The 144179-nt window shown below is 44.1% G+C and overlaps 2 long non-coding RNA genes across 2 annotated transcripts in view; both read right to left on the bottom strand.

Moving 5' to 3' along the window:
* LOC135180289 (uncharacterized) overlaps positions 1-3354 on the bottom strand; it is a 15370-nt gene extending 12016 nt beyond the window's left edge. The window contains exon 1 of the long non-coding RNA XR_010304366.1: positions 3299-3354. This is a non-coding gene — a long non-coding RNA (uncharacterized LOC135180289). The remainder of the gene's footprint in view (positions 1-3298) is intronic.
* A 19493-nt stretch (positions 3355-22847) lies between these two features.
* LOC135180288 (uncharacterized) lies at positions 22848-135467 on the bottom strand. Its single transcript, XR_010304365.1, has 3 exons — positions 135376-135467; positions 32222-32292; positions 22848-23011 (listed from the first exon to the last, which is right to left on the bottom strand). It is a non-coding gene; the product is annotated as an uncharacterized LOC135180288 (long non-coding RNA).
* Positions 135468-144179: the final 8712 nt, after the last annotated feature.

Raw genomic sequence — 144179 nt, 5'->3', positions numbered from 1 at the left:
TGGGGGTACCTGACCCGTGGATTTCACCTTATTTGGTATGTTTTGGCCTGCTGCCAGACTCTCATTGGACAGAACTGTGGCCAAGGACCATCAATCTTGGGCTCAAACCTCATAAAAGGGGCAATTCAGTGTTCCTGCCACCCTCCTCCACCCGCTGCTCCTAGTCGCTTTGCCGCTTTTGGGGCCACCGCCGCGGCATGATTTCGGACCCACAGCACTTTTCACCAGCCCAGGGAAATAGACCAAGGCGCTCCCGGCCAGCTGCTGCCCTGGCCCAATTGTGCCCGTGGAGTCTCTCAGACAGCGCACCCCAATAATACCTGAACTGTTCAAACCCATGTGATAAATATATAGAGTCATATGTCTGATCCAATCAATTCGTGGCAAAAGGTCACAGACAAGGAGGAAGGGGGGGGGGGGGGTTTGAATGTAACTGCATTCCTGCTTGCACCACCATCTCAATAAGCTTAAAGATAAGAGTAATTAGATTGGCGAAGGAGGGAGGCATGTGGAAGAGATAGTCTTTTGCATATTTAAATGGAAATGCATTCCTCCTGGTGCCACCTTTCCTGTATGAGCAAATAGAAGAACCAGGACTTGGAAGTTCATGAGGAAGACACTTAAGCAAGACCCCTTACTTCATCAAAGATTACCAGAGGGACCACCGGATAAAAGGAGACCTGTGTGGAAGAGACATCTCCCATTCCTAAAGAACTGATAAAGAAAACCCAACCTTTCTTAGAACTCAGTAAATATGTAATAGAGTAGGGTATAAAAGGAGAAAGCTGAAGGCAAAGGGGGTGCATTGGGGTAGATCAGAGTCTCTCCTCGCACCCAGACCTGTACATTGCTTGATTCCTGCAACTTTATTAAAGCCTTAACTTGCATGAACGCCAGTTTGTGCCTGTTATTTATGACACCCACGAGGGTCAACGATGTGGCTTTTGCTATACATATTTTGGGATGCCCGAAACTGACTCCAGCCAGTGAGTAACTGAGCAACCTTGATTCGAGCAGCATAGACTTTCAGACTTTGCCTGTGGCACGTTTATGCCACAAGACTCTATCCAAACCTTTCCAAAAACCTCTGCTAGATTCCTGATTTTTGCTGTAGATAGACATTCTGTAAAGTAATTTCACATCCGCATACAAAGGACTTGTGTAGGTTAGCTGCATATAGTCTGGTGAAGTGGGGGGGGGGCGGGGGGGGGGGATTTCTTGTGTATATAATATTAAATTATTTAAACCCTTTCAAATTTGGCCTCATATTTCATTCCCCCAAAACCCAAACAAGACACCTTCACAACACCTACGCAGAACTATATAAGAGAAAAAAGACAAAGAGGAAAGAAGAAACAAGCAAGGTAAAAAGGAAAAAAGAAACAAGCAAGGTAAAAAGGAAAAAAGAAACAAGCAATATAAAGGAAAAGAGAAACAAACAAGATAGAGAGGAAAAAAAAAGAAACAAACGAGATAAAGAGGAAAAAAGAAACAACCACCCCACCCCCAATAAACAAACCAAAAACCTCTTCAAACGTATTGCGTATGTTAATTGGTAAACATGAAATGTTCTCAGTTCTACAGAGTTGGACACCAGCATAAGGTTTATGCAGTTGTTGCATTAAAAATGTTTGGGAGAAACATTGTTCTCTCAGTACTTGTCTTTAAGTTTCATATTCCTGAACAAGCTGGCAGGCACCAACCTTATTCACACTGTAAGGCGTTGCAGACAAGAGAGGCGACTCAAAATAAGTGGCTATGAAAAAGCACTAAGCATAACTCCAAAAATTCACAGATCAAACTTATGCTACTACATAGACAAAAGGGCAAATTTCAAAAGGCATTTTAAATGAAACTCCAATACTCAAAGTGATATTTTTATGGCCCAGTGGAAAAAAAAAGGTTATATAAACAACTAAGATTAGTGTAAGTTATTTGCCCACAAACAGCTCCATGCTTTCTGCTTATCTCAGAAATAAAGTAACAGAACTGTTGCTATCCAAATAATTTTCTGCTCTTACATCTGTCAGGATTAAATCTAAAAAAAAAAAAAAATCCACCAAATTCACTATTTTTTTATTACATTAGTGTTTAATTTCCTATCTCTATATAGAACTTACAAGCCTTAGGAAAAAAATAAGGTCTTTGAATCAGTTGTATACAGGTAAAGGTTACTGTAAAGTGAATCAACTTATTTTCTATTTCTTAGTCATTGTACCTTTCTAAACTACCTATTTACAAGCATAAGAACTTTTACTTTAAAAAAGAAGTTTGCACCACAATCTATTAATATTCTAACTGCTGTCCTGTGAGACAGATGAGTTCATAGAATCCCAGCATCAGTCAGGGTTGGAAGGGACGACAAGGAGCATCTAGTTCAACCCCCCCTGCCATGCACGGGGACAACCTAGCCTAGATCAGGTTGGCCACAGCCTCATCCAGCCTGGCCTTAAACACCTCCAGGGATGGGGCCTCAACCATCTCCCTGGGCAACCCACTACAGGCTCTCACCACTCTCATGCTGAACTCCCTCCTCACCTTCAGTCTGAATCTCCCCACCTCCAGCTTTGTTCTATTCTCCCTAGTCCTATCACTCCCTAATAGCCTCAAAAGTCCCTCCCCACCTTTTTTGCAGGCCCCCTTCAGACACTGAAAGGCCACAAGTAGATCACCTCGGAGCCTCCTTGTCTCCAGACTCTTTCAGTCTGTCCTCATAGCAGAGCTGCTCCAGCCCTCTGATCATCCTCGTGGCCCTACACTGGACACCCTCCAGCATCTCCACATCCCTCTTGTTCTAGTATCATAGGAAAGATTAGCTCTCAAAATACAATTACATCATAAAAGGAGAAAAGTGCATATTCCATAGCCTTTATCTTTCTTCTGTCATATATTTTAAGACATTCCTGTGGTCTAAATGTGGGAGGTAGCTGTGCAGTTACAATTTACTCCATGGTTTGGGTGTTTTTTTAAACACTTAAAGCACTTGAAATAATGCCCATCTTCAATCTGCATTTTCTTGTTATGGATGTGGTTTTGTAGTTCTTTACATTCCTGCTTTTAAGACATTTCTATTTTCAAAAAGTAATCACAGGCAGCATAGTACACCTGATCTAATGTCACTAATGGGACTTAAATGGTTCTTCTTTCTGCAATTTAGAGTTAAATATACAAATAACTATAAATAATTAATAAATAATGAACACTTAGTGCCCTGGGGCTGATCACTGTAAGCAAGAAACTACCTGCAACATGAGCACAGGCTTTGAGCATGGCCAAGTATAAAATGATCTCCACTTACCCACCACTCCACCGGCTCCCATCTTCCTTCAACTTTCAGTTAACACACAGAAAGCTACAAGGAAAGAATAGGAAGTAAAATATTCATGTCTTTATGCAATCTTTCCCATTACTAGGACATTTCCATAATTTAAAGGAAACTAGTTGGCTTCTCACTCCAGTATCATTAGATATGCACATAAGGAGAAGTTTCACATTGCAGCAGAAGCTGGAATGCCCATTTCATTATCAGTACCCACTAGCATTCATAGAATCACTGAATCAACCAGGTTGGAAGAGACCTCCAAGATCATCCAGTCCAACCTAGCACCCAGCCCTAGCCAGTCAACCAGACCATGGCACTAAGTGCCTCAGCCAGGCTTTTCTTGAAGACCTCCAGGGACGGTGACTCCACCACCTCCCTGGGCAGCCCATTCCAATGCCAATCACTCTCTCTGCCAACAACTTCCTCCTAACATCCAGCCTATACTTTCCCCAGCACAACTTGAGACTGTGTCCCCTTCTTCTGTTGCTGCTTGCCTGGGAGAAGAGGCCACCCCCCACTTGGCTACAACCTCCCTTCGGGTAGTTGTAGACTACCTGAACTATTTTAGCTGCAACCAGGAACTGTAAATGGGCAGGTACTGCCAAAGTTAAAGCTTAAGGACAAGAACAGGATAAATACTATAGAAGACAGCAGGTTGTCTTCAAAAATATTTACTTTTCTATTGGTACTAGAAGTATTCTTTCATTAATTCCTAGATATATGTCTAGATATACAGCAAGTCTAAAGGGAAAATAACATAACTCATCCACTGATTGAATCTTTCTTATTTACAAAATCAAATGTTTTAAACTAAAACATTTGGTTTTAGCAAGATGGTAATGCAAAAGCAGAAACATATGGCCAATGGCCTTGAGAGTAAAGGTCTTTCAAAAATCCTATATATAGAAAGCAGAATATTTATAAACATGGAAATATTTGTCAGGTAGGTAAACAGATCAAAACAGAAACAGATGATATTGCCTTAGTTCTCTAGTTTGCTACTCTCTACTCCTGTACCATGGTGGACCTGTTGTGAACAAAAGAGCTCAAATTTTAAGAGACTTCAATTTTTAAGGTTTCCAAAATTTTAGGGCTCCAATTTTTAAGGTTAATATTGACAGCATGCTTGGGGGCTAAAACAGCTTAACAATCAGCATGGCATTTAACTCCAGTATCATAGAATCAAGCACAATGAAAGACACCTCCAAGCTCATCCACGCCAACCTAGCACCCAGCCCTAGCCAGCCAACCAGACCATGGCACTAAGTGCCTCATCTAAGCTTTTCTTGAACACCTCCAGGGACAGTGACTCCACCACCTCCCTGGGCAGCCTTTTCCAATGCCAATCACTCTCTCTGTCAACAACTTCCTCCTAACATCCAGCCTGAACCTGCCCTGGCACAACTTGAGACTGCGTCCCCTTCTTCTGTTGCTGGTTGCCTGGGAGAAGAGACCAACCCCACCTGGCTACAACCTCCCTTCAGGTAGTTGTAAATAGCAATGAGATCATCCCTAAGCCTCTCCAGAGTGCACACTCCTATCTCCCTCTGTCTCTCCTCACGAGGCTGTTCTCCAGGCCCCTCACCAGCTTCTTACAAACAGTACTTAAAGATAATTTACACAGATTTTCAGCACCTTATTTCCTGTTAGGTTAAGAAAAATGCACAATTTGCATTACTGACAGACATCAATAGGGGTCAAAAACATTTTCCTGATTAATTATACACCACTGCCTGGGTATTAGTCATGGAGTTTTGACAGGAAAACAATTAAAACCTTTACATACGAATGTAACATATTTCTATTGTTTGCATTCCTGTTCTGAGCAATTTTCCACCAATTGATTCAACTTTCCAGTTCAATAAACAGCAGAAAGTGTGGGTGATTACATGGATCCTGACAGGTACACATCTCCTTTTAAGAGAGCATCCTCCACAGACTCCAGTTACCTACAATATTGTGTATAATTCATTACAGCACTGAAAAATTTAGTGAAGTGAAAACCAGAAAGTTTTCCTTTAGAAAGAAAAACATTTGTCTACTAAAGATCTACTGTACAGCTTCTAGAATATCAAACTTCCTCCCTACCAGACGAGAGAAGTTAAGGAATAATAATTAAAAAAAAAAAAAAAAAGTAGACAGCTACAGGCCCAAAGTTTCTCTCATCACAGTTAAAAATAATTGTTGGAGGTTTTAAATCTCATGTTAAATGCTAAGAGACTGAATTTTGCCTGCCAAAGGCAGACAGAGCTGTGGTTTTTTGTTCCCATTTTAAATACTTCGACCATGAAAGGGCTTTGAATTGAATGTCACTGCTGCAAAAGTGAAATTGCCACTGAGTACAAAGACCAGGAAAGAACTTAATGAATACAAAATATGGCAAAAACACAGTCCACAGACTCTGGAAAAGGAGATGCAGCAGGAATTGCTCACTGCCTTTCTCAGATTCCACGCTGAAGCTTTCCCTGCATTGCCACGACAGCAGGGCCACAGCTGGGCTGAGCCTGTCCATGCACCAGGAGCATTGACATGTGTCTGCTGTGTCACATAAATCCTATGAGTTACTCCCATTTGAGTAATATCAGAACCAACAAAACACGAGGACATATTCTGAACCCATCCAGCAGGAGACAGTATACGTATTTGTAACATGTTCATAGAATCAACCAGGTTGGAAGAGACCCCCAAGCTCAGCCAGTCCAACCTAGCACCCAGCCCTAGCCAGTCAACCAGACCATGGCACTAAGTGCCTCAGCCAGGCTTTGCTTCAACACCTCCAGACACAGTGACTCCACCACCTCCCTGGGCAGCCCATTGCAATGCCAGTCACTCTCTCTGTGAAGAGCTTCCTCCTAACATCCAGCCTATACTTCATTTTATGTTACAGCTTAATGCCAAAAAGAGCACAAAATTTTTCACCGATTTGCAGTGATCTTCTGGCTTTGTCTTGTGTAACAAACCTTTGGAAACAGTGCTGAGGCTCTTGACAAACCAATTCAAGCATGTAAAAGAGATATGTGAAGGCCACATGGCCCATGTTTTCATGCTTCAATAATTGTATCTTTCAGTTGTACTTTCAGATTGCTGTTAAAGAGTTGTGGTTAAGGTTTGCAATGATTCTAGTGGGCATGAAAAATCTATATAGATGTTGGAAAAAAACTCTATAGAAGTATCTCACTAAGCACACCATGTTAGGAATTAATCTGCATATCTTTGAGGTAGCAAAAAAACCCCAGTTTTCTGACATTCTAATGTTAATAAAACTCTTAAATTTACTGCTGTTTTGGGATCAAGGCTGAGTTAAAAAAGTATTCTTCTGATTTACAGTGTTGGACACAGAACTGATGTGCTAGTTTGAGCCTAGCTGGGATAAACTGTCTCTGGCTGGACAGTAAGCAGAGAGCTCTGTGTGATAATAATAAAATAAACAGGAGTTAATTATGACAGACTAAAGCTATTTATAACTATGATGTTAATGGTATGAGACACAAACAAGAAGAGAACTTGTTTGGTCAGTGTTGTACAGTACTGTCTTTTGCTGGGAGATAAAACCTCTATACCAACCAAGTTATGAAAAACAAGTTTTAAACTGTTCACAGCCTTTGGCATTAATGAAGTTTGTAACTGTGCTAATTTGAGCCTAGCTGGGATATTTTGGTGAGAAAAAATAGATTACAGGCTGTGAAAAGGGAACAATGGTGATATCTACCACACTCATAGGCTTGCTGAGATGTATCGAAACAAGAACATAAAAATAGATAAGAGAGTTTGCTCTCTGGCTTTGGGCTGCACTTGTCTCTCTAACCTAACCTGCCAACTGTGTGACTAATCCTTCTGCTTCCTAACCCCTCTGGCTGATTCTCCAGACTCACCTTGAACATAAGGCAAAGTCTGGGATAAGGTGGAGGGCTGGAAAGGAGGTGGAAAGGTGGTTAGGAGCCCCTCCTGGGGACTCTGGTTTCTGGGAGGGCTGTTGTGTTTCTGTATTACTTTTTAACTTGCATATATCTGTATATACTCTAACTATCTGCTTGTATATTGTGCTAAGCTGTAAACATAAAGCTTCATTCTGATTTCCAGATTGGCTGAGTCTAGTCTGGGTGATTTTCACAAGTGTGGGAGGGCAGGTAACACCCAAATTGTCACAACTGATAACCCTGAAAAATACTAAGATAGAAATGCCTATTGGTTTTGCTGATTCACTTATCTCTAGATTAAAATCCAACTATATACTGAAGAAAATTACTTTAAACTAGAAATGAGACTTTCCATTGCCCATAAATCATCAAAAAGCTTTTGATCCATAAATAGCATATTTCATTGTGTACTGCGCATTAGAGATGGTTGTCAAAAAATCATCATTTCAGTAAGAGTAGTTAAGTAGTTTGTATCTATTTTATGGATTCAAAACTTCATAGTAACAAAAGTTTAAATACAGTTTGTATTTTTATTTCAGATAGGACTTCTTGAGCTCACACACCACAGAACTGATAATAGATGAAACCTGAGGTTCTGGTATTTGGGAGACTAAGGCCTGCAAGGAAAGTAGGGCAACTGAGGTAGCTGGAAAAAAATATGACTTCTTTCAGGTTTTCCTATCTTACAATTGATAAAGACATATTCCTTGGACTGGCAGTATTTATCCCTTATGTTCTCATTAAATAATCTCTCAGACCACAATGAACTCTTGGCATTTATTTCATAATGCCTAGAGATCCTTTAACAAAATACTAGAAATAATATAAAGACAAATGAAGTGAATTCCTGACCCATTCACACCAACAGAAGTTTTTGTTGTGAAAGCTGTTAAGTACAACAAGGTAAGATCCATTTAAAACTTTCCCTCTGCTCTTACTTGCTTTGTGGTAAGCCAATGAAATGAATTGGTTCACTAAACCAGTGTAGATGTCTCTATGTCTGTAGCTGATGATGAAAAAGCAACCAGTTTTCAGAACATTATGTAGTTGATCACATGAAAACATTTCCTTTGGGCTGGTGTTAATTAAATTCTATTTTTCACTGTTGATAGTCCAGATATACAGCAAGTCCAAAGGGAATATAACACAACTCATCTGTTGGGGTTTGATCAGAACTGAAGTGAAAAGAACAGGCAGAGTAACTGAACAGACTTAGGTCATTCTGATAAGGCACAGATGCAGAAAAGTGGCCTTGGGAGTCTGACAGAGAAGCTGCTATCTGTAGCTGAGCTGTGCAAGGAGGGCAGGCTGATCAGCCCTGGGAACAAGCAATGTTGTGGCTAAGTTGCTGCAAAGGGAGATTAAGGGGGGTAGTTGGTCAGGTCTGCCTCTGAGCATGTGGATAGCCCATTTCTGCCTATGTAAGCCTATCAAAAGTACACACCCCTCTACTGAACTCCACTCTATAGGTGTCATGCTTAGCTTCAATAAACGGATTGACCTTTATACATCACATTGGTGTAAGCCCAGTGTCTCACTCTCCCGAGTGGCCTAGAAGAGAGGCCAACTCAACACTCATCCACTGATCAAATCTTCCTTGTTTACAAAATCAAGCATTTTAAACTAAGACATGTGGTTTTAGCAAGATGGTAATGCAAAAGCAGAAACATATGGCCAATGGCCTTGAAAGGAAAGGTCTTTTAAATATCCTATATATAGAAAGCAGAATATTTATAAACATGGAAATATTTGTCAGGAAGGTAAACAGTTCAAAATAGAAACAGATTATATAGCCTTAGTTTTCTAGTTTGCTACTCTCTACTCACTTCTTTACCCATGGTGGACCTATTGTGAACAAAAAGGTTTAAAAAGAAGGAAATAAACAAAATCTCTATTTTGGCCTTATGAAGTGTGGGAAACACTGTGACACTGGAGAAGGATGAAGCCAAAGAAAGACTTGGACAATGCAACTTCTGCCTTATGTAACAGGGAAGGAGGCTTAGTTGTGGCATAGATCCTTTTCTGTTTATTCTGTCCAAGTAGAACATGATTCAAGTAGAACATTAGAGATGCATCTAGTTTCTGGAAGACATTCACCTTTCCCCTTGTCATTGGCCTTCCTTTGGACTGTCAAGTCAAGCTACAACACTTCAATCGTCTCTGAAAGCCATCTATAACAATTTTTAAGGAACAGCAAGTAAGGTCAACATGGGCTGCAGCTACTTTCACTGATGTGGAAATGATGATGTATGAACCATAGAATCAGCCAGGTTGGAAGAGACCTCCAAGATCATCCAGTTCAACCTAGCACCCAGCCCTGATCAATCAAATAGACCATGTCACTAAATGCCTCACCCAGTCCTTTTTTTGAACACCTCCAGGGATGGTGACTCCACCACCTCCCTGAGCAGCCCATTCCAATTAAGACTTTTAGCATTCAACTTTTGTGCAAATCATAGCACTGAAATATATTAAACAGACACAATCTGGATCTCTTCCACTAATGTGCAATTATTTTTCTTTGCACTCTGCAGTATATTTGGAATGGGCTGCCCGGGGAGGTGGTGGAGTTGCCGTCCCTGGAGCTGTTCAAGGCAGGATTGGACGTGGCACTTGGTGCCATGGTCTAGCCTTGAGCTCTGTGGTAAAGGGTTGGACTTGATGATCTGTGTGGTCTCTTCCAACCCTGATAATACTGTGATACTGTGATATTTCCATAGCATGCAAATAACACAGCAGATGTTAATGTCTGTAAATCTCCACTTGTGACTATTCCACTGCTTCATGCTCCAGTTTCCCATATCTGAAAATACCACATTGTGCTAGTTTGAAGCTAGCTAGAATGTTTTGGTGAGAAGAACTAGATTACAGGCTGTGAAAGGAAAACAATGGTGAAGTCTACTTCACTCATAGGCTTCCTGAGATGTATAAGAACAAGAAATAAAAACATAGATAACTCACTTCTCTTCTGCTGCTGGTGAGCTCTCAGCTGCGTCTTACTCTCTAACCTCACCCTTCATTTTCTTTTCTAATCCACTTTGCTTCCTAACCCCCTGGCCAAACCTCCATTCTTCCTTGGGACTGAGGTAAAGTTGAGAGGGGTAGGGGGAAGGTGAAGGGGCAGTAGAGAGCCCCTTCTGGGGACTCAGATTTCTGGAAGGGCTGTTGTGTTTCTGTATTACCTTTTACCTTGTATATCTCTGTATATAGATGTATATACTGTAAATGTCTGTTTGTATATTGTGCTAGATGTAAATATAAGCTTCATTCATATTTCTAGAGCCAGCTGAGTCTAGTCTGGGTTACAGGATTACTAAAGTGTGGGGGTGCAGGGAACACCCAAACCATCATACACATATAGAATGGTTACATTTACAATGAAGAGATTTCTTCCTTTCTGAAGTAACCAAAATATTAAGCTATGTATTTGCATTTGTAATGAGTACTCTTATTCCTCTTTGAATAAAAGGAAAGGGATATGTTACTGAAAAATGCACATTGAAAATTATTTATCATATTAAAACTAATATCAGTAAAACATCAATTTCAAAGGCAATGGAATGGAGTATTTTTATCATCCGATACACATAAAGAATGAATTAATTTGTCTTAAGTACCTGATTTCAGAAACAACAGAATTTATGATTTTATACTTCTTCAGTCTACATATCCTGAAATCATGAACTGCTGAGTGATGTTCAGAAAGGAAAGTGATCAAAGAATGTATCAAAAAGATATTCATCCCAAAGTCTGAGCGTGCCAGGACACTTCTACTCTCACAAGGATGAATTCTAAGGAGTTAACTATTAATTATATGCTCCACTAGCATCAAATATGCACTCAATGTACTAAAAATGAAATTGGAACCTCTGTGATGTAAAATGTGCAAAATAAGTGTCAAATTCATTTATGAACTGTAATAATTCATACTTCTTAACCATTGGTATCAAACACATGGGTAGTATAAAATACCTGGATTAATTTACAATTCATACCATTTCTTCCCTGAAGGGATAGGCAGATAGACTAATGTGGAATACCTTTGATTTGTTCCCAAGTATATCATATTTTCAGGGAGTGAACTGCTAGAAAAAGGCAGGCAGAAGGAGAAGGAAAAAAAAGGCAGGCAGAAGGAGAAGGAAAAAAAAGGCAGGCAGAAGGAGAAGGAAAAAAAAGGCAGGCAGAAGGAGGAGAAGGAAAAAAAAAAGGCAGGCAGAAGGAGGAGGGGGAAAAAAAGGCAGGCAGAAGGAGGAGAAGGAAAAAAAAAGACAGGCAGAAGGAGGAGGGGAAAAAAGACAGGCAGAAGGAGGAGGGGAAAAAAGGCAGGCAGAAGGAGGAGGGGAAAAAAGACAGGCAGAAGGAGGAGGGGAAAAAAGACAGGCAGAAGGAGAAGAAAGAAAAAAAGGCAGGCAGAAGGAGAAGAAAAAAAAAGGCAGGCAGAAGGAGAAGAAAAAAAAAGGCAGGCAGAAGGAGAAGAAAAAAAAAGGCAGGCAGAAGGAGAAGAAAAAAAAAGGCAGGCAGAAGGAGGAGAAGGAAAAAAAAAAAGGCAGGCAGAAGAAGGAGGGGAAAAAAGGCAGGCAGAAGGAGAAGGAAAAAAAAGGCAGGCAGAAGGAGAAGGAAAAAAAAGGCAGGCAGAAGGAGGAGAAGGAAAAAAAAAAGACAGGCAGAAGGAGGAGGGGAAAAAAGGCAGGCAGAAGGAGAAGGAAAAAAAGGCAGGCAGAAGGAGAAGGAAAAAAAAGGCAGGCAGAAGGAGAAGGAAAAAAAAGGCAGGCAGAAGGAGAAGGAAAAAAAAGGCAGGCAGAAGGAGAAGGAAAAAAAAGGCAGGCAGAAGGAGGAGAAGGGAAAAAAAGGCAGGCAGAAGGAGAAGGAAAAAAAAAGGCAGGCAGAAGAAGGAGGAGAAGGAAAAAAAAGGCAGGCAGAAGGAGGAGAAGGGAAAAAAAGGCAGGCAGAAGAAGAAGGAGAAGGAAAAAAAAGGCAGGCAGAAGGAGGAGAAAGAAAAAAAGGCAGGCAGAAGGAGGAGAAGGAAAAAAAGCAGGCAGGAGGTGGAGGAAAGGGCAAGGGCAAAGGGGAGAAGGAAAACAAGGCATTCCACTCTCAAAGTAATTGCACACTTTTCTGCCCAGCAATTCAGTTCATCTCCTCTGATGATGACGCCACCTACCTTGGAATCTTTACTAAGTTTCAACAGAACACTACACCTTTTTTTTGTGCCAAAGTTATTACCAAAATCATTAAACAAGATTGGTTCCAAGTCTGATGCTTGGGAAGTCTATTAAATAATCTTCCAATACATTCAGCTTCCTCATTTTACCATGATTTATTCTGAGTCAGGTTTATCACTCCATTTTGCACTTATTTGCTGGAAAGCATACAGAAATATAAAGTAAGTTGGTTTAACAGCCTGGCTTGAAAAGCATTTGCTTGTCTCTGTAGCCTACAGTTGATTTACTAAATGACAATAAAACGGGTAAAACGACCTTACTGTGCTAAAAGTTACTGCCAATATATGACACTGTTAAATTAAAAATTAATTGCCTGAAGAAACATAAAGAAATTTGTACAGGCTGTGAGAGTCTAAATCCTCTCTCTTGTTCATCAGCAAAGACAAAGATTGCATCTCTCTTCCTAATCAACAAAGATAAAGATTGTCTTCGGTAACCTCCAGGACTCAGACTTGGTGCTTGGCGTAAAGCTCAGGGATGCAAATCAACAGAAAAAGCCTTTGAAACTCCTGGACCTCAGCCTGGCTGGAATGCCCAGGATGCCTACATCTTATCTCAGCTACCCCCCAAGGGAAAAGGTTTATTTGTATTCAGGGTATGGGCAGGTACAGCCAGGGAGGGGGCAGAGGCCCTCTCCCTGGTGGCGCAGGACCCCTGCGAATGCATGAGGATATACAGGAAGATTTCCTGGGGAGCTGCAGCTGGATACCGAGCAGAAAACTGTATCAAGGGCAGGAGGATGCCTGCCAAAGGGCGGCACTCCCACCGGACCACCAGTGACACTCCCACCAGACCAGCAATGGCACCTCCACCGGACAAGCAAAGGCGGACCTCCACCGGACCACCAAGGGCGGACCTCCACCGGACCACCAGAGCTGAACACCACCCGAAGAACCCCTGACAAACTCCACAGAAGAACATCCCTGGGCCACGCACCTGTCTTTCTCTCCCCTCCATCTGCGACTAAGGGTAATATGATCACAGCCCTTTTCCTTCCCTGCTCCTTCTCTTCAACTCTCTCTCTCCACCTTCCCCCTCTCTCCCTCTGTTTTGTCCAACCCTATCCTTTAACAAATAGCTTCATGATGATCTGTGGTCTCGTTTGCACCTTAATTTCACAACACAGAAATCCATAAGAACAGATCTTGCTCCTCTGGACAGAGATACTGTTCATCTCTGTTCTCTGGACCTTGACACGTGTACTACAGATTCTTCTAGCCTTGCTTAATAATTTATGACTTGGGTAAGACCATGCCTCCTTCAGCATAAAAATGCTAATTACATTAAAATAAGAAACAGTCCCTGAAGCACAGAAGCAAGCATTACAACTTGTTAGCCAGAAATTAATATTCAGCATCGTTAAGTCACTTTTATTAACTCGCTCTAGAGTTGCAATGGCCACACAATTAGAAACAATAATGAACTATTCTCTGAGACTGAAGATAAATGAGCAACTTAATTTTTAGTTTACCCAAATATTTCCTGACTTCAATTTGACTGACAGACTGAAGCCCAGAATGTGAAAATAACACAATTTTTACAGCATTTTTTTTTCCTGCAGTGCTTTTATAAGTTCTGTTTTACATGCCACTCACTGATGTGCTTTCAGCACAGATATCAGTGAGCAGTGCCCATTCCAGCACAAAAGCAATCATAGAATCATAGAATCAACCAGGTTAGAAGAGACCTCCAACATCATCCAGTCCAACCTAGCACCCAGCCCTATCCAATCAACCAGACCATGGCACTAAGTGCCTCAGCCAGGCTTTTCTTGAAGACCCCCAGGGACGGTGCCTCCACCACCTCCCTGGGCAGCCCATTCCAATGCCAATCACTCTCTCTGTGAAGAACTTCTTCCTAATATCCAGCCTATACCTACCCTGGCATAACTTGAGACTGTGTCCCCTTGTTCTATTGCTGGTTACCTGGGAGAATGAAACTGTTTGGGTTGCTGTTCTAATATGAGACTCATTACAATTCACTTCTAACCCAGATTCAACTCCTCTGTTCCAGTGAGTTCTTTGGGACCAAGGAACACTCTCACACATGTTTACCCCCACTCTGGGTACAGTTTCAATACCTTTATCATAGCTCAAGCACTAAAACCACCACAAGAAAGGTAGACACACAGCGCCTATAGCTCACCTGCTACAGCCATAGCAAAGAAACTACAGTGCTGAATAAGACACAACAAACAATCCCAAGTAGCTCTATTGATCAAAGGGCAGGCAGTACTCACCCTATGCCCCTGGCCAGCAGAGCTCCTGAGATGCACAGATAGCAGAGCTGGTTGGCTGCTGTCTCAGCAGGTAGGTGTCCTCAGCGGGCACCACACCAGCATGGTGGTCAGAGTGATGCTGCTCCAACTCGCCTACCCTCGCTCTGTTTAGAGGTGCTCAGAATTCTGTGACCTGTGTCCAGTGTGTCCCAGATTTCTGAACCAAGGAGAACCAAACTCCTCCTTTATTTTGGAATCTGTTCCATCCCATCTTTCCCTACTGCTCATGCAGATGCCTGCAAGCCCTGCTTCCCCTGGATCTTATCTTTAGTAACCTGGTGATTATCAGCCTGTTGTAACTTCTGATCACACACAACTTCCTTCTTAAAGTGATTTCATAAGAGTGGGGGGCGGGTAACTCCCAAACCATCACACATGTCATTGGCATACCACCAGGACAGGACAAGAACAAAGTTGAGAGGAAAATAGAGAAAAGATGAAAAAAAAAAACACCCAGCTCAAGAGTGATTACATATGATTTGATTGGCTCAAAGTGTCCTTCCAGGAACAAAATTGCTGAAGGCTGCTGGTGTTACCCGTTTTTTATCCTCCTTCTAATATATTTACTTCTGTGGATACCAAAAGAGGACATCAGTCCAATCTGGAGCATGGATTTTTATGGTAAGAAGACTCCAAGCAATCAGAAAAAAAACATTGAAATAAGTTTTTGCAGGTATGTGTCATCATACTCTGGCTTCTCATCACCTTCTCTGAAGTCCTACTACAAAGCAATGGCACAGCTCTCTTCAAAGTGTTCTCAGCTCTGTAGGTAAAATGGTCCCAGCAGGTCCCTGGGTGATTTTCATTGGGTTCTGGCATTGCAACTGCAGCTTTTACCATTAGGGAAGCAGCTGTACTGTTACAGAGTACCTTGTCTAAGAAAGAGCATATCTGTCCTCAAACACAAGAAGGGCACCTTGGGGAAGAGTGCACCTGACTATTTTTTAAGAGAGTCACTCTTTATAGATAGATTTTCAATTTTTAAAGGGTAAAATTTTATCAGAACTCTTCATAAAACATCACAGTTACTGTGATGGTTTGGGTGTTAGCAAAAATAAAAGATGTGATGGTTTAGGTGTTACCTGCCCCCACACACACTTGTGAAAATCACCCAGACTAGATGCAGAGGTTGGAAATTAAAGAAATGAAGCCATATTTACAGGTTAGCATAATATACAAACAGACGTTTACAACATATGCAGAAACAAACAAGTTAAAAAGTGATATAGAAACACAACAGCCCTCCCAGAAACCAGAGTCCCCAGGAGGGGCTCCTAACCACCTTTCCACCTCCTTTCCAGCCCTCTACTTTATCCCAGACTTTGCCTTATGTTCAAGGTGAGTTTGGAGAATCAGCCAGAGGGGTTAGGAAGTAGAAGGATTAGTCACACAGATGGCAGGTTAGGTTAGAGAGAGAAGTGCAGCCCAAAGCCAGAGAGCAAACTCTCTTATCTATTTTTATGTTCTTGTTTCTATACGTCTCAGCAAGCTTAAGAGTGTGGCAGACATCACCATTGTTCCCTTTTCACAGCCTGTAATCTAATTCTTCTCACCAAAATATCCCAGCTAGGCTCAAATTAGCACAGTTACAAACTTCATTAATGCCAAAGGCTGTGAACTTGTTTTTTGTAACTTGGTTGGTATAGAGGTTTTATCTCCCAGCAAAAGACAGTACTGTACAACACTGACCAGACAAGTTCTTTCCTTGTTTGTGTCTCATACAATTAAGCCATTATAGTTATAAATAGCTTTAGTCTGTCATAATTAACTCCTGTTTATTTTATTATTATCACACAGAGCTCTCTGCTTACTGTCCAGTCAAACAGAGACAGTGTATCCCAGCTAGGCTCAAACTAGCACATCAGTTCTGTGTGAACCAGAGCCAGAGCTTGGTCTGTCTCTTAAAACTGCCAGTATCTGGGTACCAGTGGAAGTCTTCAAAATCACTGCCAAACTGTGCACATTCAATAATAATAATAATAATAATAATAATTTGTAATCAGGCTTATTTTTAAAGAAGAACTAAACTTCGCACTCATCCTCTTGAGAGCAGAACTTACACACAATCAGGACACTCCTATTCAAATGTTTGTGGCATTTCAGTTAAAAGCAGGGCTGAGCAATTGCTTCCTGATCAAATGTCACTCATGTCATGGAATTAGTGAAATATTTATCAAGATTAATTTTATAGGATTTGCAGCCATGTCCTCTCTAATTACATTTGCATATGTATTGCTCTAATTAGCCCAGTGGCTTTAATGAATCAGAAATTGATGCTGCACATATTCTCATGTTAAACTTTCTCAAAGTGCCATGCTAATCATAAAATGGCACAGCACTTTTAATTTACACAACTCATTACAAGCAGGGCCAGCAGGGCTATGTTTTCTTTGCAGTGACACAGTGGCTAGCTGCTCATAGAATCAACCAGGTTGGAACAGACCTCTCCAAGATCATAGAATCAACCTGTTTGGAAGAGATCATCCAGTCCAACCTATCACCCAGCCCTAGCCAATCAACTAGACCATGGCACTAATGTCTCATCCAGGCTTTTTTTGAGCACCTCTCCCTTATGAGCTACCAAAAGCTAAAGACCAAGCAAGGATGGATAACTACCCATTTCTGATATGGCTAGGATTTCAAATCTGCTGCAAAGTGGTGAAATTGTATTATTCTTCTTTCATACACTTTCTGAAGGGCAATCCTCTGCATTTGACTTTAGCTTTGTATCCATTTGATACCTATTGCCATTGACTTCTCTGGGCTCTGCTAGGCATTTGGGTCTTATATGTGCAGTTATTCCCTCTCCTTTCTCTTGCTGTATTGCTGTGTCAAGGGCCTTCACCTCAGTGTGCTATTTACCTCCCATCTGTTAAACTTAATGATTGTCTGGATATACAAGATTGTCAGCTGAAACTGACACTGAAACCCCTCAACTTTTCTTTATTTTGCTTTCTCAAGCAACTGAGCAGTGGTTTGAATTGAGATTCAGAGCATAGTATTTGTGCCAGTTTGAGCTAAGTAGAATGTTTTGGTGAGAAGAATTAGATTAGAGGCGGTGAAAAGGAAACAAAGGTGATGTCCACCACACTCATAGGCTTGCTGAGATGTATAAGAATAAGAACATAAATGTAGATAACAGAGTCACTCTCTGGGCTTTGTGGGCTGCACCTCTCTCTCTAACCTAACCTGCCATCTATGTGACTAATCCATCTGCTTCCTAACCCCCCTGGCTGACCCTCCAATCTTCCTTGGGCATAAGGCAACATGAGGTAAGGTAGAGGAGTGGGAAAAAGGTGGAAGGGTGGTTGGGAGCCCCTCCTGGGGACTCAGGTTTCTGTGAGGGCTGCTGTGTTTCTGTATTGCCTTTTAACTTGTATAGTTCAGTATATAACTGTATATACTGTAAATATCTGCTTGTACATTGTGCTAAGCTGTAAACATAAAGCTTCATTCAACTTCCAGAGCTGCTGAGTCTAGAATGGGTAAATTTCTAAAGTGGGGTGGGGTGGGTAACACCCAAACCATCACAGTATTTCATAGAATCAACCAGGTTGGAAGAGACTTCCAAGATTTGTAGAATCAGCTTTCAGTTCTCTGGACGATGCAGTACTGCCCTGTTTGGTCAATGGCTTGCAGACAACTACACAACTCCATATGAGTCTTTTTTTCATAGTTAGGGCCTTAAAGCCTCCCAGTGCTGGGTCACTTTTACAACCTGCTCACAAGACCCCTATGTCCACAAGACATTACCAAAAAATAAGCCAGACAATCCATACATGGCCATGCTGGTCTATGAAGATGAGACCTTGACCCCTGTGATCCCCAGCTTTGTAGTGAATATGATGTACATGGAATGGAATGCCTCCTGCCAAATTTAGGGTCACCTGTCCTCACTACTCCTCCTTGCAGGTGCAGCATCTTACTTACTGCACGCGCAGTGTGGCATGCAAGATTTAGCAATCACCTTAGTCTCCAGAGGATTGAGTATAAGCAAGAGCCTTTCTGCATACTGATCCCTGGTAGGAACTGTAAACATAAAGCTTTATAGCACATAGATGCAGGCACTGTAGGAGAGAATATGCCATTAACTTCAGAAAGTGCAGTTACTTAGAGGGTGAAGCAAAAAGCAAAACCACAGAATAGAGTAAGTTCTATTCTAACTCAAACTAAGACAGTTTCCCAGCAACAGTTGCCAAGACCAACAGGGCACACTCCTGTTCTAAACTTTGGATCTTTTCAAATTGCATGACATGCCTTAGGAAGACAATATAAATTCCTGCTCACCTAAGTATGCTACATCTGTTAAAAAATGCTACTCTCAGCTACGAACGACATCCACCTTGAGTGCTGTGTCCAGTTCTGGGCCCCTCAGTTCAAGAGAGATGCTAAGATAGTGGAACATGTCCAGAGAAGGACAACAAAGCTGGTGAGAGGCCTGGAACACAGCCCTGTGAGGAGAGGCTGAGGGAGCTGGGGGTGTGCAGCCTGGAGAAGAGGAGGCTCAGGGCAGACCACGTTGCTGTCTAAAACCACCTGAAAGGAGGCTGTAACCAGGTGGGGGTTGGTCTCTTCCACCAGGCACCGAGCAACAGAACAAGGGGACACAGTCTCAAGTTGTGCCAGAAAAGGTCTAGGCTGGATGTTAGGAGGAAGTTGTTGCCAGAGAGAGTGTTTGGCATTGGAGTGAGTTGCCCAGGGAGGTGGTGGAGTCACCGTCCCTGGAGGTGTTCAGGCAAAGCCTGGCTGAGGCACTTAGTGCCATGGTCTAGTTGATTGGATTGGGCTGGGTGCTAGGTTGGACTGGATGATCTTGGAAGTCTCTTCCAACCTGGTTCATTCTATGATTCTGCTTGGAAATTTGGTGTATAATGTACTTGACACATTCCTTAATATCTTGTTCAAACTTTACTTCTCTTTTTTACTCTCTACAGCACAGAATTCCCAAACAAATGAGCAAATTCAAGCCCCCTAAAAACACTTTGACATTCAGTAGCATTTCAGAGAAGAACTAAACTACAGATAAGCACACACCTATCAATCCACAGAGGCAATCATCTTCCAGTCACATTTCTAAGACCACCATGATGAATTCCAATAATGTATGCAATGGTTTTGTGCAGCAAAATTCCCAAAGTTGAGCTGTCACTATGTGCAGGGAGCAATCTCTCTTACAGTGTGCTCTATATACCTTCTGAGTCTCACCAATACAAATCACCAGATTTGTTTGGTTTCTCTCTGGCCACCTTTATTATAGCACAGAAGGCTGCAACATGAAGGTGACACCACTGCCTTAAAAAAACAATATGTTCATACTGGATATATGTGTTTCAGGTACATTATTACTTATGTTAATATTTCACATTTCATTTTCTTAGTGGTTTCCACCAAAGAATGTGTTTTAAGTGTTGTTTCAGTGTCGTAGAATGAAAAGGAACCATTCTATAGGCTGGATGTTAGGAGGAAGTTCTTCACAGAGAGAGTGATTTGCCACTGGAATGGGATGTCCAGGGAGGTGGTGGAGGCACCATCACTGGAGGTGTTCAAGAAAAGCCTGGATGAGGCACTTAGTGCCATGGTCTAGTTGACTGGATAAGGCTGGGGGATGGGTTGGACTGGCTGATCTTGGAGGTCTCTTCCAACCTGGTTGATTCTATGATTCTATTCTACGATTCTACAGGGAGATTTCTCCACTTATTTTACTGCAAGAAATGGGAAGAATTGAATGCTGTACTTACTGCTTAACGCTCCAGGTGCTTCAAGTGTGAGTGGGTAAGAAAAGGACCTCACTGCCACTCAGCAGGGAATCCCAAAAGCATCAGAGTTCCCCAGCAGCTGGCAGTTTCAGTGCAAATGGATCAGTTCACAGCATAATTGAATAGTGAGGCAGTAAAAAGCCAAAACCGGTTTACAGGAAACTATTAATTTCAGGATCACAAATCTTGCTTGCAAATATTGAAAGTGCAATAAAGTAGAATTTCCAAACATTGATTAAGAAAAGTAGTTATGCAAATTTACTTGAAAGAAACCAGTCAAGGGTGCTTTGATGACAAAATGTCATGCAGTGCCTGAATTAGAGATATCACAGAGCTGTGATGGAAACATCACTATACATTTGCAAGGTGAAGCTTCAGAATAAACTTTTTTGAATGGCTACTAATGGATCCCACAGATCCATATGGGACTCCTTTCTCAGAAATGCTAGAGAGGAAAGATTGAGTTGTTCATTGACAAAACAATATTGCAAAGCATTATTAAATGTAAAGAGACCATCGTTGGCTTTGGAAGCAGTAAACCAGTGACTGCAAAAGAGTTACAGTAAAGTATTACTATAGGTATGCTCTGTTCCTATACCTTCTCCTAGATGTACCCTCCAAGCCATTGTCCTGGTAGGGCATAAAACCTTTCAGGCTAGTTTAACCCTTGCTCTCCTCTTTCCATTGCGGGGAATCCCCAGGAAGTTGAGTCAGATAAGCAATGCCTTGAGGGCTAGGGGGCTTAGCACCGCGTGTCAGATGTCTTGTGCTGCCCTCAATATGCCTGTATGGTCAAAGGAGACATGAAGCTTTGAATTCATTGGCCAGAACAATGATGTTAGTGCCTGTTGGCCAGTTTGATTTTCAAAATGAAGTATATAAAGGGGGATGATTTAGAATCCACCTTTCTGCGTCATACCTTTCTGTATTCAGCCTTTCTACATTCAGCATGGAGCCTTCCTGCCTCTCCTCATTTGCAGCTTGTTAAAGGTGGCCACGTGTATGCAGCTAACACTACCAGCTCAGCAGCATCTCCTTCCCCTCTGCCTGAAGTATCCTGCATTTTACCCTAGGATCATTATCACGAGTCTGAAAGTGCCTTTGATACAGAAGACTTGCTCAGGGACCAAAAGCATCATGAGTACATCTGCTGGGGTGAATGCCAAGACTCCATAAGAATAGTTAGACTTTTTCCTGGTTTTGTGTTACTATTTTCCAAGTTCTGATTGTTTAAACTGTTTAATTTTGTGCAGTTGCTTCCTGTTGACTGAAAATCCAAACAGTCTCAGAGAATTTATCTGATTTTAGAATAGTACTAATAAAAAATAATATTCATACAGAAATTAATATTAATAATTCATAACTGTTCTTAATTTATGATACAGCCATACACTACTTTGATCTGAGCCTACAAAGATTTTGTTTTCAAGAAAAATAATACAATTGGATCATAGATTTGATAAGTGAATAATTTCAGTCATCAACTTTCTTTTACCCTCCAGGTAGTTGCAGACAGCAATGAGTTCACCCCTGAGCCACCTCTTCCCCCTGGAGATGTTCAAAAAAAGGCTGGATGAGGCATTTAGTGACAGAGTCTAGTTCACTGGCTAGGGCTGGGTGATAGGTTGGGCTGGATGATCTTGGAGGTCTCTCCCAACCTGGTTGATTCTAAGATTCTAAGAATGCAAAACATAGGTAAGACAGAGCAGGAGAGTCAGAGTATGTGGGTCTCTGTCACAGTTGGTGCCTGTGCTTTTCTCCCTGGGCTGCTCCTGTGTAACTAGTCTTTCTGCTTCCTGAACCACCTTGCCAATCCTCCAACTTTACCTTGCACATAGGGTAAACTCTGGGATAGGGTAGAGGGGTGGGAAGAAGGTGGAAGGGTGGTTGGGAGCCTCTCCTGGTGACTGATTTCTGGGAGGGCTGTTGTGTTTCTGTATTACTTTTAACTTGTCTATTTCTGTGTAGAGCTGCAAATATTGTAACTATCTGCTTGTATATTGAGCTAAGCTGTAAAGATAAAGCTTCATTCCTTAATTTCCAGCCAACTGAGTCTAGTCTGGATGATTTCATAAGAGTGGGGTGTGGTTAACTCCAAAACCATCACACTTGGCTTTGTATTCTGTTACACATCATGGATACACACACAAAAAAACATGCTTATTACTTGTACTTTTGAGAATTATTTCTGTCTAAGACTGATTTTTGTATTGCTTACACTGGACATGGATTTTACTACTATAAGCAATTTCTTCTCCTTTCTTCTGAAACTATTTGTTTAGTTTCCACAAAAACAGCAAAGAGTTACACATTTCAACAGAAAAAAAAATTAAATATTATGTAACACTAGAATAAAATGTAAACAGATGCATTTTAATGTCATACAATGCAGTATTCTATGGCTCATTAAACTATACTCATTGCTAAGCTGGATCTATAGAAGCAATTTTGTAGCTTTAACAATGTGCCAGGTGTCAGATATTTGTTCCGTCAGATGGGTTTCAGCCAGTAGGAAGCTGCAGACAAGCTTTTCTTAATAAACACATGGATCTGGTAGCATATATCAAATCCTCTAGCATACTTTAGAATTAAATTCTGATATCACAGTATCATCAAGGTTGGAAGAGACCTCACAGATCATCAAGTCCAACCCTTTACCACAGAGCTCAAGGCTAGACCATAGCACCAAGTGCCACGTCCAGTTCTGCCTTGAAGTGCTCCAGGGATGGCGACTCCACCTCCCCGGGCAGCCCATTCCAGTGTCCAATGACTCTCTCAGGGAAGAACTTTCTCCTCACCTCCAGCCTAAATTTCCCCTGGTGCAGCTTGAGACTGTGTCCTCTTGTTCTGGTGCTGGCCACCTGAGAGAAGAGAGCAACCTCCTCCTGGCCACAACCACCCCTCAGGTAGTTGTAGACAGCAATAAGGTCACCCCTGAGCCTCCTCTTCTCCAGGCTAACCAATCCCGAGCTCCCTCAGCCCTCTCCTCGTAGGGCTGTGCTCAAGGCCTCTCCCCAGCTCGTCGCCCTTCTCTGGACACGCTCAAGCATCTCAATGTCCCCAAAAAAAAATCCCTCAATGTCCCTCCTAAACTGGGGGGCCCAGAACTGAACACAGTACTCAAGGTGTGGTCTAACCAGTGCAGAGTACAGGGGCAAAATGACCTCCCTGCTCCTGCTGGCCACACCATTCCTGCTGCAGGCCAGGATGCCATTGGCTCTCTTGGCCACCTGGGCACACTGCTGGCTCATGTTCAGGCAGGTATCAATCAGCACCCCCAGATCCCTCTCTGTCTGGCTGCTCTCCAGCCACTCCGACCCCAGCCTGTATCTCTGCATGTGGTTGCTGTGGCCAAAGTGCAGAACCCTGCACTTGGAGCTATTGAACACCATCCCCTTAGACTCTGCCCATCTGTCCAGGCGGTCAAGGTCCTGCTGCAGAGCCCTTCTGCCCTCCAACCCAGCCACATCTGCCCCCAGCTTAGTGTCATCTGCAAATTTGCTGATGACTGACTCCATGCCCTCATCTAGATCATCTATGAAGATGTTAAAGAGGATGGGGCCCAGCACTGATCCCTGAGATACGCCGCTAGAGACCAGCCACGGTCAGAGTCTCATTTCATTTTACATGGCAGCTTTGCTAGATAAAGGACCAAAGTGGAAAACATTAAGTGCAACATCAATCAATTCCCACCCAGTTTCTACCTATGAGAAACTCTGCCACTTTAAACCAAAAAGTTTAAATTGGAAAATATCCAAGTGAAATGTTCCACCTGTCTTTAAATTTTTCTGCACTCTACCTCTTAGTTTTTTCCTCCTACAGACTTAAAGAAGCAAAACAACAAACCCACCCAAACATGGAAAAAAAAATTCTCAACAATCATTTATCTTTGAGTTTCAGCAACCAGAAAGGATTTTTGCAACCCACACTACAAAGCAATGCTGACTGCATCCGTTGCAGAAAGCAAGGTTAGCAGTTCCCTAATTTATTATAGCTGCTGAAAGATGTCTGTATCAATGCAGTTGAGGAGAATCCCTCCCAAGACATCAGACCTTCAAGATGCACTGTAAGTTCCATATCTGGGACAAAAGTACTTCTGCCTATGTGCATAGAGAGGTGGGGAACAGTCTGCTCCCCGCCCTGAGGTCTCAGTTACACTATCTTGCTTCTGAGAGGAGCATGAAGCAATGCTGCCTCCTGCATCACAGACTAGTGGGGCTTTCTGGTCTTTCATCTCCTTGTTTTTTGCAAAGAACTAGAAACACTGAAAAAGACAGGATCTCTGACCTAAGAATAAAGGCTGGTTTGTGTTCACTGTTACATTCAAACTCCTGCTGCAATACTAAATGGCCATATGCTGCTAATGAACCCAATAGTCACTTCAGCAGTCTTCATGCTGGATTCAAAGAGCTGTTTAAGCTATCTGTACAAACAATTGACAGTAGAGTTCTCCTCTGTTATTTATGGCAACCTTAATGATTTTAGGCTTTTTCCAGTTTCTACTGAACAGAGTTGTGAAGTGTTCCCACACTATCAATCTTAAAGCACCAGAGCTGATAACCTAGAACCTAAACAATTTAGTTTAGCTGTCAGATGTGATGTTAGTCTCGTTTTCCACTTACAAAATTTCAGTCCTGTGACTAATGAGCCACTTTCAATCCAGTCTCCTGAAATCTCCTGGCTTCACACACTGTAAGGAGTAACAACAGCCTAAAATATTGTTACCCTGAATACAAGTAAGCCCATTTCAATTCTACTTGAATTTTCTGCTGAGGTAAAGTGTACTGATAAAAACTCCCGTGGAGCTACATAACAATATGGTTTTAGAGCTGTTCCACCATTTATATTGGTTTTCAACATAGATGTATGTCAAGGAACTAGCATCAAATCACAGCTGCAAAGCATCCCAGGCTACCAAAACTATCTTGAAGTAATAGTCTAGAAGTCAAAGTATAAGACTCAGTTCTGCATGTGTAAGATCACTATAAACTCATGCATGTAGACCTATTATTCTGTCTTTAGTTCAGTGTGATCTTACTTCAGCTTAAATCACCATTTATAGGAACAGGTGAGACCTCATCTTGAATACTGTGTTCAGTTTTGGGCTCCCCAGTTGAAGAGGGACAGGGATCTGCTAGAGATGGTTCAGTGGAGGGCTACAAGGATGATTAGGGGACTGGAGGACATGGCTTATGAGGAGAGGCTGAGGGACCTGAGTCTTTTTAGTCTGGAGAAGGGAAGACTTAGAGGAGATTCGATAAACATTTATAAGTATCTGAGGGCGGGCCAGGAGCGGGGACAGGCTCTGCTCACTTGCTCCCTGTGATAGGACAAGGAGCAGTGGGTGTAAATTGCAGCAAAAGAGGTTCTGCCTCAACACAAGGGGAAACTTCTTTACTGTAAAGGTCACGGAGCACTGGAAAGGCTTCCCAGAGAGGTTTTGGAGTCTCCTTCCCTGGAGCCTTTCAAGGCCTGTCTGGATGTGTTCCTCTGTGATCTGTGTTAGATAGCATTGTCCTGCTCTGGCAGGAGGGTTGGACTTGATGATCTCCTTGGGTCCCTTCCAATCCCTAACATCCTGTGAGCCTCTGATATTTAGCACGTGCATTTCTTACTATATCTTTTCAATACACTAATTCCCAATATTTCATAACTCCCATCTTGATCATCATGGCAAGGAATCCTCCCTAGATTCAAGCAGCCACAGTAATTGGCAGCTTTGTCAAAACTGACCACAGTAAAATATTATCTCCACCCATACAATTTGCAAAAGCAGTTCTCAGAGCAGTCAGTACAGCTCAAAGGCAGCTACTGGTAATCCCTGAAGCCAAATGTGAGGGTTGTCAGACCTTCCTATGTTTCTCATTCAAGACAGAATACAAATCGCACCAAAAAGTACTACCTAAGAAACCATCAAAGAAAGTAACATACATGAAAAGCAATAATTTGTTGAAATAATACAGAACTCCCAATCATGAATCATAAAAAAAGCTTAAGTTGCATATTTGCCCTTGCAACTGTGCTTTCCAATAAATGAACATAGTTTCTGTGACCCTGAGTGAAATTTATTTATCATGATTCACAGTTAAAACCTTGTGAACCACTAGAGAGGAGAAAACTAGATGGCATCCTATTGTAACAAAATGGCATTTAATATTCTATATATCACAAGGTTGGGAGAGACCTCATAGATCATCAAGTCCAACCCTTTACCACAGAGCTCAAGGCCAGACCATGGCACCAAGTGCCACGTCCAATCCTGCCTTGAACAGCTCCAGGGACGGCGACTCCACCACCTCCCCGGGCAGCCCATTCCAGTGTCCAATGACTCTCTCAGTGAAGAACTTTCTCCTCACCTCCAGCCTAAATCTCCCCTGGCATAGCTTGAGACTGTGTCCTCTTGTTCTGGTGCTGGCTACCTGAGAGAAGAGAGCAACCTCCTCCTGGCCACAACCTCCCCTCAGGTACTTGTAGACAGCAATAAGGTCTCCCCTGAGCCTCCTCTTCTCCAGGCTAACCAATCCCAGCTCCCTCAGCCTCTCCTCGTAGGGCTGTGCTCAAGGCCTCTCCCCAGCCTCGTCGCCCTTCTCTGGACACGCTCAAGCATCTCAATGTCCCTCCTAAACTGGGGGGCCCAGAACTGAACACAGCACTCAAGGTGTGGTCTAACCAGTGCAGAGTACAGGGGCAGAATGACCTCCCTGCTCCTGCTGGCCACACCATTGCTGATGCAGGCCAGGATGCCACTGGCTCTCTTGGCCACCTGGGCACACTGCTGGCTCATGTTCAGGTGGATATCAATCAGCACCCCCAGATCCCTTTCTGTTTGGCTGCTCTCCAGCCATCTTCAAACAGTTGGCAAATAATGCTGGTATGTCTGTATCATAACATGCCCCAGGGGGAACTCTACAACTTTTTCACTAAGCAGCAATCAATAATATTAAAGCAATCAAGAAGACTTTGAAAATAAGAGCTGGCAGAAACTCCATTTTTTTCCAGACAATCGTGGCCCAGGTCTGACCATTTTTATTTAGCCCAGGAGTCTACTGCCAGTTTAAAACCATCCACACACAAAGTTTAATTTTCAGTGAAGAATTGATGCAACAGTCTGAATGCTTGCTTTGTTTATGGAAACTGAATTTACAGTTCTCAGTGGCACCCAAGAGGCAGGTGTCACAGGGTTCATATTTGTGCTCCTTGCATTAGTCTTTAAGATGAATCCTTTCCTTTTATTAATCCACTGAAAAGGCTAAGATAAGCCAGCAGTGTGCCCAGGTGGCCAAGAGAGCCAATGGCATCCTGGTCTGAATCAGAAACAGTGTGGCCAGTAGGACAAGGGAGGTCATTCTTCCCCTGTACTCAGCACTGCTCAGGCCACACCTTGAGTACTGTGTTCAGTTCTGGGCTCCACAGTTCAGGAGAGATGTTGAGGTACTGGAATGTGTCCAGCGAAGGGCAACAACACTGGTGAGAGGCCTGGAGCACAGCCATGTGAGGAGAGGCAGAGGGAGCTGGGGGTGTGCAGCCTGGAGAACAGGAGGCTCAGGGGTGACCTCGTTGCTCTCTACAACTACCTGAAGGGAGGCTGTAGCCAGGTGGGGGTTGGTGTCTTCTCTCAGGCAACCAGCAACAGAACAAGGAGATGCAGTCTCAAGTTGTATCAAGGGGAGGTCTAGGCTGGATGTTAGGAGAAAGTTGTTGGCAGAGAGAGTGATTGGCGTTGGAATGGGCTGCCCAGGGAGGTGGTGGAGTCACTGTCCCTGGAGGTGTTCAGGAAAAGTCTGGCTAAGGCATTCAGTGCCATGGTCTAGTTGACTGGCTAGGGCTGGGTGCTAGGTTGGACTGGATGATCTTAAAGGTCTTTTCCAACCTGGTTTAGTCTATGGTTCTATACTATATCCTAGTGTTGCAATGCTGAACACAGGTCCAAGAGTCTGCCTCATGTTTTTGTTCTACCCAAAAGCCATAGCTGGTTAACAACAGCTCTTCATAGGAATTGATAAGCCTGAATTCCTAAGTCACTCTTGGACTACTTCATCTAAATTTTCTCTAAAACTTCACACAACACTGGGATAAGTGCAGAACTCAAACCACAGCCTCTTTTGAAAACATGAGCTAACACTGGCCCTTAATGTGTAGAGCTGAATATTAACTGTAAATCTTATTACTCTACTGTATAAACACTCTCCAGACCTTCAGAGATGATTCTCCTTCTACATTGCACAGTTCTGTGACTACTCAAATTCATTTAACACTGTGACATTTGCTAAAATAATGCTATGTTACATTATGCAGGCTGTTTACTTATTAGTGCACACACATATCCCCTAAAGGAATAAATATTTATACCATAAAATCAACTTAAACTTTCTGAAAGAAATCAGAAGTCTGCATACATTGCATCTGCTGAAGGGAAAAAATCATCAGGTGTAAAATAAGTGTTACCAACACTCTGCTCTCGTCTGAAGGGATTAGAAATAGATTGCTAAGCATCCATGAGACACAGGAGTAGTAAATGGCTGAAAGCAGGGGAGCAGAGAAAAGTGCAAACTGAAGCTCTTAGTTCTTTTCCCATTTAGCCAGATGACTCAGTACACATAAACAACAGTCATGAATGTTTGATTAGTTCTGATTCACACAAAAGTGTCTGTTGCATTGCTTTGAAGGCTGATTGTTTAGTGATTATTTTGCAACAGAAAAAGTAACAAAACTCTGCATTAGCTCAACTTCAAATTAGAATACCAGTTACAGCCTCGGTTAGCATGAAGAGTTGAAAACTGACAAGGTTTCCTCATAGTAGCTTTTTATTTGCCATCTCTGGAGCCTTTCAAGGGCTGTCTGGATGTGTTCCTTTGTGATCTGTGTTAGATAGCATTGTACTGCTCTGGCAGGGGGGTTGGACTGGATGATCTCCTTGGGTCCCTTCCAACCCCTAATATCCTGTGATCTCAACTCTCATATAAGGGGAAACTATTTCTTCTTCTTTTCAGTAGAAGACACAGGTATGTATTTCCACTTTTAGAAGTGTTTCAATTGTTTTAAACTTAATTAAATAGTACTTGCCTTAATTTTTGTTCATAATTGTGTTTTCCAATTAATGTAATAATGTAGGCCCCTTCATTGCCTTGTCTAGAAGCATTTGGAAATTCTCTATTTCTGTGTTTGGACACTAATCTCAGATTAAAGGTCATAGAATACTAATTGATGTAAAGATGCAGGCAATATTTCCTTGATCAAAGGCAGAACTAGGGCTTCACTAATATAGAGTGTCAGTCTGGGTGGACAATTGTCAGAACTATTAGAAACAGTTCAGGATTTTTTGAAGGAATATAAAATAATTGTCACAGGATGTTAGGGGTTGGAAGGGACCCAAGGAGATCATTGAGTCCAACCTCCCCTGCCAGAGCAGGACAATCCTATCTAACACAGATCACAGAGGAGCACATCCAGACAGGCCATGGAAGTCTCCAGGGAAGGAGACCCCAAAACCTCTCTGGGGAGCCTGTTCCAGTGCTCTGTGATCCTTAGAGTAAAGAAGTTCCCCCTTATGTTGAGGTGGAACTTCTTTTGCTGCAATTTACACCCATTGCTCCTTGTCCTACCCCAGGAAGCAGTGAGCAGAGCCTGTCCCCCCACTCCTGGCAGCCTTCAGATACTTATAAACATTTATCAAATACCCTCTAAGTCTTCTTTTCTCCAGACTAAACAGCCCCAGGTCCCTCAGCCTCTCCTCATCAGCCATGTCCTCCAGTCCCCTCATCATCCTTGTAACTCTCCACCGTACCCTCTCCAGCAGATCCCTGTCCCTCTTCAACTGGGGAGCCCAAAACTGAACACAGTATTCAAGATGAGGTCTCACCAGGGCAGAGTAGAGGGAGAGGAGAACTTCCCTTGATCTGCTGGACACACTCTTCCTAATACACCCCAGGATCCCATTGGCCTTCTTAGCCACAAGGGCACATTGCTGTGCCATGGGTAACTTGTTAGCCACCAGCACTCCCAGGTCCCTCTCCACAGGGCTGCAGTCACCTCCCAGCCTGTACTGGTGCAGTTTCTTATTCCTCCCCAGATGCAAGACTCTGCACTTGTCCTTGTTGAACCTCATCTGGTTCCTCTGTGCCCAGCTCTCAGTCTGCCCAGGTCTCTCTGGATGGCCGCACAGCCTTCAGCTGGATCAGCCAAGCCTCCCAGCTTGGTGTCATCAGCAAACTTGCTGAGCAGTCTCTGTCCCCTCATAAATGTAACTGATCATTATTCCTATGTCTTATGTAATTAATGCCATATAGGGCTACTGCTTGTGATGATACCAATATCTGGACTTTTGACAAAGAAAAGGAAGCAAGAACTAGTCTCCAGACCTTACATTATAACTGGCTTTACAGATACAACTTCAGTGTTTGCAATCAGAATTCTTCTTTTATGCCAGTGAAGAAACTTTAATATGAGAGATTAATATGGCAAGTTAAAATCCTTTTTATTCCAAGGCTTTGTTTTAATTTCTATCCCTGCTGATTAATTCAAGAATATCAACACTGGTGAGCAATTTTCAAGATTTCATGTCCCAGGTAACCAGAGAGATCAGTTTACTCTGCTGCTAAAATCAGTGAAATAGAAAATATAATAGCTAGGTATATAAAGAGGTAGGTGCCATTAATCTCCATCAGCAGATGCTACACAACGAGCACATATGGATTTTTGGACATTTGCAGTACTGCAGCATCCCTCTACCACCTGCAGGGGACATAAGCCCTGAAGAATAGATCCCAGACAGGTGAAATTACACATTGCACTAGCTGGCAGCAAAAAGCTGGTTCCCAAATTGTTATTCTGTCAGGGATTTAAGAATTGCAACACTAAATTATGTACAGCAGATGCAAGTAGAGTATGGGCAGTTTCTGGGCCCCTCAATTCAAGAAGGATGTTGAGGTGCTGGAACATGTCCAGAGAAGGGCAACAAAGCTGGTGAGGGGCCTGGAGCACAAATCCTATGAGGAGAGGTTGAGGGAGCTGGGCCTGTTTAGCCTGGAGAAGAGGAGGCTCAGGGGTGATCTTATCACTGTCTACAACTACCTGAAGGGACATTGTAGCCAGGTGGGGGGTGGCCTCTTCTCCCAGGCAACCAGCAATAGAACAAGGGGACACAGTCTCAAGTTATGCCAGGGTAGGTATAGGCTGGATATTAGGAAGAAGTTCTTCACAGAGAGAGTGATTGGCATTGGAATGGGCTGCCCAGGGAGGTGGTGGAGTCACCGTCCCTGGGGGTCTTCAAGAAAAGCCTGGCTGAGGCACTTAGTGCCATGGTCTGGTTGATTGGATAGGGCTGGGTGCTAGGTTGGACTGGATGATCTTGGAGGTCTCTTCCAACCTGGTTGATTCTATGATTCTATGAAAGAGGTGTCATTTCCTCCTACTTCCTGCCAGCCCATCTGGGTGAGCCTCAAGCTCCTACTTGAGTAAGACCCTGTACATTTAAATCTCTATTTCAGTATATGTATAGATGGTGATTCATATTTTTACCAGTAAGAAATTACTCAGTAAGGGAAAGAAAGCATCTTTCCTCCACAGGATGCGAGCTCTTCAGAAATTCAGGTATTCCATTTTAATACTAGTACTCAATACATGCATTTATCATTAGAAGGTGAAAGGTTCTGTCCTTTCTTTCTGAACATTAAGATCTACTGAACAGGGCTTTGTCAGAGAAGAATGCAGAATAATCCACTGCCTACCTGTAACAGCTCACTGGATACAGAGAAGCAAGCAGGGCTGATGTACACATCACTTCTGGAGAAGCTATGATCTGAAAGAAGACAAGGATACATGAAATGAGAAGAACATTGGTGCTGGTTGAATCTAAAACCGACAATCTTTAAGTGACACTGGTTCAAGCTTATTCTACAGGCTCCATAATTAAGTCAACAGAAGAGAAAATGTGCTTCTCAGAGCAAATGCAACAGGATGCTACTCTGGCAGACACTCATCCAGATCTAGTGGTGTCTGCAGGTCACCCAGGTCAGCTCTTGCACAGTCAGTGACCTCAGATTCATTACACATATCCCAGTGGTTGTCCACTTGTCTAGGCAGTATATGTCTAAAGAGATACTTGTTCCTCACGCTCAGCAGGAGTCACACAGAGGGTGTGCTTCATTTCCAAGATGCCTTCTGTAGCTGTTGGTCCCAACTCCTTGGCTTCTCTACCTCCTGAGTCTTACTGTCTCCATTATCCCAACACTCGAGCCACCAAGTAATGAGCTTCTCAACTTCGTGATGGCTATAACCTTTACATATATCATGCAACTCACTTTGGGAGGCTAGCAGGATCTTTTGTGGAGGTTGCAGCAACTACAGGGTTGCTATCCACTTCCACAGCAACATTTTGTTCTAAGAAAAAATCAAGAACTGGTGGTAGAAGCATCCAAAGGATGCTATCAGGAACTTTTCACCCACTATCATAGAATGGTTTGAGTTGGAAGGGACCTCAAGGATCATCCAGATCCAACCCCCCGCCATAGACAGGGACACCTCCCACTAGAGCAGCTCACTCAAGGCCTCATCCAACCTGGCCTTGAACTCCTCCAGGGACAGAGCAGCCACAACCTCCCTGGGCAACCTGTGCCAGTGTCTCACCACCCTCACTGCAAAGAACCCTTTCCTAACATCTACTTGGAACCTCCCCTCTGCCACTTTAAACCCATTACTCCTTGTCCTGTCATTACAAGACCTTGTCAATAGTCCCTCCCCAGCCTTCGTGTAGGCTCCTTCAGACACTGTAAGGCCACTCTAAGGTATCCTCAAAGCCTTCTCTTCTCCAGGCTGCAGAGCCCCAACTCTTGTAGCCTGTCCTCATAGCAGAGCTGCTGCAGCCCTCTGAACATCATTGTGGCCCTCCCCTGGACTCACTCCAACATTTCTATGTCCTTCTTGTGCTGGTGAACTGCACCCAGGACTCCAGGTGGGGTCTGAGGAGAGCAGAGCCAAGGGGCAGAATCCCCTCCCTTGCCCTGCTTCCCACACTGCTCTTGCTGCAGCCCAGCACAGGGTTGTGTCTGGGCTGCACTCACACTGCAGGCTCCTGTTGAGCTTTTCACCACCCCAGACCCCCAGGGAGGGGGTCTATTTACATTTCCTCATGTAAACAGAAAGGAATTTATGGTTCTGTAACCCAGCTGTGTCACAGTTTGAGGCCACGAGCCACCCGCGACAGGACAGAAGTGAGACTTACGCCTTTTGGAGAGTAAGAATGCAAACACTGCACACTGCCTGCAAGTTTAAGGAGAGCTTCTATTTGCAGGTGTATATATGCAATCAGGTGGAATGAATACACCCACAGGCTAAGGGACTAAAACTGTCTAGAATCCTCCACCCCTTACATCCTTGACAGGCCTGAGAGCAGGCCAGAGCTGCCCTGCCCACCTCAGGCCTACAAGGCCTCAGCAGGCCGCATGAAGCAGCTCAGATTTCACAGTCTCACAGTATCACCAAGGTTGGAAGAGACCTCACAGATCATCAAGTCCAACCCTTTACCACAGAGCTCAAGGCCAGACCATGGCACCAAGTGCCACGTCCAGTCCTGCCTTGAACAGCTCCAGGGACGGCGACTCCACCACCTCCCCGGGCAGCCCATTCCAGTGTCCAATGACTCTCTCAGGGAAGAACTTTCTCCTCACCTCCAGCCTAAATTTCCCCTGGCACAGCCTGAGGCTGTGTCCTCTTGTTCTGGTGCTGGCCACCTGAGAGAAGAGAGCAACCTCCTCCTGGCCACAACCTCCCCTCAGGTAGTTGTAGACAGCAATAAGGTCTCCCCTGAGCCTCCTCTTCTCCAGGCTAACCAATCCCAGCTCCCTCAGCCTCTCCTCGTAGGGCTGTGCTCGAGGCCTCTCCCCAGCCTCGTCGCCCTTCTCTGGACAGGGAGAGTGTGAGTGAATTACTCATGTGAAGATGACTAAGCATGTAATTTCTATGCGCACCAAAGAAAAACACCTTATTACTAAGTGACTTCACAGGTGACATCAATATCTAACAGCAAACCCAACATAAATCCAGACCAACAGTACTGTGGGAAACGAATTGCTGATAGAATTCCACTGGACTTACCAGGGAGAAGTGCTTAAACGTCAACATTTCATAGGTGTATAAATATTTCCTTCTTCCCTGTTGTGCTAGTTTGAAGCAAGCTGGAATGTTTTGGTAACAGAACTAGATAACAGGCAGTGAAATGAGAACAATTGATGTCAACTTCTCTCACAGTCTCGCTGAGAACTCTGGGAATAAGAAAGACTTTTTCTCCATTTTGTTTCTCACTCTTGCTTTTGCCTTAGACCTGGTCACATCTCATTAACCCTGCTCCTACTAACCTTGCTCCCTAACCTCTTGGCTGCACCTCTTTTCTTCCTGAGAACTGGGGTAAGGTTGAGAGGGCCGGGGGGGGGGGGTGCTGGGGTGGTTTGAGAGCCCCTCCTGGGGACTCAGGTTTCTGGGAGGGGAGTTGTGCTTTTGTATTGTTTATCCTTTGTATATTTCTGTATATAATTGTATATAAGTGTATATATTGTAAATATCTGCTTGTAAATTCTGCTAGCTGTAAATAAATTGCTTCATCTATATTCCCAGGGTCCGTCTGAGTTAGCTGGGGCAAATACAAAGTGTGGGGGGGGTGGGGTAACCCCCAAACCATCACACCTGTTTATTTTTCGAAGACAATGTATCCTAACTGCTTCATTTTTCAGAATCCTGTACATTAAAAATACCTTTTACAAGAAAAGAAAACAGTCCACAGCTATCTCACAGCCATTAATACTTTAAAACTCTGCATCACATTATGGGCTTTAGATTTATGCATGCGTGGAAGTAGCTAAATGTTTTAATATCAGGGTGAATGCGTGAGCAATTCCCAGCCCTTTTTGGCTTATGGATCTGTAAGGAATTAAAAATAATGACAAGAGAGAAGTGAAATTAAATTATTTTTTTGGCATGAGCCTTAATCATAAGGATAATGAGGAAATTTCTATTCCAGGGGCATTTCTTCCAAGAATTCACAGTGTGGCCTTAACAGAGATTGAATAGAGCTACCTGAGAAATGCAAGTGCAGTGAATTGCCTCTGTATGGTTCTTGTTCCAATGCTTTGGAAAAAATGAACTATGGAACAACAAAGTTCCTGAACAGTAATTTCATGAATTTGAAAGTAGCAGCACTTCTTGAGTTTATAGGCCCTCTTATTTTACCTGAATCTTCCAGTGCAAGCCAAGAGAGTTCTCAAAATATAAATCCAGAGGGATAACCTTAGCCTGAAGAAGCTACTTGAGAGTCTAATCAAGTATAAACCAATGTAATTATATTCTAATTGGTTCAAATTAGAGCAACTTGTGCAAGAAACAATGATGTCTTAGCAATCAATTAAGCGTATTTGAGTAAAGTTAAGAACAGTAGAGAAATGTGACTGAAGAGCTCAATCTGAAACACTTAGCCTGCACCTCATCACCCCCTCAGCTGGCAGAAGCACCTGAAGTATCACCACGAAAAAGTACTACAGGTTTGTTTGCGAGTTTTGTTGTTCCTCTTTTTTTTCTGCCCACCAATTGACAGAGAACTCTGATCTCCTGCGACGAGCTGAACAATGAAAAGGGCAAACAACAACTCATGCTGCTAATTTGCATATTCAAATTATTGTAAAATCCATTTCAATTACCTTCTGCTCAACCAAGTGCAAATTTATCTTGCTTTGTACATTTACCTTGGCAGAAGCAGGATGTGTGGCCAGAAAACAAACCTGCCGCTGCAATGTGCTGCAGGAAGAATATCTATGTTCAGCGTATCGATGCACCAACACCAACTGATCACTTTCCTTGTGTGCAGTAAGACATCTCCTCCAGACCTCTTACTGGATTCATTTACTCCTTTTCTCTAACTCTTAAAGTGCAAAGCTTCAGCTCACCTTTACACCGATGTACATCTGTGTACTTTGCGTACATCTTAACTCTCTGACAGCAGTTTATTTCCTTTGAGACACTCAGCTGTTCACAGCTGCTACTGCATTGCTCTAATTGTTTTCTACTGCTCTTGAAATACTCCATAATTTCACAGACTTTGCATGCCATGGTACCACTGATACATTGGTAATCAATAGAATACTTCACTCATAGGAGAAATCACAGAGAAATCTCTTCATTAAGTGGTTATTTTGCTGATGCATTAAACTACAAGGACAGGAGCATGGTAAAATTACTTTGCAGCCAAAAATCTCACAAGGAATTGACCAATTGCAGTCTTCCAAAAGAAGTGTGAGACAGGTAACTTACCCTTGGCTTCCAATGGGATTAGAATTCATTTATGGAGTTGGTCAGGTACATCTGTCATGTTAATGGGACCACTCTTACAATTCTAGACTGGCTAGTTTAAAACCCATCTGACAGTGATCTGGGGTCATGTCTCCCTCAAGGTGTTCAATGCAGGTGACACCAACCCCAGTGGAGTTGTCATTACACTGCAGGAATGGGATGTCAGAAGATGTGGACCCAAATTAACCTCATAAACTTCAACATGACCAAGTGATGTGGACGTGCTGGAGCATGTCCAGAGAAGGAACAGGAGGATGATCAGAGGGCTGCAGCAGCTCTGCTATGAGGACAGGCTGAAAGAGTTGGGGCTGTTCAGTCTGCTGAAGAGAAGGCTCTGAGGTGACCTTCTTGTGGCCTTCCACTATCTGAAAACAGGCCTACAAAAAAGATGGGGAGGGATATTTTAGGATATCAGGGAGCAGCAGGACTAAGGGTATGGAGCAAAGCTGGAAGTGGGGAGATTCAGACTGGATGTGAGGAGGAAGCTGTTCAGCATGAGAGTGGTGAGAGCCTGGAATGGGTTGCCCAGGGAGGTGGTTGAGGCCCCATGCCCGGAGGTGTTTAAGCCCAGGAGGTGTTTAAGGCCAGGCTGGCTGAGGATGTGGCCAACCTGATCTAGGGTAGGCTGCCCCTGCCCATGGCAGAGGACTTGGAACTAGATGCTCCTTGTGGTCCCTTCCAACCCTGACTGATTCTATGTACTGGGGTCAGAACAATCCTCATTACTAATACAGACTTGGAGATGGTATGAGTGTCGGGCTGCGTAAGGCTCTGAGCAACCTAATCCAGTGATGGGTGTCCCTACTCACTGCAGGGGATTACACCAGATGACCTTTGAAGGTCCCTTCCATCCCAACCCATTCTATAATTCTATGATAAATAGAATTTAGTGGATGGATAAATAAGTCCTCTTCTTTGCCAAAAAGATTTCAAAGATGATACTTGACAATAGAATTGCATTATTGAAAACATATTTCAGAGTTCCAGAGAGGGGAGAGAGAGAAAGAAAACAGAAAGTATATACAGGAAAAGACATCCTAGTTGGTGCATTTCCAGGACTCTTGGAACTCATTTGAGAGAGGCAGTTCTGCTGTTGCTTCTATTTGTTAAAGTCCCAGGAAAATAAATGGCCATATGAATACCTTATGAAAAAGTGTACTAAAATACCAGAAGGCAGCAAAAGGAGACACTATTAAAAAAGAGTACATGAAAAAGTTCAAGTGAGGAGAAAATGAAAATGAGCATAAAAAGACTTTCAATAAGGCTGTTGTAAAAGGCTAGAGAATGACTCAGGTTGCATGAAGCAAAAGTATTTAAATCAACAAAGAGGTCTTTAAAGACCTATTTATAAGTCTTTGTGCTTGCACAGGTTCCATAACAAAAATATTTGCAATAAAAGGTTATTTGACTGCTTGAGAGCAATCCTGAAGTGCTTTTAATAATGGTCTTTGGAAGTTTCATACACCATTAGATCTTCATCAGAAAAACATCCTTGCTAATTTGCCACCACAGGTTCATATTTGTTTAACTATTTTTTTGTCTGAGCATATTAACTCGAAAGACATAAACCTGCTGTAGACTGAATAGAAATGAGAGCTTTTGCTTCCAAATATCTACTTTGTTTAGTGTATACAGACACTAAAACCTTATATTGATCTATTTTTTGTGTGTATTGGAGATTTTTCCCAATCTTAAAACATCTAAAATGCATATTTGTGTTACATAATGAAGGAAAAGCATAATATAATGAAATAAAAGGGGAACAAATATTTTATACTAGAGAATAAAACTGCTGCAAAAGCCTGAAAGAGCAATCTGACTCAACTTGCATATTTTATGCAATTTCTAGATACACATTTATACAAATTATGGATATAAGTCATGGCTGGAATAGTTCCTAGAATTGCAATTACTTCAGTGTCAGAATAGTCCTTAGGAGGGAAATCAGATCAGAACAAATATTCTTGAAGGACAGGTGAGGCTGACTGGGGCAAACAACTTGTCAGGCCATGCCTTGGGTACTGTGTCCAGTTCTGGGCTTCTCAATTCAAGAGAGATGTTGAGATATTGGAATGTGCCCAGAGAAGGGCAACGACGCTGGTGAGGGGCCCGGAGCACAGCCCTGTGAGGAGAGGCTGAGGTTGCTGGGGGTGTGCAGCCTGGAGAAGAGGAGGCTCAGAGGTGACCTCATTGCTGTCTACAACTACCTGAAGGGAGGCCATAGCCAGGGGAAGCTGAGCTCTTCTGCCAGGCAACCAGTGACAGAACAAGGGGACAGAGTCTCCAGCTGTGCTGGGGGAGGTCTAGGCTGGATGTTAGGAGGAAGTTTTTGGCAGAGAGAGTGATTGGCATTGGAATGGGCTGCCCAGGGAGGTGGTGGAATTGCCATCCCTAGAGATGTTCAAGGAAAGCCTGGCTGAGGCACTTAGTGCCATGGTCTAGTTGATTGGCTAGGGCTAGGTGACAAATTAGACTAGATGAACTTGGGAGGTCCCTTCCAACCTGCTTGATTCTGTGATTTTCCTAAAACCAAACAGTAACTCCCTACTAATGCAATTCCTACTGTTTTAATTAATTTAACACAGAAATACTCCATTCCAAAAGCATGAACAGCAGCTGTGGTGTGGCACACCCTAGTCAGAAAGGAACCATCTTATCTTTAATAGTAGCCCTTAGGGAGAAATATTCAGCATATTAAAACTTTGCAGCTTTGTGCTGAAGGTTATGCAGCATAATTCAAACACAGCACTAAAACCCTCTCGAAAGAGCACAATGACCACTCAGCTGTGTCTTCTGCCAACAGCAGTAAGAGAAAAGACTGGTCTGCTGTAAATTTTTCTGTTACTGAGCATTTGACCTATTGCAGTTAGTTCTGGAAACAGAATGGTTATTTGAAACAGAAAATACCTTGAAGTTTAAAACTGATTTCCCAAATCAATAAAGTAATGAAATGGTTGCCTAAGATTGTGCATCATTGCAGTAAAACTACTTTTCTGCCCACTACCACTTTCCTGAACTCAGCTACAATGCACCACACCAAAATGAAGACCTGGAATCAATTTGTCAAAGTAATTGGGTCCTGAGGGCTGCCAGGAAGCATGGTATTATCCCAAGGCCAGGACCTCCATAATAGTCCCTTCTGCCACCTATGACTCTTTAACATTCAAGCCACAAATAGCACAGTCATACCTTCAGACATCACAGAGCCAAGACTCCACACCACACTGCATCTCTAAGCTGAGGCCCACCAGTTGTTGATTATGTACTTCAAAATCCAGTCTAGGATTTCTCTTTCCTTAAGGAGGAAAAGGAGAGGAAGACAAGGTGAGCAGAAGGGCCATCAATTCTTCAGCCATCAATTATTCTGCCAGACACTGCACATTGTTTTTCCCCCTGAAAAGTGCAGGACATTGTAAACAAGCAATACCTGGACATTCTCTCTCATAATCACTGAGGAATAAAGATTTTTGGTGAGCCATGAAATAAAATGAAATTACACCAGCTCCAGCAGTTTTAAGAAATAGCAGATTGTTCTGGAGATGATACTTAAAAGTGTTTAAAAACATTACAGCTGCTGCTAGGACCTCTGAACTGCCTGCTACAACTGGCTGCTCTGGTGGTCTGTACTGCTCTAATGGCACAGGTCATAGAATCATAGTATCAATCAGATTGGAAGAGCCCTCCAAGACCACTCAGTCCAAACTAGCACCCAGCCCTGTCCAATCAACCAGGCCATAGCACTAAGTGCCTCATCCAGGCTTTGCTTCAACACCTCCAGGGACGGTGACTCCACCACCTCCCTGGGCAGCCCATTCCAATGCCAATCACTCTCTCTGGCAACAACTTCCTCCTAACATCCAGCTTATCCCTTCCCCAGCACAACTTGAGACTGTGTCCCCTTGTTCTGTTGCTTGTTCCCTTGCAGAAGAGACCGATCCCCAACCTGACTACAATTTCCTTCCAGGTAAAGAATTTAATGGTTTTGAGCTCAAACTTCATAAAAGGAAAACTTTAATATCCTTAGTTTGATTTTTTTTTTTCAGAAGTAGGATATAGTGCTATAAATACAACAGCAAGAGAGATTGAATTTTCAGATCATGTCTTGAGAGTGTTCATTAACCTTTTTGAAAATCTCTAATTTAAAATTAAGGGAAGGGTTTTTGGATGTTTGCTTTAATTGTAAGCATTCCCACTGGCAAGTGAAGTTGTTCTGCTTAAAAGTGAAAGAGCAGAGATCAAAGAAATAGAACAAAAAAGGCTATGAATTTAAACCTCAAGCTTCAAATGACTAACAAGCCAGAAAGTTTAAGAATGTGACCTCAATTAAAATTTCCTTTGAAAACACAGACCTGGCAGGGAGAAGAAAAAAAAAATTAAGAAGCAAAAGCAAATTTCTTTGCCACCTGTAAATGGGAAATAGTGAGAATGTTAAAAACTGCTGTCACGCTTTGCCAAAGACAAGACAGAGTTGGAGGGAGAGGGAGGGTTTGCAAACAAAAGGAGTTTTAATACAATTTGGGGTTCATTTGCCAGTTGGGGGATTTTTGCAGTAGCATACAGAGCAATGTGACCTAGATAACATTAACTAATCATCCCTTTAGTAAAATCAGTAATTACAGATTCTAAAGAGGTGGCCCTCATCACTCAAAGAGGTAATTGATTTTTGTTCAGGCCTGAGTGATATTGAAAGAGCTAGAATCAACATTTACTATATCAGGATTCTGTTTGTTATTTTCCTTCCACAGAAATGAGATTTTTGATGAAACAGGACAGAAATAGGTAACTGAATGCCAGGCTAGGGGCAGTGGCAGAGCAGATGCAGGCATGCCTTCTGTGATGGTTTGGATGTTCTCTGTTTCCCCACACTTGAGAAAAATCACTCAGACTAGACTCAGTCAAACTGGAAATTAAGGAATGAAGCTTTATATTTACAGTTTAACACAATATAGAAATAGTTACAACAGATACAGAAATATATGAGTTAGAAAGGTAATACAGAAACACAGCAGCCCTCCCAGAAACCTGAGTCCCCAGGAGGAGCTCCCAAACACCCTTTGACCTTTTTCCCACCCCTCTACCTTACCCCAGACTTTGCCTTATGCTTAAGATGAGTTTGGAGGGTCAGCCAAGAGGGTTAGGAAGCAGGATCAGCCACACAGATGGCAGGTTAGAGAGAAAAGTTCAGCCCCAAAAGAGAGAGAGACTCTCTTGTCTGTGTTTGTGTTCTTGTTCTTATACATCTCAGCAAGCCTATGAGTGCAGTAGAAATCACCATTGTTTCCTTTTCACATCCTGCAAGCTAATTCTGCTCACCAAAATATTCTAGCTAGGCTCAAACTAGCACATCTTTTCACAGAAAGCGACCTTCACAAAAATTGGGAACAAAGAAAAGCATCAGCAGCTGCTGGTTGTGCAAGTAGTGACAAAGAAAAGAGAGCAGTAGATGACCATGAAGGAAGGTGTCAATTAGGGAGAGAAGTACTGCACAGGTGAGTTAGGAAAAGTGCATGCATCAAAATTTGAGATACTCAGAACAACTGTGTCTTGAAAGTGAAGTACAAGGCCTAGGAGCAAACTTAACATGTATCAGTGAAAAGTTATCTCTGCCCCAGGTCCTCAATGTGAAGGAAACCTGCAGCAAGTTCTGGAGCTCCAACATAAGAAGGACATCAAACTGTTAGAGTGAATTCAGAGGAGGGCCACAAGGATGCTCAGAGGGCTGCAGCAGCTCTGCTATGAGTACAGGCTATGAAAGTTGGGGCTCTTCAGCCTGGAGAATAGAAGGGTTTGAGGATACTTTAGAGTGGCCTTCCAGTGTCTGAAGGGAGGTCTACGGGGAGGCTGGGGAGGGATATTGACAAGGTCTTGTAATGACAGGACAAGGGGGAATGGGTTTGAACTGGCAGAGGGGAGATTCCAATTAGATGTTAGGAAAGGATTGTTTGCAGTGAGGGTGGTGAGACACTGGCACAGGTTGCCCAGGGAGGTTGTGGCTGCTCCCTTCCTGGAGGTGTTGAAGGCCAGGTTGGATGAGGTCTCAAGCAACCTGTTCTAGTGGGAGGTGTCCCTGCCTATGGCAGGAGGTTGAAACTGGATGATCCTTGAGGTCCCTTCCAACCTAAACCATTCTATGCTTCTAGGATTCTGTAAGCAAGAGGAACACCAACTGGTAGGAGCACTCTCATGACAAAGACTGACCATGAATTTGCATTCAGGAATTGAAAAGGAAAGACCAAGATCACAACAAGCTCAGAGTGAGATGAAAAAAAATCATCTCCATCATCTGAAAAGGGAAGCTTTACTGTGAAGAAAAGATATCTGTATTCTCAGAATATTATTCATTATTATCATCTGAAAAAGTCTGAGAAACAAGTCTCTACATGGGTATGCACTCAGCAACATTAACTGGAGTCTCTGAGTGAACTCATGGAGATTAAGGTTGATGAAAGCTTCATTTTTCACCTAAACCAACTTTCTTTACACTTCCCCTCTGGGCACAATGTGTTGCTCAAAGAACACAAAGTTTTCCAACAACTTTACAAAGCAGAGCAGAATGAAAGAAGTCAGGGCCAAGCTTGAAGGACACACATACTTCAGATCATCCTTGTCCCTCAGACAGGTTTCATGACACAGTAGAAAGAATTTACACTTCTGAATTCAACACGACACAAAACCCAGTATGACCTATATCTGGAGAACAAGATTGAGGTTGGAAGGCAACATTAATCTTGAAAGTTTATAGAAAATCAAGATTTATGCATCATTAGGAAAGCTTTTGTAGTAGATTAAATCTCTCCTTCTACAAGGTAAGCTTGCAGGACATGCAGTATAGGGATTTATTCCGTGAATGTTAGAAGAAAAATCACTTTTAATTTCAAATATCTACTAGGCATTTTCCTCATCTGTCTTGTATTTAAACAACAACAAAAAAGGGATTGGGTAATAGTTTTAAATATCCACACATTAAAAAAGGCTTTGTGTGATTGTCATACACATGAATTTGTAGCCTGAGCATTAAATTCATTACAGCTCATTTTTCTTTTAAATTATGAAAGGAACATGACTGATGTTTTAAAGCTTGGGAACCAAATTGGTTCTATACGGATAGAAATTATTTTTGAGGGCCTGAGAATCCAACTGATTGGTTGGTTCCATCTAGACCAGAAGACATCTGGGGTTGTTTAGCCTGGAGAAGAAGAGGCTCAGGGGTGACCTCATTGCCCTCTACAAGTACCTGAAGAGAGGTTGGAAGAGACCTCCAAGATCATCCAGTCCAACCTAGCACCCAGCCCTGTCCAGTCAACCAGACCACAGCACTAAGTGCCTCAGCCAGGCTTTGCTTCATCACCCCCAAGGACAGCAACTCCACCACCTCCCTGGGCAGCCCATTCCAATGCCAATCACTCTCTCTGACAACAACTTCCTCCTAACATCCAGCCTGGACCTCCCCTTGGCACAACATGAGACTGTGTCCCCTTGTTCTATTGCTGGTTGCCAACCCCCACCTGGCTATAACTTCCCTCTTCCCTCCAGATAGTTGTAGACAGCAATGAGGTCACATCTGAGCCTCCTCTTCTCCAGGCTGCACATCCCCAGCTCCCTCGATGTCTCCTCATAGTGTTTGTGTTCTAGGCCTTTCACCAACATTGTCACCCTTCTCTGGACACATTCCAGCATCTCAACATCTCTCTTGAATTGAGGGGCCCAGAACTGGGTGTTCCCCAACCCCCCACACTTAAGAAAAATCACCCAGCCTAGACTCAGCTGCTGGAAATTGAATGAAGCTATATACTTATCTGCCTGTATATTGTGCTAAGCTGTATTTACAATACACACAAGCAGAAATATACCTCCCAGAAACCAGAGTCCCCAGAAGAGACTGCCAACCACCCTTCCACCTTCTCCCCACCCCTCTACCTTACCCCAGACTTTGCCTTACATTCAAGGTGAGTTTGGAGGGTCAGCCAGGGGGGTTAGGAAGTAGAAGGATTAGTCAGGGAGCAAGTTAGAGAGTAAAGCGCAGCCCAAATCCCAAATAGAGAGGCTCTTATCTCTATGTTTGTGTTCTTGTTATACATCTCAGCAAGCCTATGAGTGCAGTAGACATGACCATTGTTTCCTTTTCACAGCCTATCATCTAATTCTTCTCACCAAAATAAGCCAGCCAGGCTTAAACTAGCACATTTTAATAACAAAATACTGAGAAATTATAAAGAAAAAAAGCAAGATTGTTCTCATGGTGAGGTATAAGCTAATTATGGCTGCCCAAAGGCTGTTTGGCACTTAAAAAAAATGGGGGAAAAAAACCCAGCACAAAGCTCAGATTTGTGGGTGAGTTCCAGCAGTCACAACACCTTTTTTATGGCTTTAAAAAAAGAAAGATAATTCTCCATAATGACAGGCAAAGCCACTTCAGATTCATTATTTTCACTGTAGTGGAGAATAGACATTAAAATTTATGAGTAAAATAAAATTGTACCTATGCCATAGATCTTTTATATAATAGTACTCATTCACTGGGTTGTTCTTACATTAATGAATGCAGAAAGAAAAGGTTAGGCTGAATTACAAGCATATATAGAGTGAAATGGTTCAGATGAAATATAAAATTAGACTCAAAAGTAGTTTTTAGTAGCAGTGCAGAGCATACACACTGCTGGTTGGGGTTTAACTGTTGTATCAGTGACTCTGTATTTTAAATCAGTTACTCTGCATTTAAAATATCAGCAGATGGCAATTTGCAGTTCCAAGAATGCTATTAAGACATTTCTTAAATGAAATTATTGCCCAGCATTCCCTTTCTGTGGTTCAATGGTGATTTGTTTTTGACAGTGGAGCACGTTTAATTGTGTCCAGGTATATTCTAAACAGATTTAACTAGAATGTTCTGCCTTACAAAGAAAGTCACTCGTCAAGTTGTGCTGAGGGAGGTCTAGACTGGATGTTAGGAGCAAGTTGTTGGCAGAGAGAGTGATTGGCATTGGAATGGGCTGCCCAGGGATTGGTTAGCCTGGAGAAGAGGAGGCTCAGGGGAGACCTCATTGCTGTCTACAACTACCTGAGGGGTGGTTGTGGCCAGGAGGAGGTTGCTCTCTTCTCTCAGGGGGCCAACACCAGAACAAGAGGACACAGTCTCAAGCTACGCCAGGGGAAATTTAGGCTGGAGGTGAGGAGAAAGTTCTTCACTGAGAGAGTCATTGGCCACTGGAATGGGCTGCCCGGGGAGGTGGTGGAGTCACTGTCGCTGGAGGTGTTGAAGCAAAGCCTGGCTGAGGCACTTAGTGCCATGGTCTGGTTGACTGGACAGGGCTGGGTGCTAGGTTGGACTGGATGATCTTGGAGTTCTCTTCCAACCTGGTTGATTCTATGAGGTGCTTAGTGCCATGGTCTAGTTGATGGGATAGGGTTGAGTGATAGGTTGGACTGGATGATCTTTGAGGTGTGTTCCAGCCTGTTTGATTCTATGATTAAATTGTGTTCCACAGCTGCAAGATTTAGACTACTATAATTTACCAGTGGCACTTCCAGAAAAATATGACAAGGTTTTAAAGGTTCTTTCTCAAAATAAATCTTCATTCACATAGGGAAGGGCAAAACACTATCTATCAAAAACCCAAAAAAAGTTAAAATTTCATTGACTCCAAAGGAATTTACATAATTAATTCCTTTAGGTTCCTGTCATGGTTTCAGTGTTACCTGGCCCACTCCACCACTCTCATGAAATCACCCAGACTAGACTCAGTCAAGCTGGATATTAGAATGGAGCTTCATATTTACAGCTTAGCACAATGCAGAAGCAGGTATTTACAATATTTACAGCTATAGACAGAAATAGACAAGGTAAAAAGGTAATACAGAAACACAACAGCCCTCTCAGAAGCCAGAGTCCCCAGGAGGGGCTCCCAACCACCCTTCCACCTTCTTCCCACCCCTCTATCTTATCCCAGACTTTGCCTTGTGTTCAAGCTGAGTTTGGAGAATCAGCCAGGGGTTTAGGAAGCAGATGGATTAGTTACACAGACAGCAGGTTAGGGAGAGAAGGGAGGAAGACAGAGCCAGAACAAACAACTGCTATCTATATTTGTGTTCTTGTTTTTATCCATCTCAGCAAGCCTATGAGTGCAGTAGCCATCACCATTGTTTCCTTTTCACACCTTATAATCTAATTCTTCTCACCAAAATATTCCAGCTAGCTTCAAACTAGCATGGTTTCTAACTTCCTCTTAATACCTGTATGTATGTCTCAGTTCTAGTTTAAATTTCCCAGAGACTCAAATGCAGTTAATAGAACCAACAACAGTCTATAGGATGCCATGGTCTGGTTGATTGGACAGGGCTGGGTGCTAGGTTGGACTGGATGATCTTAGAGGTTTCTTCCAACCCAGTTGATTCTATGATTCTTTCCCAAGTAAAGGAATTAGACCCAAATAAAGTCTCACTTTGCTTTGGAAGTTAAAAGATAAAAGTTTAACAATAAATAAAAGGTATTTGAGGTAGGGGAGTTAGAAAGAGGTATAGGGAAGGAAAAACAAGATACAAAATACATATATACAACCAGATTGCTGGCAATGGATTTTCCACACCTTGTGCACTGATGGCCACGTGGTAAAACAAAGGGTAGCAGGATCAGGAAGATGATGGTATCAGGCAGAGCAAAAGAGAGAGAGAAACAACAAGTTCTTCTGTTTTCATAAGGGGCTAAACAGGAAGCAGGAGGGGACTAAACACCACTTGGAGTAAGGGTCAGACCCACCTCCAGGAACAAGTCAGGAGGACCTGGGGTCAGAGTCAAGACCACTCCCCCAGGAAGGTTAACCCTTTACAATGCACAACTTCTTTTCAAGTCCTTTCATATGTTTGATAACAGATGAGACTTTAACAGCTAACAGGAAGAGCTAATGTCTCTTTGTTTTCTTTTAATTGAATATATGCCAACTACCTTTTTGTCTTAAATACAGTTTTAGGCAAGCCAAGACACTGAACAACCACTTGCAAGCTATTAGTCTCAGTCATAATTAAGATATGCATTTCCACCTTGAGATGTTTAAGACTGACAAGATTAGGGCAGTAATTCACATGTCTTTCAACTGCTTAACTCATTTTAACTCTGTGTTGGATGCTTTCAAGTCACTTCCAAATAATTGATCCCTTCTCTTCCAAAGGGATGCCATCCAGAGGGACCTGGACAGGCTGGAGAGGTGGGCACAAGCCAACCTCATGAGGTTCAACAACACCAAGGGCAAGGTTCTGCATCAGGGTCTGGGCAATCCCAAGCACAAATCCAGGCTGGGCAGTGATTGATTGGAGACTGAGGAGAGGGACTTGGGGGACTGCTGGATGACAAGCTCAACATGAGCCAGCAGTGTGCACTTGCAGCCCAGAAAGCCAACCAGAGCCTGAGCTGCATCAGGAGAATTGTGGCCAGCAGGTCGAGGGAGGTGATTCTCCCCTTCTACTCTGGTGAGGCCCCGCCTGGAGTACTGCATCCAGTTCTGGAGCCCCCATTACAAGAGGGATGTGGAGCTACTGGAGTGTGTCCAGAGAAGGGCCACTGGGATGCTCAGAGGGCTGCAGCATCTCTGCTGTGAGGACAGACTGAAAGAGTTGGGGCTGTGCAGTCTGCAGAAGAGGAGGCTCCCAGGTGACCTTCTTGTGGCCTTCCAGGATCTGAAGGGGGCCTACAAAAAGGCTGGGGAGGGACTTTTGAGGCTGTCAGGGAGTGACAGGACTGGGGGGAATGGAGCAAAGCTGGAGGTGGGGAAATTCAGACTGGATGTGAGGAGGAAGTTGTTCAGCATGAGAGTGGTGAGAAGCTGGAATGGGTTGCCCAGGGAGGTGGTTGAGGCTCCCTCCCTGGAGGTGTTTAAGGCCAGGCTGGCTGAGGCTGTGGGCAGCCTGCTCTAGGGTAGGGTGTCCCTGCCCATGGCAGGGGGGTTGGAACTAGCTGATCCTTGTGGTCCCTTCCAACCCTGACTGATTCTATGATTGTAATTTATGAACATTCCAGTCCAGAAAAGAAATTGTACTTTCCACCACTCGTAAGCATGGAATACAAAACTACTTAAGAATTCAAAGGCTTATACATTGAGCATGGAACTCTAATTTTTGTTTTGAAGAATATGTTACCATAAATAACAAAGCCTTGGGGCCATCTTAGCTGAAGAAAATTTGCATATAGTAATATTTTATTAAAATATTCATACTGCAATAGTATAGCTGAGGACAAGTTGCATATAGCAATATTTTAGTGATATATTAATTTATGTGATATAATTTCAGCAATCAGTACAGAAAATTGAAATTCATATTATTCTCTAAGAAAAAAAGAGGCATTGCAATTCCTAACCATTCCCACAGTCTTTACAAATCAAAGCAGAACCAATGCTTTTATAATCATACCTACTCAAGCTACACCAGGGGAAATTTAGGCTGGAGGTGAGGAGAAAGTTCTTCACTGAGAGAGTCATTGGACACTGGAATGGGCTGCCCGGGGAGGTGGTGGAGTCGCCGTCCCTGGAGCTGTTCAAGGCAGGATTGGACGTGGCACTTGGTGCCATGGTCTGGCCTTGAGCTCTGTGGTAAAGGGTTGGACTTGATGATCTGTGAGGTCTCTTCCAACCCTGGTGGATACTGTGATACTTGCCTCACAGTGCTTTAGGCTGATTAGTTCTGTAAGCCAGTGCTGAAATCTCCCCAAGCATGGTAAGATGAGCTTTAGGGGGAAAAAAATATTCTTAAGGGAAAAAAAAAAAATAGAATCTCTTTTGTCCACCCTGGCTACCAGTTCAGCTGCTCCCACACAGAGAAAACAGCCACTAAACACTATTCTCCCCAGACCGAGTGAAATCAGGTAGCTCAGCCCCAGCTACGCTCTGAAGGGAAAGCAGCTTTGTGCTGCCTTAGACCGTTAGACTTCAGTACAGCCCTTCCTACTTTTTAGATGAAAGTGGATTTATCAGGAAGCCCTCCAGACTCCAGGCTCTGCAAGAGGTATGCTTTTTATTTAAAAGCCTAGATGGCTTTGCTGTCACCATATGAAAGGAATGGGAGGGTGTGGAATCAGACAAAAAATACAGATTACATCTTCTGTACCTGACTATGCCTGTCTGTCTTTGTTCTCTCTCCTTTGTCACATTTTTTTCTGAGAGCCTTTATTTTTAGGAGATAGGTAAAGTCACAATTCCACTGTTTCTGTTGCTTTTACCCTACCTTTCTTCACCTCCTCGTTGGTTATCCCTTCACCTTATTCTGCTTTTTCCAGCAAACAAACAATCAATCTACCCCTGTACTCTGCACTGGTTAGACCACACCTTGAGTGCTGTGTTCAGTTCTGGGCCCCCCAGTTTAGGAGGGACATTGAGATGCTTGAGCGTGTCCAGAGAAGGGCGACGAGGCTGGGGAGAGGCCTTGAGCACAGCCCTACGAGGAGGGGCTGAGGGAGCTGGGATTGGTTAGCCTGGAGAAGAGAAGGCTCAGGAGTGACCTTACTGCTGTCTACAACTACCTGAGGGGTGGTTGTGGCCGGGAGGAGGTTTCTCTCTTCTCTCAGGTGGCCAGCACCAGAACAAGAGGACACAGTCTCAAGCTACGCCAGGGGAGATTTAGGCTGGAGGTGAGGAGAAAGTTCTTCCCTGAGAGAGTCATTGGACACTGGAATGGGCTGCCCGGGGAGGTGGTGGAGTCGCCGTCCCTTGAGCTGTTCAAGGCAGGACTGGACATGGCACTTGGTGCCATGGTCTAGCCTTGAGCTCTGTGGTAAAGGGTTGGACTTGATGATCTATGAGGTCTCTTCCAACCCTGATGATACTGTGATACTGTGTGATAAATGTAAGGGAAGCACTCCGGGGGTGCTGGAGCACTGGAACAGGCTGTCCAGAAAGGCAGCACCCCAAGATCCCTGTCTGTTTGGCTGCTCTCCAGCCACTCCGACCCATTTACATGGATCTTCCTGTGTTCTAGTTTGTGTCTACTACCCCTTGTCCTGGCACTGCAGTGGCATCCAAGGTACAAGCCTCGGAGATAAATTGCAAATCAGTTACACTCGGATCGCGGCAGTGTTGTGCGAACAACCTTAGGCTAAGACTCCACAAATAAAATCTATCCAGCAATCATAGGAAAGCCATATAGCATCCTAAGAGATTACCTGCTCTCATCTCAAAACACATCAGACATTGAAACATTTTACAGATGCTCTTCTAGCTTATTCCTTAAACAGTATGTGATGGATAACACACTTTCCTGTCTGTCCAGCTGTCTTTGCAGATAGAAAATTCAAGTCTCAGCTAGACAACCCGAACTCCACTATATAGACAACACCAGAGGTACATCAGGCCATTTCAAAGTACAACATCACCCAGTCCTGAGCCCAAAAGCTTCACAATTACAGTGCCAGTTTCTGCAGACTGAGCAAGTATGTGGATCCTTGGCCAAGCTTGCTGCTGGTATTTAACATCATGAATTGCTGTCCCAGCCCACACACAGAAGAGGTCTCTGGATTTCAGAGAGTCATAGAATCAACCAGGTTGGAAGAGGCCTCCAAGATCATTCAGTCCAGCCTATTATCCAGTGCACTAGATCATGGCACCAAGTGCCTCATCCAGGCTTTTCTTGAACACCTCCAGGGATGCTGACTCCACCTCCTCCCTGGGCAGCTCATTCCAATGCCAATCACTCTCTCTGTGAAGAACTTCCTCCTAACATCCAGCCTATGGTTCACCTGGCACAACTTGAGACTGTGTCCCCTTGTTCTATTGCTGGTTGCCTGGGAGAAGAGACCAACCCCACCTGGCTACAACACCCCTTCAGGTAGTTGTAGACAGCAATGAGGTCATCCCTGAGCCTCCTCTTCTCTAGGCTAAACACCCCCAGCTCCCTCAGCCTCTCCTCATGACGTTTGTTCTCCAGGCCTTTCACCAGCCCTGTTGCCCTTCTCTGGACACATTAAGGGATTTTATTTCCATTTCCTTTTATCAGAGACCAGGATGGGAGATGTCTTGTTCTTATTGTGCATTTTGGGGACATGCTTTTTTCTTTTTTTTAAAGCACCAGAGAATTGCCACACCCTTCTCTCTAAGCTTCTCCTGCTAGAAGTATTCATCTGTCAAGTTTTTTTAATCAGACTTCCAAACATGAGAGTATTCTTACATGCCTGCTATTGTCTTTGGTCCATACCTTCCTCGAAGTGCAGTGCCAAAATGAGTGCTGCTGCAGCAGAAAGCCTTACCAACACTCAAGTGAAAGAGTTACCATTGCTCCTGTCACAGCTATCACTCCTATTTATAGCACCTATCCAAGAAGAACATGTGGTTGATTTTCCATTACTCTAGCATGCATGTGAGAATGCAATGGGAGAGGGAACACAAGCAAGCAGTGCATAAGCATTTGATCTTCATTCCCATAGATTCAGGATGCCTCCCACTGGGGAGGAAAGACAGTGAGACATCTGGCTAAGGGTTAAAACAAGGTGTGAAGTATGTAAAAGACTGGGCTGTACTCACCTAGATTATGCTAATGTGTAGGTGTGTGCTCTATGCTCTAGACTATATAAGCAGAGTTATAACCAACAATAAAGTTCTCCAGTGGGATTCACATTGAATTTCATGGAGTCCATGTTGTCCTGCCAGCACATGCACCCACAATTTACCATCAGAAAATTACTTTTCCCTCTCCCAAGATACCTTATAGAATTACTTTTCCCTGTCTCAAGATACCTTATAAAGATAAGTCCATAAAAATAAACAAAAAGTCAAGGTGGATGAGAGAGATTAAATGTTGCTTTCCTTCTCAATAATTTTAAGGTCTATTGCAGATCTGCTCATGCGTTATGGATGGCCAGATGAAAAAATAAAAAGCTTTTACTCTGCAAATTAAGACAGATTTAATGGTCTTAAGGCAAGTTGGTGTACTTAACTACTAAGCACTTCTTATCTCCCAAAACCTTTTGGCAGTCAAAAGACCTCACCATTTATAAAGGGCTAAGACTTACCTGGCTGCTTGTAGGATTGAATGAAAATTGGTAAGTGTTGAAACAGGACTGTTTGACTCTAGTCCTGAGGAAGACACATCTGCCTCAAACTCACACATTCAAAGAGGGAAAAGCCACAGGAATATTACCTGTCTTCAACTTTACATGAATATTTCCTCACACAGGCATAAAAGCATAGAATCAGATTGGAAGAGACATCCAAGATCATCCACTCCAACCTATCACTCAGCCCTATCGAGTCAACTAGACCATGGCACTAAATGCCTCATCCAGGCTTTGCTTCAACACCTCCAGGGACAGCGACTCCACCAACTCCCTGGGCAGCCCATTCCAATGCCAATCACTCTCTCTGTGAAGAACTTCCTCCTAACATCCAGCCTAGATCTCCCCAAACACAACTTGACACTGTGTCCCCTTGTTCTATTGCTGGTTGCCTGGGAGAAGAGAGCAACCCTCACATAACGACAACCTCAAGGAGAGCACCACTAATTTGCATACATTGCAAATATCCCCCTTTCTTAATAAATAAAAGATCAATATATGCTTTGAAATCATCCTTGCATCTTGTCTTTGTCTTTTCAAGGTAAAAGGTTAGCAAATGTTAAAGGAAGCAGATTTCTTTTTCTTTCATTACCATGGGCAATGAGACCCTGTGCAGCTTCCTAAATATTTAACAGTGTGCTATTTTCTTTCAGGCACAATAAAAATACTCAGGACTTTCTTCTGTTTCATCCCACTTTCCTTGACACTTCATAAAGATTAATGAATGTTGCTGTTTACATTCTTCATCTCTGAGGAAGCATGACCTTCAAAGGCAGTTATGAAATGGAAATTAAGAATTCTTCCATCTTCATTAGTTTTACATTAAACCTAATCTGTTATGGTTTTAGTTCTTGGTGGTTGGTTTTTTGGGTGGGTTTGTTTGAGGGTTTTTTTTTTGCTTGTTGTTTTTAATTGTAGTTAACTACCTGAGTGCAACTGTTAAGGGTTTTTATTTCTATTACCTTTTAGCATGGAGTTGTTCTTTCATATAAGAAAATAAACAGAGGCCATTGCTCATCGCTCGGAGCGCATGGAGACATTTTGCATTTCCTGAGCAAGGGCACAGCTGGTGCATCACTCACCAACCATCACAGACAGCAGTGGTGGAGTAAATTGGCAATAAATTATTCACCAAGCAGTGTGTTAAAGAAAGCCTAGGTGTCTTTCTGGAAAATGTCATTAACTTAATACCTGAAGAACCAGTCGTGTGAAGTCAAACCTGATGAATATAATTCTGTGCGCATATCCAACAGATCTACCTGGAATATAATTGCTGTATTTCAACAAGCAAACCCCTGAGGTACCCTAAAACTGAAAGCAGGTGTTTCAGACACTGTTTTTTTGCAGGAAAGTAGCTACAAGTATAAACACAGAGACACATAAATAACATGAGCAACTGTCTAGCAGCAAAACCAGTCTCTTAAATTTATGTTCTCCACCACAGTTGCAAATTACAAGTTACTTAAAGTGTTCAAAGTGAGATCTTCTGATTTTCCTGTAGCCACTGCAGTACTACAGGACTGTGAACTGGGTTTTGTCCTCTCTTCTGCAGCCTGAGGAAAAAACCTTTGACTCTTTCAGTCACATATTGATAAGTCAACTTGCAAAATCTCTCATAAAACATTACTGACCCCACAAAAGTAGTCAACTGTTAAAATAGCTTTAAAATACTTTCAAAGTCGACAGATGTATACATGAGTGTACACAGCCTGCAACTGCTACAGCAGTAGCCACAAAATTAGGATCACATAAAACATCACATAAATAATATTACACTTCAGAGCATAACTTTGATGACACAGTTTTTACTTGCAACAGGCTATTTTCATTTCACTGCACCAATTTTTCCTCATCTACCATTCCTTCACTTCACAGAGCATAAAGTCAATACCAGAAGAATCACACAGTCTCATCCTGATAGTCATAGAATCAACCAGGTTGGAAGAGACCTCCAAGATCAGCCAGTCCAGCCTATCATCTAGCCCTAGCCAGTCAACTAGACCATGGCACTAAGTGCCTCAGCCAGACTTTGCTTGAACACCTCCAGGGACGGTGACTCAACTACTTCCCAGGGCAGCCCACTCCAATGGCAAATCACTCTCTCTGTGAAGAACTTCCTCCTAATATCCTCCTTTCTTAAAGAGGAGATATCCAAGTACCTTTCAGGCCAAATTTGATGTGCAGCCAGTTTCATCCAGCAGGAACATCTATTCAGGCTGCTATTCCCTGGCCATCTGAATAGCAGAGAGGAATGACTGAAGCACAGCTGTGGCAATGTTCAGCTTTGTGTCTGTGTTCCTACTGTGACATCTGACTATCCTGTCCAAGTTGTCTGGGTGGAAGGACAGTTCAGTAGTGGTGGCACAACTGAAGCAGCAACAAATATTCCTTAGCTGCTTTCCAGGAGGAGAGCCAGAAGGCCAGCAGCCTCTAGGGTATGCATGACTCTGATGGATCTTGCACTCCCCCAGGAAAACCTGCAAGTTTAATTACACCTCTGAGTTGTCTGTACATTGATACATGGAGTATAGAGAATAAATAAGAAGAGCTAGAGATGTTCATGTGCTTGCAGGGTCATTATCTCATTGCAGTTTGCAAGACATGATGGGATGGCAGGCATGACTGGAATGCTGTCAGAGACAGCTACACAGCTTTTATGGGAGACACACTAGCAAAGCAGTGGGTCTCTGCCTGGAGGGGATGAAGAACATGCTGAAAGTTTATGGGTAAGAATTAAAGGGAGAAACAAACTAGAACACAGGAAGCTCCACCTCAACACATGGGAAAACATCTTCCATTTGAAGGTAATGAAATGGGCTACCCAGAGAAGTTGTCAAGCCTCCTTGTCTGAAGACTTTCCAAACTCACCTGGACACACTTCTTTGCAACCTGCGTTAGGTGAACCTGCTTTAGCAAGGTGTTGAAATAGATGACTCCCAGAGGTCTCTTCTAACCCCTACCATTCTGTGAGATTCACAGGTCTTTGGTTGCTTTGTTTTATCATTAATTCAAGGTCTTATTTCTGACAACCTCATTTAAAAATTACTTGCACAGGCAGCAATTCAAGGAAGGGGAAAAATCCCTCAACAACCACAAACAAACAAAATAAAACACAAGGCAAAGACATAAGTAGAGATTTTGTAATTGCCATTTTCTCTTTGAGATAGATTTCTTTTTTAATCCAGTGTGAAAGAAAACAGAGCTCACTGCCACAGTGCACAGCTAGCTCTGGCTGAGATCATCTGCTCCAACATTGGCGGGGCAGAGACAATACTGCTTATTAGCACAAGTGAGATTCATTGCCATAACCAAAGCAGCAACATCCCCTACTCATAAATCCACAGGTAATCTTACACTGTTATAGCTGCAGTGCCTCTGCTTCCTTATTGTCACTTATAAAAATAGTTTTTATTATGGTCTGTTCTGGCTGAAGGTCAAGCATGAGAGACAGGACTGGAAACTTAAGTCTTTTAAATGAAGACAGCACATAATGCAAATGCCTTTAATACAAGTTTTCCTGCCTGCAGGAGCTTTGACCTAGAAAATTCTTGGGTCTGTAACTGCCCAGGTTTCAAAATAATTCCCTCTATATGCAAGAATTTACTTAGGACCTTTCTGACCTCAACCACACAAACATTTGTTCCAATAAATGGAGATAGTTCTCTCTCAGGGAGTACTTCTCATTAGGGCTTGTGCTGTCATTGCCAGATTTGGTTTAATAAAGAATCGAAGAACGACTTAGCAGGCCAGAAAAGACAAAGCCTTTATCTATTGCAGCTCTATTGTTCAGCTTTCTAATTTGCAGATTACAGTGGCAGAACAGGTAGCTCTATTCAGACACAAAGAAATGTGTTATCACATGGTATCATGCTATCACAGTATCACCAAGGTTGGAAGAGACCTCATAGATCATCAAGTCCAACCCTTTACCACAGAGCTCAAGGCCAGACCATGGCACCAAGTGCCACGTCCAATCCTGCCTTGAACAGCTCCAGGGACGGCGACTCCACCACCTCCCCGGGCAGCCCATTCCAGTGTCCAATGACTCTCTCAGTGAAGAACTTTCTCCTCACCTCCAGCCTAAATTTCCCCTGGTGTAGCTTGAGGCTGTGTCCTCTTGTTCTGGTGCTGGCCACCTGAGAGAAGAGAGAAACCTCCTCCTGGCCACAACCTCCCCTCAGGTAGTTGTAGACAGCAATAAGGTCACCCCTGAGCCTCCTCTTCTCCAGGCTAACCAATCCCAGCTCCCTCAGCCTCTCCTCGTAGGGCTGTGCTCAAGGCGTCTCCCCAACCTCGTCGCCCTTCTCTGGACATGCTCAAGTATCTCAATGTCCCTCCTGAACTGGGGGCTCCTGAACTGAATACAGCACTCAAGGTGAGGTCTAACCAGTGCAGAGTACAGGGGCAGAATGTTAAATTGTCTGGAAAAAAAAGAAGTTAAGCTTTCTGCAGATAAAGGAGTGTGAGAGGCTGCTTGCCTTCTGAAAGGGTACCCACTCATGAAATAGCCACAGGGGAACATTAAATGTGTCAGCATAGCTAGTCAATTTATCTGAAAGAGAAGAGGCACACCCCTGGTGTGTTTCTAATAAGAAAAAAAACATCAAAAAAGCCCCCCACAACAACAAAAAAACTCACACCAAAAGAAAAAGTTGATTGATCACTATAAATTTCCAGCAGCTGTAGCTTTTGAAGCATGAACCACATTAGCATTTATCCTAATGTCTTTGATAATTGTTCAGAATTGATGCTTGTCTCCTGAACAAGGCACATTATTTATGCACAAAGAAGTCACTGACTGTAGAAGTCAAACCTGCAGAAAAGAAGGTGACCTCTTTTTTTCCTCATAAACCTGCATTTTTTGAAGGACAAAAGAAGCCATTTACACCATTATTAATTGATTCAGGTCTAACTAAAGGTGCACTGTTCAAATACCTTTGGCCTTTACAGGTTATTTTCTGTGACAAGCTCCTGGGTAATATTTTTTTTTGCATCACTACACAGCATCTATGGGAATATTTCTGGCACAAAAACCTACAGGGAAACATCAGCTTTGTTTAAAGAAACATTTTTGAAACACAGTGTCTGGTTCATAAGAGTCATGGACCACATGTGGAGACCTCTTCAGATCATATCAGAAGTCTTTATGTTCATGTGTGCAGCAATGGTTCTCAAATACCACAGTTTTAAGAGTGTTCTTATAGTTCTACGTCAGTATTTTCTGCTGGACATGTCTAACACACCACTGAAGAATGTAAACCAAATTTACTTTTCCAGTGTTTATTTCTAAAGTATATGCTTTTCCAGTGTTTGTTTTTGCTTCTTCTGGATGGCAGGAGATACATTGGATGCACATGCCTAATCATAGAATCAACCAGGTTGGAAGAGACCTCTAAGATCAGCCAGTCCAACCTAGCACCCAGCCCTAGCCAGTCAACCAGACCATGGCACTAAGTGCCTCAGCCAGGCTTTTCTTGAAGACCCCCAGGGACGGTGCCTCCACCACCTCCCTGGGCAGCCCATTCCAATGCCAATCACTCTCTCTGCCAACAACTTCCTCCTGACATCCAGCCTATACTTTCCCTGGCACAACTTGAGACTGTGTTCCCTTGTTCTATTCCTGGTTGCCTGGCAGAAGAGGCCACCCCCCACCTGGCTACAATGTCCCTTCAGGTAGTCATAGACAGCAATGAGGTCACCCCTGAGCCTCCTCTTCTCTAGGCTAATAGAAGTGACAAGGAGCAATGGCTGTAAGTTGCAGCAAAAGAGGTTCTGCCTCAACACAAGGGGGACTTCTTTACTGTAAGGGTCGTGGAGCACTGGAACAGGCTCCCTGGAGAGGTTTTGGAGTCTCCTTCTCTGGAGACTTTCAAGGGCCTGTCTGGATGTGTTCCTCTGTGATCTGTGCTAGATAGCATTGTCCTGCTCTGGCAGGGGAGGTTGAACTCGGTGATCTCCTTGAGTCCCTTCCAATCCCTAACATGCTGTGATCCTGTGATTATAGGAGTTTAAGTATTCAGAGATGACCTGACTGGTCTGTTTCAATAGAATCCACAAGTATTTCAAGAGAAAGTAAAAGAACTCTAAGGAATGCACAACAGAGCCAGGTAAACAGCAAGAGTTGGCAGTGCAGTCATCACCATACAACAAAGCTGTCAACAAATAGCAGTAATTACAGTTCCTGACACCCAGTGGGGTGAACTGCAGCAGCATTACTTTCCAATCAGCACAAGCACACACAGCTACAAAGACTTTTCCTTTTTCACATTGATGGAGGACTCTGCTTTTTTCTTCTAGAAAAGTTTGCAGTGCAAATAAATACAAGACTAATGCAGCATAACTTTTTAAATGCAAATCAATAAAAACTTGATACCAGTAAAAAATGAGCAAAGTCTCTTTCCAGGCCATATTGGTGTTTGCCCACTCAAAGCAGCTATGTGCCACTGCCAATATTTGTACCCACACCATAGTTAAAGTCAGGCTTTTCCACAGCCATTGTCCCTAGCTTCTCCCCTGCCAAAATACAGAACTACTTGATGTGAAATCAGTGGTGCTCTAACTCAATTGCATGGCTCAGGTAACACCTTTGGTTCAGATCTGTCTGCAAGAACACTTGTAGACCCTCATCCTCTGCCCATAATTCTCCTGTCATTACTAGGAAGATGAATGACTTATCCCATAATTTATAGTGAGAAAATTTGTGAGGCTCATTTTTTTTTTCAGATAAAACCAAAATAAACTCAAAAGCCTACGCAAGATATTTGCATAAGTCCCAGCTAGACAGAAAAAGGCAAAACTACAGATAATACTTTGGGCTGCCCGGGGAGGTGGTGGAGTCGCCATCCCTGGGGCTGTTCAAGGCAAGGTTGGATGTGGCACTTGGTGCCATGGTCTAGCCTTGAGCTCTGTGGTAAAGGGTTGGACTTGATGATCTCTGATGTCTCTTCCAATCCTGATGATACTGTGATACTGTAAAGGGCAGTGTGGCAGGATGCTTACCAGTACACAGACCTTATTAACAGATCTGGAAAACCATCATAGAATCAACCAGAATCAAGGCAACTGGCATTATATTATGCTTTTCATTCTCATCTAAGGCATTGCTCGCTCAGGCTAGCTCCCTTGTGGTAGGAAAATGTGGTTGTCAGGACACGACATCCAAACTGAACAAAGGTGCCCTGCAGCTGATGCTGGCACACTGTGATCCCTGGGATAGTGCACTCCTGCATGCATCATGCCTTGAAAGTATTTTCGTGGCCTGAGAATCTCAATAACAGCAACACTCAGCAATCTCTATGTGTGTCCTAGAGATATGTCCTGGGTTTGGGCCGATCCCTCCCCCGGAAAGAAAATTCACATCACAAACCCCCCTTCTTTTTTGAAAGTCAGGGAAAGATGAAATTGTATTTTCTTATAGTATAACAATGTAAAGAGAGATAATAACTAAAGAAGGAAGGAAGGGAAAAAAACAATACCATAACCTTAAGGGAGATGGGGGAGGGGTCAAGCGGCAGCAAAGCAGCAGAAGCAGCAGTAGCCAAAACAGCAGCTGGGGAAGATAGGTGAAGCTGCAGCAGCAGAAGCCAGTGGGAGAAGGGCAGAACAAACTGCTTCTAGACATTAAGTTCTTGATGCTCCAATGAAATTATATTATCTATTGTTGCCATTTATGTGGCCTATCCCTGGAATGTTCATCTCTCCCCTATGTCTGAGCTAGAGGATCAGCTCAAACGGCCACAAGATAGGAAATCATATACTTTTTTTCAGCATGGTAATGCTGAGATCTCTGTCAATAGCTTCCTGTGGACACTAATGAAGACTTACGAGGTATTTATTTGCCTTCAGCACAGTCCCAGCCAGAGTTCTATGAAAAGACAGGCCTGGTATTTGCAGATCTGTTCCTGCTCTTTCAGAAGCCACAGTGGTTAAATTCCATACCAACACAGTGAACAACAGCTTCCCTCCCACAGTCTAAAAGCCTCTTTAACAAGTTAAACCAGTCGCCAACAAGATCACTTGCAGTGAAATTTCTGCAGCAGAACAGTGAGAAATCACAAAGAGAAGCTTTTCTTTTCTTCTACTCTCCTTCCTTATCCTCTGCAAGAAGGCAGAGCTAAAAAAAATAAGCTTTATAACTGAGTCCCATCCTAACCCTGATGCCTCCTCAGTGTAATGGCCTTTTGCAAAGGCCTTGAATGATTTAGGCAGATTGAAGCTGCCTCAGGGTGCCCTGGCAGTGAAGAACAACATCATTCAGGATTTTTAATACTCAGCACTGGGCAGGCCACACCTTGAACACTGTGTCCAGTTCTGGGCTCCTCAATTCAAGAGAGATGTTGAGCTACTGGAATGCATCCAGAGAAGAGCAATGAAGCTGGAGAGAAGCCTGGAACACAGCCATGTGAGGAGAGACTGAGGGAGATGGGGGTGTGCAGCCTGGAGAAGGGAGACTGTAGCCAGGTGGGGTTAGTCTCTTCTGCCAGGCAACCAGCAACAGAACAAGAGGACACAGTCTCAAGCTGTGCCAGAGGAAGTCTGGGATGGACGTTAGGAGGAAGTTGTTGGCAGAGAGTGATTGGAATGGGCTGCCCAGGGAGGTGGTGGAGTTGCTGTCCCTGGAAGTGTTCAAGATAAGTCTGGCTGAGGCACTTAGTGCCATGGTTTAGTTGACTGACTAGGGCTGGGTGCTAGGTTGGACTAGATGATCTTGGAGGTCTCTTCCAACCTGCTTGATTCAGTGATTGTTTCCACCTGAATAGAAGATGTATCACAGAATCATGGAACCTACACAAAGTGCAGATACTGTATCCCAAAGAAGCTGTTATTTGAAATACAGAATCAAGCAGGTTGGAAGAGACCTCCAAGATCATCCAGTCCAACCTACCACCCAGCCCTATCCAGTCAACTAGACCACGGCACTCATCCAGGCTTTTCTTGAACACCTCCAGAGATGGCAACTTCACCACCTCCCTGGGCAGCCCATTCCATTGGCAAGTCACTCTCAATAAAACACTAGATTGAAAATAAGGCTTAAGGGACTTCTCACACTGATTTTAAGACTAGGACTGGAGTTTCTTAGTCTAATACTCCCCTGGTTTACTATACATGGTAAAAAACAAACTACCAGAAGTGTTATGACATTTTAAACAGGAATGACCAATTAAGTAACTCAGAATTTAGGACACCAGCCCTCTGCAGGCACCAAACTCACTGTTTCACTGTCAGCAATAGGCTTTTCAGACACAAACAGCTTCAGGCAAACATTGTAATTATCTTATTATCAGAAGATACTTTCATTGTTCCAGGAAGTGAAAGTATAGTACAAATAAAAAGGCCTTGTGTAGGAGAGTATTTTGTTGCTGTTTAGCAAATGATGAATTAAGATTCCACCAACTAAACAACAACAAAAAAAGCCCAAACAAAACAATAATAATTCCAGGAAAGGTTTGATTCTTATTTCATTTGTCCTGATTTTATATGTCTGTAATTCCATAAGGCATGGTTACAATCTTCAGTGGAGTAACTCTACCAAAGACAGCAAACTGTAATTTACATCAGTGTAACTAAGAGCTAAGTAGCTCTGCTAGTTCTTAATGGCCTATCAGGCTTATTCTAAATCATATTAAAATGACAAAATAAAATCATCCAAAATAAAGTGTAGAATTCTCCTGCCTCTATGCACGTATTTATGAGCAGATACTCTGTAAAATATATTTATCAGCATTGTGACCAGCTATAAAGTGTTGTCAGTGCAGAACATTTATATACTGTAGCATAGTAAAATTGTCCTCCTGTTAACTCTAAATCAGCTTCTGAGCAAGTAATGGCACTCCTTCATCTGCAGCCCAGCTCAAAGAGAATGTCATTTATGATGTTTGGAATAGCATTTTTGCTATCTAGGATGTCACAGCTGAATTGCCCCTGTACTCTGTACTGGTTAGACCTCACCTTGAGTACTGTATTCAGTTCTGGGCCTCCCCAGTTTAGGAGGGATATTGAGATGCTTGAGCGTGTCCAGAGAAGGGCGACGAGGCTGGGGAGAGGCCTTGAGCACAGCCCTACGAGGAGAGGCTGAGGGAGCTGGGATTGGTTAGCCTGGAGAAGAGGAGGCTCAGGGGAGACGTTATTGCTGTCTACAACTACCTGAGGGGAGGTTGTGGCCAGGAGGAGGTTGCTCTCTTCTCTCAGGTGGCCAGCACCAGAACAAGAGGACACAGCCTTAGGCTGTGCCAGGGGAAATTTAGGCTGGAGGTGAGGAGAAAGTTCTTCCCTGAGAGAGTCATTGGACACTGGAATGGGCTGCCCGGGGAGGTGGTGGAGTCGCCGTCCCTGGAGCTGTTCAAGGCAGGATTGGACATGGCACTTGGTGCCATGGTCTAGCCTTGAGCTGTGTGGTAAAGGGTTGGACTTGATGATCTGTGAGGTCTTTTCCAACCTTGGTGATACTGTGATACTGTAATTGTGACTTCCTATAAAGGTAAAATTTGCTGGATTTGATATGAAGAAAGTGTAGAGACAGATAATAGTATTATTCACCCCCTGTGTTTGGTTTTGTTTCAAGAAAGGATTCAAATGAAGAACTTAAGACCTGCAAACATTAGTTTGATTATTATAGTGTGTCCTCTGCATACTGCAGCCATATTAATTCATGCTCTTACCTCATCAGATCTCATAAGGTTGGAAGAGATCTCCAAGAGCATCCAGTCCAACCTAGCACACAGCCCTGGCCAATCAACCAGGTCATGGCACTAAGTGCCTCAGCCAGGCTTTGCTGAACACCCTGAACACCTCCAGGGACAGTGACACCACCTCCCTGGGCAGCCCATTCCAATGCCAAATAACTCTCTGTGAACAACTTCCTTCTAATATCCAGGCTATTCCTCCCCTGGCACAACTTGAGACTGTGTCTCCTTGTTCTGTTGCTGGTTGCCTGGGAAAAGAGACCAACCCCACCTGGCACCAGCCTCCCTTCAGGTAGTTGTAGACAGCAATGAGGTCACCCCTGAGCCTCCTCTTCTCCAGGCTAAACACCCCCAGCTCCCTCAGCCTCTCCTCACAGGGCTTTGAGAGGCTCTAGGCCTCTGACCAGCTTAGTTGCCCTTCTGAGGACATCTTCCAGCACCTCAACATCTCTCTTGAATTGAGGAGCCCAGAACTGGGCACTCAAGGTGTAGCTTGACCAGTGCTGAGTGCAGGCAAAGAATAACCTCCCTTGTCCTACTGGACACACTGTACCTGATCCAGGCCAGGATGCCATTGGCTCTCTTGGCCATCTGGACTCACTGCTGGCTCATCTTCAGCTACTATCTACCAGTACCCCTAGGTCACTTTCTTCCTGGCTGCTCTCCAGCCACTCTGTCCCCAGTCAAATTCTTACACTGACTAAAATTTTTCTCCCTTATTTTGCAACAATACAAACCAGTAATTCTAAACAAATACTTAATCCAAAATAATTAGAATGGAATCATAGAATTATCAAGAATTTCTACCTCAACACAAGGGAAAACTTACTGTAAGGGTCACAGAGCACTGGAACAGTCTCTCCAGGGAGGCTGTGAAGTTTCCTTCTCTGGAGACTTTCAGGGTCTATCTGAACGCATTCCTGTGTGACCTGAGCTAGACTGTATGATTTTGCTTTGGCAGGGGGATTAAATAAAATGATCTCTTTGGGTCCCTTACAACCCTTGACATCCTGTGATCAAGTTTGGAAAAGACCTCTAAGATCACCAAGTCACATCATCAAGCCAACATTTCCCAGAGACGTCGTGGAGTCTCCTTTTCTGGAGCCTTTCAAGGCCTGTCTGGATGTGTTCCTCTGTGTTCTGTGTTAGATAGCATTGTCCTGCTCTGGCAGGGGGGATGGACTCAATCATCTCCTTGGTTCCCTTCCAACCCCTAACATCCAGTGATCCTCTGAACATTAGGATGACTGCCAGCTCGTGTCCCAAAATGCCACCTCTACACATCTTTTTAGCACCCTCAAGGATGGTGGCAGAATCACTTGCCTGGGCAGCTTGTTCCAATGCCTAACCACTCAGTAAAGATTTTTTTTTCCTTAATATCCAATCCAAACCTCCCCTGTGATGACCTGAGGCTATTTCCTCTCATCCTAGAGAGGAGACCACCACTTGCCTCACTACAACCTACATTTAGGCAGTAACAGAGAGCAATGAGGTCTCCCCTCAGCTTTCTCCAGACTAATCAATCTCAGCTTCCTCAATTGCTCCTCTTAAGATGTGTTCTCCATTGTCTCAAAACAGTAGTGTAGCCTTGATTCCAAAGAAAATATCTGGATGCTCAGCTCCACTAAAATCCATTTAACTTAATTCCTGGAGTTTTAGAGACATTTATGACATAGAAATCACATTTAAATCATACACAAACACAGCTTAATATATGCACCACTTCCTTTCTTGTATTAGAGCATTCTCCACTGTGTTGAGTGACAGCTGCTGAAGAGTTACAGCAGAGAACAAGAAGCCTATAATGTTGCTTCTCTGGCCAGCAAAACAACCTTAAGTTGTTGTCTAAAATTCTGTATAGTAAAAAAAAAATATAAAATCAATTAATAATAATAATTAAAAAAGAAAAAAGAACACAAACAAATCCCAGATTTATGTGGGAAGGCAAAGGATCACCTCAGGAGTTCAGACTGCATTCAGAAGGTGGTCATTTAATCAATAACAATTGTCTTTTTGTCCATTTAGAATGTATGATTTTTCCTTTTCCAGTGTAATGCTTTTCAATTATAATTTCCAGTCTTAACAGCATTTCCTTTTCTTCCCATTCTGCCCTCCCCTGTCCCCCTTTTTTTCTTAATGAAGAATAATATCTTGTGACTCTCTTGTTCAAGTCTCCAAGGTTAGATGCTATTTTAAGCCATGTATGCTCACATACTTTTCTAGTGCTTTATGATGAAGCAAGCTTCCTTTTCTCTAATGGACACAGAAAATTCACTACAGAAGTCACTATTCTCTGTTAATGGTATAAATGGCCAAGCAGCTTTGATTTAAAGTTAGTGTATCAGAATATAACAATAGATTCATTTATTTCTGTCTCCTAAAATACAGCTCTGAATGTGTTTAATTCAGACCCAGAAGTCATTGACGAGCTCAGTTAACAGTAACATAGACTCACAGAATCAACCAGGTCGGAAGAGACCTCCAACATCATCCAGTCCAACCTAGCACCCAGCCCTAGCCAGTCAACTAAACCATGGCACTAAGTGCCTCATCCAGGCTTTTCTTCAACACCTCCAGGAACAGTGACTCCACCACCTCCCTGGGCAGCCCATTCCAATGCCAATCACTCTCTCTGGCAACAACTTCCTCCTAACAGCCAGCCTGTACCTACCCCAGCACAACTTGAGACTGTGTCCCCTTGTTCTGTTGCTGGTTGCCTGGCAGAAGAGATCAACCCCACCTGGCTACAGCCTCCCTTCAGGTAGTTGCAGACAGCAATGAGGTCCACCCTGAACCGCTTCTTCTCCAGGCTGCACACCCCCAGCTCCCTCAGCCTCTCCTCACAGGGCTGTGCTCCAAGCCCCTCACCAGCTCTGTTGCCCTTCTCTGGACACATTCCAGTGTCTCAACATCTCTCTGAATTGAGGAGCTCAGAACTGGACACAGGACTCAAGGAAGTCCCATTTTGGGTATGGAAGTTTATAAAACCTAATTTTAAAAGGAAGTTAAACTACATGAAAGCTCTGATTTTTCAAAGCCTTTAATCACCTTTACTACCTTAGCTGGAAGGGTTATGTAGTCACTACTAGCCATGATGCAAATCTAAGGCCCAGTCCTCAGTATAGGTGACAGCTTATAGAAGGTGTCAAGGTGCCTAGAAACACCAACCCATTCAGCACATAAGTACCAATTAAGTGTACCACAAAGCAATCAGAATTCATTTTTCTCCCACTTTTCTTTGACAGGCAGAGGGGAAATTTGTCTTACCTTGTTGAACAAAGATTTCTACTCCACTCTAAACAAATGGCTTCATTTCTTTTTCAGTCTGACAAAGCAAAATCAGGAGGCACCATGTGGGTGCCCCTTACTAAACTCAGAACAATTATTTCCCACCTTTTCAGTGGGAGGTGGGGGAGGGACAGCATTACTATGACCTGAGAATCTGTGCAGGTGATGAGTTCAGATCCCTCCTTCAGCATGGAACCCCAAAGGTGCATTTCCCTCCAAGAGCCTCATCCACCTGACTTGTGCATGTTTTGAGGGACAAATGTGACTGCTAAAGCTGTACTTGTTCTGGAGAGGCACAAAGGACATCATGGCAGTAGCACTGTCACACTGCAGTGTTTTCCATGCCTTTTTTTTCTTGTCTTAATTAAAGTGTAGTGTGATGTTTTCACAGCAAAACCCACCCACAACAGCCAAGCAGGCAGAAATAACCAACTGGTATTTCAAGTCATGATCTTCCAATAGACAGAACCTGAGCACTCCCAGCCCTACAGCAATTTCTTAACTTGCAAGGTCATGCAGAAGATAAAAGTGATTGTCATAATTTTCTCTTCATTGTTTCAGTTCAGCTCAAGAAAAACCTTACATGTTGCTCTGCTTTTTCTAGTAATTTGGATTTTTTACACTGCTAACTAATTTTGACCTTCTTTGGGAAATTCATAGAGAAAAATTCAGATTCACCTCAAAACCTTTTAGCTGACAGATCCTTAAAAACTGAAAGCTGAGTGCCAACCAGCTCACATTGTCACCAAGCTGACTCCGTGTCTGCTGTGACAGCACAAAATGAGCATTGCATGGTTGTGCTAATTGAATAGTTATGATGAATTGCTGTCTACAGCTACCTGAAGGGAGGCTGTAGCCAGGTGGGGATTGGTCTCTTCTGCCAGGCAACCAGCAACAGAACAAGGGGACACAGTCTCAAGTTGTGCCAGAAAAGGTCTAGGCTGGATGTTAGGAGGAAGTTGTTGCCAGAGAGAGTGATTGGCATTGGAATGGGCTGCCCAGGGAGGTGAAGTTGCCATCCCTGGAAGTGTTGAAGCAAAGCCTGGATGAGGCACTTAGTGCCATGGTCTAGCTGACTGGACAGGGCTGGGTGCTAGGTTGGACTGGATGAGTTTGGAGGTCTCTTCCAATCTGGTTGATTCTATGATTTAAAAAGGATCTTCCTCTGATGATGTCATGGGAATCATTTCAGTTCTGTAAGTGCCCATTCAAGGTTTACAGGCATCCAGGAGTAATTAGACTGGCGCTTACTGTCTAAGTTGGATACAGTTTACTCATTAATAAACTAATTAAGGCTGTTGGGGTTTGAGCAAATTTGGGCAGTCTGAAAATAAGGAGAAGAGGCAGGGTGTTGCTAAGGTCATTCTGATAAGGAGCACAGCTGCAGGGAGGCAGCCTTGGGAAGGCTAGCAGAAGAGCTGTGAAAGTTAGCTGCTATCTGTAGCTGAGCTGTGTGAGGGGGCCTTGAAGGGGGCAGGTTGGTCAGTCCTTGGAACCACTGAATGTTTCTGTTAACAGAACACATCAAAAGTACATGTCTGTATCAAATCCACTATGTAAGTACCACTCTTAGCTTCAATAAACAGATTGACCTTCTATACATCATACTGGTATAAGCTCCTGTCTTTCTGGTCTCCCACACAGACTTTGAAGAACCTGGCATAAGGCCAAAAGAAAAAATAATAATTTTGAGAAGGCAGAAAGAGTAGCTGAATGTTGAGCAAAATGCTTAGGTACCTCTAAGGTTAGCAGACTGAAAGCAATTACATTGTCAAGGTCTGTCATAAGTGCCAGAGAAACAATTTTATTTCCTATTTTCACTTGGAGAAGTCTCATCTCTCATGTTTTCTGTCTGTCTCTTCTTATAGGTACTCGATAAATTCTGAGCTGTGATACAGCCTAGACCTTCAGCAAAAGCAGTACACTTCAGTGACCTTTCAAGTCACATAATTACACTGATGAATTAAGCCAAAGGAGAGCATTGCAAAATGAAGTATTAAAGCAAAAGGATGAAGTGACAAAAAAAAGTCATATTAAAGTTGTTACATCTATCAATGTAGTTATTGGATCCAATTTTAGGACATAGAATCATAGAATCAACCAGGTTGGAAGAGACCTCTAAGATCATCCAGGGCAACCTAGCACCCAGCCCTAGCCAGTCAACTAGACCATGGCACTAAGTGCCTCAGTCAGGCTTTTCTTGAAGACCTCCAGGGACGGTGCCTCCACCACCTCCCTGGGCAGCCCATTCCAATGCCAATCACTCTCTCTGCCAACAACTTCCTCCTAACATCCAGCCTATACCTACCTTGGCACAACTTGAGGCTGTGTCCCCTTGTTCTGTTGCTGCTTGCCTGGGAGAAAAGGCCACCCCCCACCTGGCTACAACCTCCCTTCAGGTAGTTGTAGATAGCAATGAGGTTACCCCTGAGCCTCCTCTTCTCCAGGCTAAACAACCCCAGCTCCCTCAGCCTCTCCTCATAGGGTTTGACTTCTCAGAGCTGTGAAATGCTGAGTTACATAACCAACTTCTGTCAACAAAACACAATGACCATTCCTAGGTCTGTTGTTGCTCTTGAGTTTGGGGTGCTTTGTTTGTTATTTTAACAAGGCAAACAAACACAACAAACACAATACAAAACCCTAACACCTTCAGTGCCAGTGCAGAACCAAAATCTTTTACACTCAGTCCATATCCAAATCATACAACCAGACACAGCCTGGCCTAGAATCACCTAATTCCTAAATCCACAGCTGAGAACGAAGGTATAACATTTCAGCAGTAACCATATCGCTACTAGCATATCAAAAGAGGTTTTAAAATAACTTAATGAACATTCAAATGCATTCAAATTGAGGAATGAGAAGTAGCACCCATTTCACTTAAGGCCCAAGAAAGCTCTCACTGCATGTCCTCAGCCTTTGCTCCATTTCAACAGCATATTGTGCTGGCAGTTTTGTAGGTATGACAAAACACTCAGCTCTTTAAATATATCTTACATGGTATAACCTAAGCCAGCTGCATTTATTTAATTATCATAGAATCACAGAATCAAGGGGTTGGAAGAGACCTCCAAGATCATCCAGTCCATACTAGCACCCAGCTCTGTTCAAGCAACCAGGCCATGGCACTAAGTGCCTCAGCCAGGCTTTTTTTTTTAACATCTCCAAGGACGGTGACTCCACCACCTCCCTGGGCAGCCCATTCCAATGCCAATCACTCTCTCTGGCAAGAACCTTCTCCTAACATCCAGCCTAGACCTCCTCCCGCACAACGTGAGACTGTGTCCCCTTCTGTTGCTGCTTGCCTGACAGAAGAGACCAACCCCACCTGGCTAGAACCTCCCTTCAGGTAGTTGTAGACAGCAATAAGGTCTCCCCTGAGCCTCCTCTTCTCCAGGCTGCACACCCCCAGCTCCCTCATTCTCTCCTCACTGGGCTGTGCTCCAGTTCCCTCACCAGCTTTGTTGCCCTTCTCTGGACACCTTCCAGCACCTCAACATCTCTCTTGAATTGAAGAGCCCAGAACTGGACACAGCACTCAAGGTGTGGCCTGAGCAGTGCTGAGCACAGGGGCAGAATAACCTCCCTTGTCCTGCTGGCCACACTGTTCCTGACCCAGGCCAGGATGCCATTGGCTCTGCTGTCCACCTGGGCACACTGCTGCCTCATCTTCAGCCTACTATCAACCAGCACTCTCAGGTCTCTTGCTGCCTGGCTGCTCTCCAGCCACTCTGTCCCCAGCCTGTAGCACTGCTTGGGGGTTGTTGTGGCCAAAGTGTAGAACTCTGCCCTTAGCCCTGTAAAATGCTTGTGCACTCCAAGTCGTTTGAATACTTTTTTATTCTGACAACTGCTTCTCCATGCAGAACTTTAAGCAAGCACTGCAATTCTAATTTATGTCCCATCTTTACATATTGCTAAGGGCAAAGTTATTGATTCTTAAGATGTATAGATTCATTACATGTTTTAACATATAACAAAGCTGTTTAAATTATTTCTTTCCTCATTTGCATAAATCTACAATCCAACTTAATTTACTATGCTGAGGTACAGCTTGTAGATTTGCCCATAATTAAGAGAGCCTGATACATTTGTTGTTTTACAGAACATTTTCCACACATGTTTGGCTATTTTCAGAGATCTTCACTAATTGTAGTTTTGAGTGGGATTAATGTAACAGTGGTCAATCAGTGGACCAGCTGCAACACAAGCCCTTGGCCAAACTATCTGAGTGAGAGTGGACCTGAACATTGTGCAAGAGGAAAGAATGAGAATTTGCATATCAGAAGAAGCAAGGAGACAGGTCCTTTGCTACCTGATGAATAGGCCAAGGCTGTCATAGAATCAACCAGGTTGGAAGAGACCTCCAAGATCATCCACTCCAACCTATCACCCAGCCCTATCCAGTCAACCAGACCATGGCACTAAGTGCCTCAGCCAGGCTTTTCTTGAAGACCCCCAGGGACGGTGCCTCCACCACCTCCCTGGGCAGCCCATTCCAATGCCAATCACTCTCTCTGTGAAGAGCTTCTTCCTAACATCCAGCCTATACCTACCCTGGCACAACTTGAGACTGTGTCCCCTTGTTCTATTGCTGGTTGCCTGGGAGAAGAGGCCACCCCCCATCTGGCTACAATGTCCCCTCAGGTAGTTGTAGACAATAATAAGATCCCCTGAGCCTCCTCTTCTCCAGGCTAAACAGGCCCAGCTCCCTCAGCCTCTCCTCCTTCTTATCTGATGAATATGCTAACTGTTGCTCCACGGGAAGCAGATGTGGCAGACAAGAACTTGGGTTGGAAGAAGAGACGGTTTTGCATGTGATAAAATGACTATTCAATATGTAAAAATGTTAAGCCTTCTGATACCTTCTGACTAAGTATATAAGTCCTGTATGTTGCCTAATAAAGGTGGAACTTAGCTTGCATCAAGCTGTCTCCCCGTCCCTTCGTCGCAGCAGTTTTGCTTGAAAGCAATAAAAAAGGTCCTTTAGTTGAGAAGTTTCAATACATACACACTATCATAGGCCTTGATACCCATTATACCTGGGGCATCTTGGAAGACAGAAAATGTTTACTTTGTGCTGGACACACACATGTCTGTGGAGGGCCAGGTTTGCTGTCTAGGAGCAGAGGTTTGGGAATGACAAGTCTCTCTCATGCCTTCTGTGCAAAGTGCAAGGGCCCTCTCCAGAGCCAAGGCAAAGGAGGAAACTGCTTGGTGAAAGACTAAGATGTATGTCCACAGCAAGAAAAGCAGAAAAGTAATCTCTGAGTGATTCAAGAAAACTGAGGTAAACCTGGACTTGCCTGGTAAAGTAACTGACCTGAGCTGGTGTTCAAACCTTGTGTGAGGGTTTGGGAGTTACCCGCCCCACATGCACAATGAAACACCCAGACTAGACTCAATTGGCTGGAAGTTAAGGGATGAAGCTATATTTACAGCTTAGCACAATATACAAGCAGATATATACACAAGTATTTAGTTAAAAGTAATACAGAAACACAATACCCCTCCCAGAAAATCAGAGTCCCTAGGAGGTTTCCAACCTAAACTTCCTCCCCACACCCCCTTTCATTGCCTTCAGAAATAACCAGATCAACCCACGTACACCTCACGTGATAAGTCTGGAGAGATCTGAGGTGAGATGTCAAAAAAAGATGAGTTGAGAGGAAAAAAGGTTAGGCTGGATTAAAGAGTTAGGGCAGAGACAACCACAGAGACCAGACCATCAGAAAGAAGGAACAGAACTGAGAGCTGAGCAGTGTGTGAGGAGTGTCTTATTTATATTTTGACTAGCATTTCTCAGCACAAGAATGAGTTCATCGAATCAACCAGGTTGGAAGAGACCTCCAAGATCATCCAGTCCAACCTAGCACCCAACTCTATCCAGTCAACCAGACCATGGCACTAAGTGCCTCAGCCAGGCTTTTCTTGAACACCTCCAGGGATGGCAGCTCCACCACCTCCCTGGGCAGCCCATTCCAATGCCAATCACTCTCTCCACCAACAACTTCCTCCTAACATCCAGCCTAGACCTACCCCGGCACACTTGAGACTGTGTCCCCTTGTTCTTTTGCTGGTTGTTTCATTTTCTTTCTTCTCACAGCTAAGGATTTAATTTCTCTCAGCAAAATACTCCAGGTAGCCTCACACAAGCACACATAAAGGAACAAATTAACACATCGGTGGAATAGGATAGGAAGGCCCATACCAGAAAGAGGAGGCAGAAATATCTGCTTCACAGCCTTTTCCCCACTTTATCCAGAGGGGATTTCCTAAGAATTTAGAATACACTTAAAGAACCTTCCAGAAACTTTAATTCTAGCACATTTTATAAATCATAGAAGAATTGATTGGGAGAAGAGGTGCAGAAGAGGTCAATAAAATAAACTTGGAACATAAAATACTGGATGAACGAGTATTATTTGACCAGCACACATTGTAAAGTGATTGCATGAAATACCTCAATCTTCACATTTTTCCTGTTCCAAAGGACATCCTTCAGTTCCAACTTGCAGCAGTTCAGGTTGTTGAAGGTTAAGCTCTTTTCACAAAGCTATTGCTGCAAAATGCAGCTCATGGGGTACAATAGGCAGTAAGCCATTGTTAACCATTATTGAATAGTTTCTTGCTTCAGGGTAGACACTTCAAACTCTTCGTATTCAAGCATCACTTAAATTGATGACAAAAAGATGTCTTAACAATGGAACATAAGATTTGAGAATCTCTAAATGTAAGTATCTATGTAGCTGGAGGTACTCATTATTTAACCACAACAATACCTCTCATTAAAACTCAATTTTTCAGTTTTCTCACAATATCTGCTTTTGTAATAAGCCAGCTTTCTCTATTGATTCCCCTTTAGCTGCAAAACCAACGTGTTTCACAGAAACATAAAATGTCAGCATCTAGAAGGGACCTCAAGAGCTCATCCAGTCCAAGCCCCCTGCCAGAGCAGGATTGCACATACCAGATCACATGGGAACACATTAAGGTGTGTTTTGAGTATCACAGTATCACCAGGGTTGGAAGACACCTCACAGATCATCAAGTCCAGCCCTTTACCACAGAGCTCAAGGCTAGACCATGGCACCAAGTGCCACATCCAATCCTGCCTTGAACAGCTCCAGGGACGGCGACTCCACCACCTCCCCGGGCAGCCCATTCCAGTGTCCAATGACTCTCTCAGGGAAGAACTTTCTCCTCACCTCCAGCCTAAATCTCCCCTGGCACAGCTTGAGGCTGTGTCCTCTTGTTCTGGTGCTGGCCACCTGAGAGAACAGAGCAACCTCCCCCTGGCCACAACCACCCTTCAGGTAGTTGTAGACAGCAATAAGGTCACTCCTGAGCCTCCTCTTCTCCAGGCTAACCAATCCCAGCTCCCTCAGCCTCTCCTCGTAGGGCTGTGCTCAAGGCCTCTCCCCAGCCTCGTCGCCCTTCTCTGGACACGCTCAAGCATCTCAATGTCCCTCCTAAACTGGGGGGCCCAGAACTGGACACAGGACTCAAGGTGTGGTCTAAGCAGTGCAGAGTACAGGGGCAGAAAGACCTCCCTGCTCCTGCTGACTGTTACAAAACGCATCCACAAGGCTATTGTCATATTCAAGTGCCCCCAAACTTAGTCTTCCATGAGCATAAACCAACAAACAGATTCATGTCTATGTTGTGTAGAGATTTCCTTTTAGTATCCTCTAGGGGAAGACCTGATTTTTCATGGAAGCAAACATTCATGGAGATGTTTGATGAAGGAATCTGAAATATGAAGCTGACAACTTTTTCAATTGAAAGCAGTTTAAACACACTTCATTTCTTTCTCTCCTTCTCCCCCCCCCCAAGACTTTTAATCCTTGCAAATTGAACTCCAATTTCTTCAGCCCTGCTTTTGAATGGTAAATAAGGTTCCATCTGAGCTGCAGAAGCAGATGAGGAAGGAACAAGTAGGAACGAATGCCTCCAGCACACAATTGCCTTGAAATAAACTCTGCTTTCTGAACACTCTGGACTTCAGTAGATAAGAAACTGGCAGAGGTAAGAGTTATATTATTTCCTTCTAGTATACTTTCTATTTCCACCCTAGGCCTCATCCCCTAAGTCACAAATTAACTCTGCTTAATTCTCTTTTTCATTTTATAATCAAATCTTCACTTTGGATTCAAGTATTCAACATCCCTCTGGTGTCTTGGAAATATCACACATAAAATACAACAACAAAAAAAAAAAAACCCAACATTAAGTGTGCACACAAAGTCCTTGTTTAAGTGTATAAAAAGACACAAACCTGTGACAAAAAGAAATCACTAGTAAAGAGGCAAAGCTTTACATGTACGTAACTATGTCTCACTGAGGCTAAACCCATGCAGTCCAGAGGACCAAGAAGTCTCTACAAGACAGACTGTTCTTGTCTAGCCACTGTTGCCAGTAACACATGCCTATGACTTCAGTATCATCACCAAGGAGCACTAGGAAGAGGGAAGTGTTCAGGCAATCTGCTGCTCAAATTGGTCTTCCAAGCGTTCTCAAAGGTTGAAAAAAAGGAAGGATATGACCTTGTTCACAGAATCACAGAATTAATGAGGTTGGAAAAGACCTTTGAGATCATTGACTCCAGCACATCACCTAACACCTTCTAATTAACTAAATCATGGCACTAAAGTTCTTCATAGAATCATAGAATCAAGCAGGTTGGAAGAGACCTCCAAGATCATCCAGTCCAACCTGTCACCCTGCCCTATCCAATCAACTAGACCATGGCACTAAGAGCCTCATCCAGTCTACTTTTAAACACCTTCAAGGACGATGCCTCCACCACCTCCCTGGGCAGCCCATTCCAATGCCAATCACTCTTGCTGTCAAGAACTTCCTCCTAACATCCAGCCTGAACCTGCCCTGGCACAGCTTGAGGCTGTGTCCTCTTATTCTGTCACTGAGTGTCTGGGAGAAGAGACCAACCCCACCAGACTACAGACTCCTTTCAGGTAAGAACAGACAGCAATGTGGTCTCCCCTGAGCCTCCAACACAGAAGCTGCAAAACTAAGGCTGAAAAAAATTTGTCTGAAGACAACCTAGATTAATGAACAACTATTAAGCCAAAACAGTTAAGGAATAACTTCATAGTTAAATTAAGGATTGTGTTTACACTTTCACATTTATTGGAAGCCTGAATAAAGGGTAAGTTGTATCACAGTATCACCAAGGTTGGAAGAGACCTAATGGATCATCAAGTCCAACCCTTTACCACAGAGCTCAAGGCTAGACCGTGGCACCAAGTGCCACGTCCAATCCTGCCTTGAACAGCTCCAGGGACCGAGACTCCACCACCTCCCCGGGCAGCCCATTCCAGTGTCCAATGACTCTCTCAGTGAAGAGAGAGTGTTGGTACCAAACTCTTATCAGCTATTAAAAAGTATCATTCGGTTTGTTTGAACTTCTATTTGGTTTTGTGTTTGTTTGGGGGTTTGGGTTTTTGTTTTGGCTGGTTGGGTTTTTTGTCTGTTGTTGGTTGGTGGGTTTTTTAACAACAAAAAAAAAAAGCTTAAACCAGTATTAATGATAAGAAAGGATAAAAGTGGATAAGCTTTCTCACTCAAGTGAAGAAAATTATTCTCTACAGTCAGTACTGAAATGAATTAAAATTCTTCACTTCAGATATAATTAACAAGCCTCAGAAGCATGAAGTGATTTAATTTTCTGTATCAAACCAAATGCTGCTCTATGTGGGTAAAGAACTCTTTTCTTACAGGATAGCATGTTAATAATTCATCATTGTTGAACATTCAAACAGATGGAACCCAATTAAAAACTTTTAATGAAAACAGCATTGGGTTACATCTAGCACATAGACTTTTAAAAGAAATAGCATTTTCTTTAATGGCAGGGGTGGGCTTTCATCACACAAATTCCTAATTAAATTAGGAAATTGAATTGTTACACTAACAGAATCAACCAGGCCTTACACTGGCTGAAACACATGTAAAAGTAACACAGTATCACCAAGGTTGGAAGAGACCTCATAGATCATGAAGTCCAACCCTTTACCACAGAGCTCAAGGCCAGACCATGGCACCAAGTGCCACGTCCAATCCTGCCTTGAACAGCTCCAGGGACGGCGACTCCACCACCTCCCCGGGCAGCCCATTCCAGTGTCCAATGACTCTCTCAATGAAGAACTTTCTCCTCACCTCCAGCCTAAATCTCCCCTGGTGCAGCCTGAGGCTGTGTCCTCTCATTCTGGTGCTGGCCACCTGAGAGAAGAGAGCAACCTCCTCCTGGCCACAACCTCCCCTCAGCTAGTTGTAGAGTGACTACTGGAGCTGTACAAAATAAAACTAAAACCTACTTGAAGAAATCTCTACAAAAAACAACTTTATGATGGCTGTTCATGCTTACAATTTTGAAATTTAATTCAAATATAGGGGTAGCTTTTTTATTTTTTTTGTTTATTTTCCAAACTTAGGCTCATTGAGTCTAGCAAATGACATGATCATGCTAGGGTTTCTCTCTCTAGCATGGCAGAGCAGACAATTAGCATTGAAATCTTGCACAGTAAAGTGATTCACATCTAAATCACTTAGAATCATAGAATCAACCAAGTTGGAAGAGACCTCCAAGCTCATCCCATCCAACTCAGCCCTGTTCAATCAACTAGACAAGGGGTCCTCAAACTATGGCCTGAGGGTCAGACACAGCCCTCCAGGGTCCTCAATCCACCCTGCCAGTATTTACAGAACCCCCTGCCAGGGGTTGGGGGGAAACCATGCAGCCACTTCCTGCCATTTAATCTGCTCACTGGCCTCAGCAGCCTCCAAGCAATCGCTGGGACTGGGCTGGAACCAAACTATAGTCCGGCCCCCAAAACTACTGGGCTGGAACCAAACTATAGTCCAGTCTCTGACACTGCTGGGCTGGAACCAAACTATAGTCCAGCCCTGACACTGCTGGGCTGGAACCAAACTATAGTCCTGCCCCTGACACTGCTGGGCTGGAACCAAACTATAGTCCAGCCCTGACACTGCTGGGCTGGAACCAAACTACAGTCCGTCCCCTGACAGTGTCTGAGGGGCAGTGAACCAGCTCCCTGTTTAAAAGGTCTGAGGACCCCTGAACTAGATCATAACACTAAGTGCCTCATCCAGGCTTTTCTTCAACAGCTCCAGGGAGAGCAACTCCACCATTTCCTTGGGCAGCCCATTCCAATGGGAAAGGAAAAGAAACATGGGGCAAGGCCTTTTCCTGCATCTTATAACCTCAAAAAGTAACAGTACTGAGTTACTGCCAGGGATATGACCAGATTTTCTTCTCTTTTAATTCCCTCACTCCCGTTAAGATTTCAAAAGAAATTAACTAGATCTAAAGAAATAAGCAATAAAAGAGGGAGGTTTATTACTCAACTTCATCAAGGCTGAAAAAGCAGGAAGAAACAATTTATTGTCTTCTCCCAGGTAGATGGAAATCAGTACAAATGTTCACTTGGTTACTTTCCCCATGAGCAGCTGCTCTGCCTCTCTCTAAGCATTTTGTATTTTTACACTGTCTGCCTAGGAAAGCTCAGGAGATTTGCCAATATAAATAGCAAACAAGCAGGACAATTATGCAACAGATGACAAAGAGGCCAAACCAAACTACTATGTCTATGTTAACAATCTCACAGTATCACAGTATCATCAGGGTTGGAAGAGACCTCACAGATCATCAAGTCCAACCCTTTACCACAGAGCTCAAGGCCAGACCATGGCACCAAGTGCCACGTCCAGTCCTGCCTTGAACAGCTCCAGGGACGGCGACTCCACCACCTCCCCGGGCAGCCCATTCCAGTGTCCAATGACTCTCTCAGGGAAGAACTTTCTCCTCACCTCCAGCCTAAATTTCCCCTGGCGCAGCCTGAGGCTGTGTCCTCTTGTTCTGGTGCTGGCCACCTGAGAGAAGAGAGCAACCTCCTCCTGGCCACCACCACCCCTCAGGTAGTTGTAGACAGCAATAAGGTCTCCCCTGAGCCTCCTCTTCTCCAGGCTAACCAATCCCAGCTCCCTCAGTCTCTCCTCATAGGGCTCTGCTCAAGGCCTCTCCCCAGCCTCATCGCCCTTCTATGGACACGCTCAAGCATCTCAATGTCCCTCCTAAACTGGGGGGCCCTGAACTGAACACAGCACTCAAGGTGTGGTCTAACCAGTGCAGAGTCCAGGGGCAGAATGACCTCCCTGCTCCTGCTGGCCACACCATTCCTGATGCAGGCCAGGATGCCACTGGCTCTCTTGGCCACCTGGGCACACTGCTGGCTCATGTTCAGGCGGGTATCAATCAGCACCCCCAGATCCCTCTCTGTCTGGCTGCTCTCCAGCCACTCTGACCCCAGCCTGTATCTCTGCATGGGGTTGCTGTGGCCAAAGTGCAGCACCCTGCACTTGGAGCTATTGAACCCCATCCCATTGGACTCTGCCCATCTGTCCAGGCGGCCAAGGTCCTGCTGCAGAGCCCTTCTGCCCCCCTCCCTTCAATTTATAACCTATATGCACCACAGCGACACATCACAAAGTAGAAGCACTTTTCCCTTTTGAGTATTTTACAACTTGTAGCAAATCTCTGTTTTTATTGAGCACATTCATGTATGCAACTGTGCTAGTTTGAAGCTGGCTAGAATGTTTTGGTGAGAAGAACTAGATCACAGGCTGTGGAAAGAAAACAATGGTGACGTCTATTTCGCTCATTGGCTTGCTGAGATGTATGGGAACAAGAAATGAAAGCATAGATAACCACTGTCACTGGGGCTGCTGGCTGAGCTGCAGCTCTCTAATCTCACCCTCCTTTTTGGACTGATCCACTTTGCTTCCTAACTTCCTGGCCGAACCTCCATTTTTCCTTGGCACTGGGGTAAGGTTGAGAGGGGTAGGGGGAAGGTGAAGGGGTGGCTGAGAGCCTCTCCTGGGGACTCAGGTTTCTGGGAGGGCTGTTGTGTTTCTATATTACCTTTTTACTCTGTGCTTTCTCTTGGTTATAAAGTATTTTTAGTACAAAATCTGTAATATATTTCCTTTCAGATCTTCCTAAACAGCATACCATAATGCATCTACAGGACATTGGGAATATGCTCCCAGAACTTTCTAATTGTTACTTTAGAAATAAAATCATAGAATGGTTTAGGTTGGAAGGGACCTCTCAAACATCATCCAGTTCCAACCCCCTGCTGTAAACAGGGACATCTCCCACTAGAACAGGTTGTTTCAGTGTCCTCTGACCCTTACAGTAAAGAAATCCCCCCCTTGTGCTGAAACCTACACCAATTGCTCCTTGTCTTGCTGCAGCCCAGCACAGGGTTGCTGTCTGGGCTGCACTCACACTGCAGGCTCATGTTGAGCCTTTCATCACCCCACACCCCCCAGGTCCTTTTCCCCAGGGCTGCCCTCAGCCATTCCCCACCCAGCCTGGATCTGTGCTTGGGACTGCAGGACCTTTCACTTAGCCTTACTGAATGTCATGAGGTTGGCCTGGGCCTACTTCTCCAGCCTGTCCAGCTCCCTCTGGATGGATCCCTGCCCTCTAGCAAGTTGACTGTGCCACACAGCTTGGTGCCATCTGCACACTTGCTGAGGGTGCACTGATTCCTCTGTCCATGTCACTAACAGCACTGGTGCCAACACTGACCCCTGAGGGATGCTACTTGGCACTGGTCTCCAGGTGGACACTGCGCCCTCGATCACCACTCTGTGTGCCACCATCCAGCCAATTCCTTATCCAGCAGTGCTCCACCCATGCAGTCTGTGTTGGTCCAGTTTGGTGACCAGGATGTCACGTAGGACAGAGACAAATGCCTTACTCAGGTCCAGGTAGATGATGTCAGTTGCTCTTCCCTTGTCCACTTGTCCAATAATCCTCTAAGCTTTGATTACCTTAAAGTTCTGTCTCCTTCCTTTGAAGACTATGCCAGTCAAGCCATGCTTCCAAAGAAAAGTGCAGAGAATGTGCTGAATTAGTCTTCTCTATATTTTTGCTTTCTCTGCTAACAATATTACCCATGTGTCATTTTCTGACAGGGTCTGCAAACAGCCAGCAACTCCCTATGCAAGAGTCTTCCAAAACTCAACCTCTGAAAGAACAATAAATACACTGACAAAAATAGAGTTGTTTGTTTCTGGTATCTCCCAGATGGAAAACACTTTGGTTAAATTGTTACAAGTAAAATCAGGCAGCCTGTTAATGAAACCTAATCATTCATTAGCATTTCAAATTGCTGCAAAGGGACAAAATACTTCAGTAGCTGACTGTCTGAATATTAACAGCTAATGCTTATCAAGAATCAAAGCTCAAAGATTCCCAAAACATGAGACTTGCATCTCTGAGGGCCAATCCTTTTTGGTGAAGTCAGCAAGGTGTCCTCCCACAGTCATTGCCTTAACATGGAAATTATGTAATTTAAAAATCATTAAAATATCACAGTATTATCAGGGTTGGAAGAGACCTCACAGACAGATCATCAAGTCCAACCCTTTACCACAGAGCTCAAGGCCAGACCATGGCACCAAGTGCCACGTCCAATCCTGCCTTGAACAGCTCTAGGGACGGTGACTCCACCACCTCCCCGGGCAGCCCATTCCAGTGTCCACACCTTCTAAAGACCCTTAGGCTGTGAGTATGTCTAGTAAATGTACAATTAGCTGAATTTTTAAGATGAATCAAGAAAGAAACTAACCCATAGCTAGTTAGTTGATACTGATATTGGGTAGAACTAATTCTAGCTGGAGAGCAGCCAGGCAGAAAGAGACCTGGGGTTGCTGGTAGATAGTAGTTGATGATGAGTCAGTGTGCCCAGGTGGGCAGGAGAGCCAATGGCATCCTGGCCTGTATCAAGAACAGTGTGGCCAGTGGGACAAGAGAGGTTATTCTGCCCCTGTACTCAGCACTGGTCAGACCACACCTTGAGTACTGTGTCCAGTTCTGGGCTCCTCAATTCAAGAGAGATGTTGAGGTACTGGAACATGTCCAGAGAAGGGCAACAAGGCTGGTGGAGGACCTGCAACACAGCCCTGTGAGGAGAGGCTGAGGTTGCTGGGGGTGTGCAGCCTGCAGAAGAAGAGGCTCAGAGGTGACCTCATTGCCCTCTACAACTACTTGAAAGGAGGCTGTAGCCAGGTGGGGTTGGTCTCTTCTCCCAGACAACCAGCAACAGAAGAAGGGGACACAGTCTCAAGTTGTGCCAGGGGAGGTCTAGGTTGGATGTTAGGAGGAAGTTGTTGTCAGAGAGAGTGATTGGCATTGGAATGGGCTGCCCAGGGAGGTGGTGGAGTCACCGTGCCTGGAGATATTAAAAAGAAGCCTGGCTGAGGCATTTAGTGCCATGGTCTAGATGACTGGCTAGGGCTGGGTGCTAGGTTCCACTGGATGATCTCAGAGCTCTCTTCCAACATGGTTGATTCTATGATTCTCTTCTATGATTCTAATACATTTCAGTGCATAAATATCTGCTGCAAATTTCAACCAGGGTGCCAGCTTTGTGACATTACCACCCAGCATTCTTTTCTACACAGAACTGGAATAAAGCAATTATCTCTGCTTCATCATTTGGTTTTTGAACACCAGATAAAGAATCCAGATTTGATACAAAACCACCCTTATGGAGATTCTGAAATGAAAACTGAAATGACAGAATTACCTTAATAGACCTGAATAGATTTGAAATCTTTTCCAGATCATCTGAATTACAGGTTTTGGTGACTTTGGCATCTGACATCTGTGGGGAAACTACACCCTTACTTTATATTTTCCTCCACCTTCAACAGCAGAGTCATGCTGGTGGCATGCAAGCCAGTATACTGCTCCTGAGTCAACTACACACTATTTTTGGTACTTTTACTGTGGGGAGAAAGGTAAAATGCACATCTCAAATCATTACAGTGCTATCAGGCAGAGACTGAAAGACAGAGACTTTTGCCCTCTTCTTACTGTGCTGTTAAGTTTTAGAGGAATGAGAAGTTACTGATCAGGTTCAAAATCTACTCAAAACTGAGCAGAAAAGGCTCCAACAAATTGACTTGAGAATTCTGATTCAGAATGTGAATTGCAGCTACAGCTTCTGAAAAGGTTTCAGTCATGAATGAAACAAATATAACCCCACTGTGCCCTCCTAACTTTCCAGACATTAGCTTGTAGTTTGAGATAATTGCTTTTGAAAATGTGCAGTGACAGCATGAACTTGTGTAACACTGTCAGCAATCTTATGGAGGTATAAAATGCTGCAAGAGAACGTGAAGAGAGCAACATAGCCTATCATCTTCCTGCTCTGTGAACCATCTTCATTTCAAGGACCTTTTCAAAGCACCAGTACTATAATGTTAAGTACTAATAAGCTGGGCAGGTAGACTAACTCACCTATGAAGTTCTTACTGCAGCCCACATGCACAACTCAAAAGCTTTTCCCTCCCCTCCTCCTCCTCCTTTGTCTAATACTTTCCACTACAACCACACTCAGGGAGAAAACTATAGAGCTGTGCTAGTTTGAGCCTAGCTGGAATGTTTTGGTGAGAAGAACTAGACTACAGGCTGTGAAAGGAAAACAAGGCCTGTGTCTACCTCACTCAGGCTTGCTGAGATGTATAAAAACAAAAATCAAAACATAGATAACTCACTTCTGCTGCTGGGAAGCTCCGAGCTGCATCTCTCTAACCTCATCCTCCATCTCTTTGACTAATCCACTTTGCTTCCTAACCCCCTGGCCAAACCTCCATTCTTCCTTGGGACTGGGGTAAGGTAGAGAGGGGTGGGAGAAGGTGGAAGGGCAGTTGGGAGCCCCTCCTGGGGACTCAGGTTTCTGGGAGGGCTGTTGTGTTTCTGTTTTGTAGGCCCCACCTCTCCAGCCTGTCCAGGTCCCTCTGGATGATCCCTTCCCTCCAGCCTGTCTGCTGCACCACACAGATCGATGTCACCAGTGAACTCGCTGAGGGTGCACTCAATGCCTCTGTCTATGGCACTGACAAAGGTCGCTCAAAGCCTCATCCAACCTGGTCTTAAACACCTCCAGGCAGGGAGCAGCCACAGCCTCCCTGGGCAACCTGTGCCAGTGTCTCACCACCCTCACTGCAAAGAACCCTTTCCTAACATCTACTTTGAACCTCCCCTCTGCCAGTTCAAACCCATTCCCCCTTGTCCTGTCATTACAAGACCTTGTCAATAGTCCCTCCTCAGCCTTCCTGTAGCCCCCTTCAGATACTGCAAGGCCACTCTAACGTCTCCTCAAAGCCTTCTCTTCTCCAGGCTGTAGAGCCCCAACTCCTGCAGCCTGTTCTCATAGCAGAGCTGCTGCAGCCCTCTGAGCATCTTTGTGACCTCCTCTGGACTCACTCCAACACTTCCATGTCCTTCTTGTGCTGGGGGCTCCAGAACAGCATGCAGGACTCCAGGTGGGGTCTGACAAGAGCAGAGTAAAAAGGCAGAATCCTCTCCTTCATTTTAAGTCACCTTTTTGCTACCTGTCACAGTGCTTTTCACTCATTCAGATACATTTCCTTACCTGACTGTAAGGACTATTTAAATTCAGCAACTAACAGGGACCCCTTTCTGTGCACGAAAAGGTCCTGTGTTTAACAGCAAAGATAAAAGGAGATTGTAAGTCTTTGCTAATGCAAGAGTGTATCAAAAATTCAGCCCTGAAAGAGGTGGAAAAAAACACCACCAAGCAAGAAGAAACAACAGTTCTCCAGATTAGTGTACCTAAACCCATCTTCATAAATGGAAATTATGAAAAGGTCAGACATAAAAAGCAGCAATTCAAAAATGCTAATTAGCACCTTGCCAGTGATTGCATGATAACATTTACTGATGCATAATTGAAGAGAAGGAGAAATTAAAACAGAGAATGTGGGTAGATTTAATAATTAATTCCTCCCACACTAATCAGTTTCTGATTCTTTCCTCTAATAAGCACAATTAGATATTCTTACCTATTTTTTTTCTTTTCTTTTTCCAGCAGAACTTTTTCAGTTCATGTTCCTAAAGCTAAATTGGAGAGGGAACTATAGTGAGACCCCACCTGGAGTACTGCAGTCAGTTCTGGACCCCCCATTACAAGAAGGATGTGGAGATGCTGAAGCGTGTCCAGAGAAAGGCCACGAGGATGCTCAGAGGGCTGCAGCAGCTCTGCTGTGAGCACAGACTGAAAGAGTTGGGGCTGTGCAGTCTGCAGAAGAGGAGGCTCCCAGGTGACCTTCTTGTGGCCCTCCACTATCTGAAGGGGGCCTACAAAAAGGCTGGGGAGGGACTTTTGAGGCTGTCAGGGAGTGACAGGACTGGGGGGAATGGAGCACAGCTGGAGATAGGTAGGTTCAGACTAGACGTGAGGAGGAAGTTGTTCAGCATGAGAGTGGTGAGAGCCTGGAATGGGTTGCCCAGGGAAGTGGTTGAGGCCCCATGGCTGGAAGTGTTTAAGGCCAGGCTGGCTGAGGCTGCGTGCAGCCTGCTCTAGGGTAGGGTGTCCCTGGGCATGGCAGGGGCTTGGAACTGGCTGATCCTTGTGGTCCCTGCCAACCCTGACCGATCCTAGGAAATAACACACTAAAGCTGATGTTTAACAACTCTTATTGTATATACTATGTACAAATTGAAAGTTTTTGCTGTATTACTTGATACTGTTATGATTCTTGGTTTCATAAAAGAGTAATAGTTTGAGAAGTTCTGTCAGAACTAGGAACCTACCTTCCTTTAAACTCATCTTCCTAAATCACACATTGATTGATAATCCAGTGCATTTATTTACCTATGGAACTATACACATGGTAATAGCTATCATCTAATATACCAACAGCTGGGTTGTGGTCTACAACTACCTGAGGGGTGGCTGTGGCCAGGAGGAGGTTGCTCTCTTCTCTCAGGTGGCCAGCACCAGAACAAGAGGACACAGCCTCAAGCTACACCAGGGGAAATTTAAGCTGGAGGTGAGGAGAAAGTTCTTCACTGAGAGAGTCATTGGACACTGGAATGGGCTGCCCGGGGAGGTGGTGGAGTTGCCGTCCCTGGAGCTGTTCAAGGCAGGATTGGACGTGGCACTTGGTGCCATGGTCTAGCCTTGAGCTCTCTGGTAAAGGGTTGGACTTGATGATCCGTGAGGTCTCTTCCAACCTTGGTGATACTGTGATACTGTGTGGTTAAGGACAGCCTTTATTTACTCTCACAGATCTGAGCAGGCAAGACTGTTGTGGTGGTCTGGGTTTTCCCTGCCCCCCACACACACTTTGGAAAAAACACCCAGACTAGGCTCAGTGGCTCTGGAAAATTGAATGGAGCTTTGTATTTACAGCTTAGCACAATATGCAAGCAGAGATTTATAATAGATACAGAAATATACAAGTTAAAAGGTAATACAGAAACACAACAGCCCTCCCAGAAACCTGAGTCCCCAGGAGGGGCTCACAACCATCCTTCTGCCTTCTCCCCATCCCTCTACCTTACCCCAGACTTTGCTTTACATTCATGGTAGTTTGGAGGGTTGGCCAAGGGGGTTAGGAAGCAGAGGGATTAGTCAGGCAGGTTAGAGAGAGTTCAGCCCAAAAAGCCCAGAGTGAGACTCTCTTATCTATGTTTGTGTTCTTGTACATCCCAGCAAGCCTATGAGTGCAGCAGACATGGACATTGTTTCCTTTTCACAGCCTGTAATCTAATTCTTCTCAGCAGAATATCCCAGCTAGGCTCAAACTAGCACAACTGTATGTTACACAATAATCTAACTGGCTTAAATAATCTGATTTACAAGCAGTCAGTGAGCTCATTCATCTTTCTACTGTACAATATGAAAAGTTTAAGAAGAGCTGCCAAAACCATGGCTGAATACAAGCCTTAAAGTCACCCATAGATCTAGGGACCAGGAATATTATGAACACAACTTATTGTAGTAAGTATTAGCTACAGGGAAACTCCAGCCAAACTTTAAGTGTTGTGTTATGGCAATATACTCTGCAGCTCAGTGCTGGAACAGCATCAGTAGCAAAATCACAACAGCAAGGCACGTTGTTCTCTAGAGGACACATGAAAACAAAATTGTTGCAATAATTTTCAGAGCACACAAAAAATATCCCAGATCCTGATTACAGCCCTCCCAGTGTGTGGGTTTCATCTACAGAATCACAGAATCAACCAGGTTGGAAGAGACCTCCAAGATCATTCAGTCCAACCTAGCACCCAGCCCTAGCCAGTTAACTAGACTGGTTTTTTTGTCATAAATATATAAGGGAAAGATGAAGCAAAAGACCCCAAACAACTAAATGCAAGCAAACCATCAAACAAAAAAATGACCACAGAACCCTCAGAACAAAAAGCCTGCCCTCAAAATAACCAACAACAGCAAACAAACAAAACCACAAACCCAAGCATAATACTCACCAAAAAACCAAACTGCCAGCAAAAAAAAAATGCCACCAATGAAAAACAAGCACCAACCAAGCAAAAAACACCCACACCACACAATCAACCTCCATTCTCAAAGGTGCCAAAACACTTTCAAGACCTTAAGTAACAGCATTTTCCATTGAACACTCACCTCCAACCCCGCTGCGCACACATACACATCCTTCCAAACATAGAAGCACAGAACCGTTTAGGTTGGAAGGGACCTCAAGGATCATCCAGTTCCAACCCCCTGCCATAGGCAGGGACACTTCACACTAGAACAGGTTGCTCAAAAGCTCATCCAACCTGGCCCTGAACACCTCCAGGCAGGGAGCAGCCACAGCCTGCCTGGGCAGCCTGTGCCAGTGTCTCACCACCCTCACTCCAAAGAACCCTTTCCTAACATCTACTTTGACTCTCCCCTCTGCCAGGGGGGAGAAACCCATTCCCCCTTGTCCTGTCATAACAAAACCTTGTCAGTAGTCCTTCCCCAGCCTTCTTGTAGGCCCTCTTCAGATAATGGAAGGCCACGAAGCCTTCTCTTCTGGAGGCTGCAGAGCCCCAATTCTTGTAGCCTGTCCTCATGGCAGAGCTGCTCCAAGCCTCTGACCATCTTTGTGGCCCTCCTCTGGACTCATTCCAACAGTTCTATGTCCTTCTTGGGTTGAAGTGTTTCCTGCATTTCAGGAAATAGCCAAAAATCACAGGAGTGAGAGGAGCAGCACTTGAAACACAGAGCCTAGTAATGCTCCAGGCATTCAGACCTTAGAGTTGTGTGGCTTTTAAGTGACATGAAACAAAACGTGCAAAAGCACAGTGCTGAACAAAATCCACTGTACTAATTGCAAATGCCCCAGCAAGCACATTTGGCACTAAAAATTTCTCCTCCTCACTGTAATAACTGGAAGCAGAAAACATGGTCATGACCCATTGAAGAACAATTCAAGGCCTGAGATATCAAATTTCTGAAGCATTCTTCCACCATACCCATAATCATCTCTGCAGGCCTCTGGGAAGATGCTGCTAGTGGCTCTGGCTTGTCTCTCATATCATAGAATCAATCAGGTTGGAAGAGACCTCCAAGATCATCCAGTCCAACCTAGCACCCAGCCCTAGCCAGTCAACCAGACCACGGCACTATATCTTGCAGAAGAGCTTTAGAATGAGTTAATTAAGCAAAGGAATAGCAGAAGCCTCTGGATGAAAACACACAGAGATGGAAATCCTTCAAAAAAACACTTTGATTCTCCTGTTTTGGATAATGAAGTTGTTGACTGCAATGGAAAACTGATATGCAGAAGCCTCCTTCATACAGTACAGTAATACTAGTAGGCATAATTATATCACACTGCTTTGTCTATCTAGTGAGAGCCTGCAGACTTATTCCAGCACATCTGGTTCAATTCAACAGGAAAAAAAGTTATTTTGTTGCACCTAAAAATAATATTGCAAACCTGTCAGAATAAACCAGGTTGGAAAAGAACCTCCAAGCTCATGCAGTCCAACCTAGCACCCAGCCCTGTCCAAGCAACTAGACCATGGCACTAAGTGCCTCAGCCAGGCTTTGCTTCAACACCTCCAGGGATGGTGACTCCACCACCTCCCTGGGCAGCCCATTCCAATGCCAATCACTCTCTCTGACAACAACTTCCTCCTAACATCCAGCCTAGACCTCCCCTGGCACAACTTGAGACTGTGTCCCCTTGTTGCTGCTTGCCTGGGAGAAAAGACCAACCTCCACCTGGCTACAGCCTCCCTTCAGGTAGTTGTAGACAGACTTTACTCACTCAACTATAGCAATGCTGCATTTTGTATGTGCTGCATAATTATCAAAGTAAAATCAGACTTGTTAGCATTGGGGAAAAAAACAACACAAACCACAAACCTCATCATAATTAGAGTTGTATGGGTTAGAATTGAAAGATGATAGAGATTTGAGTTGGAGGCTGGTTGTGTTGTTACTTCTGGGGTTGTGGGGATTGTTCTGGTGTTTTGATTGTTCACTTAGGGTTTTGATTGGTTTTATTGTTTGTTCACTTAGGGTTTTGTTTGGTTTTACTGTTTGTTTTTCATAAATCACAGAATCAGTCAGGGTTGGAAGGGACCAGAAGGATAACCTAGCTCCAAGCCTCCTGCCATGGGCAGGGACACCCTACCCTACTTTGGTTTGGTTTGGTTTTTTTTAAACCATTATGTATCTTTGCTTCAGGAATTTTATTTCCTACAGGGCACCATGCTTTGCATAACACATTTTCTACCATGCATTTCCCCTTTATGATAGGTGACAGTAACACATCATGAAAGTGACAGGCATTTTCAGTGGTGCATTAGTTTTACAGTTCACATCAGACTGTCCTAGAAAAGTTGGCCCTAAAAAGATGAAGCTCCAGTAAGGCATTCTGGCAACAAGGATTAATTGGATTAACCAACAGACAGGATAGAGTAAGAGCCAGAAACCAAATAAATGTCTCAGCTTTAAATATTTGGAGGGGGAGAGGGGAGGCAGGGGAGAGGGGAGGCAGGGGAGAGGGGAGGCAGGGGAGAGGGGAGGCAGGGGAGAGGGGAGGCAGGGGAGAGGGGAGGCAGGGGAGAGGGGAGGCAGGGGAGAGGGGAGGCAGGGGAGAGGGGAGGCAGGGGAGAGGGGAGGCAGGGGAGAGGGGAGGCAGGGGAGAGGGGAGGCAGGGGAGAGGGGAGGCAGGGGAGAGGGGAGGCAGGGGAGAGGGGAGGCAGGGGAGAGGGGAGGCAGGGGAGAGGGGAGGCAGGGGAGAGGGGAGGCAGGGGAGAGGGGAGGCAGGGGAGAGGGGAGGCAGGGGAGAGGGGAGGCAGGGGAGAGGGGAGGCAGGGGAGAGGGGAGGCAGGGGAGAGGGGAGGCAGGGGAGAGGGGAGGCAGGGGAGAGGGGAGGCAGGGGAGAGGGGAGGCAGGGGGAAAATGAACAAAAGAGAAGAAGGAAGAAAGAAAAAGATAGGGAGAAAACAAATCTTGCCATCTTCTTTACAGAACCACTAGCAGACTTCACTTTATGCTCTGGGTCAGGCAGAGCTTTTGTGTCCAGGCATGCCCATGGTCAGAGGCATGCTGTTACTCCTCCAAGCCCTGGAAGTGAATAAATGCTCGTTTCTTTGTCCTTCAGGACAAAGAGCTGAAGAATAAGTGTTGGTGAGCCCTGAACGTGGCAGGACAATGTACAATACAGCTACAGGAACCAAGAAGATAGAAGTCAGTAGATCGATTACAGGTCAGGGAGGTCAGGCATTGAAAGGCAGTAACTTCACACAGTTGGGGTGGTGTTAGCACAGGCTGTACCAAACGGCAATACAGCCTCCTGGATATTTCCTAAATCCCTTTAAATCACAGTAATTCATTGGGAGGCCTTTTCAGAAAGTTCAAAGTGTAAAACAAATTACATCTCTATTCATATCCAGTGTCAGACTTCTTCATTTGGTTGACAAAGCTGCTAAGAAAACAGGAAGCAGAAACTTGTCAAATTCATCTATCAAAGTAGAAGGAGGAATGAATTCAAGGCAGTGTAATCACTTCAAGTGCTCTTATTCACTCCTCTGGCAGCACCAAGAGATGTTTCTTTGCAGTCAGCTCCTATTATACTGAGTCCTTATGGTAAACTAATAAAAGTTCTCAGCATTTAGATAAGAGCAGAGAAAAAGGTGTCAAAATTATGTACTACATGGTATGCTTTGCTCAGCTCAGGCTAGATGGAGTATTTTTTTGCACTAAATTATTTCATGTAGTTTGTAACAATTCACCAGTACTGAGCCACATAACAGGCATCTTAAACAGTATAAAGCACTTTTCCTTCAAAATATATTCTCTTGAACTGATACTCAGTTTACAGGAAGCAGAAAAGGGCATTGGACCACAGTCTGGGTTTTATTGTTATATTTAGAGAATAGCTCTAGCTGTCCTGCCACAGTTGCAGAAGACCTTTCAGCTAGCACCCTAATATGAACAAGATGCTCTGGGTCAATGCAGAAATGTTGGGTCTCATCAAACCCAGACTTCAGCAGAATAGCCAAGCAGAATTGTGCTGCAAGAGAGTGAACAGCAGCTCCTATTTTCCATGCCAATCTCAGCTAAATTCCCTGGTTCGATTAACATCACAGATTAAATAAGATAAGATTTAACAAGGCCAAGTGCAGGGTTCTACACTGTGGCCACAATGACCCCAAGCAGCATTACAGGCTGAGGAAAGAGTGGCTGCAGAGCAGCCAGGAAGAAAGGGACCTGGAGGTAGATAGTAGCTGAACATGAGCCAGCAGTGTGCCCAGGTGGGCAGGAGAGCCAATGGCATCCTGGCCTAGCTCAGGGACAGTGTGACCAGCAGGACGAGGGAGGTTATTCTGCCCCTGTGCTCAACACTGCTCAGGCCACACCTTGAGTGCTATGTTCATTTCTGGGCTCCTCAATTCAGGAGAGATGTTGAGGTATTGGAATGTGTGCAGAGAATGGTGATGAAACTGATGAGGGACCTGGAGCACAGGCCCGTGAGGAAAGGCAGAGGAGCTGGGGGTGTTTAGCCTGAAGAAGGGAGGCTGTAGCCAGGTGGGGTTGGTCTCTTTTCCCAGGCAACCAGCAAGAGAAAAAGGGGACACAGTCTCAAGTTGTGGCAGGGGAGGTCTAGGCTGGATGTTAGGAGGAAGTTGTTGGCAGAGAGAGTGATTGGCATTGGAATGGGCTGCCCAGGGAGGTGGTGGAGTCACCATCCCTGGAGGTGTTGAAGCAAAGCCTGGCTGAGGCACTTAGTGCCATGGTCTGGTTGATTGCCTAGGGCTGGGTGCTAGGTTGGACTGGATGATCTTGGAGGCCTCTTCCAACCTGGTTGATTTTATTTCCTCTATGGTTTAAATCTATTAACCCTGCAAGATCAATGACTTTGTAAAATGTAGTGCAGTCTTGGTTTGGGTATTCTCCTCCTATCCTTCCAACCCCCTCCTTAGAAGTGATTAATTATTTCAGAGCATATGAAACTCAAACTATTTCACAAAAAAACAGTTTAGGAGACTACATCAGCCTGGGGAAACCTTTCAACATTTCATCTGCTCTGTTTGGCTAGAGGAAAAATTACCGAACGTGTCAGAAATTAGCTGAATGACACAGAAATGGGTGACAGTAAGATCAGTCATGCCAAGGCCCTCACCACTCCATAACTAAATATGCACAATTTACACTCAAACCACCAGCAGAAGATTCAGTGCTAATGAGTCATGACTATTATATTAAAGGTTTGGCAAGAACAGAAGAGGAATTGGTGGAAGTAAGAGCACAAAGATATTCAGCCAAGCATGTGAGGGTGTTGTACCAAATCTGGATTCTTTCCTGGCTCTGCAAAAGCCAATCCACTCAGCAAGTGAGGATGCTTCTTGTATTCCACTTCTGTGTAGGAAAGGGTGCTCTGTGGTAGGTCACAAAGGCAGCACAGCTCCTCAGAAAAAAGCCAGGTCTTAGAATGCAACATTCCAACAAAGGAGGAACTGCAGCAACTTAAATGGTTGGCTAGTTGCTATCAAACCCTATTTTATATATGGAACCAGAAATGGAACATTCTCTCATCTCCAGGCATCTGCTATCCTTGTTTAAGATTAGTTTTATGTCTCTCCTTCCCTCACTTCAGGTGAAACCTGGAATTTCTGTGACAGTTACCCCTTTGCTTCTGAAAACAATATGGACAAGGGAGGTTCAGTTAGTTTGTTTATTCTTTATCTCTTTGTGCTGCTCGCCATCTTTTGCACATTCTATTTCACAGCCTCATCCTGGGACATATTTATTCTTGTTTTCATAGAAGCACAGAATGGGTTAGGTTGGAAGGGACCTCAAAGTTTATCCACTTCCAACCCTTTTCCATAGGCACAGACACTTCCTACTAGAGCAGGTCACTCAAAGCCTCATCCAACCTGTTCTTCAACACCTCCAGGCAGGGAGCAGCCACAGCCTCCCTGGGCAACCTGTGCCAGTGTCTCACCACCCTCACTGCAAACAACTCTTTCCTAACATCTATTCTGAATCTCCCCTCTGCCAGTTTAAACCCATTCCCCCTTGTCCTGTCATTACAAGACCTTGTCAATAGTCCCTCCCCAGCCTTCCTGTAGCCCACTTCAGATACTGGAAGGCCACTAGAAGGTCTCCTTGAAGCCTTCTCTTCTGCAGGCTGCAGAGCCCCAGCTCCTGTAGCCTGTCCTCATGGCAGAGCTATTGCAGCTCTCTGAGCATCTTCATGGCCCTTCTCTGGACTGGCTCCAACAGTTCCATGTCCTGCTTGTGCTGGGGGCTCCAGAACTGCACCTAGGACTCCAGGTGGGGTCTGAGGAGAGCAGAGCCAAGGGGCAGAATCCCCTCCCTTGCCCTGCTGCCCACACTGCTCTTGCTGCAGCCCAGGGTTGCTGTCTGGGCTGCACTCACACTGCAGGCTCCTGTTGAGCTTTTCCCCAGACCCCCAGGGCCTTTTCCTCAGGGCTGCTCTCAGCCTCTCACCACCCAGCCTGTGTATTCGTGCATGGGATTGCACTGACCCAGGTGCAGAACCTTACACTTGGCCTGGTTGAATGTCATGATGTTGGCCTGAGCACACCTCTCCAGCCTGTCCAGGTCCCTCTGGATGGATCCCTGCCCTCTAGCAAGTCCACTGTGCCTCACATCTTGGCACCATTTGAATCACTATTTCCACAAAGAAATATCACAAAACCTTTTGAGATCTTTGCTAGATGAAATGCACCTATGAAGGGCTCTGCTACAGTGAGAAAGCAATATGGGAAAGTGCTTTCCAACATTTTTAGGTGGTAGCTAAAAATAAGTTAGAGAATATTTTAATGTCTAGACCATAATAAAAACAATTAAGATGTACAGAAAGGAAGAAACAGATGGTTGCTGTTAGAGTTACATTGAAGCTTCTCTCATTTCTACAAATAGGCCAGCAGCTCATCTTAAAAACACTCTTAGATTGCCTGCAAACACATTGTCTTCCCTGAACTTCTTTCATCTTACACTGCTATTTGAGAAGAAGTAATTCACCCAAATACTTAGCCTTTAGAAGCTTGGATTTTTCACTTTGCTACAAAAAAAAAACACACATTAGCAGAGTTTAGCTTTCAAAAATGTTGCTTTTCTCTCTCTGAGGATAACTTGTTCAAGACAGAAGATCTCTCAAATGTTTCACAGCCCTAAAACAAAAATCTCTTTCTCCTTCAGTCTGCATGCAAGATGATACTATTGAATATGGCAGACACAAGCAAAAGAGTTGACTGAATAGGGCTGGGGGATAGGTTGGACTGGATGATCCTGGAGGTTTCTTCCAATCTGGTTGATTCTGTGATTCGAGGTCAGGTTGGATGAGGTTCTTGAGCAGCTGAGTTTAGTCAAGAGGTGCCCCAGCCCATGTCAGGGAGGTTGGAGTAGATGATCTGTAAGATCCAGCAGTGTGCCCAGGTGGCCAAGAGAGCCAGTGGCATCCTGGCCTGCATCAGGAATGGTGTGGTCAGCAGGAGCAGGGAGGTCATTGTGCCCCTATACTCTGCACTGGTTAGACCACACCTTGAGTACTGTGTTCAGTTCTGGGCCCCCCAGTTTAGGAGGGACATTGAGATGCTTGAGCATGTCCAGAGAAGGGCAACGAGGCTGGGGAGAGGCCTTGAGCACAGCCCTACGAGGAGAGGCTGAGGGAGCTGGGATTGGTTAGCCTGGAGAAGAGGAGGCTCAGGGGTGACCTTATTGCTGTCTACAACTACCTGAGGGGTGGTTGTGGCCAGGAGGAGGTTGCTCTCTTCTCTCAGGTGGCCAGCACCAGAACAAGAGGACACAGCCTCAAGCTATGCCAGGGGGAATTTAGGCTGGAGGTGAGGAGAAAGTTCTTCCCTGAGAGAGTCATTGGACACTGGAATGGGCTGCCCGGGGAGGTGGTGGAGTCGCCGTCCCTGGAGCTGTTCAAGGCAGGATTGGACGTGGCACTTGGTGCCATGGTCTGGCCTTGAGCTCTGTGGTAAAGGGTTGGACTTGATGATCTGTGAGGTCTCTTCCAACCCTGATGATACTGTGATCCCTTCCAACCTAAGCCATTCTATGACTTAAGTATATGTATGCTGCCAATGATTAAGCAAAGTGTTTTCAAACTCAAGTGAATCAGGAGGCCTATTTAATATTGCTGCTGCTTTATGACACTCTTAATTTACACATCAAAAGAGAAATACACTCTATGATTTTGTCACTTGAACAGTTTTGCTATTATACTAACTAGCAATTACTACACAAGGTAACACAAGCTGACTAGGATCCAAATGCCAAGTCCCAATTTCCAGACCTCCTTAGGCTGTTATTTCAGTGTCTTCTACACTTTCAAGGGAGAAAAGTAGGAAGGTTACAATTCTACAATTTCACAATGCCTACAGAAGTTTTCAAGCCCCTGTGAAGGGAGCAGAAAAACATCAGTTGTGGTTTCCCCTTTTTTCTGCTCTACACAGTACTTAAGATGTAAAACAGAGAGGTGGAAGCCAGTAAGCAAGTTCTCTGCCCCTCCTCATCCTGGGAAATTGCTAGGCTACCCCTAGGACTAATTTGTGCATCTGATTGGCATCACAGCAGCACACTGCACTGGATCAGTGCCTTTGGATGGGGGAAATACAGCAAGCAGCATTATACTTTTCAGGACAAGAAGATTACAGAAGCACGTTTAAGTGATTGCTCTTGGCACTTCATCTTTTTCCTCATTTTAACTCCACAGAGTTTGTCAAATCAGAACTGAAACTGGGAAACTATCAGGGACACAAGTTACCCAAACCTCTGCACATGCCAGGATCTAGACTGATAAAATTAAGTGAACTGAGAAAGCCACTAAAGAACAGACAAAAAGCCTATGAAAAATGGTTTCCACCCATCTGTATCAATCTATTTCCAAATGAGAACTTCTGGTAAGGGATGATCCATTTTCCCTATTTCATTATTTCAGTTTTGCCTTCCATAGAATCAGAATCATAGAATCAGTCAGGGTAGGAAGGGACCACAAGGATCATCTAGTTCCAACTCCACCTGCCATTCCCAGGGACACCCTACCCTAGAGCAAGCTGCCCACAGCCTCATCCAGCCTGGCCTTAAACACCTCCAGCCATGGGGCCTCAACCACCTCCCTGGGCAACCCATTCCAGCCTCTCACAACTCTCATGATGAAAAACTTCCTCCTCACATCTAGTCTGAATCTCCCCACCTCCAGTTTTGCTCCATTCCTCCCAGTCCTGTCACTCCCTGACAGCCTCAAAAGTCCCTCCCCAGCTTTTTTGTAGGACCCCTTCAGATACTGGAAGGCCACAAGAAGGTCACCTGGGAGCCTCCTCTTCTGCAGACTGCACAGCCCCAACTCTTTCAGTCTGTCCTCACAGCAGAGCTGCTGCAGTCCTCTGAGCATCCTCATGGCCCTGCTCTAGACACACTTCAGCATCTCCACATCCTTCTTGTAATGGGGACTCCAGAACTGGCTGCAGTACTCCAGGTGGGTTTTCACTTAAAAGCAGTATCTATTTTGCCAGCCTTCCACAATAGCCACAATTATGAATCAGCTAACCACAAATACTGAGTTGTGATTTGGTAACTGTTCATGCAAAAGTTCAACACTATTCTGGCACACCTGCCCAGGTGGCCAACAGAGCCAATGGCATCCTGGCCTGCATCAGGAGCAGTGTGGCCAGTAGGACAAGGGAGGTTATTCTGCCCCTGTACTTAGCACTGGTCAGGCCACACCTTGAGTGCTGTGTCCAGTTCTGGGCCCCTCAATTAAGGAGAGATGTTGAGGTGCTGGAATGTGTCTAGAGAAGGGCAACAAAGCTGGTGAGGGGCCTGGAACACAAACCCTATGAGGAGAGGCTGAGGGAGCTGGGGGTGTGCAGCCTGCAGAAGAGGAGGCTCAGGGCAGACCTCATTGCTGTCTATAACTACCTGAAGGCAGGTTGTAGCCAGGGGGGGTTGGTCTCTTCTCCCAGGCAACCAGTAATAGAACAAGGGGACACAGTCTCAAGTTGTGCCAGGGTAGGTATAGGCTGGATGTTAGGAGGAAGTTGTTGTCAGAGAGAGTGATTGGCATTGGAATGGGCTGCCCAGGGAGGGGGTGGAGGCACCATCCGTGGGGCTCTTCAAGAAAAGACTGGATAAGACACTTAGTGCCATGGTCTGGTTGATTGGATAGGGCTGGGTGCTAGGTTGGCCTGGATGATCTTGGAGGTCTCTTCCAACCTGTTTGATTCTATGATTCCATGACCATAGCTGGAGGCGGGTAGGGTCAGACTTCAGCATGAGAGTGTTGAGAGCCTGGAATGGGTTGCCCATGGAGGTGGCTGAGACCCCATGGCTGAGACCCCATGGAGAAGTTTAAGACCAGGCTGGATTAGGCTGTGGCCATCCTGATCTAGGGTAGGTTGTCTCTGCCCATAGCAAGGGGGTGGGAACTAGATGGACCTTGTGGTCCCTTCCAACCCTGACTGATTCTATGATTCTCACTGCCACTTAATATCCAAATTCATTTTGCTGCAAATATGACCTGCAAACAGATATAAATTTAGGCAATCAAGACACACGTAATAAGGCTTTCTGTCTAGAAGAGGACTGTGAAAAGGAAATAAATATAGCAAATAAACCTGTTACATACACAGATGTCTGTGGGCCTGTGTTAAATATCTTTACACAGGGGAAGTCTTACACTTTCTTTGTGAAAATCCCTGGCAGAACAAACTTTTTTAGGTCCCTTGCTGTAATACATGGGTCCAAGTTTTCTTTCTATAAGAAGGTAAGAGAGCTGGTGAGCAAAGAGCAATCAACACAGAGCTGAGACACTGCTTTTACTCCAGTTCTGGGCAGAAAAGGGTGCTAGGAGGTAACTCCACAAAGCTGGCACCCCGATTGAAATCCATGTCAGGTATTCATACAGGAAAACTTATTGGCTCTGATTCATGTCAGCATTTACTAACTACGCACTGGTTAGTCTCTCTCCTGCTTACTCTTAAAGCTACAGCTCCCTTTAAATTCCTTAGGCATGCTTAGAGGGTAAGGGATGTCTTTGGGTAAGGGGCTTTTCTAGCTGGGCAGTGTGGGTCTTCACATTACAATGGGAGTTCAATCTCAAGGCATTAGTTGGGGAATCACAGAATGGTTTGGGTTGGAAAGGACCTCAAGGATCATCCAGTTCCAACCCCTGCCATAGGCAGGGACACCTCCCAGTAGAACAGGTCACTCAAGCCTTCATCCAACCTGGCCTTCAATACCTCCAGGCAGGGAGCAGCCACAGCCTCCCTGGGCAACCTGTGCCAGTGTCTCACCACCCTCACTGCAAAGAAACCTTTCCTAACATCTACTTGGAATCTCCCCTCTGCCACTTTAATCCCATTACCCCTTCTCCTGTCATAACAAGACCTTGTCAATAGTCCCTCCCCAGCCTTTCTGTAGGTCCCCTTCAGATACTGGAAGGCCACTATAAAGTCTCCTTGAAGCCTTCTCTTCTCCAGGCTGCAGAGCCCCAAATCTTGCACCCTGTCCTCGTAGCAGAGCTGCTGCAGCCCTCTGTGCATCACTGTGGCACTCCTCTGGACTGGCTCCAACAGTTCCATGTCCTGCTTGTGTTGGGGGCTCCAGAACTTCACACAGGACTCCAGGTGGGGTCTGAGGAGAGCAGAGCCAAGGGGCAGAATCCCCTCCCTTGTCCTTTGCTGACTTTTCAAAACAACACTGATCTTCAAGAATATATATCCTCAAAGTGTTGTTCCAGAGCTAGATATTTGCTCCTCCACAGCCCATTATCTCAGCACACTTCCATCTCAGTTTCAGCTTAACCTCTTATCTTGTGGTCAGCCAAGCTTGAACCAGTTAATCACCAATACATGTCAGCTGAACTCTGAACAACCAGTGGTGTCCTTGGAGAAGCATCCTAGCCCTAAACAAGTCAGCTGCAATAGAAATCTAAGCTATTTTGGAGAAGTTACATCTCTCAGAAACAGATGTTCATTTATTAGGCTGAGGATCAAGTCAGAGATTGCCTCCTAAATAATTACTCTCATAACTTCTTAACTCTCAAAAGAAAAAACCAAGCCTGCTGGTTGCAGAAGAACAGCACCCAGAGAAAGAAAGACTGAAATAGAGATCACATGGCCTAGATTAACAGACTGTGGAAGTTAACACTTTTTATGTAAGATTTCATTTCAGAAAACAAACCTCTTGAATGTTTTGTGGCCTAAATAATATAGACATTCAAAGACTTTCAAGGCTTTAAATGTTGGAAGTCACATCAGCAGTTCAAGGCAAGGTTGGACGTGGCACTTGGTCTAGCCTTGAGCTCTGTGGTAAAGGGTTGGACTTGATGATCTGTGAGGTCTCTTCCAACCCTGATGATACTGTGAGACTGTAAATTAGCAGGCAAGCAATCTTCACATAGCTGTTTCATCTTAGCACAGGCATTCAAACTCAGGCACTAGTAAAACACTATAAAGCACTTGAAATCACAGATGTTAGGGGTTGGAAGGGACCTACCGAGATCATTGAGTCCACCCCCCCTGCCAGAGCAGGACAGATCACAGAGGAACACACCCAGACAGGCCTTAAAAGGCTCCAGAGAAGGAGACCCCCACAACCTCCCTCTGAGGAGCCTGTTGCAGTGCTCTATGACCCTTACAGTAAAGAAGTTTCCCCTTGTGTTGAGGCAGAATCCCTTTTGCTGCAACCCATGTACATTGCTCCATGTCCTACCCCAGGGAGCAAGTGAGCAGAGCCTGTCCCCCCACTCCTGGCAGCCCTCAGATATTTATAAACAATTATCCTTACAGATAATCAGGCAAGAAAAGAATTCTCAGAACAACTGTGTCCAGGTGCAATCAATGCATAGCATCAGAAATGCTGAGCACAAGTTTAAAGGCACATGGGAATTTGCAGCATACCCTGATCAAATGCAGCACAGGCTGTTGGGCTGCATGCTCTGGACCAGCACAGTAATGCTTAGAAATACCTATTGTAATTCAGAACATCTCCAAAGCTAACTACTGTGATGGAAATCTAGCATGCCTAAGTGAGAAGCTGGATCTGTGCTATAATCTGTAAATAATGAGCAGCACAAGCTGAGCAAAATCAGCAGGAGGTGAAGGCCACTTTACCAAGGCAGACAAACCCCATGTATTCTTAGAACACAATAGGATTTTCACCTAGATGCATCTAAAAATAGGGTTTCTGCTTGGAGAGTTGTCTATGAAAAGTGCTCTTTTATCTGCACAGATCTGGTTACAGCCCATCGTGGCCTAAGATGGGATGTGCAGAAAATAGAACTCTCTAGAGATGTCTCAGTGCAACTATTCCACTGGAAGACACTAAACAGTTTAAATTGGATTTCAGATTATAACAGCTGTGACTCAGGGTTATTAAATGAGGTAAGCAATAACAATAGAAATACTTATTGGGGCTGCTGGAAAAGGACCCTACAGGACCCACTTAGACACTGCATCATGCAATCTATTTTGAAATTCTGCAGAAGTTTCATTGCAACTCTTGAAACAGATATATATGAACCACACTCCTTGATGTTTCCTCCTGTATGTTCTTTCAGTAGAATAACAGAATCAAGCAGGTTGGGAGAGATCTCAAAGATCATCCAGTCCAACCCATCCCCCAGCCCTAGCCAGTCAACCAGACCATGGCACTAAGTGCCTCATCCAGGATTTGCTTCAACACCTCCAGGGATGGTGACTCCACCACCTCCCTGGGCAGCCCATTCCAATGCCAATCACTCTCTCTGACAACAACTTCCTCCTAACATCCAGCCTAGGCCTCCCCCAGCACAACTTCAGACTGTGTCCCCTTGTTCTGTTGCTGGTTGCTTGGCAGAAGAGACCAACCCCACCTGGCTACACCCTCCCTTCAGGTAGTTGTAGACAGCAATGAGGTCACCTCTGAGCCTCCTCTTCTCCAGGCAGCACACCCCCAGCTCCCTCAGCCTCTCCTCACAGGGCTGTGCTCCAGGCCCTTGCCAGCTTCATCACCCTTCTCTGGACACCTTCCAGCACCTCAACATCTCTCTTGAATTGAGGGGCCCAGAACTGGACACAGCACTCAGGGCGTGGCCTGACCAGCGCTGAACACAGGGGCAGAATAACCTCCCTTGTCCTGCTGGCCACACTGTATGCCAGTATGCCATTGGCCCTCCTGGGCACACTGCTGCCTCATGTTCAGCTACTATCTACCAGTACTCCCAGGCCTCTTTCTTCCTGGCTGCTCTCCAGCCACTCTGTCCCCAGACACAGTATAGACATTACCCTAGAACAAAAGCATAGCTATAGTTTGAGATAATCCTTACTTCCCTGGGCTACCACGGAATTTTTCGTTACATTAAACAATGTAGTGTTGTCATATTTTATACAATCAACCAGGTTGGAAGAGACCTCCAAGCTCATCCAGTCCAACCTAGCACCCAGCCCCATCCAATCAACTAGACCAAGGCACCAAGTGCTTCATCCAGGCTTTTCTTCAACACCTCCAGGTAGATTAGGTATATCTTTTCTCTATTTCTTTGGGTATTCAGAAAAATCTGACTCTTTTCAAGGTTAAACAAAGCCATTTATATTCAGAGTCTCCCCACAAATATTACAGTCAGAGACACTTACAGTACCTTTGACTATAACAGATTTGTAAATCTTATCTTCCCTACTCTCTAAAGAATTGTAGGTAGTTGTCTATAGTTATGCTACAATAGCTCCCTGATAAAGTTGTTCTGGTTTTGTTCTTTTTACTGTGTGTATGTACACAGCTTTTCCTCCTCCCTTTGTCCACTTAAAACTTCCACTGCATAATCTAACATTATTTATGTCTGCTTGGTATGTCTCAGGCTAAGTTGCACCTGTCTGCTTTGAAAGAAGATCAGAATTCTGGAAAGGAAAAATTTATTGCTGCAAAACACACCAGTAATTGTGCTCTAAAAAGGTCATATTGCAATGCTGCAGGCTGCTTCTGTGGGTAAGATCATTACAGATGTGTGTGTGACTAATTTGCCATTTCACAGCTATTTTTAAGCTGAAATACTAGAAATGCCACACAGCTGAGAAAACAGAATGGTTACAACTTCATTGAACTATAGATAGGTTTTGACAGAAAAATACAACAGAAAGATTATCAAAATATTTACTAATAAACTTCTGTGATGGAAAATTATTCCCATAGCTCCCTGTCAAAGGAATCATGCACTGTAATAACAGTTAAGTCAACCAATCAAGTGTATGTTGTTAGCCTCAAATCTTCCATCAGGTATGTGGCTTAGGTCACCACGTGTTAGTGAGGGATACTACCTGGATTCCACACAATTCAATGTGTGGAGACCTTTACAGTATCACAGTATTATTAGGATTGGAAGAGACCTCACAGATCATCAAGTCCAACCCTTTACCACAGAGCTCAAGGCCAGACCATGGCACCAAGTGCCACGTCCAATCCTGCCTTGAACAGCCCCAGGGACGGCGACTCCACCACCTCCCCGGGCAGCCCATTCCAGTGTCCAATGACTCTCTCAGTGAAGAACTTTCTCCTCACCTCCAGCCTAAATCTCCCCTGGCACAGCCTGAGGCTGTGTCCTCTTGTTCTGGTGCTGGCCACCTGAGAGAAGAGAGCAACCTCCCCCTGGCCACAACCACCCCTCAGGTAGTTGTAGATAAATCAGAGTGGCATAGCTTATGGGGTTGTTGGTGCCACGGTGACACACCTTCACTTCATGCAGCTATACTCTTTCACAGAGGAGGTTAAAGTAATTGAGACTGCTTCATTTACACACTGCCTAAGGATAGACCTCTTTGAATGTATGTTTCTTTAAATTACTACCACATTAATTACTTTTAATGGCCTTATAGTGAGACTTGAGACAATTTCTCCTTACGTACTGCTGGAATGCAGTGTGAGAAGGAATAATAACGGCCAGTCTGTGACCGTTCAGCCTTGGTTCCCACAGCTTCAGGATGCCTCCCACAAGGGAGAAGAACTTATGGGCACCTGGTTAATGGGAAAAATAAGGTGTGATGTATGTAAAAGACTGGGTTGTTCTGGTCTAGATTATGCTAATGTGTAGGTGTGTGCTCCATGCTCAAGACTATATAAAAGGAGTCAGAACGAACAGTATTGCTGTCTACAACTACCTGAGGGGTGGTTGTGGCCAGGAGGAGGTTGCTCTCTTCTCTCAGGTGGCCAGCACCAGAACGAGAGGACACAGCCTCAAGCTGAGCCAGGGGAGATTTAGGCTGTGAGGTCTCTTCCAACCCTGATGATACTGTGATCTTCCTCTGGACAAAATGGAGAAGATCCAGTTTAGTGAAAGCCTTCAGCTAAGGTATTAAATCCTGACACAAGTTAGACATGCAAGCACAAGGACATTTTGGATTTTTACCATTTTCAGGTAGGGTCACCACAGGATTAGCAAGTTAAGTGGTAGCAAAATGAAATGGATGAAAAGGCATGCTTAGTTCTACAGCTGTGATCTCTAGGGAAACCTACTATTATAGTCCTCCAGTCCAAAAAAGAAGTCGTAGCAAACTTCATATCAGATCCTAAGTCTATCTATGAAATAAGAATGGTTTAGGTTGGAAGGGACCTCAAGGAACATCCAGATCCAACTCTAGAACAGGTCGCTCAAGCCTTCATCCACATGGCCTTGAATACCTCCAGGGAGGGAGCAGCCACAACCTCCCTGGGCGACCTGTGCCAGTGTCTCACCACCCTCACTGCAAACAACCCTTTCCTAACATCTAGTTTCAATCTCCCCTCTACCAGTTTAAACCCATTACCCCTTGTCCTGTCATTACAGGACCTTGTCAATAGTCCCTCCAAGTTTTCCAGAAGGAGAGTGGAGAAATATATTTCTCAGATTCAATATATTTTTATGAACCCAAAACTCTCAATTTCTGGGAGCTATATTACTCAATGGGCTAACAATGTTCACCGTGCTTAAACAAAAGTGTCAGCATACAATGGCCAGCTGAATGGAGATCTGATGCACTCCATTAATAGAATCATCTTGATAGTCATAGAATCAAACAGGTTGGAAGAGACCTCCAAGATCATCCAGTCCAACCTAGCACCCAGCCCTAGCCAGTCAATTAGACCATGGCACTAAGTGCCTCAGCCAGGCTTTGCTTCAACACCTCCAGGGACGGTGACTCCACCACCTCCCTGGGCAGCCCATTCCAATGCCAATCACTCTCTCTGACAACAACTTCCTCCTAACATCCAGCCTAGACCTCCCCTGCCACAACTTGAGACTGTGTCCCCTTGTTCTATTGCTGGTTGCCTGGCAGAAGAGACCAACCCCCACCTGGCTAAATGCCCCCAGTTCCCTCAGCCTCTCCTCACAGAGCTGTGCTCCAGGCCTCTTACCAGCTTTATTGTCCATCTCTGGACACATTCCAACACCTCAACATCTCTCTTGAATTGAGGAGCCCAGAACTGGACACAGTACTCAAGGTGTGGCCTGAGCAGTGCTGAGTGCAGGGGCAGAATAACCTCCCTTGTCCTGCTGGCCACACTGTTCCTGATGCAGGCCAAGATGCCATTGGCTCTCCTGCCCACCTGGGCACACTGCTGCCTCATCTTCAGCTTACTATCTACCAGCACCCCCAGGTCCCTCTCTGCCTGGCTGCTCTCCATCCACTCTGTCCCCAGCCTGTAGTGCTGCTTGGGATCATTGTGGCCAAAGTGTAGAACCCTGAATTTGGCTTTGTTCTCTCCTATCCCATTGGCCTCTGCCCACCCATCCAGCCTGTCAAGATCCCTCTGCAGAGCTCTCCTACCCTCCAACAGATGCACACCTGCTCCTAGCTTGATGTCATCTGCAAACTTACTGATGGTGGACTCAATCTCCTGGTCCAGATCATCAATAAAGAGATTGAACATGATTCACATTCTCCTGTGCTTTTTCCTCACATTACAACTACCTCTAGCCAAAACCAAAGACCTTTAACAATGTAGATCTACACTTATCACGAGTATGGAAAATAATGGAGACCATTTGCATCATCTTAAATGCAGTCAAAACAACTATCACCTGGTACTGAAACTAATTCTGTAGAGAAGATTTTTGATTCAGAAAACTCCTAATTGTCATCTCACAGACTGGCCTGAATCCAGTTGATAACAAGCTTCAGTTTACTTTTGCTTTAGATGGACTGAATTTTCAGCTCTCTTTTGTTTATGGCCTACCAGTCTCTCCAGATTTTGCACAGCAATTGACAGAACTTGCAATTAACTAGGCATTTTCATTTCTAGCTTCTTTCTGCTGTTCAGATCTTTCAGAAGTTGATATCCTAATGCAAATCTCCAGCATCAAAGCTAGAGCAGCTCTACATGATGAAATTCTTGCCATTAAAAGCAAATTGAGCACATGCATAACAGTAGCTTTTGCTTAATTGCTAAGCATTCTTTTTTGTCCATGGTAGGACAGCTCATCTAGATGCAAATATTCCTCCAGAGAAGCAGACTGATATTCTTTATGACTGCTTTTATAATTAATGCACCACTAGTTTGTGTGGGTTTTCCTTTGGTTTTGGTTTTTTTTCCTGTCTCAGATCTCTCTCAGTACAAAGTAGCACTGTAATCTTAATTGCTCCTGAAAAGGGAAGCATATGCACAAAATAAGATGATGATATAATGCTTTGGGTTGGAAGAGACCTTTAAAGGTCATCTAGTCCAACATCACCCCACCACCCCCACAGTGAGTAGGGACATTTTTAGTTCAGTGAATACTTCAGAGTCCTGTCCAATCTGACCTTGAATGTTTCCAAGGATGAAGCATCCACCACATCTCTGGGCAAATTGTTCCCATGTTTTACCGCTTTCATTGTGAAAAAAATCCTCTTCCTTATATCTTATCTCAATCTCTCCTCCTTTAGTTTAAATCCATGAGCCCTTTTCCTGTTGCAACAGGCCCTGCATAAAAGATTGCCCCTGTGGGAACTGAGGAAGGCAGTCAGCTAGAGACCACCCCTGTATACCTCTACAACTACCTAAAAGGAGGTTGTAGTGAGGCTGGAGCTGGTCTCTTCTCCTGAATTACTAATGATAGGACAAGAGGAAATGGCCTCAAGTTGCATCAGGGGAGGTTTAGGTTGGATGTTGGGAGGAAGTTCTTCACTGAGTCAGTGGTCAGGCACTGGAACAGGCTGCTCAGGGAGGTGGAGTTGCCATCCCTGGAGGTGTTTAAAAGGAGAGTGGATGCGGCACTGGAGGCTATGGTCTGGTGATGAAGGATGCTGGGATGAAGGTTGGATGGGATGATCCTGGTGGTCCTTTCCAACCATAGCAATTCCTAGTGATTTGGTTTAGTCAAGAACTTGTCAGTGTGAAACTAATGATTGGACTTGACGATCTTGAAGGTCTTTTCCAATCTAAGAAATTCTGTCACTCTGTGTACCCTTGATGCACGATTAAGGTTAGAAACATAGTAAACTGCCATGCTCACCTGGAGTAACATTTATACAGAAACACAGTGAATTTAGAACAAAGAACTGAAAGCAGTCTGTGCCAAGATAGTCAACATCTCACTGTTATCCAATAAGAGGGTTAAAAACAACGTTTTGCCCAATAAATCACTTGATCTTTACAAGTCAGCCTCGTGTGTTTTCCCCATGAATTTCCCGTGAAACTGCGTTCCACAACAAGTGTGTAGCAGAAAATTAAGCAAGAGTAGCAATGAGTATCATAATAAAGCGACAACAATGAGCTGCAAAATAGCAGAATGTCAAGTGATGCAACAAGCCTTCCTGTTCAGCAGGGCAAGTTTAGTTAATTAGTGCAACCTCTCATTTAGACACCCCTTTGTGTAAGATTTTTCACGTTGTTCCACACTGCATAATCCTGTTGAAACCGTGAAAAGCAACAGTTGTTGAGTTTGGTTATGGTCAACATATTAATGATTGTGGAGGTCTCTTGCAACCTGATTGATTCATAGTATCATAGTATCATCAGGGTTGGAAGAGACCTCACAGATCATCAAGTCCAACCCTTTACCACAGAGCTCAAGGCCAGACCATGGCACCAAGTGCCACGTCCAATCCTGCCTTGAACAGCTCCAGGGATGGCGACTCCACCACCTCCCCGGGCAGCCCATTCCAGTGTCCAATGACTCTCTCAGGGAAGAACTTTCTCCTCACCTCCAGCCTAAATTTCCCCTGGCGCAGCCTAAGGCTGTGTCCTCTTGTTCTGGTGCTGGCCACCTGAGAGAAGAGAGCAACCTCCTCCTGGCCACAACCACCCCTCAGGTAGTTGTAGACAGCAATAAGGTCACCCCTGAGCCTCCTCTTCTCCAGGCTAAACAATCCCAGCTCCCTCAGCCTCTCCTCATAGGGCTGTGCTCAAGGCCTCTCCCCAGCCTTGTCGCCCTTCTCTGGACACGCTCAAGCATCTCAACGTCCCTTTTAAACTGGGGGGCCCAGAACTGAACACAATACTCAAGGTGTGATCTAACCAGTGCAGAGTACAGGGGCAGAATGACCTCCCTGCTCCTGCTGACCACACCATTCCTGATGCAGGCCAGGATGCCACTGGCTCTCTTGGCCACCTGGGCACACTGCTGGCTCTTGTTCAGGCGGGTATCAATCAGTACCCCCAGATCCCTCTCTGTCTGGCTGCTCTCCAGCCACTCCGACCCCAGCCTGTATCTCTGCATGGGGTTGTTGTAGCCAAAGTGCAGCACCCTGCACTTGGAGCTATTGAACCCCATCCCATTGGACTCTGCCCATCTGTCCAGGCAGTCAAGGTCCCGCTGCAGGGCCCTTCTGCCTTCCAACTCAGTCACATCTGCCCCCAGCTTTGTGTCATCTGCACACTTGCTGATGACTGACTCGATGCCCTCATCCAGATCATCTATGAAGATGTTAAAGAGGATGGGGCCCAGCACAGATCCCTGAGGGACACCACTAGTGACTGGCCGCCAGCTGGATGTGGCTGGATTCTATGGTTCTATGATTCTAAATGCACCTGAGTAAAAAGTGTTTTAAAAACCCCACAGCTATTAAGTGTTTCAGTTCAAGTGAACTCCAATAATAATGTTGAAACTGTATGTAAGGATGATTTACTGTCACCTGATTCAAAATCCATATAGCAGCAGAAACTAATTTTTGTAAGTGTGTTTTTACTGATTTTTTTTGTGGTTTTTGTTTATTTGTTTCTTTGTTTGGGGTTTTGTGTGTATGTGTGGTTGATTTGTGTCTTAAACATTTTCTTTGGTTTAACATTTTAGTGTAACATTTTTGATTTAGCATTTTCTTTGAGCACTGGCTGACCAAACAAAAGCTGTCTGGCATTTTGATAGCAATCCCGTTGTACATTATGGTATCCATACTGATACCATGATGTAGCCAGGTGGGGGTTGGTCTCTCCTCCCAGGCAACCAGCAATACAACAAGGGAATTTAGGAGGAATTTCTTCACAGAGAGAGTGTTTGGCATTGGAATGGGCTGCCCAGGGAGGTGGAGTCACCGTCCCTGGAGGTGTTCAAGAAAAGCCTGGATGAGGCACTTAGTGCCATGGTCTAGATGATTGGCTAGGGCTGGGTGCTAGGTTGGACTGGATGATCTTGGAGGTCTCTTCCAACCTGGTTGCTTCTATGATTCTATGATTGTAATCCACAACTCGTGGAGTTCCCACAACTTGTAGAATGGCATATAAAAAACAGACTGCTGCTATAGTAATAAATGGCTTTGGCTTCAGCTTCAACTACTGTATCCAAATATCCTTGTGTACTAGTTTGAGTCAAATTGGCTACAGGCACTTGGCTACAGCCTCCCTTCAGGTAGTTGTAGACAGCAATGAGATGTTGACTGTTTAGTTTCTACATTAGCTTGATACAAATATGCTGAGTAACCTTATTTAATGAGATTGTGAGGGGAAAGTCTTGCCAAAGTAGCAAGGGGAAAAAATGGCAACTCAAAGTGTGAAGTCTTATTTTCATTAGAGTGACACATCATGCATTATATTAAAGAACAAATGCTACAGTTGGCATGCTTGGGTACTGGAGAGAAGAGTAAGCAGAATGTGGAAGGAGTCAAATATCTACTAAGTAGGAAAAAAAAAGTGAAGACAAACACAAGTCTCTAGACTTACTTTCAAGAACTTGTACTATACAAGCCATATGGATCACTCTGCAAAACCAGACAGAACACAACTCCAGAGTCCCCTGTATATAACATGCATGCAGGACTTAGAGGCAAAATATACCACTAAAAAAAGACATGCTGAATACCCCTCAAGGTCTCCAATATTTGAGGAGTTGTGTGGTTGGTTGTTGGGTTTACTTATAAAGATCTCCATTACAGTTTCTACACAACACTTAAAAATGACAAGATGGAAATTGTTTGTTGCTGTAACAGTTCTTCGTTATTATTAAAACCAAACCCTCCACTTGTCAGCAGTGACCTTTTGCTTCAGGTTTTGCAATAACCTGCATTTCTTTGCAAGAAAAAATGCTGACTGTCAACTGTGTGAGAGGCTCTGTCACGATTCTGACATTTCTGGCAGACACCTAAAGACCTGCAGTGAGAGATGTAAGTGACTGAAGTGGAGCCACATGTAGCATAGTAACAAGCCTTTTGGTAACAGCTGTTCAGGATGTTTACGAGCAACCTTTTGCATCAGCACAACATTGTATCTCCTAACCTTTACGTCCAAAACACTGAATCAGACAGATCTGGGCCTGTTTTCCTTAAGACTCTCCAGCTGTGCTCAGATGATGGGGCAACAGCAGAATTTCACACCTAGCTCCCAGTCCTGTTGCACTTAGAGGAAGAAAGAAAGGAAGGGTCTCACTATAAGGGGGATGTTCAGACACTCCGTGATGAAAAGGTCATATTACCTCAGAGCCACTGGGGCATCCAACTTCAATAAAATTGAAGTTGCACTGATGTGACATAAAGAAGGCTCAGATACATTACTATTTAGTCAAATTATGCCTTTGGCAAAGTAAAAACAGGGGAAAATGCTTTTCATTGGGGTAAAAGCAAGTGTGTTGGCACTTAAAATGTGGTGTATCTTACTCGTATTTACCTGGTCTCTGACCCAGGCAGTGTTTCACCATTATCATAGAATCAGCCAGGTTGGAAGAGAAGGGCAACAAAGCTGGTGAAGGGCCTGGAGCACAAACCCTATGAGGAGAGGCTGAGGGAGCTGGGCTGTCTTTCCCCTTAATGGTATCACCTCAGCTTACATATCTGGAACAGATGGTATAAATCATTCTTTTCATGTGTGTTCCTCCCACTCACTTCTTGCAATTATCTGGTAGTAATCAGATAAAAAAACCCAAAACAATCTGGGCAAAGCCTGTATTGGCAGAGAAGGTTGTCTTATTGAGAGGCTAAGACCCCTTATTAAACCAAAACCACCAAAGAAACCGCTCTTAGCTTAGGCTTGCCTAGAACGTAACCCATAATGAAAAAAATATTAACTTTCATAGTGAAATGTTAATATATCTGGAGGAGACCTACAGCAGAGACCTCTAGGTCTCTAGGGAAATCCATCAGACAGGAATCATAGAATCAACCAGGTTGGACAAGACCTCCAAGATCACCCAGTCCAACCTAGCACCCAGCCCCATCCAACCAACTACACCATGGCACTAAGTGACTCATCCAGGCTTTTCTTCAACATCTCCAGAGTTTACTGGCAGCTTGTCTGCCTTCCCAACAGAGAGCTTCAGTAGCTTCTGCAGAGCCTGAGTTGTCTCTGCAGTTTGCTCTTCAGCAATCCACCAGCAATCTGATGAGAAGCACAGGGCATGGAGGACCTTTAAGTTGAAATCTCTTCATGTCCTGAGGTCTATTGCAGACCAAAGACTTTCTCATTCCAATTCTATGCCATCCTGAAGACAGTGACACGTAAGCTCTATCACTTTTTCTCTTGCTGCTTGTTAAACCACCATCCCAAGCCAAAATTATTTCAGAGTGCTCAATTCTCATTCCAAAGCAGAACAAACCCAGATTTTGATACATTGAAATCTTCTATGAAATGGAATTAGATTTCCCCACCCATTTCTAACTGAATAGCACACAGGTTTTTTCTGTCTTTATGAATGTTGATAGGAACAATGAGCTAGGATATCTTTATTGATGACCAGGACAAGGGGATTGAGTCCAGCATCAGTAAGTTTGCAGATGACACCAAGCTAGGAGCAGCTGTGGAGCTGTTGGAAGGTAGGAGAGCCCTGCAGAGGGACCTGGACAGGCTGGATGGGTGGGCAGAGGCCAATGGGATGAGATTGAACAAGGCCAAGTGCAGGGTTCTGCACTTTGGCCACAACAACACCAAGCAGCACTACAGGCTGGGGACAGAATGGCTGGAGAGCAGCCAGGAGGAAAGGGACCTGGGGGTACTGATAGACAGTAAGCTGAAGATGAGGCAGCAGTGTGCCCAGGTGGCCAAGAGAGCCAATGGCATCCTGGCCTGCATCAGGAACAGTGTGGCCAGTAGGACAAGGGAGGTTATTCTGCCCCTGTACTCAGCACTGGTCAGGCCACACCTTGAGTCCTGTGTCCAGTTCTGGGCCCCTCAATTCAAGAAAGATGTTGAGGTACTGGAGCATGTCCAGAGAAGGGCAACAAAGCTGGTGAGGGGCCTGGAGCACAAATTCTATGAAGAGAGGTTGAAGGAGCTGGTCCTGTCTAGCCTGGAGAAGAAGAGGCTCAGGGGTGATCTTATTACTGTCTACAACCACCTGAAAGGGCTTTGTAGCCAGGTGGGGGGTGGCCTCTTCTCCCAGGTAACCAGAAATAGAACAAGGGGACACAGTCTCAAGTTGTGCCAAGGTAGGTCTAGGCTGGATGTTAGGGGGAAGTTCTTCACAGAGAGAGTAATTTCCCATTGGAATGGGCTGCCCAGGGAGGTGGTGGAGTTGCTGTCCTTGGGGGTGTTGAAGCAAAGCCTGGCTGAGGCACTTAGTGCCATGGTCTGGTTGACTGGCTAGGGCTGGGTGCTAGGTTGGCCTGGATGATCTTGGAGGTCTCTTCCAACCTGGTTGATTCTATGATTCTTAACTGGCTTTATCTCTAGCAGAAATCTGAGGCTCCAGAGCAAGAGCAACCTACTTGGGGTTTGTAAAATATGATTAATACCAAACACTCTTAAATGCAGTCAGAGATTAGACAAAAAGAATGACTTCTTGCGATCCAGCAGGTAGTCAAAAGCTAGAGAGCAACAGCCTAATCACAGAATGCAATGCTAATAAGTTCCTTTCCTCCCATATCATTAAACCTATGCTCTGTTAGCTCCCTAGACTGCAGAAAATTGGTGCAAGATGCACGTGCTGTCCACATAAACCTTGACTGTAAGTACTAGCAGTGTACAGATTACATAACACTGCTTGTAAAATCCACATACCCAGACCACCAATTTACAAGCTTAAGTGTAGTAACACTTAGTACAATAATGGCATTTGAGTCTGGAAAGATGTAGCCTTCTTGTTTTCAACAGAAATGATTAAGATATCACAAGACAAAAGTACATCTTGAATTACAGATGTTAAAAGCAATATTAATTAGATAAAAATGGAAATTAATTGAATGCAGCATTGATCAAATCAATTTATCTAGTTGGATCAAATTATCATCAACTAATTAAGTAGCAATGCTGTAATGCACAGCTTATTAAACCACAAGGTCATACAGAGACCACACTAACAGTTTTCCTTGCAACAAAAAACATGGCTATAGAAAGCTACCTTTAGAAGGGTTTAAGAGTCAGCTAAGTACCCATTTACCAAATGCTTTCAGCATCACTTTAAAAAGGGCAATCTTTAGAGATATGCAGCTGCATACCAATGCTACCATACCCTCTACCTGGCTATTTTCATAAGAGTTCTTCTCAATTCAGCACAACGGTGATCTTAGCAGCCTTACTGCTCTATTTCAAACACAGCAGTTGAGAAGTGGGCAGTCTGTGTAACTTGCATATAAGACAAAATCAATTCAAAACCAAGAGTGGACAGAAAATTAATCCAGAATCTTTCCATAGAACTCTAGGTTGGCAAGGCTGAAGTATTACTAGTACTTGCATTTCAGTCAAGAAAGATGTAAAAAGGGACCCTTTTAATGTAATTATTACATAATTACATAGGTCCTCTGTCCAGTTCTGGGCCCCTCAACTCAATAGAGGTGTTGAAGTACTGGAATGTGTCCAGAGAAGGGCAAGGAAGTTGATAAGAGGCGTGGAGCAGAGCCCTGTGAGGAGAGGCTGAGGGAGCTAGGGGTGTGCAGCCTGGAGAAGAGGAGGCTCAGGGGTGACCTCATTGCTGTCTACAACTACCTGAAGGGAGGCTGTAGCCAGGTGGGGGTCAGTCTCTTCTGCCAGGCAAGCAGCAACAGAAAAAGGGGACACAGTCTCAAGTTCTGCTGGGGAGGTCTAGGCTGGATATTAGGAGGAAGTTGTTGGCAGAGAGAGTGATTGGCATTGGAATGGGCTGCTCAGGGAGGTGGTGGAGTCACTATCCCTGGAGATGTTCAAGCAAATCCTGGATGAGGCACTTAGTGCCATGGTCTGGTTGACTGGCTAGGGCTGGGTGCTAGGTTGGCCTGGATGATCTTGGAGGTCTTGTCCAACCTGGTTGATTCTATGATATTAACATCTGAAACTAAAGGAAACTGATGTTTATTATATTCCTGAAGATTACACAAAGCTTTTTTGCAAAGCAACCTGCTAAAGAGAAAATTGTGGTTGCACAAAAACCACAGACCACAGTCATTTGCAGGAAGAAGTGAACAAGGAAAACACACTGCTTGTTTTGTGGGCCATTGCTTAGCCAACAAGTAGGTAACAGCTTTATCCCACTAGCATCCATTGGTCAGGTCTCTCACTCTCCACTAGCCCACTACAGACAGCAGCTGGAATTAACTATAAAAAATAATAAAACCAGGAAACATTTCAAAAGTGACACAGCCAAGAGTGAACCAATACACCACTGAGGGTGGTGAGATCCCGGAACAGGTTGCCCAGGGAGGTGGTTGAAGCCCCATCCCCGCAGGTAAAGCTGAATGAGGCTCTAGACACCCTGATCTAGCATGAGGTGTCCCTGCCACGGCTGGAACTAGATGATCCTTGTGGTCCCTTCCAACCCTAACTGATGTTGTGATTCTAATGTGTTAGCTGAGCCACAATAGCAACTATGTGATGTTCTGATGCAGCTGGCTTAAGAGATCTAGGTTCCCTTGTGAGTATACAGTCAAAACAATTCACCTTCCCTCCCCTCCTTTTGAAAAACAGAAAGACCCAAATCAACCAAAACCAACAAAACACAAGTGCATGAGAAAACCTATTTCACAAGCAATGACTGATGATCACAGGCTCACAGCATGTTAGGGGTTAGAAGGGACCCAAGGAGATCATCGAGTTCACCCCCACTGCCAGAGCAGGACAATCCTATCTAACACAGATCACAGAGGAACACATCCAGACAGGCCTTGAAAGGCTCCAGAGAGGGAGACCCCACAGCCTCTCTGGGGAGCCTGTGCCAGTGCTCTGGGACCCTTACAGAAAATAAGGTCTATATATTATGTAGTATTCCTGCTTCCCAGCAATGACTTGATTTCTTCTCTTTTTTTCCCTGTTTAGTTGGGCATCTTTCTGGGATAAGTCTAGGCTGGATGTTAGGAGAAGTTCTTCCCAGAGAGAGTGATTGGCATTGGAATGGGCTGCCCAGGGAGGTGGTGGAGTCACCGTCCCTTGAGGTCTTAAGAAAAGCCTGGATGAGGTAGTTAGTGCCATGGTCTAGTTGATTGGATGGGGCTGGGTGCTAGGTTGGACTGGATGATCTTGGAGGTCTCTTCCAACCTGTTTGATTCTATGACTGGTTTGGTTTTGTTTGTACTCTTCCAAGTGTCCCGTTGAAAAGTAAGGCTCAGTGAATGACACAGCTCTCATAAAACACACAACACAAAAGCAATTTTGTGAAACATAAAAACCTCAAGGAATGAAAGTAGCACAGGCCTATGACAAGTAAATTGCATGACTGTGGGGTATGGCTCAATTCCACATCAAGAAAAATCATATTATACAGCTGAGAAATTCATTTCATTCCCCATAGCGTGGAAATATTTGTTCTGACATTTGAAAGAACTGCAATTGCAGAAGTATAAAACCAAAAGGACTGAACCATATATTGGGTTTGGTGGGAGCTGAATAGTATCAGGTAAAGCCCCTCTATCCCAAGAATGCCTTCTTATCATAGAAGGGTTTAAGTTGGAAGGGACCTCAAGGATCATCCAGCTCTAAACCCTCCCCATTAACTCTCATCCTGTCATTACAAGACCTTGTCAATAGTCCCTCCCCAGCCTTCCTGTAGGCTCCCTTCAGATACTGGAAGGCCACTATAAGGTCTCCCCGAAGCCTTCTCATCTCCAGACTGAAAAGCCCCAACTCTTGTAGCCTGTCCTCATAGCAGAGCTGCTGCAGCCTTCTGAGAATCCTTATGGCCCTCCTCTGGACTCACTCCAACAGTTCCATGTCCTTCTTGTGCTGGGGGATCCAAAACTGCATACAGGACGGCAGGTGGGGGTCTGAGGAGAGCAGAGTGAAGGGGCAGAGTCCCCTCCCTTGCCCTGCTGGCCACACACAGTTCTTGTGAGAACTGGGATTGCTATGCCTTTCTTAATGCCAAGACAGTTGTCTTTCATACTTTATTCCAGTCAGAAACCTTAAGAAAGAAGCTCTTTCTCTTTGATTATAGGAATTGCAAACATTAGCTGATTTATTTTTTGATTCATGTTCCTCTTTTTAAGGCCATTTTGTACTTTAAGCTTAAAGCTAGAGACATCATCACTGAACACAGATTTTCTTGAGGAGGAAAAAAATCACCTGCTGGACTAGACAGGAGGATTACTTTCCTCCTTTCTGCTCCCAGATCTAAAGCAACATTTGTAGGAACCTCTCCTTTGCCAGCTCCAAACATTTAGAATACAAGCTCAAGAAGTGTAAACCCAGGATGTTGGAGAATTAAGTGTCAAATCTATACTCAACTTCATGCAAAAGAAACTTAGTTGACTTTGCCTTGCAGTTAGCTGGGTGATGAAATTAGAGTACTCTTATTTTATGAGGGGACTGGAGGGCTGCCTTATGAGGAGAGGCTGCAGGAGCTGGGGCTTTTTAGCCTGGAAAAGAGAAGACTGAGAGGAGATTTAATAAATGTTTATAAATATCTAAACATCTGAGGGCTGGGCGGGGGGGGTGGGGGCAGGCTCTGCTCACTGTTCCCTGGGATAGAACAAGGAGCAATGGGTGTAAGTTGCAGCAAAAGAGGTTCTGCTTCAACACAAGGAGGAACTTCTTTCCTGTAAGGATCCCAGAGCACTGGCACAGGCTCCCCAGAGAGGTTGTGGCATCTCCTTTCCCCAGAGACTTTCAAGGCCTGTCTGGATGTGTTCCCCTGTGATCCATGCTAGATTATGTGGTCCTGCTCTGGCAGGGGAGGTTGGACTCTATCTCTTTGGATCCCTTTCAACCCCTAACATCCTGTGAGCCTGAGAGAAGAAAGGGATTGTGACCATATGTCAAAGATAATTCAATACTCATAATAGAAATTTTTTTTTCAGTTTTAAATAACTACTGTTAGTCAGTGATATATTGCAGCCCCCCCCCAAAAATAATCCTGGTCATCATCACAAGCATGAAGGATCCAGATTTCTCCAGAATAATGAAAAGAACCAACCCCAACTTTGTACAACTATAAATGATATATTTTATCTCTGTGACTCTGCTCTTTGTTAGTATACTACCTCGTCTGCTAATCAAGATTATCACTCAGATTCTAACCAAGAAATTAATTAGGAAGAAATGAGAAAGTGAATGAAAGACAAAAAAAAAAAGCCATCACATCGTGCATTAGACTTTTTAAACCTGACAATTGCATTTTACAATTTCATTTCCATTTTACAATTTCATTTCCATGGTAATACAAAATATCCACTTAGCTGATTGAATCGTTTGGCAGGAATGGATTTAATTCCTTAACAAAGTAAACATCTTATACATCACTGCACTAGAGTTAAAGAAGTTTGGGTTTGGTTGGGCTTTTGTACTTTTCATCTTCAGGCAGTCTCAGTTTTGCCTTTTTATTTTTTAATGGGGACTTGGTTAGGGATGATTTTGAGATATAAAAGCAAAAGACTGGAGAAGAGGAGGCTCAGGGGTGACCCCATTTCTGTCAGCAACTACCTGAAGGGAGGTTGTAGCCAGGTGGGGTTGGTCTCTGATCCCAGGCAACCAGCAACAGAACAAGAGGACAGAGTCACAAGTTGTGCTGGGGCAAATAGAGGTTGGATGTTAGCAGGAATTTTTGACAGTGATTGGCACTGGAATGGGCTGCCCAGGGAGGTGGTGGAGTTGCCATGCCTGAAGGTGTACAAAAAAGTCTGGCTGAGGCACTTAGTGCCATGGTCTGGTTGACTGGATAGGGCTGGGTGCTAGGTCAGACTGGATGATCTTAGAGGTTTCCCCCAAGCTGGTTGATTCCATGATAAGAGACAACACAACCTCTCCTGTTCATTCTAAACATCTCAACTGGATTGGTCAATGCAGCTGGCTAACAACAAAACCAGAAGAGTTTTCAAGCAATAATTCTCATTTCCTTTTCCACTCATAACAAAGCAAACATCGAGAAATGACTTCTGTTTTCCTTTTCTCAGCTGACAGAGACCAGTGGCAGCAGTCAGCAAAGGCAAAGGAAGATACTCTTCTAAATTTGTGAAAAGACAGCTGCAATTCCCATCCAGGTTGACCTGGATCATCTTGGAGGTCTCTTCCAACCTGGTTGATTCTGTGATTGCTACCTTCATATTGATCAGCTTGAAAGCGTAGAGATTACATTTCAAGTTTTATGTGCTAAAACAAGATGGGAACTGAATCAGAATGGTACTGCAGAATCTGCATCACTGCTGTGCATTTGTGCTGATTTAAATGGCCATATTCTTAGTTCCCCTAAACAAAAAAATCCTTTCCCCCATCCTTTGCTGTTCTTTAGAGCAAGATTTGTGTTTTCTAATGACCTGCTGAAAATTGCTGACTTAGTTCTGCTTCTCCCTGTGCTATTAGTTCAACTTTTCCTTGTGTTCACTTTGCAGTCTTCTGGGTCACCTCACTTTAAAAAAGTTTAGATTTTCATAAGGAAATTAAAGGAATCACAAGTTGCAAGGAGAACACTTCCCTCCATCTCTCAAGAGTCTTAAGATTCTCTTCTTCCCCAAAAAGACAGACAGGTGATACTACAACTTTGTTCTATCATGCAGCTTTTTCAATGCATGAATTTGGTCATGGCTCACTACCTGCATTTCATTTATTGCCAGAGCTGAGATGTAATTTTCTCTTTAATTTACATTTTGACTTCTCAAGAATAAATTATCCTTTCATTCCAAGAGCCAGCTCACAGCTTATGGTCCTCAGGAGGTAAAAAGCTTAAGGAAGAGACCAAGAAAGCATAGCCTTTATGTCTTTTCTTCAAATAAATGGGATTTTCAGTCCATTTATTAGCATTTAACTGTGGTGCTGGGTTTTGGTCGCAGAATAATTCATAGAAAGATTTTCCCTACAGCAAATGTTTGTTTAAGTACAAACAAATTGGATGCTTCATCAGGAAAATGTCTGAGGAGAATGGATATCACTGGGATTACACACTCTACCACAAGGTTAAATAGGAAATTCTTTTTAGCTTAAACACATTTTTTTCGTTGTTCATTTTATCAAGCTAAATGTCAAACAGCAATTGCAAATCTTAAACAGTCATAAAACTTTACTTTCATGGATTATTTGGACCTAAAAGCACCAATTCAAACCTGTTAGATGGTTACATTCATAGGATCAATCAGGTTGGAAGAGATCCCCAAAAGCATCCAGCCCAACCTAGCACCCAGCCTTATCCAGTCAACTGGACCATGGCACTAAGTGCCTCATCCAGGCTTTGCTTCAACACCTCCAGGGACAGTGCCTCCACCACCTCCCTGGGCAGCCCATTCCAATGCCAATCACTCTCTCTGACAACAACTTCCTCCTAACATCCAGCCTAGACCTCCTCCGGCACAACTTGAGACTGTGTCCCCTTGTTCTGTTGCTGGTTGCCTGGCAGAAGAGACCAACCCCCACCTGGCTACAGCCTCCCTTCAGGTAGCTGTAGACAGCAGTAAGGTTTTCCCTGAGCCTCCTCTTCTGCAGGCTGCACACCCCCAGCTCCCTCAGCCTCTCCTCACAGGGCTGTGCTCCAGGCCCCTCACCAGCTTTGTTGTCCTTCTCTGGACACATTCCAGTACCTCAACATCTCTCTTGAATTGAGGAGCCTGGAACTGGACACAGCATTCAAGGTGTGGCCTGACCAGTGTTGAGTACAAGAGAATAACAACCTCCCTCTTCCTCCTGGCCACACTGTTCCTAAGCCAGGCCAGGATGTCATTGGCTCTCCTGCCCACCTGGGCACACTGCTGGCTCATTGTTCAGGTACTATCTACCAACACCCCCAGGTCCCTTTCTTCCTGGCTGCTCTCCAGCCACTCTGTCCCCCAGCCTGTAGTGCTGCTTGGGGCTGTTGTGATGGAGAACACTGCACTTGGCCTTAAGTCTCATCCCATTGGCCTCTGCTCACCCATCCAGCCTGTCCAGGTCACTTTTTTCAGGGCTCTTAAGAAGCCAAACACTCCTGCATCATCATCTTGATTAGGGTATATTTTATGCTATAGTTTGCACAAAACAGAAGAGTTTTTTCCTCTTCTACTAGACAACACAGCACTTAGGCTCTGGCAAGGCCTAAACCACTTAGTCAATTAGATTCCCTAGGCTGTATTTGCATTTGAACTGGGAAGACTGCCACCACTTGGTTAGATTCAAGCAAAACACCATTGCAATGAAGCTTTTAACTAGTTTCAGACCAGAAATCATGTAGTCATCTTTCTGCATTGGTAGGCTCCATTGTAGTGAACTGGATGAGGCACTTAGTGCTATGGTCTAGTTGACTGGCTAGGGCTGGGTGCTAGATTGGACTGGATGATCTTGGAGGTCTCTTCCAACCTGGTTGATTCTATGATTTGGTTGTTAGTCTGCTATATTTTTAATTCATAAAGCCATAAATAAACACCAATTACCCAGCTGAAGAATATTTGTGACGCTGCATCATTATTGGCTCTGGTGAATTACATGGACCTGGAGCTGTTCAAGGCAGGATTGGACGTGGCACTTGGTGCCATGGTCTAGCCTTGAGCTCTGTGGTAAAGGGTTGGACTTGATGATCTATGAGGTCTCTTCCAAGCTTGGTGATACTGTGATACCTATTGCTGCCATTCGTTCCTCCAAGTAGTTCTATGTTCCAACCTCTAAGTTTCTGTGATATATATATGTGTGGCTTTTAGTTGTTGCTTTGTTCTTGGAAGCCATTTTTGTGAAACAGTGAGTGTGTCAAACTGAAATTTGGTTATAGTGTTAAAGAGAGAGAGAGAGAAGAAACATTGGTAACCTTAAGTCTGACTGAAGTACTTATACAGAAGTACATAAGACCAAAAGCAGCCCCTTAAGATATAAATAGGCAGGACTCTCTTGAAGTGTCTATTTGGTTGTTTAACAATCTTATTACAAATCATGACCACTTTCCCAGCTTTCCACTTACATTTGGAATGCAAACCAAGAGGACTGCAATTGTTTTTACACCAGTGTCAAATAATAAAGAAACTATTTGCTGCTACTCAGTAGTTCCCTTTCTACAAATCTAAGAATAGAGTAAGGACTTGCAGACTATTTCACCCCGAGAGATCATAAACTGTTAATTAGTCATCATCCCCTTGCTTTGTTTATTGAGAGCAGCTTACAAAGTTAGGCACTATTTCCCAGCAAAGCACAACATTAGTGGTCTCAGATCTATATCCCTCTTAAATGTGTTCATTCACATCAGAGTGTTCATTATTTCCTCAACCACATTGGCTGATTCTAATGTCTGGGTACATCATACTGCTTACCCTTCCAAAATACAAAGATCATGTCTATCTTTCAAACTATATTGCCCCAGGAGCTCTGGAGGAAAGAAAAGCCACCACAAAACAAACCACCAAACCACACTAACATGATCACAAACAGCTCCAGAGAACCTCTTAGGTAATTCTATCAGTCCCTAGGATCTGTTATATCCACCTGGTAATACAGAAAGAACTTAACCTCAGAATTCAGCATCATTGTGCTAGTTTGAGCCTGGCTGGGATATTTTGGTGAGAGTAACTAGATGATAGGATGTGAAGAGGAAGCAAGGTTGATGTCTACTTCACCCATAGGCTTGCTAAGATGTATAACAACAGGAACACAAACATAGATAACAGAGTGTCTCTCTGGCTTTTTGGGGCTGCACTTTTCTCTCCAATTTGCTGCCTGACTAATTCTTCTGCTTCCTAATCCCCCTGGCCAATCCTCCAAACTCACCTTGAACATAAGGCAAGATCTGGGGTAAGGTAGAGGAGTGGGAAGAAGATGGAAGGGTGGTTGGGAGCCCCTCCTGAGGGGTCTGGTTTCTGGGAAGGCTGTTTAGACTCCATATTACTTTTTAACTTGCCTATTTCTGTATATACTGTAAATCTCTGCTTGTATATTGTGCTAAGCTGTATATATAGCTTCATTCTTCCAATTCCCAGATCAACTGAGTCTAGTCTTGGTGATTTTCTTAAGTCATGAACCAGCAATTCAGCTGACCTGAATGAACTCTGTTACTGCAATTAGCTGATATGCATCATGTTCCCTCACTTCAAAGCAGAAAGGTTTATATTCTATAACCTGCCTCCTATACTAGTAGCAACAATTTTATCATGTTTGACAGCAAAATAATAGTTAAGATCTCATTTATTCCCAAGATAGTTTAAAACCACATTTTACAGGCTAACTGCTTCTCTTGAACTCTTCATAGCACCATCCTCCTTATTTAATTGCTTTGGAGACTTGATAGAGGAATGAGAAACTGAACAAATTTACATGAACAATGAGATGTGCAGTTACAATAAGATTAAAAATTTAGATGAGTTATAGGTAGATGTAAGAGTAAATAAAGCAGATAATTCATCACTGTGACATCTAGGAGAAGATAAACTGAGTACTCTTTTCAACTTGACAAGGCAGTAATCGGATCCATGTCGACTATGACTATTAAAGTCAGAGGTCATAAAAATATTGACAAGGCTTCCAGAGAAGTCTAAATGATGTGTGTATATAAAAGAAATAAGATCATACTCTTTATCCTATGATTTTGAAAATCAAGTTGTTATCAAACTGACAGTCTGGCTTTTTCATTCGTAATTCCAAGTTAATCTGAGCAGCCCTGAGGAAAAGGACCTGGGGGTCTGGGGTGATGAAAAGTTCAACAGGAGCCTGCAGTGTGAGTGCAGCCCAGACAGCAACTGTGTGCTGGGCTGCAGCAAGAGCAGTGTGGGCAGTAGGGCAAGGGAGAGGATTCTGCCCCTTGGCTCTGCTCTCCTCAGACCCCACCTGGAGTCCTGTGTACAGTTCTGGAGCCCCCAGCACAAGAAGGACATGGAACTGTTGGAGCCAGTCCAGAGGAGGGCCACAGTGATGCTCAGAGGGCTGCAGCAGCTCTGTTATGATGACAGGCTACAAGAGTTAGGGCTCTGCAGCCTGCAGAAGGGAAGTCTTCAAGGAGACCTTCTAGTGGCCTTCCAGTATCTGAAGGGGACCTACAGGAAGCCTGGGGAGGGACTATTGACAAGGTCTTGTTATGACAGAAGAAGGGGTAATGGGGTTAAAGTGGCAGAGGGGAGATTCCAAGTAGATGTTAGGAAAGGTTTCTTTGCAGTGAGGGTGGTGAGACACTGGCACAGGCTGCTCAGGGAGGTTGTGGCTGCTCCCTACCTGGAGGTATTGAAGGCCAGGTTGGATGAGGTCTTGAGCAACCTGCTCTAGTGGGAGGTGTCCCTGCCTATGGTAGGGGGTTGGAACTGGATGATCCTTGAGGTCCCTTCCAAACTAAACCATTCTATGACTCTTTCCCTACATTCCTAATGCAGGGATGCATACTGTGCTTTGCTCTAACGCAGCTAACACTGGGACAGAACATGGAAGAATCAGACCACACCACACTCACCTAAGGACAAACACCCTCCTCCTCCTCTGTAATAGCAGAGGCAGATGAGCACCTGCAGAGTATGTTTCTATTCCCAGAAGTCCTGAACAGCCTCTGAAAGCATCTATTATTTTTTCCCAATTGAACAAAATGCTCCTAATTTGGGTGCCACAGTCAGATGCCAAAGCATTGGTGGTTGCTAACAATGATTTACCTATGCTGGGCAAGAAGATTCTGACAGCTCAGTAGAACTTTCTTTAAATTACCTTAACACCTCTTTCAACCACAATTTCTCATGAGATTTGTTTTCCACTTAAACCAAACAGAAAGCATAAGCACAGCTATCAAATGGAAGTTCAGTTTCTAGTTTGGAGACTACCAAAGACCGAGTCCAAGCCTTGTTTACTGAACACAAGTTCACTTTTTTTCTCCAAGTCCTTCTGTTTTAGAGAAATAAAAAGGCAGGCACCCAAACTAACTCCCTTTTAATGTAGGTCCATAGATCTGTGAAAGATCTTTGGCCACAAGCCTGTTTTTATTAGATGAATCATTCTGGGCTCAGAATCCAGTCACTCCAGCAGCCACATATCGGCCTAGCAATATGTGAAGTTCAGGTACATCTGTGAAAATGGAAAGCATCCAGGTCTGACATCAGAAAATCACAGGCTCACAGGATATTAGGGGTTGGAAGGGACCCAAGGAGATCATTGAGACCAACACCCCCCCCCCCCCTCCCCACACCAGAGCAGGATAATACTAAGACAGATCACAGAGGAAAACATCTAGACAGGTCTTGAAAAGCTCCACAGAAAGAGACCACACAACCTCTCTGGGGAGCCTGTTCCAGTGCTCTGTGACCCTTACAGTAAAGAAGTTCCCCCTTGTCTTGAGGCTGAACCTCTTGTGCTGCAGTTTACATCCACTGCTCCTTGTCCTATCCCAGGGAGCACTGAGCAGAGCCTGTCCCCCCACTCCTGGCAGCCTTCAGATACCTAGAAACATTTATCAAATCCCCTCTAAATCTTCTCTTCTCCAGACTAAACAGCCCCAGGTCCCTCAGCCTCTCCTCATCAGCCATGCCCTCCTGTCCCCTCATCATCCTCATAGCTCTCTGCTGGTCTCTCTCCAGCAGATCCCTGTCCCTCTTAAACTGGGGAGCCCAAACCTGGACACAATATTCAAGATGAGGTCTCAGCAGGGCAAAGTGGAGAGGCAGGAGGACCTCCCTTGATCTGCTGGACACACTCTTCCTAATACACCCCAGGATCCAAGGGCACATTGCTGTGCCATGGTTAACTTGTTATCCACCAGGACTCCCAGGTCACTCTCCACAGGGCTGCTTTCCAGCAGATCACCTCCCAGCCTGTACTGATGCATGCTGTACATGCTCTGCCATGATCTGCCTTCCAAGCAGGAGTCAGATTTGGATTAATTTAGGAAGAAAATTGCATGCTGAAGCAGCCAGGCAGAAAGGGAACTGGGGGTACTGGTAGATAGTAGCTGAACATGAGCCAGCAGTGTGCTCAGGTGGCCAAGAGAGCCAATGGCATCCTGGCCTGGATCAGGAATAGCATGGCTAGTAGGACAAGGGAGGTTATTCCGCCCCTGTACTCAGCACTGCTCAGGCCATACCTTGAGTCCTGTGTCCAGTTCTGGGTTCCTCAATTCAAGAGAGATGTACTAGAACATGGCCAGAGAAGGGTGACAAGGCTGGTGAGGGGCCTGGAACACAGCCCTGTGAGGAGAGGCTGAGGGAGCTGGGGGTGTGCAGCCTGCAGAAGAGGCGGCTCAGGGTTGACCTCATTGCTGTCTACAACTGTCTGAAGGGAGGTTGTAGCCAGGTGGGAAATGGTCTCTTCTGCCAGGCAAGCAGCAACAAGGGGACACAGTCTCAAGCTGTGTCAGGGAAGGTCTAGGCTGGATGTTAGGAGGAAGTTGTTGGCAGAGAGAGTGATTGGCATTGGAATGGGCTGCCCAGGGAGGTGGTGGAGTCACCGCCCGTGGAGGTGTTGAAGCAAAGCCTGGCTGAGGCACTTAGTGCCATGGTCTGGCTGACTGGCTAGGGCTGTGTGCTAGGTTGCCCTGGATGATCCTGGAGGTCTCTTCCAACCTGGTTGATTCTATGATCTGTGGCTTTGCACTCACAAAGTGTGAAGGAAGCAAAGTAGCCTGTCCAAAACATCACTTCTATGCTCCTTCTAAATTCATTAGCAGATTTTCTGCTTTAAGACATTACTTGAGGAGCTCAGAGCAGTGAATAGCAGTGAGCAAGTTCCTCAATGAAACATTTAAGCTCATTGTATCTAGCCCACAACTTAAAAAAGACATTGTGCAGTTTCAGCTTCTCAGAGTTTAAGACACTTCCTAGCTGACTCATCTTTTTCAGGATGTATAAAATTGCTACTCCCCCTAGCCCTGCAACACAGATAATAAAATACAAAGGAGAGCAGGAGAGAATAGGAACACAGGAAATATATTTTCTCTTCTGAGCAGCACCAAGTCAGGTGGTCCAAAACTATGACTTGCTGGTAGTAAAGCAATTCAATAACCAGGCAGAAATGCAGGATAGGTTTTACTGACCATGATGAAATACTAGCACTATAAAAGAATAGAGCTGGTTTAGTGGAAACTCACCATGTTCCCTCCTTCTTACAAAGGAAATAGAAAGTTGCCTGTTTGAAACTACCAAAGCCATTTGTGTGGCTGAATCATAGAATCAACCAGGTTAGAAGAGACCTCCAAGGTCATCCAGGTCAATCTATCACCCAGCCCTATCCAGTTAACTAGCCCATGGTACCAAGTGCCTCATCCAGGCTTTGCTTCAACACCTCCAGGGAAAGAGACTCCACCACCTCCCTGGGCAGCCCATTCCAATGCCAATCACTCTCTCTGTGAAGAACTTCTTCCTAACATCCAGCCTATACCTACCCTGGCACAACTTGAGACTGTGTCCCCTTGTTCTATTGCTGGTTACCTGGGAGAAGAGGCCAACCCCCACCTGGCTACAATGCCCCTTCAGGTAGTTGTAGAGAGTAATAAGATCACCCCTGAGCCTCTTCTTCTCCAGGCTAAACACCCCCAGCTCCCTCAGCCTCTCCTCATAGGGTTTATGCTCCAGGCCCCTCACCAGCTTTGTTGCCCTTCTCTGGACACATTCCAGCACCTCAACATCTCTCTTGAACTGGACACAGGACTCAAGGTGTTGCCTGACCAGTGTTGAGTACAGGGGAAGAAAAACCTCCCTTGTCCTACTGAGTTATACTGCAAACAACTACACACACAAAAACACCCAACTTAACTGTAGACTGTAAGCACATGAGCACAGCTAATGACTGAATAATGCTGAACAGCTTGGAAATTCAGGACAGAGCACAAAGCTCCTGTTTTATCAACTACGTGTCTGTAAGATTATGATATGCATATCAGTGGAAGAGACTCATTGCTACAAAAACTAAATATCCTACAAGGGTTTTTTTTTCAGCCACAGAAAATACAGTCTGTATCATGAGCCCAGATCACAGCCACTTCACAACCATTATAAATCATTTCTAGAAGACTGATACAAGCATCAATTCAATTTAGAAAGCATGGCATTTCAAGGAGCTTAATTAAAGTTAATGAATACACCAATATTCAATTAGCATATATTATTGGTGAATATTCAATATTCAATTCAAGAGAGATGCTGGAAGGTGTCCAGAGAAGGGTGACAAAGCTGGTGAAGGGCCTGGAGCACAGCCCTGTGAGGAGAGGCTGAGGGAGCTGGGGGTGTGCAGCCTGGAGGAGGCTCAGGGCAGAGCTCATTGCTGTCTACAGCTACCTGAAGGGAGGCTGTAGCCAGGTGGGGTTGGTCTCTTCTGCCAGGCAAGCAGCAACAGAACAAGGGGACACAGTCTCAACATGTGCCAGGGGAAGTATAGGCTGGATGTTAGGAGGGAGTTGTTGGCAGAGAGAGTGATTGGCATTGGAATGGGCTGCCCAGGGAGGTGGTGGAGGTGTTGAAGAAAAGCCTGGATGAGGCACTTAGTGCCATGGTCTAGGTGACTGGCTAGGACTAGGTTGGCCTGGATGATCCTGGAGGTCTCTTCCAACCTGGTTGATTCTGTTGTATAGTCACTGAGAGCAGATTCCTAGCAGGTGTAATGAATGATGGATCTCTGCAAACTAGAGCATTAGAAACATTTTACCAGAACCCTGAGCTCTGACAGAGGTTCTACCTCTGGATTGTTTTAGAAGTACTTTCTTAGCCTCACGGCTAAGAGTGACCCCACCAGCAAGGCACGGGCCAGCAAGGATTTTTTGCTGTGGCAAATAAAAGAGCAGGCAAGGTACAGCAATGAGTTTGGTTAGCTAACTTCCACTAAGTGTTAGAGAAAGCTGAGAACCTGTCACTCAGGAAAGGGAGTGTTCAAAGCACCTCCCTGCAATTATTTAAGTGTTAAGACCTCTTATGCCCCATCCTCCCTATTCCCCATCCCTCTGCTTCAGTCTGGGAATGAACAAGTCTTTGTAACAGATTACTCTGGACTCTCTGGCATCCTTACAATGCATGTTTGCTAAGCACCATACATGTAGGGAGATATCTTAATAATAAATATGCCATCTGTTTGCTATCTTAGCACATGTTAGAGGAACAGTGAGAAATTACCTATCATTGTGTTACAAAACCAGTAAGACTCAAGACAAGAGTAATAAGGGCTCAATTTATGACAAAGCCTACTAACAGGACAATATATTTCAGAGCTTCAGGAAAAGTATCTGGGGAGGTAGAAATTCACAGAGATAATGTCCTTAAATAATCAAAGTCATGCAGCAACAAATGAAAGACTGCTTTTGAATATGTATTTCTAAATGTCTGAAAGCAGAGGCTGTTGAAATTGTTTACATTCAGGACCAGATTAATTCCCCATAGATATGAACCAGCAACAGAACAAGGGGACACAGTCTCAAGTTGTGCCAGGGGAGGTATAGGCTGGATGTTAGGAGGAAGTTGTTGGCAGAGAGAGTGATTGGCATTGGAATGGGCTGCCCAGGGAGGTGGTGGAGTTGCCATCCCTGGAGGTGTTGAAGAAAAGCCTGGCTGAGGCACCTAGTGCCATGGTCTAGTTCATTGGATAGTCTTTGAAGTGTTTGAAAAAACCAGGTTTTCCACAATTTCAATATCTTGCTGCCTGTTTGGAAGCCAAATGTTCTGCATAAGTGACAATAAATGTATTCAGATCCACAGACATGAGAGATTATCACCTTGTCAGGTTCATCTACCTCACATAATAGTTACCATGATCTTACAGACTTCCCAAGCCAAAGGAGGTATCCCTGTCTTGACTAAAGCTCAGTTGAAAACATGGAATAGTATTTTGCCTTTCTTTTGCTACATGTTTTTGATGGAATTTAGTGGGCATGTGTGAAGGTGTCACTTGGTTGTGTGATTTTAACTCTGCAATAGCTTTTAAGAACAGAGGAGGTGTTTTGCTAAATCATTAGAACAAAACTCTTCAGGAATGCTCCTCCCTCCAATTTCTTCACATGCATTTTGAATACAGTCTAGAAACAATGACATTTTTTCTCCTCTTCAGAGACCCTATAGAAAAGGAAAATCCCTTTACAGCCACACTAATAATCCCAGTGATTCAGAGAAGAACTATTTTCTAGTTACAAAGGAAGTTGCAAAATATTGTGTAATATTAAAATGGCATTTAGGTAGCCATGGAATCAATACACAAATATCTATGTTAAAAAAAGCCCAAGATGCAACCTCACTTTGAATCATAGAATCATCCAAGTTGGAAGAGATCTCCAAGCTCATCCAGTCCAACTTGTCACCAAGTCCTAGCCAGTCAATTAGACCACGGCACCAAGTGCACCATCCAGTCTTGTCTTCAACACCTCCAGGGAAGGTGACTCCACCACCTCCCTGGGCAGCCCATTCCAATGCCAATCACTCTCTCTCTGAAGAACTTCCTCCTCACATCCAGCCTAGACCTCCCCTGGCACAACTTGAGACTGTGTCCTCTTGTTCTGTTGCTGGTTGTCTGGGAGAAGAGACCAACCCCCACCTGGCTACAACCTCCCTTCAGGTAGCTGTAGACAGCAGTAAGGTTTTCCCTGAGCCTCCTCTTCTGCAGGCTGCACATCCCCAGCTCCCTCAGCCTCTCCCCATAGGGTTTGTGTTCCAGGCCCCTCACCAGCCTTGTTGTCCTTCTCTGGACACATTCCAGCACCTCAACATCTCTCTTGAATTAAGAAGCCCAGAACTGGACACAGTACTCAAGGTGTGGCCTGAGCAGTGCTGAGTACAGGGGCAGAATGACCTCCTTGTCCTACTGGCCGCATTGTTCCTGATGCAGATCAGGATGCCATTGGCTCCCCTGAGCACCCTCTTGGCTCATTTTTAGCTACTATCTATCAGTACCCCCAAGTCTCTTTCCGCCTGGCTGCTCTCAGCCACTCAGTCCCCAGCCTGTAGTGCTGCTTGGGGTTGTTGTGGCCAAAATGTAGAACCCTGCACTTGGCCTTGTTCAATCTCATCCCATTGGCCTTTGCCCACCCATCCAGCCTGTCAGGGTCCCTCTGCAGGGCTCTCCTACCCTCAAACAGATCCACATCTGCTCCTAGCTTGGCATCATCTGCAAACTTACTGATACTGGAATTCAATCTCTTGGTTGAGATGATCAATAAAGATATTGAACAGGACTGGGCCCAGCACACAGTTCATATGAGAAGACTGTTTGGGCTGAAATGTTAATAACCTGCTTCCATAGGGTTCTGTGAATGATGATATACAAGAAAAAAACACTACATCCAAAGGGTACTTAAAACCCATCAGCCTTGAACCAGAAGACATCCATTTTACTTGAGGGAATAGGCAGAGCAATGTACATTGCAAGTCAAATTCACAGCATGAAATGACATTTTCATTTGCATAAAACCACCATTACAAGCTTTTAATTGTCCCTGATGATTATTAGATTCAGAGAAATCAAAAAAATGGTAGAAAGTGAGGAAATGCAGGCAGAGAAAGTTCAATATGCACTATCACAGGTTCTTTGATCACTTGACATATCTAGTTAGGTTTTTGCTATATTCCATTGCATGACCTAAAATGTTCTGAAGTATTTCCTCTTTCCAAAAGGCAACCAAGTTCTAGCACAAATGTTACACTGATCTGTACAGTCTAAAAGTCTCTATTAAATTCACACTGGCAAAAGTTTAAGACCACTACATTTTGTGTACATGATACTAGATAAAATAATATCTTGGGGGGGACCAGATAGATTTAATACTCCATTCCCCTTGCCTCAAAGCACCTGAAGTCTTTGGCTTTTCAGTAGATCATTTAACAGTTTACATTGCCAAACAAAGCTCAGGTCAAAGAAAAGGAGTACACAACAGTGTGAGGACCTATATTCTGCCCTTGCATGCTGAAGTTTAAACCAGACTTTCTGACACTCAGCTGTAGCTGTTCTTTAGGAGGGGTAATGCTATACAAGACACAGTCCCTTTCTCCCAACCACACTCACTTTGCAATCAACCCTTTTCACCAAGCCAATTTGATTCATTGAACAACCATTTTCTCAGTGGGCAGTTTGCTGCCAGCCTTGAGATTTTAGTCGGGTCTGGGCAAGCAGACAGCAGAGGCAAACTGCAGCCTTAGCATTTGACCTATTCAGGTATTTCAAAACTGAAATGAAGTTAAACAAAAAAAAAAAAACAAACCAAAAAGAAGTCAAGCTTAGAATTTGAGGTAGTACACACTTGCTGAGGGAGGCACCTGAACACAGCTCCATGGAGCTGCTCTGGATTGGAAGCAAAGTTGGTGGCTAAAATTAAGCCACAACATCAAAAAAACCCCAAAAAAACCCAAAACCATTCCCTCTTGCATTTCATTACAGAAGTCATTTTCCTAACACACTGCTAGAGTGCTGACTTGCTGCTCTTGGTAAGAAAAACACATCCAAAAGATATGCCAGCAAACATACAAAAAAGGTAAATGAACATTTTCCTACAGATACCAACACTAAGTTCACTTGTACCTCAGGACCACAGAAATCTCACTCTCAACAAGTACTCTGAGCAAACGTTTCTGAACTGCTTTGGATCAAGCTAACTCATACAGCCTTGGAATTCACCAACAGACAAACAAATAAAGCAAGCACCAAAAAGACAAACCCAACCAACTCAAAAAGTGCTGTGCTGAGGAGGAAGAAGTAAGCAAAAACTTTCCAGGCTGGGCTTAGAAAGCCAAGCACTGTAAGACAAAGTGACCCTAACTGGCAAACAGGCTTTCCCCACCCCTGCCTTCGCCCAGCTCCTGATACGTGTTTGTTTATGCCTCCGGCTCAGCCTCGGAAGCCTTTGCAAAACAAAGCAAGGCTGAGCAAAGCCAGTGCCCTGTGCTAGTGTGCCCAGGGCTGTCACAAACTTCACCAGGACACCCCAACCCGTACTCACCCTTCAAGGAGACGCTTCTTGCCCTGGAGCTCCAAGCTCACACGCCTTCCTGAGACTGCCCAAACCTCTCCATCTTGCAGTCACCCGACTTTCTGCTGAATAGCTAACAGCTGTGCTAGGAGCCCTGAGCCTCAGCTGTTTGCACTTACTCAGCAATCAAGCCTAATTAGAAGGACCAGCTCTCGTGCACTTCTGCTGTGAGGACAGGCTACAAGAGGTGGGGCTCTGCAGCCTGTTCTAGGGGGATTTTTTTCCCTCAGAGTATTCCACATTAAGATATGATAATTTCTTGTATTCCCATAGCACTGGTGTGTTAGTTTGAAGCTAGCTGGAATGTTTTGGTGAGAAGGATTAGATAACAGTGCTGATGTCTACTTCACTCACAGGCTTGCTGAGAGGTATAAGAACAAGAATCCAGACACAGGTAAGGGAGTCCTTCTGCTGGGGAACTCAGAGATGCATTTTTTTCTCTCTCCAGCCCCTCTGCTGTTTGATTAATTCACTTTGCTTCCTAACCCCCTGGCTGAACCTCCATTATTCCTTGGGGCTGGGGTAAAGTTGAGAGGGGCAGGAGAAGGTAGACTTTCCAGAGCCAGCTGAGTCTAATCTGGGTGATTGGATCCAAAGTGTGGAGGGGCAGGGAACACCCAAACCACCACAGCTGGTCTGAATCATAGAATCTCCCGTGGCCAAGGACTGGCTAGCAAATTGCATGCTAATTAAAAACCAAACCCCAACAAAGAAGCAAACAAGCAGAAAAAGCCCAGTGCCTTCCATGACTTACAGCTTTTCTGCTAGTGCATTACACATCCAGTAGAACCATTCACTTGAGTGGACTGAACTCCAAATGAGCAGGTTTGCACCAAGGAAAAACACCATCAAAACAAAAAGCACAGGAGAAAAAGCAATTATTCTTCTTCACCCTAACAAAGACCCTTATGCAGAGAACCACAGCCATTGTTATAGTTTTTTTGGAACATGATTCCCAAATTTAGAACATGATTTTTTGGAACTATGATTCTATGGTTGATAAAGGGTTTTTTTTTTAGGACCATAATGTTGAAAGATAACTTCAGTCCTGATAACAATTTTATTATCGAAGTTCCAGGAAGCAGGGGACCTCCACTCTCTGCAGTTTAAAACACACATCCATGTACATAAAAATTCTCAGAATGAAGAACTTCATGTAACAACAGCAAAAAAAAAAATGTTTGGGTGATTATAGAAATATTTATTTTCACAAGTTAGGAGTGGTCTGTCTTAACTGATGTTAAAAACAACTCTCTGTTCAGTGTTTAAAATGCCTCTACTGAGCCCATAGTGCCAAAGAAATCCAGCCACTGGTAGCAACAACTTGTATCAATAAAAGGTCTAATTACCACAACTCGAAACCAAACAAAATAATCATTGCATTGTTGTCATGGCATATCTAATTTTTACTGCCTGATGGTATAAAACCAATGCAAAATGTTCACCATTACTATGGAACAATTGAGTTAGCTCAGGTCTCAGCACTTTCAATTTCATGTCAAGAAGTTGCCTCTAAAACAAGGATAAATAAGTTGTTTATACTGTAAATGTATTTGATTTACAAATTAGCCATGTGACCACTAATATCTGGTTTCTCAAGTTCAGAGTATTTAATCAATGTTGCCTTTCTAAGCTCTCCTCCCTGCAGACCAGTGGTTTCAGAACTGATACAGAGCTTAATCAATTACCCAAATGTCAATAACTGGAAGCACTAATTGGTCAGTTAGGAACATGTGTTTTTTCCCCACAGTTCTCAGGCAGCTCTTGGGTTTGGTTGCTCCTTATGCAGGTTTGCATTCTGAGTATTCTATATTTGCTTTGCTGACATTAGAAGGCTGAGGATGTTCTTCTGCATCCTCAGTATTTCATTCACGAAGCCTTTTTATGCAACGACTCCACACCTGACAGCAGGCCCTAAAGCAGTCACACACACTAAACAATTACAACAACTCATAAAAATAAGCAGTGCATAAAATGTAACAGAAGAACATTACCCTTACAATGCTTGCCACCCTCAGGGGATCCATTTTCTTCCCACAAACACATAGTTTCCTTTGACATTAATGGGAGCTACATGAATAAGGAAAAAAAGCAAGAGATCCTTCTCCTGAAAAACACATTTGTGCTGAGTGGATATTGGCAGCCTGCTTAGCCCAGGTGATTGGTGGTGGCCCTACTTAGAGAATATTTGCCTGCAGGCTGCTGGTTCATGTTCCAGAAAGATGAAAACTCTAAGTGTCATCACAGTTTCAAAGATCACTTGCTTGCTGCTCTATGGTCTTGGTTCATTTCACAACATTCAGTTTTAAGGAGCAGTATTAATTGGGCTGTCTCCCTTAAAGTGGTCCTTCTACAACCCTGTTTACAGGTACACTCCAGTGCTAACTATAACACCACAATTTGCTCAGTGTTGGTACAATTCTCTGCCACTAAGGAATAAGTAGTAAAAGGAGAGATAAGCTTTTAAGTTTCCAGATCTGAATAAAGTTAGATGCAGTCAGAAGCAGTGCATAAAAACCAAGAACAACACAGTCAAAAATGTTGCATTCTGCATTTCCCTTCAGTTCATAAAAAACAACAACACAGTCAAAAATGTTGCATTCTGCATTTCCCTTCAGTTCATCCAAAACAACACATTCAAAAATGTTGCATTCTGCATTTCCCTTCAGTTCATCCAAAACAACACAGTCCAAAATGTTGCATTCTGCATTTCCCTTCAGTTCATCCAAAACAACACAGTCAAAAATGTTGCATTCTGCATTTCCCTTCAGTTCATCCAAAGCAATAACACAGTTAAAAATGTTGCATTCTGCATTTCCCTTCAGTTCATCCAAAACAACAGTCAAAAATGTTGCATTCTGCATTTCCCTTCAGTTCATCCAAAACAACAACACAGTTAAAAATGTTGCATTCTGCATTTCATTTCAGTTCACCCAAAACAACAAAACAGTCCAAAATGTTGTATTCTGCATTCCCCTTCACATTCTATCAAGCAATTATACACAACTCAACAGAAGTTAAACTAAAACTTTGTACTGTTGGGACCAGCTGTTAAAGATTTGCAGGAGGATTTCTATCTGCATTCAATCAGAGAATGGCAGAGAGGAATAATCACATTATATGCTTCAGCTGGTAGAGGTGGGAAACAACATCTTTTGGTGCAGCTCTATTAAGCTTCATCTTCAATGTCTGATATGGAACCAAATGCAATGTCGTTGTGGAGGTAAGCCAGCCAAAGAAACAAAGCAAAGCAAAATAAACCAAACAACAAGGAGTCAAGAAAAACAATAAGTGTCCCAAACCTCACTCTCCTATTGATATTTTTCCCTTTGCCTGCCCCATTCACTCGCCTGAGGTCATCTGTTAACCTTCTGTCTCAGTTCTAGTTTAAATTTCCCACAGACTCAAATACAGGTAATAGAACCCATAACAGTTCATAGGATGCCTTTCCCTCTCCCCCCATTTTTTTTCTAAAGGAAAGGAATTAGAGGTAGAGAAGAAAGGTAAAGCACACCCAAATAAATAATCTCACTTCGATTTGGAAGTTAAAATAGAAAACTTTAACAATAAATAAAAGGTATTCAAAGGAAGGAGTTTACAAAGAAAATATAGGGGAGGAAAAAATAGATACAAAATATATATATATACATACAACCAGATTGATGTCAATGGCTTTGTCCACCCCTCCTGGATTGATGGCTATGTGGTGAAGCAAAGAGTAGCAGCAAACTGGATGGCGATGCTGGCAAGCAGGAAGGCAAGGCAAGAAAGAGGAAGGTCCTCTGCTTTTATAGTGGGCTAGCAGGAAGTGGGAGTTGGCTAAACACCACACCTGGACTCCCCAAATGATGCATAATCACTAACACCTGTCACAGGCAAGCCACAATTTCTGCAGACCTTCACAGTGGGAAAGTAGAGGCTGCTCAGAATGTCCATAGTGCTGAACTGAGTATCATTTCAACCAACACAACAGCCTAACTATGTCCTATACTTTATCTTGTGCTCATACAACTGTTTTCTGCTGAATGAGAGATCAATTCTGCCTATGTCAAGCGACTCAGTTTTGGTTTTGCCATTAATCTTATGAAGATGCTCAGATGAAGCTCTTCTGCCATGTCAGTACATTTGTCTTTTAGACGACAGACTAAATCTTTTCAACTGTATGAGAGTCAGTTTCTTAGCACAGCTGAAAGCAACTGCAGATCCCTTCTTGAGAACAGGCTGGATTCTGACACAAAGAAACAGAAAGTAATCTTCTACAATTCAGTGTCTACTATTAGGGACAGAACAGAAAGCTAAATTACTGGCTCATCCAACATTGCCAGAAGACGTATCACAGATTAACCCTGTAATTTTGCCATCTGCCCTCCAATTTACTCCATGTCAAGACACTAGCAGCTATGCAGCATCCCTCTATGACATCAATTCCCATCAGACAATTGAAGAGCTATGACCTTCTTTGGGCACTGACACGTTTACTACAAAGGAATTTTGCTAAGCTTGAGGAGGGACACTTATAAGGGATTGGTTCATCATTTTATCAGCTCATGACAACAAATGACAAAGCCAAAATCTACCTGGTTTTACAAATAAAGGAATTCAGTGATGTTCTAAAGAATGAAAACAGAAGTACACCCCTAGTATTTAAGGCAAAAGTGGTGACTCATTTTTAGACTCACTCTACCTATTATATTCCTTTCTCAGAGGACCATCTTGCAAAGAAATCCTCTTCTACACATTTCTACTTTTCTACTTGGCACAGTAGTGCAGCAACAGGACCCTGACTCAGGACTACTTTGCCAAAGTGTTAATGGGACAGAACCCTCATTGCTGTCTACAACTACATGAAGGGAGACTGTAGCCAGGTGGGGGTCAGTCTCTTCTGCCAGGCAACCAGCAACAGGACAAGGGGACACAGTCTCAAGTTGTGCTGGGGAGGTCTAGGCTGGATGTTAGGAGGAAGTTCTTCCCAGAGAGTGATTTGCCAGTGGAATGGGCTGCCCAGGGAGGTGGTGGAGTCGCTGTGCCTGGGGGTATTGAAGAAAAGCCTGGCTGAGGCACTTAGTGCCATGGTCTGGTTGACTGGCTAGGGCTGGGCGCTAGGTTGGACTGGATGATCTTGGAGGTCTCTTCCAACCTGATTGATTCTATGACATACAGTTGTAATCTCAGAGTAGAAAGTTTTCAAGTAGGTTTTGTACTGCATATTTTCATGCTGTCACCATGATCTGCTCGCCCACAGGCTACCTACCAAGCCACTTCAGAAATATTCCTCTTAAGTTCCTCTAAACATATACAGTTCCAGCAGAGAAAGAGGAAAAAAACCCATATCATATAAAAGGCCTTATCCCATTCTCACACCTATATAAAATACAAAGATAAAAGGATTTGTAACATCCAAAAAACAGCTACGGATTTCAAATCAAGTTCCTAAAATCCACAAACTAGAAAGTTAATTAACATTTCCAGATACAAGCAGACATAAAATGCAGAGAAAGGGCAATCTTTTAAATGAATGGATGCAGACAAGCTTCAAAGTGCAATGAAGTAAGAGACTCAGCATGTTTATCCACTCCTCACACAAATATCTGTACAAACATGTCAAAATGCTAGCAGATTTAAGACTGACATCAACCATCTTGATAATTGCATTTGGCTGTGCACAAGTGTTTTGTAGATCTGTAAATCATTTCTTGTGATTGCATACCTCTGCCTGGAGGCTCAGCCTCTCAGACAGCAGCTCACAGCTCAGTTGTTAAAGCATGCCACCCTGAAACAAGGCAGATAATAGACGTCTTGCACGAGAAGAGGAGACTTCGATGTGACCTTATTGTGGCCTTCCAGGATCTGAAGGGGGCCTACAAAAAAGCTGGGGAGGGACTTTTTAGGATATGAGGGAGTGACAGGACTGGGGGGAATGGAGCAAAGCTGGAGGTGGGGAGAGTCAGACTGGATGTGAGGAGGAAGTTGTTCAGCATGAGAGTGGTGAGAGCCTGGAATGGGTTGCCCAGGGAAGTGGTTGAGGTCCCATCCCTGGAGGTGTTTAAGGCCAGGCTGGCTGAAGCTGTGGCCAGCCTGATCTAGGGTAGGGACGCCCATGGCAGGGAAGCTGGAACTAGATGACCTTTGTGGTCCCCTCTAACCCTGATTGATTCTATGATTCTATGACTTATTACAGTTCTCTACTGACTTTAATTATGATCCAGAATTTCTACCACTGTCCTGTGGAAGTGAGTACAATGCATTGATTGCAGCCACTAAGGACTTAGCAATTATGGGATTTTTTCCTGGGACAAAGAAACCAAAAATAGACAAAAAAAAAAAAAAAAAAAAAAAGGAGGAAAAATATTACAGAAGCTGAACCACTAAGTCACAAAGAGTAACTCTCACAATGAAAAAACTAACAAACCACACTGTGCTTTTCCCTCTTTCCTTGCAGAATGCGAGGAAGAATAAAACCATTATTCTCTGTTTCAGTGTCTGTAGCCTGTGCCTTTGCAGAGCAATCTCTTGTGTGCAGAGACCTTTTATTAGGCAAGAAATGTTCCAGAAGAGATGGAGAAAATCCAGTGATACAAAGGGGGTCACAGTGGGGAAAATTTTATTGGGCTCATTCCTTACATCCTTAAGGCACTGAAGCAGTTAATGTTTTCAGAATCTTTCAGTCCTGTCATTAAAGAAACTCATTCCACTTGCCAGGCAACCCCTTGAACAAGCAACTATCAAACCAATGACCCTCTAAGATAAGAAGGGGCACATCTGATATCTCTCAGATGCAGATAACCTTTGGTAAATGTCCCAGGTATGTCCTTTGATTCATATGTTGTGATTTTACTTAACTATAGTAGGAGACTACAAGGAGTTGTGTGCTTAGAGATGAATGAAACCATTTCTCTTACACAAAACTGGGGGGTTTCATCCCTCTCTGCTAGCACTGAGACCAGAGTTCACAGAGAGTGTAATTACTGCAAGTCAGAAGATAAGCCTTTTCCTCCATCTGAACCCCAGATCTAGCTGGATTGATCTGCACAGGTGCTCCAGCTTCAATGCTTGTTATTATGTCTCCAAGACACATAATCTGCAAATGTTATAAGCAATATTTTCTTCAGATCAGTTTGTTAGATTCTTCTGGTGGTTTGTGGGCTTTTTGGTTTGGTTTGGGTGCTTTGGGTTGTGTTTTAGTTTTGTTTTTTTTTTTTTTTTTCTCAGATTAAAAATAGAGAGAGAGAGAGGGAAATAAATAGGAAAAGTACTGCTGACAGAATGTGTGGATGACTGAAAAATTCCAGTAGTACTGAATATGGAGATGGGCAGGATAGCCATAAAAGCAAACTAGCATAGCTGGCAAGTTGAAAATGTTCACAGGCAAGCATAAGGTCAGACATTTGGTAGAGGAGTTCAGAATTTGGGACTGTATCCTGCAAAGCAATGTCTAAATGAAGATGTGAGCAACAGATTGAGCAAACATCTGCATTGCAGGACTCTGGCCCCATGTAGAGAGACACTGGAATTTGTGAATGCAGCTCAAAACCTGCCTTGGTGCCCAGTTTGTTGTGGTGTGTCCTATTACTGCCCTTTTTAATGGAGAATACATCTCTGAAACCTTCTGTGCTAGTCTGAAGCAGGCTAGAATGTTTTGGTGAAAAGAACTAGATTACAGGCTGTGGAAGGAAAACAATGGTGTTGGCTACTGCACTCATAGGCTTGCTGAGATGTATAAGAACATAAGTCAAAACACAGATAACCACTCAGCATCACTCTCACTCGGGCTGCTGGCTGAGTTGTATCTCTCTAACCTCACCCTCCATTTTGGATGAATCCACTTTGCTTCTTAACTGCCGTGGCCGAACCTCCATTCTTCCTTGGGACTGGGGTAAGGTTGAGAGGAGTAGGGGGAAGGTGAAGGGGTGGTTGAGAGCCCCTCCTGGGGACTCAGGTTTCTGGGAGGGCTGTTGTGTTTCTGTATTACCTTTTACCTTGTCTATTTCTGTCTATAACTGTATATACTGTAAATATCTGCTTGTCTATTGTGCCAGCTGTAAATAAATAGCTTAATTCATATTTCCAGAGCTGGCAGAGTCTAGTCTGGGTGATTTCTAAAGTGTAGGGGGGCAGGGAACACCCAAACCATCACATCTTCTTGAAAAAAAAAAAAAAAACCAAAACATTAGACCCTCAACCATTCAAAAGCCTGAAAAATAATTGAGGTCCTGGTTCAGCAGTATTGAAACTTGTATCTAAATATCAATCAACTACGCTGTGAAGTGTAGCTTACTATTTTCTTGTTCTAGAGTCTTCAGGCACAATTCTGAGCATTATCATAGAATCAGTCAGGGTTGGAAGGGACCACATCTAGTTCCAACCTCCCTGCCATGGACAGGGACGCCCTACCCTAGATCAAGCTGGCCACAGCCTCAACCAGCCTGGACTTAAACACCTCCAGAGATGGGACCTCAACCACCTCCCTGGGCAACCCATTCCAGGCTCTCACCACTCTCATGCTGAACAAATTCCTCCTTGCATCCAGTCTGAACCTACCCATCTCCAGCTTCGCTCCCTTCCCCCTAGTCCTGTCACTGCCTGATAGCCAAAAAAGTCCCTCCCCAGCTTTTTTTTTCCTGCCCTCTTCACTATCATGCAATTTTCTCTATAATTCAAGCTGGGTATGCTTCTTTTAGACAAAAGAGAACTGCCATCCACCCTCTCAAAAGGTGCTTTGTGTCTTACATGAACAGCTCCAAACAGCTGCAAACCAAGGTCAGCTTTCACCAGAGCAGACCATGGCAATATCAACACACATTTCCTGAAAAACTCATCACATTCTCTTCAGGATTTTCAATATTTCTTTTGTCTCATGAGAAACAGGAGAAATATTTATCTACAAATATGTGATGCTGTTAATAGCCTTCTACAGAACTCTGTATCAGAAGTAAGAATAGCTTTCAGCATGTTTTTTAAAAGAGAGTTTGTAGCCTTTTGAAATCACATATAAATTTAGGCTGGTTTTTTTTTTTGGTAGTGAGTGTTTTCATTCACATTCAAGGCCACATGCACAGTGTGCTGGAGGCAGGGAATTAATGTGGCCGAGTCAGGAATTACTAAAATACAATTATTTTACTTTCCTGAAACCTCAACCCCAAGCTATATACAGACCTGGTTTAGGTTTATTTACAGATTCTAATTCTATCAGGAATTCTTCAAAGGGTGTTATGGACAAATCTAGAGATTTAGGAAGTCAGGGAATAGAAGAGGCTAAGCTACAAACACAGCTTTACCCCACTATCAATCAGGCTGAGCAGAAAATTAAGGCAACAGCAGGCTTTACTCATGGAGGTGAGACAGGTATTCAGCAATGATTCCTTGCTGGATTTCATAGAATCACCCAGGTTGGAAGAGATCTCCAAGATCATCCAGTCCAACCTAGCACCCAGCCCTAGCCAATCAACTAGACCATGGCACTAAGTGCCTCAGCCAGGCTTTGCTTCAACACCTCCAGGGACGGTGACTCCACCACCTCCCTGGGCAGCCCATTCCAATGGCAAATCACTCTCTCTGCTCTCAGCTGCCTCCTGATGCTGCAGACAATATCCAATAGTCTGGATTCACACAGCAGAAACCCAAGGGGAGTGCAAAGCTGCCAAACTCAGGAATGTCTCTGGACACAGCTGCCACAAGACAGGGATTCATGGAAGTGACGCTGCCTCAGTAGTGGCAGGGGAGAACCAAACTGCTTGGGTCTCCCCAGCTTGGAATAGTAGCCAGAAATCAGCTGTGATGTGGTCTGAGAGTAGCCAGGTGCAGGTGCTGCTGGCAGCTCTCCCAAATGGAGAGTGCAAGTTTGCACAGAATGGTGCAAAAGTGGGGAGAGCCATGCAAAGGCAAGGGCGGTGTAAAGCCAAGAGTCATGTAAAAAGTTAGGAGCTATCCAAAAGCAGGAATGGTCCAAAACAGGAATCCTATCATGGCAGGAGCATGTCCTGCTTTGTCAAGACAGAAACTCTTTCAAGGTGGGAACCCCCTCATGCCTTCTCTCTTGGTCTATTTATGCTTTTCTAGAGAAAGTGTCTTAATCCAGTCTGCTTACTCATTGTGAAATCTCCTTGAGCTAAATATCATTCCTTCAACCAAACCACACAGCAGCTACAGTGAGAGAAATCAAGTGAGTAAGAGCATACCAGCTGAATTCATAGCTGTTTTGTTTTTAATGAAGACAGCTTAAATTCACTGCTAAGTGATCTTGCACTCTCAAGGAAAACCACAAAACCAGCCACAACACACACTTGATTTAAAACTATCCACATCCTTCATACATCTTCATGCCTGATTCTGTGACATTTTCAGGCATCTAAAAAGGCATCAAATACTGTTAGATTAAAACATCTTCCTGCAACATCCCCTTCACCCTCTCAATTTGTGCTGAAACTGCTATCCTCATTTCAGTTCATATACAGCATTAATTGCTGCTGTCATGGCAAAGGTCAGTATTGATCCATTGATCCATTAACCTGTATACCCTGCAAGACTTCACAAGCTTATTCTCATTCATATGGAATATTGAAGAGTATTAAGAGCTATTGACAAGCGAAAACAAGGTCAAGGACTGTGACTTCAATGCTCTCTGCAGGAATCATCTTATCACAAGCATTTCATTAAACTTTTGGACTGAGCAACAGAACAAGTCTAGAAGAGACCCAAAATTGAAGAAGCTTTTAGATTTTGCTGATTGGAGACATGTTTTTAAGCATTTACAATGCTTGGCAAGTGTAACTCAGTAGAAACCAAGGGTAAATGGACTTCTTTAAAAACAAAAAACACTGAACAAAATAATTTCCTCACCACCTTTTGTCTTAGTATGGGAGCCATAATACCAACTCTGTGCCCAGAGTTTTTCATATTGTAAATTAAAGCTGAACCAAGAGGGCATGCAATTCTTGACAACTCATTAGAAAAAGCTTTTCTACTGCAGCAAGGAAAGTACTGAGCCAAAAGACAGCAGGAGCCTTTGAAAGAGACAGCATTTTCTGGACTCATCTCTCATCAGCTGTTGGGAACTGGCTGAAGGAGAGGGGAAACGAGTCCCTAGAAGCTTGTACAATCAAGTCCTTGATGTGAGGTCTGAGTACTGAAGCGCAGTTAAGCTGCAGCAGTGTATGTGAAGAAGCTCAAAGGAATTTGTCCTTGAGCCTTCTGATAAGCAACTTCTGTGGGACTGTGTCCAGGTTAGGAGGGAATAGGAGGACCATGCAAATTCCAATCTTTAGATGTACTGCATTGCACGCTGGGTTCGCACTAACTGGGTTGCACTAACCTAAAAGTCTATGCTCTGTAACTTGAAGCCTGATGCTCTGAATAAACCTTGGATTGCCTTGCAAGCTAACTCACATTGAGTCATCTCTTGGCTTTCCCAAATCCTGTCCACAATCAACTTCCCAACAGAAAAATACCAGGCAAATCCATGCCTCCACAGAACCCTCGTTGTCACAGTTTGCCAAAGCATCACCTATAGCTCTGGGTGAAACATCACAGCTCTGATTCAAACCACAGAGGCACATTAGAGCTCTCACAGTACAAACATCAAACTTGAGATTTTAAAGTTTTCCAGTTAATTAACATATTTGCTCAAATTTGAAGGTGTGTAGGGGGGGGGGGAAGATATTGCAACATTTGGGCTTTTACTGAATAAGAAAGCAAGAAAATTGTATACCTGAGTTGTTCTGTTTGATTGCAGCAGAAGCACATTCTCACATGTATGAGACCAGTAGGAGATCCTCAGGCTGGCCAGCTCACAAACATGTTTTCCAGGTTAAAGCAACGCCCATAAGTAGGAGCATACCTAAACAAACAAAGAAACAAACAAATAATAATTAAAAACAAAATCAGACCAATTCAATCTACTAATGAACTTGCAGACTTCTCCCAAAACTTTTAGGGAAGATCAGGTACAAACTCAGAGCATTTTATTTTAGCTGTTCACAGCTAGAAGAGAATTAAAAAGGTTTGAGACAATTTGAAGATGCCTCACACATTCCCTTTGAGTACTCTGCTCAGAGGGCCTACACTTCAAAACCTCTGCTTGATGACCTGCGGCCAAAATCCTTTCTACTCTATTTCATACCAAGAAGCTCTAGGAAACTGCAGCAAACAAAACACAAAGGTTGCTCATTAAAAGCCAAAGCAGTAGTCTAAAAACATTTGATACAATCTAAGCTATTCCAGACATGTTATTAAGGAGATAATGATGCTGAATCATTCACTACTGAACATTCCTCTATTGTTTTACTTGTTACAAAAGAGCAGTAGATAAAAGAAAGAGGGAGCAATCAGGTTCCACCAGTTAATTCGAGTCACATTAGTTATACTAAATTGGCTGTGCTTACATCATTGTCTCTTTTTAATAAGCCAAAATATACATCTTAACTCATCTTTGTAGAGATAGAAGCCCCCAAGGTCATGCAC

This window comes from Pogoniulus pusillus, chromosome 13, assembly GCF_015220805.1.
Source record: "Pogoniulus pusillus isolate bPogPus1 chromosome 13, bPogPus1.pri, whole genome shotgun sequence".
In the NCBI taxonomy this organism is placed as follows: Eukaryota; Metazoa; Chordata; class Aves; order Piciformes; family Lybiidae; genus Pogoniulus; species Pogoniulus pusillus.
Note: the sequence above shows the minus strand (reverse complement) of the source record. Positions and strands in the feature narration are given on the sequence as shown.